The 143,577-nt window shown below is 45.3% G+C and overlaps 7 protein-coding genes, 1 non-coding gene and 1 pseudogene across 14 annotated transcripts; 3 read left to right on the plus strand and 6 right to left on the minus strand.

Annotated features, from left to right (window-relative positions):
* Positions 1-3,916: 3,916 nt before the first annotated feature.
* LOC110500044 (tetraspanin-9) lies at positions 3,917-8,080 on the minus strand. 5 transcript variants are annotated; one of them, XM_021577158.2, is made up of 9 exons: positions 7,815-8,079; positions 7,179-7,227; positions 5,869-5,948; positions 5,525-5,716; positions 5,352-5,426; positions 5,131-5,232; positions 4,891-5,022; positions 4,423-4,506; positions 3,917-4,324 (listed from the first exon to the last, which is right to left on the minus strand). In XM_021577158.2, exons 3-9 carry the CDS (start codon positions 5,929-5,931, stop codon positions 4,253-4,255), a joined length of 720 nt encoding a protein of 239 aa, XP_021432833.1. In that variant the 5' UTR covers positions 5,932-5,948; positions 7,179-7,227; positions 7,815-8,079; the 3' UTR covers positions 3,917-4,252. The 5 variants fall into 5 exon arrangements, with proteins under 5 accessions (XP_021432833.1, XP_036813230.1, XP_021432832.1 ...); XM_036957335.1 differs by lacking the exons at positions 7,179-7,227; positions 7,815-8,079 and adding exons at positions 6,156-6,279; positions 6,503-7,149; XM_021577157.2 differs by lacking the exon at positions 7,179-7,227 and having other exon boundaries at positions 7,815-8,080.
* Positions 8,081-11,518: 3,438 nt separating this feature from the next.
* LOC110501030 (endosome/lysosome-associated apoptosis and autophagy regulator family member 2-like) lies at positions 11,519-23,434 on the minus strand. Of its 3 annotated transcripts, none has more exons than XM_036957337.1 (22): positions 23,212-23,434; positions 20,836-20,956; positions 20,299-20,488; positions 19,269-19,416; positions 18,915-19,004; positions 18,704-18,809; positions 18,339-18,488; positions 18,155-18,243; positions 17,841-18,021; positions 17,492-17,620; positions 17,159-17,249; positions 16,846-16,948; positions 15,640-15,777; positions 14,963-15,232; positions 14,496-14,669; positions 14,187-14,376; positions 13,922-14,018; positions 13,407-13,508; positions 12,812-12,938; positions 12,483-12,661; positions 12,199-12,361; positions 11,519-12,014 (listed from the first exon to the last, which is right to left on the minus strand). In XM_036957337.1, the coding sequence occupies exons 1-22, from the start codon at positions 23,314-23,316 to the stop codon at positions 11,946-11,948; spliced, it is 3,012 nt and encodes a 1,003-aa protein (XP_036813232.1). In that variant the 5' UTR covers positions 23,317-23,434; the 3' UTR covers positions 11,519-11,945. The 3 variants fall into 3 exon arrangements, with proteins under 3 accessions (XP_036813232.1, XP_036813231.1, XP_036813233.1); XM_036957336.1 differs by having other exon boundaries at positions 11,519-12,017; positions 23,212-23,432; XM_036957338.1 differs by having other exon boundaries at positions 11,519-12,017; positions 20,836-20,952; positions 23,212-23,327.
* A 3,576-nt stretch (positions 23,435-27,010) lies between these two features.
* klhl42 (kelch-like family, member 42) lies at positions 27,011-30,601 on the plus strand. The gene is made up of 3 exons (XM_021577162.2): positions 27,011-28,274; positions 28,459-28,652; positions 28,834-30,601. Exons 1-3 carry the CDS (start codon positions 27,511-27,513, stop codon positions 29,283-29,285), a joined length of 1,410 nt encoding a protein of 469 aa, XP_021432837.1. The 5' UTR covers positions 27,011-27,510; the 3' UTR covers positions 29,286-30,601.
* Positions 30,602-34,032: 3,431 nt separating this feature from the next.
* LOC110500046 (nuclear receptor-interacting protein 2) lies at positions 34,033-59,584 on the plus strand. The gene is made up of 6 exons (XM_021577163.2): positions 34,033-34,824; positions 45,708-46,016; positions 54,913-54,995; positions 55,261-55,376; positions 55,850-55,902; positions 57,577-59,584. The coding sequence occupies exons 1-6, from the start codon at positions 34,669-34,671 to the stop codon at positions 57,694-57,696; spliced, it is 837 nt and encodes a 278-aa protein (XP_021432838.1). The 5' UTR covers positions 34,033-34,668; the 3' UTR covers positions 57,697-59,584.
* LOC110501032 (KICSTOR complex protein ITFG2-like) lies at positions 49,655-82,306 on the minus strand. Its single transcript, XM_036957340.1, has 5 exons — positions 82,153-82,306; positions 81,687-81,778; positions 81,481-81,598; positions 80,391-80,564; positions 49,655-51,550 (listed from the first exon to the last, which is right to left on the minus strand). Exons 2-5 carry the CDS (start codon positions 81,762-81,764, stop codon positions 51,501-51,503), a joined length of 420 nt encoding a protein of 139 aa, XP_036813235.1. The 5' UTR covers positions 81,765-81,778; positions 82,153-82,306; the 3' UTR covers positions 49,655-51,500.
* A 688-nt stretch (positions 82,307-82,994) lies between these two features.
* LOC118936407 lies at positions 82,995-84,993 on the minus strand (annotated as a pseudogene).
* Positions 84,994-88,871: 3,878 nt separating this feature from the next.
* ascl1a (achaete-scute family bHLH transcription factor 1a) lies at positions 88,872-90,693 on the plus strand. Its single transcript, XM_021577164.2, has 2 exons — positions 88,872-89,668; positions 89,822-90,693. The coding sequence occupies exon 1, from the start codon at positions 89,066-89,068 to the stop codon at positions 89,648-89,650; it is 585 nt and encodes a 194-aa protein (XP_021432839.1). The 5' UTR covers positions 88,872-89,065; the 3' UTR covers positions 89,651-89,668; positions 89,822-90,693.
* Positions 90,694-121,686: 30,993 nt separating this feature from the next.
* On the minus strand, positions 121,687-121,760 carry trnaa-ugc. The gene has a single exon. It is a non-coding gene; the product is annotated as a tRNA-Ala (tRNA).
* A 12,652-nt stretch (positions 121,761-134,412) lies between these two features.
* Positions 134,413-139,538, minus strand: LOC118942912. Its single transcript, XM_036957341.1, has 2 exons — positions 138,426-139,538; positions 134,413-136,616 (listed from the first exon to the last, which is right to left on the minus strand). Exons 1-2 carry the CDS (start codon positions 139,528-139,530, stop codon positions 136,462-136,464), a joined length of 1,260 nt encoding a protein of 419 aa, XP_036813236.1. The 5' UTR covers positions 139,531-139,538; the 3' UTR covers positions 134,413-136,461.
* Positions 139,539-143,577: the final 4,039 nt, after the last annotated feature.

Here is a 143,577-nt window from a genome sequence, read left to right on the forward strand (position 1 = left end):
ATGATGATAATAGTTCACTCCTGTAACAGTACTAGATGATGATAGTTCACACCTGTAACAGTACTAGATGATGAGTGTTCACTCCTATAACAGTACTAGATGATGAGAGTTCACTCCTGTAACAGTACTAGATTATGATAATAGGTCACTCCTGTAACAGTACTAGATGATGAGAGTTCACCCCTGTAACAGTACTAGTTGATGATAATAGTTCACTCCTGTAACAGTACTAGAGGATGATAATAGTTCACTCCTGTAACAGTACTAGAGGATGATAATAGTTCACACCAGTAACAGTACTAGATGAGAGTTCACTCCTGTAACAGTACTAGATGATGAGTTCACTCCTGTAACAGTACTAGATGATGAGAGTTCACTCCTGTAACAGTCCTAGATGATGAGAGGTCACACCTGTAACAGTACTAGATGAGAGTTCACTCCTGTAACAGTACTAGATAATGAGAGGTCACACCTGTAACAGTACTAGATGATGAGAGGTCACACCTGTAACAGTACTAGATGATGAGAGGTCACTCCTGTAACAGTACTAGATGATGATAGTTCACTCCTGTAACAGTACTAGATGATGAGGTCACACCTGTAACAGTACTAGATGATGAGAGTTCACTCCTGTAACAGTACTAGATGATAATAGTTCACTCCTGTAACAGTACTAGATGATAATAGTTCACCCCTGTAACAGTACTAGTTGATGATAATAGTTCACTCCTGTAACAGTACTAGATGATAATAGTTCACTCCTGTAACAGTACTAGATGATGATAATATTTCACACCAGTAACAGTACTAGATGATGATAATGCACTCCTGTAACAGTACTAGATGAGTTCACTCCTGTAACAGTATTTGATGATGAGAGGTCACTCCTGTAACAGTACTAGGTGATGAGTTCACTCCTGTAACAGTACTAGATGATGATGATAATAGTTCACTCCTGTAACAGTACTAGATGATGATAGTTCACACCTGTAACAGTACTAGATGATGAGAGTTCACTCCTGTAACAGTACTAGATTATGATAATAGGTCACTCCTGTAACAGTACTAGATGATGAGAGTTCACTCCTGAAACAGTACTAGATGATAATAGTTCACCCCTGTAACAGTACTAGTTGATGATAATAGTTCACCCCTGTAACAGTACTAGTTGATGATAATAGTTCACTCCTGTAACAGTACTAGAGGATGATAATAGTTCACTCCTGTAACAGTACTAGAGGATGATAATAGTTCACACCAGTAACAGTACTAGATTTGAGTTCACACCAGTAACAGTACTAGATGAGAGTTCACTCCTGTAACAGTACTAGATGATGAGTTCACTCCTGTAACAGTACTAGATGATGAGAGTTCACTCCTGTAACAGTCCTAGATGATGAGAGGTCACACCTGTAACAGTACTAGATGAGAGTTCACTCCTGTAACAGTACTAGATAATGAGAGGTCACACCTGTAACAGTACTAGATGAGAGGTCACACCTGTAACAGTACTAGATGATGAGAGGTCACTCCTGTAACAGTACTAGATGATAGTTCACTCCTGTAACAGTACTAGATGATGAGGTCACACCTGTAACAGTACTAGATGATGAGAGTTCACTCCTGTAACAGTACTAGATGATGTCACACCTGTAACAGTACTAGATGATGAGAGTTCACTCCTGTAACAGTACTAGATGATGAGAGTTCACCCCTGTAACAGTACTAGATGATGATAATAGTTCACTCCTGTAACAGTACTAGATGATAATAGTTCACCCCTGTAACAGTACTAGTTGATGATAATAGTTCACTCCTGTAACAGTACTAGATGATAATAGTTCACTCCTGTAACAGTACTAGATGATGATAATATTTCACACCAGTAACAGTACTAGATGATGATAATGCACTCCTGTAACAGTACTAGATGAGAGTTCACTCCTGTAACAGTATTTGATGATGAGAGGTCACTCCTGTAACAGTACTAGGTGATGAGTTCACTCCTGTAACAGTACTAGATGATGATGATAATAGTTCACTCCTGTAACAGTACTAGATGATGATAGTTCACACCTGTAACAGTACTAGATGATGAGTGTTCACTCCTATAACAGTACTAGATGATGAGAGTTCACTCCTGTAACAGTACTAGATTATGATAATAGGTCACTCCTGTAACAGTACTAGATGATGAGAGTTCACTCCTGAAACAGTACTAGATGATAATAGTTCACCCCTGTAACAGTACTAGTTGATGATAATAGTTCACTCCTGTAACAGTACTAGAGGATGATAATAGTTCACTCCTGTAACAGTACTAGAGGATGATAATAGTTCACACCAGTAACAGTACTAGATGAGAGTTCACTCCTGTAACAGTACTAGATGATGAGTTCACTCCTGTAACAGTACTAGATGATGAGAGTTCACTCCTGTAACAGTCCTAGATGATGAGAGGTCACACCTGTAACAGTACTAGATGAGAGTTCACTCCTGTAACAGTACTAGATAATGAGAGGTCACACCTGTAACAGTACTAGATGATGAGAGGTCACACCTGTAACAGTACTAGATGATGAGAGGTCACTCCTGTAACAGTACTAGATGATGATAGTTCACTCCTGTAACAGTACTAGATGATGAGGTCACACCTGTAACAGTACTAGATGATGAGAGTTCACTCCTGTAACAGTACTAGATGATGAGAGGTCACACCTGTAACAGTACTAGATGATGAGAGTTCACTCCTGTAACAGTACTAGATGATGAGAGTTCACTCCTGTAACAGTCCTAGATGATAATAGTTCACCCCTGTAACAGTACTACATGACAGTTCATTCCATCTCCCCCTCAATTGAACATGATGCTTTAGTAAACAGAATTGGAATTGGAACTGAGGGAAAAATGGCCAGCATTTTGACAGAATAAGCTTAACTTTTATTGAACACATCACAGTAACTGGTTTTACAAGAATAAATCCATACAATATAAATGTAATCCGTTTAAGGATTTTTAAGGCATGAAATCGAACCTCTTTCCCATTACTCTATTTTGTGTTCAAGCCATGCTATCCTGGATGACTGAGGGGTGTCCCTATTCCCATACACACAATCCAACCCCCCTTCCTCCCCCACCCTTAGTCCCCCCATAACTGAACCAGGGCCAGGATTCAATCCGACTGCAGGTTGTGGACAATTCAGCTTTTAAAGGGAATTTCTGATTGAGCTATATGTAGCATTTGGGTCCTTCCACAAAATTATAACACGTTGGGCAGTTAAAATTGGTCAAAACAAACTAACTTCACATAAGCGGTTGAATAAAAAAATGACTAAGTGTCTTTAAAGTAACAGGGTTGACCATATAAGGGTTGAGGTTTTCATCTGAAATCAGCCATAAATCCACTTGTGACAGGGGGAATGGACACTTGTGACAGGGGGAATGGACACTTGTGTGCAACAGGGAGGGGAAATAAATGCAAGCCTCACAACACGTTTGGCTAGAAATGTTTTAACAAATCCAATCTATGTGTAACGGGTATGACGCGTTATAATCAACAAGCTCAGTTTAACCACAAAACACCAGAAAAGGGCCAAAAAGAGTAGAACCAGCTCACCTGCTTTTACACTGATTTGACAGTTTGTTTTGGAAAGGTTTCACCATATATATATATATATATATATATATATATATATATATATATATATATATATATATATATATATAAATATATATAAATAAGAGTCAGGTTTACGTAACAGGGTTGGCCTTAAAATGAGGGGAAAACAAATGAAATCGCATAAATAAATAATAACCTTCAGAAAAAACTGTCAAAGCAACAACATTACTAGTTCAACTTTTTACAGTAGAATTTCAATGATGTTGAAAACATGGAGGAATTTTGGGGTGAAGTTGGTTGAAATCTTCCCAGAAGTCGGAAAAACATAACGAGGGACAATGTCAAAATGCTGATTGTTGGCACTTTATTTGTGGAATAACCCATTTACGGTGCACTGTTGACAAACCGCGGTCGGATTGAATCCCAGCCAAGAGCACTGATTATAATGAGCAAGATAATAATTAAAAAACAATATTGCCTTTGTGCACAAAATGATACAAGGGTGTGTAAATACAAAACACTAAATAAAAAGCTGTTTTGTGACGTGTGTGTCTTTTTAGAGTATAATTTTGTATACAAGTAATGGGTCTCAAACGCTGTGTGTGTGTGTGTGTGTGTGTGTGTGTGTGTGTTCTAAGCTTCGTACTTCTTCCCGGATCGGTGGATCTGCTGGTACAAAGTCATGGAGAAGGCCATTCCCAGGAGCTGCAGACAGGAAGTCACATCAATCACACTGCAACATCATTACATGTATATCTGTATGTCTTCCTGTATGCGCGCACACACACACACACACACCTTACCTGTATGACCAGAACACACATGGCGATGGTTCCCAGCAGGTGTTTATTGTCATCCAGCCACTCCTCCACCTTCTCATAGCAACCCTGACAAGAGAGAAACATACAATTCTGAGAAGTGAAAAAGGACACTCCTACACATGCAGATACACACACTCCCTGATGGGAGGGAGAAGATCAGACACACACTCCCTGATGGGAGGGAGAAGATCAGACACACACTCCCTGATGGGAGGGAGAAAATCAGACACACACTCCCTGATGGGAGGGAGAAGATCAGACACACACTCCCTGATGGGAGGGAGAAGATCAGACACACACTCCCTGATGGGAGGGAGAAGATCAGACACACACTCCCTGATGGGAGGGAGAAGATCAGACACACACTCCCTAATGGGAGGGAGAAGATCAGACACACACTCCCTGATGGGAGGGAGAAGATCAGACATTTTTAAACAAACACAAACTGACCTGTGTCCAGAACTGGTTGGTGGCATTGCGCCCACAGTCCTGGTAGATATTCTGGCAGCAGTGGTCAGGAACCACCTTCTCCTGCAGGGCAGTGTGCCAGTCTGTGTACACATTCACCCCACAACAATGCCACTGACAGAGAGAGAGAGACAGGGTTACATATTGCACCTCTCCCTTGATGGAATGCTATGCTATTAGTGTGGGGTTGTATGGTAGATCATTAGTAGTTAGGTACCGTACCTCTGTCTGTATGGTGTTCCAGGCGTTGCGGAGGCCCACGTTGTTGTTGGTGCTGTACAAAGTAAGTCCCTCTTTCAGGTCCTGTCTGGCGCTCTCACTCACCTGCACACAGTGGATCATGAGAAATGTAGGCAGAGGCACAGAGCACTATGGGAACAGGAACCATAGGTGGAAGGATAACCAGGGGTTGAATTGACAGGTGGCTTCTATGGGAGTCTTACATTGTCTGTGTATACGAAGAACAGGATGAGTAGGATCAGCTCCACCAACAGAATAACCAACAACGTGATGAAAAACTACAGGGAACCAGTGAGAGAAGAGAGAGAGGCAGGTGAGGTTGCCAATGTGCCAAGCAATGTAGTGTGGTGCATCGTGGGTCGTGTAGTTCACTCACACTCAGCAGCAGACACTTGTTCTCCTTGATGGCACCCAGACAACCCAGGAAGCCTGTGACCATGATGACAGCACCCAGGGTGATGATGAGGTTGGCAGCAGAGATGGAGGGGAAGGATGGTGATAGGGTGGCAAAGCTGCCCTGGGACACAGACAACCACACTCCCACACCCAACAAACCACAGCCCCCCAACTGAGAGGCAGAATAAAATATAAATACATGAGTGTCATTACTCTAATCATTATTATACATTTAGTATATTATGATTTAATAATAAAATAGAATTCAGAATCAGAAGATCAATTTCTTTGAAATTGATGTGTGCAGTGAGTTTATTCTCCCACCCAGAAGAGCAGGTTGAAGAGGAACAACATGTATTTGACGCAGCAGAGGCAGCCGCGAGCCATGGTGAAGCTGTGACTATCTGCAAATAAAAAGGGCAGTGTTTATTATGTAAAACTTGTGAATAATTTGTACGTTTCTCCCTTGCAAATTATCAGCAATCGACTACAATTCAAATGTGACTGAATATCTATATTACTTCAAAAACACTGCTCGAACTTGTTTCCTTTAAGTCGTTACAACCGAGTGTATTTCCATGGGCACTAGTAAATAGTAATACTGCACTCACCTCACTTGCGAAACTCTTGTAATTCCTCAAGAAACCACCAGTGCAGCGTTAACAAAGTAAACCAATCAAAACTCGCAGGTATAGAAGGGTTGGTTGTTTTGCAACAAAATCAACGCTTGGACAACTATAGGGCAAAACACACGGGGTTGGCTTTACATTGCTGACAACATGTAAACTCTATTTCGAATTCAATGTTTATTAAAAACAGAAATACATGTGCACAATGAGCACTTGTTGTCTCTCAAATACATCGTTACAGTTGTTGACTAGCTTGCGAATTTGGGCCATATTAGCATTGACATGAAATCTGTCAAAACAGGACATGGTGTCAAGAACAAGCCACTTACGATTCCCCACATGGCACTTCTCATTCTTGCTAGCAATCTGGCCATCCAGAATCACAACACCACACTGACTTCTGCCCCCCATAGAAACGTGCACATTTGTTTTCGTGACATTTCCAGCTAACCCATCTATTATTATCTATCTTTTTGCTCGTCCTGTAAAAAAACACTTCGTTGATCTCTTGAGGGATTACAACAAACTATGGCCTACATTTTCCCAGGTGTATGTACAGTTTGACACAAAGATTATTAGCTCCTATCCATCTGTTTGACATTTACATGTGAAAATATTATCCCGCTGTAATTCTTCAACGGAACCACAAGAGGGCAGCGTTTGCTCAATAATTAAAGTGACTGGAGTCCTGAGGACTAAAGCAACGTTTAAATAATTGTGTAGGCTATTCTGTTCACTCCTGATATAAAAGTGCGTGTGAGCGTCGTATTTACGAGCACAACGCCAAAACCTCCAGATAGCCCCGGAGAAATAACAGAAAATGCATTTGAAAAACTAAAGAACATAATGAACAGTGTTTTGATTTAGTCACTTATTTCCTGGGAAAGTGCTTCCCCCTTGGGGTTGTGTTGAGGCATGACAATTGATTGATATATTTGAACATGTAAATTGTTCTCAAAATTCAGAATGATTAAATGTAATTTCCCTCTCTCTGAATAATTTTACCACTTAGATAAGGAATTAGATGATGCCGTCGAACTTTGAGCGAAGGGACCTGTAAAATAAAGCACACACACACACACACACACACAACTCTTTCATGTAGGCCTACTGTTGTTCTATGTAGTAGTAATGTTTTTCTGGAAATTATGTTCTGAGCCAATCACAGTGGACACACACACAAAGAGCGAGAGATAAAATCTACCATCACTTTTAGGCCAACTACAGAATAATAAATCACAGATTGCACTCCCCCTTCATCTTTTTTCTACATCGCCACCACAGGAAGTGACATTTGGTGAGGATCGAGAAAGAAGCATTGTTGCTCGCTCTAGAATGTGTTGTTACTGTTTGAATCTGATAGTGTTATGATGTAACTTCTGTTCAAAGAAAATGTCATCATTGTTTAGCAGCCAGATCCAATGGTTTTGGCTACACCTCTAATTTAATTCGTTGACGTTGTAAACAGATAACGTTGGTCGTGCGTGAATCTAACATAATTTACAAGCATATATTCTCATATATATATATATTTTTTTTTAAATTACGGACTGGATTTGATACCCAAAACTGCTGGGATGATTTTAGACTTGTCCTAAACAGCATGGCCGAAGTATCCAGACCAAAGAGATGATTCCGTACCGTAACTGCACCAGCTCGAGTTCAGCTCATCCTCATTTCAACCATCTCCTGACTACTGCGACCGACCTCTATCCGGTTTTCCAGCGTAGAATCCGCGATAACGCAAAAGTTAAATCCGATTGTATTATTTTTGTAGGCTATATTTAAACTTTCCTGCTGTCGTCAATGAATCACATGCGAAGTATTTTCTCTCGGAAGGGCGGAAACTGGTCTGGTGGCGGGGAGGAATTACGTTTCCGAATGGAACTGCAACGATAGTATGGGACGTCCTGGGAGATAATGGATTTATTTGACCGAGGTCAAATTTCAATAGCTCTTTAACCATTACTCCTAAAAAATATTATAATTTTAAAAAAGAACATTACTCCTGAAACTTTCAAAACTGGTTGTAGCTAACCCGATGGCATAGACACACATTGCACACGTTTTTTGATTGTTGATATACATCTCGCACCATTTTAAATTATTTATTTACATTTTTGAATTTCAATAGCTCTTTGGTCATATGACCTACTGACTTCTAACAAGGTTCAGAAAGTACACTCAGTGGCCCTACACAGTGCATACATACCCTTTAGTTTGTCAATATTAATCTGACGCGTGTTTTACATACATTTTTCAAACTTCCAAATTTCAATAGCTCCTTGGTAATGTGACCTACTGACTTCAAACAAGGTTCAGAATGTACACTCAGTGGGCCTACACATTGCATACCATTTAGTTTGTCCATTTTCATCTCATGCAATTTTACATGAATTTTCAATGTTTCTAATTTCAATAGCTCCTTGGTCATGTGACCTACTGACCTGAAACAAGGTTCAGAATGTCCACTGACTACCCTTCTATATTGTACACCCTTTAGTGCCCATTTTCATCTCACACGTTTTTACATTAAAATGGTAAACTTTCTAATTTCAATAGCTCCTTGGTCATGTGACCTACTGACTTCAAACAAGGTTCAGAATGTCCACTCAGTGGGCCTACACATTGCACACCATTTAGTTTGTCCATTTTCATCTCACAAGATTGTATATGAATTTTTCAAATTTAAAGTTTCAACAGCTGATAGATAGCTCCTTGGTCATGTAACCTACTGGCTTCAAACAAGGTTCAGAATGTCCACTGACTACCCTTAAATGGACTATAGTTATTCCATTGTACTGGATCTAATACATTCTAGCATTTTATATACATTCATAAGTGTAATAATGTTTTATGACATACTGTGAAAAACTCTCTTGGCTGCTGGCTCTGTCACTTTCAGACATGCGTAGAGCAGACTGAAAGGGGAAGGGTAGCTCTTGATTTGAACCCCAGGGGTTCTCTGTAAAGAGAGAGTAATCCAAAAGGCACAGACACACCCCTTGACTTTCAATTGGCACCCCTGACCTGTATGTATTCTCTCCTGATTGGTCTCTGTGGTGCTTAGTTTATAATCTTTTGAAAACAGTGACGGCACGTAAGACAATTTATGATATAACACAATGGTTGGCTAATTCGTCATACTGCATTGATATTTGATATTATTTATAACGTGTTACGTTTTGATTTAGATTGAATGATTTGCATGCCAAAAAGAGTTCAACAGAGTGAAGAACATCAACTGGAAGTGCTGTCTTTGTTGTTGAAAATGTATGCTATACCCCATCCACACTGAAGAGGCAACTGTGGGAGCAATTATTAGGAAATGGAAGACATACAAGACCACTGATAATCTCCCTCGATCTGGGGCTCCACGCAAGATCTCACCCCGTGGGGTCAAAATGATCACAAGAACGGTGAGCAAAAATCCCAGAACCACACGGGGGGACCTAGTGAATGACCTGCAGAGAGCTGGGACCAAAGTAACAAAGCCTACCATCAGTAACACACTACGCCGCCAGGGACTCAAATCCTGCAGTGCCAGACGTGTCCCCCTGCTTAAGCCAGTACATGTGCAGGCTCATCTGAAGTTTGCTAGAGAGCATTTGGATGATCCAGAAGAAGATTGGGAGAATGTCATATGGTCAGATGAAACCAAAATATAACTTTTTGGTAAAAACTCAACTCGTCGTGTTTGGAGGACAAAGAATGCTGAGTTGCATCCAAAGAACACCATATCTACTGTGAAGAATGGGGTGGAAACATCATGCTTTGGGGCTGTTTTTCTGCAAAGGGACCAGGACGACTGATCTGTGTAAAGGAAAGAATGAATCTGGCCATGTATCGTGAGATTTTGAGTGAAAACCTCCTTCCATCGGCAAGGGCATTGAAGATGAAATGTGGCTGGGTCTTTCAGCATGACATTGATCCCAAACACACCGCCCGGGCAACGAAGGAGTGGCTTCGTAAGAAGCATTTCAAGGTCCTGGAGTGGCCTAGCCAGTCTCCAGATCTCAACCCCATAGAAAATCTTTGGAGGGAGTTGAAAGTCCGTGTTGCCCAGCAACAGCCCCAAAACATTACTGCTCTAGAGGAGATCTGCATGGAGGAATGGGCCAAAATACCAGCAACAGTGTGTGAAAACCTTGTGAAGACTTACAGAAAACGTTTGACCTCTGTCATTGCGAACAAAGGGTATATAACAAAGTATTGAGATAAACTTTTGTTATTGACCAAATACTTATTTTCCACCATAATTTGCTAATAAATTCATAAAAAATCCTACAATGTGATTTTCTGGGAAAAAAAATTAATTTTGTCTGTCATAGTTGAAGTGTACCTATGATGAAAATTACAGGCCTCTCTCATCTTTTTAAGTTGGAGAACTTGCACAATTGGTGGCTGACTAAATACTTTTTTTGCCCCACTGTATGTATTGACCAGCAAACCCACTGCAGCCTACCTCACTAGCTCACTATCCATCCCTGTTTTGGACAATTAATAGCATGACTCTCGTACTTTGCCCTTTTCCATTATGGTTAATATTAACGATGAAAGGAGATATTATCTGTCTCTCTCCTATTGTGTACCGCTGTTAAATACGGTGGCAAAATAAAAAACTGGGAAAATAAGTACTTAGAACTACCAATTATTATATATAAATATTAAAGAAAAGGGTAAACACATCACTGGACTGAACCCCCTAATTGTCAAACTAATATTCATGTACAACAAAACAGAAGATACATGACTAGAGTTGATGCAATATGGGTGTTTATCCACTGCACACTTCTTAGGTGTGTAATTGACATGACCAAGGAGCTATTGAAATGTAAAACTTTGAAAAATGTATGTTACACTGTGTGATTTTACAGTACACAAACAAGAGTGTGCAATATATAAGGCTAGTTCGTGGACATTATGACATTTGTTTGAGTCCAGTAGGTCACATGACCAAGGAGCTATTGAAATTTGAATGTAAAAAATGTTTGTACTTTGTTTACGCTCCCTAACTAATTCAATTAGGAAGATAAAATGCTGCCCACATTTCCACATGTTTATTAGGTTTGGAGAGAAAATGAATGCCCAAATTGTGAAAATAAGACCTGTGCAATGTTGTGCTCAATTGGTTTGAAAGCTATTGAGGTTTGAAAGCGCAAATAGCCGTTGAATATCCAACAAACTGGTCTAATTCTACAGGACATGTTATTCTCAGGAGTATTCCAGGCCCCATGAACTATTGTTGTATTACTATTATTATTATTAATCATAATAATAATAATAATAATAATAATAATAATAATGTGTAGCCTAACACAACTGCACACAAATACAAACACGGCCCCAAAGGCAAGTGAGAATTTAATAAAGATAAATCATAACACCACTAATAATTATAAATACTTTGGACATGACTGTACAGATAAACTCCAAATGACAATACAAAATATACAAAAACAGTGACAGTTTCTTTCATTTGCAGCCCTTCAATATCCATGGCAATAAGCATGGTTGTGTTCCCTGTGTGGTAGGGTCTAGGGTGGGGAGCCAAACCACTTTCCAGTTTCAGTCAGAATCATGGGAGCAGGTACCTTTGCAAAGGAAACTGGAGCAGCTGGAGCCATGATGGAGTCCTCAGGAATAAGCAGAGTCCAGGAGACATGAAGAGGAGTGGAACTCAGTGCCAACCCTACCAACTCTTGCTTCTTCTTTCTCTATTTCCCTTTCGCTCTCCTTCCTTCCTTCCTTCCTTCCTTCCTTCCCTCGTCGTTACCCCCAGACCCATCTCTCAGACTGGGATGACTTCAGCTGTACTGACTCACTGCTGTCTCCCTCTCTCTGCTGAAGGATAGAGATACACACAGGGTTAACACACACACACACACACACACACACACACACACACACACACACACACACACACACACACACACACACACACACACACACACACACACACACACACACACACACACACACACACACACACACACACACACACACACACACCACACACACACACCTTGTTGGCGATGGCCCTGAGCTTGCCGAGCAGTGAGGGTTTGTGGGAGTAGACCACGTCATCCTCAGGCTCCTCCCCCTCGGCCAGGGCACAGCTATCTGCCACCGGCAGCTCACACTCCTTATTGGCTGACATCACCAGCCGAGAATACTTATACTCCAGCCTGACAGGGGGTGCCACAGTGACACAGAAACACACAGGACACAGAGATGCAGGAGTCAGGAACGTTGTACTACAGCCTATGGCCAGGATGGTTATTTGATTAACAGGTGTCAGTCAATCACCTCTTGTTCTTTTTCCAGAAATAGCAGGTGAGAGAGACGAGCAGCACAGCTAAGAAGGCCCCGCCTCCTACCCCCACCTTTAGCCATAGGGCAATGGCCTCGCAGGGGGCGGAGCTCTTAGCTGGCAGGGAAATGCCTTTGATGCATAGTTTTGGCTCATTCCACACAGACAAAGTCTCCTACAGAGAGAGAGAGGGAGAGAAGGCGAGGGGGAAGGAGGGAGAGAGAGTAGAGAAGGCGAGAAACTAGGTTCAATTGAAATACCAAGAGGTGAAAGTAAGAGTAGCATTAGTGTGTAAAAGGAGATGAAGAGAGAGGGAACAGGTTACCTGGGCCCCTCCCTTACAGGCTCCCTCTATCTGGTGATAGTCATCCTGGGTGCAGCGGGGACAGGCGCTCCCACTCTCCCACAGGAAGTGAAATGTACAGCCGTCACACGTACCTGCAGGGCACGCACTGCGCGCACACACACACACACACACACACACACAGAGGATAAATGTAGAAGGAGCTAATGAAAATACACAAACGTTTTCAGCTTGTTGAGCAGACAGGTGACGTTGAGCAGACAGGTGACGTTGAGCAGACAGGTGACGTTGAGCAGACAGTCAGACAGGTGATGTTGAGCAGACAGTCAGACAGGTGACGTTGAGCAGACAGGTGACATTGAGCAGACAGTCAGACAGGTGACGTTGAGCAGACAGTCAGACAGGTGACGTTGAGCAGACAGGTGACGTTGAGCAGACAGGTGACGTTGAGCAGACAGGTGATGTTGAGCAGACAGTCAGACAGGTGATGTTGAGCAGACAGTCAGACAGGTGACGTTGAGCAGACAGGTGACATTGAGCAGACAGTCAGACAGGTGACGTTGAGCAGACAGTCAGACAGGTGACGTTGAGCAGACAGTCAGACAGGTGTGTGTACCTGGGCACTGTGAGTTTCCCGCGGTCCGTCTTCTCTGGGTTGCAGCGTATGGTCATGACCGCACTCCGACCACGCTGGCAGGATCCAGTCGCCTGAGTAGACCTGAGACAGTCATACACACACACACAAATCAAATTTTATTTGTCACATGCGCTGAATACAACATGTGTAGACCTTACCATGAAATGCTTACTTACAAGCCCTTAACCAACAGTGCAGTTCAAGAAAGAGTGAAGAAAATGTTTACGGAATAAATGTAAGTAAAAAAAACAACAAAGTAACACAATAAAATAATGAGGCTATATACAGGGTCAATGTGCAGGGGTACAGGTTAGCCGAGGTCATTTGTACATGTAGGTAGGGGTAAAGTGACTATGCATAGATAATAGACAGCGCGTAGCATCAGTGTACAAAAAATACATTTTCCACCCACTTTCAACCACAATGACTGATCTTCACTGGAACCATTAAACTTTGAATGCTGTTTTATGGCGTCTAGCTCTACGCTGGCCTACCTGTAGAAGAAGTTGATGTCTGGTATGGTTTTTGAGTTGTCAGAGAAGAGTTCTGGTCTAGCGTTTATTCCGTCTAAATCACTGTCCACTGTCGCTCCTGAGAGAGAGACGGAAAGAGATGGAGAAAACAAGTTTCAAATGAAATTGTTGAAAATAAATGTGTTTTTAGATGAAGAGTATACTTTGTACTCTGGCTATATGACTACTTGTGGTTGTGGCACTGTCCTATAATCATTACGAAGGCACTATTCGATTGCCATCTCACCGAGGAAGGTATCAGCCAGACTGATAGACTGGGATGCCAGAGCCATCCTGAAGCCCCGCCCATCCGCAGGAATGATGGTTGATTGACAGATGAAGCTGTCCACTGAGTTGACGAACTGGGTGGAATCACTCCCCATGTCCTTGTTGGCGAGATCGGTGACATTATCTGTGCAGACAGCTGCCATCGTCCCCTGAAACAGAACACACAACGACGACCCTGAGGTATGTGTGTTATCTCGTGTCCACACAACTGATGTGTGCCTGCATGAATGTGTGTGTGCGTGTGCGAATGTGTGTGTGCGTGTGTTACCTGGTGTCCACACAGGCTGACGTTGAAGACGTGGAGATACTTTGTGCCTTTAGAGGTGAAGCTGGGGCCGATGGTGAGCGAGGCCACGGTGCTCAGAGAGCTCAGGTCAAAGGTCAGGGTGCGGTTGTTCTCCGTGTGACTGAAGGAGCAGTCGCTATAGCAACGAGAGTGCTCCTAGGAGGGGGCACAATAGCATCAAGTCAACACACATCGCACAAATAGCGGCTCACATGATACACACATGATAGTACCAATGCTAAAAACATTCTTATCCAGAGCAGAGATGGTTAACTGTTGATCTGGATGAGAGTAAAACACATAACTATGGCCCTGAGATTTTAGATTAGGAGGATTTCATGTTATAAAGTGGTTCTAATGATTATAATGGTTGCGTAGGGTTAGTTTGTAAGGTTGTAACTTATGGTTGTGTGATGATATGAGTTGTGTGTTTGTGTGTAATATAATACCTTGTTGCTCTTACTCCCGGGGCCACAGGGCAGACACGCGTCTTCTCCATATGTGTGGTGACCAGACAGGTATGTGTTGGGGGGGCACTCCTGGCACCGGTTGGTGTCTCTGTCAATGTAGAACCCAGCTGGGCATGGAATACACGACCCAGGCCGCTGAGAACTCTGGGATAAGAGGGCGCAGGCCCGGCACGCAGATGCCACGCCATCCTGGACATTTGTCACGCTCACCGAGTAGAGTATCACCACGTCACTGATGTACCGCCGCACCTAGATACACCCACGTCAATGTATTATAGTGAAGTATGTGTGTGTGCAGTGTCACTGTGTGTGTGTGTGCAGTGTCACTGTGTGTGTGTGTATGTGTGTATGTGTGTGTGTGTGTGTGTGTGTGTGTGTGTGTGTGTGTGTGTGTGTGTGTGTGTGTGTGTGTGTGTGTGAGTGTATGTGTGTGTGTGTGTGTGTGTGTGTGTGTGTGTGTGTGTGTGTGTGTGTGTGTGTGTGTGTGAGAGAGTGTATGTGTGTATGTGAGAGTGTATGTGTGTATGTGTGTGTGTGTGTGTGTGTGTGTGTGTGTGTGTGTGTGTGTGTGTGTGTGTGTGTGTGTGTGTGTGTGTGTGTGTGTGTGTGTGTGTGTGTGTGTGTGTGTGAGAGAGTGTATGTGTGTGTGTACTTACGTCCTGAGCCTGGTTGGTCCTCTGGAAGGCCCAAGTGTATGATACGGATGCGTTCCTGGTCATGATGTGTGTGTAACTCTGTCTCTCCTTACTGCCCTCCCATGACTCCACCACCGTGGTGCTCTTCCTGTTCACATCCTGCAGGGGGCGACACACACACAGGGTTTATATGGGAGCGGATCACTCTAGTTTACAATTCACACAGTGACGGGTTTATCTGAAATCTCACTGCTTTACTGTGATTTAGTTGTGCATATTGTGTACTGTGATTTAGTTGTGTAGATTGTGTACTGTGATTTAGTTGTGTAGATTGTGTACTGTGATTTAGTTGTGTAGATTGTGTACTGTGATTTAGTTGTGTATATTGTGTACTGTGATTTAGTTGTGTAGATTGTGTACTGTGATTTAGTTGTGTAGATTGTGTACTGTGATTTAGTTGTGTATATTGTGTACTGTGATTTAGTTGTGTATATTGTGTACTGTGATTTAGTTGTGTATATTGTGTACTGTGATTTAGTTGTGTAGATTGTGTACTGTGATTTAGTTGTGTAGATTGTGTACTGTGATTTAGTTGTGTATATTGTGTACTGTGATTTAGTTGTGTAGATTGTGTACTGTGATTTAGTTGTGTAGATTGTGTACTGTGATTTAGTTGTGTAGATTGTGTACTGTGATTTAGTTGTGTAGATTGTGTACTGTGATTGGTTGTGTTTGTTCAAATATACTTTGGTTTCATTTAGATACATGGATTGTTTTAACTGAGTCTACTGCAGGGATTATCAACTAGATTCAGCCGCGGGCCGATGTTTTCCTGAGCGGATTGACCGCAAGAAGCACAAACATAATATTTGACTAAAACATTATAACTCTCTATTATACGCGGGAGCAGATTTCCTAAATTAAAATCACTTGTAGCTGATTTTCTGGTGTTTTAACAGTGTTTAATGTCCAACAATTACATGTTGTATTATTTCTTTGGGGAACCCTGTTCTGCTTTATATGGCTTTACTAACAAACATAGATATTGATATGTATTTATCCAAAAGCGGGATGAAAGAAGGTCACTCATGTATTGGCTATGTCATACTGGCTATGTTGGGTTGGGTAATATTGATTTACTGGCTAAAACACTGTTGATGTTGCCAGTAACATTTCCCTGAGAACCTAGACACACACTCGTGCAGATGCGAATGATCCGACACACACCATCATGAAGTAGAGCTCACAGTCGGCAGAGCAGATTGTCTCGAAGACGAAGGTGATCCGGCCAAACTCAGTCCCGGTCATCCCAGCAAGTGATGTGGGTAACCTGACAGAACACACACATACACACAGTTAACACACACACACACACACACACACACATACACAGTGAACACACACACACACACACACACACACAGGGCCAATAAAAAAATGTTTCACAATAATCATAGCCATGTGTTCATTCTGACCACATGACCTAACCATGAAAAACCTGAGAACTCTAACAATAATACGCAGTCAAGCCAAGACTAACTTGAAGCCAGGAACATGCAGGTTCAGGATGAGGTAATCGTTATCCGAGCCTCCAGCACCGCTGCGGATGTGATCCCCTGCCACCTCCCAGCCTGAACAACAACATATTACTGTGATTACACATTCTATTAAACACACATCTATATTCTTTACAATCTGAGGGACACCACACATCTATTCAAAAGACATCTATGCTCCCATCAGTCAGAGAGACACAGAGATATTACATACCCAGCAGGATGTCTATATTAGACATATTTACTATTCACCCATGTGTACTACTACATACATATCACATATCTCTTGACCCTAATCACCCGAGTCTCTGTCTCACCGTTCATGTCGTCACACTTGGAGTTGCCCACGTTGAAGCAGGAAGTCTTCATGTTGGAAGGGAGGACGTTCCACCATTTATACTCATACCCCAGTACTGGCTCTGTCCCCGCAGGACACTCCTCACACACTGGGACACACACAACCGTCAACAACACATTTCATTATACAGCAATACAGACGTGAGTGGCGTGTGTGTGTGTACTGTAAGTGTGTGTATGTACACTGTTAATGTATATACACATGTGAATATACATATATAGTGTGTGTGTGTGTGTGTGTGTGTGTGTGTGTGCGTGCGTGCGCGCGTGCGTGCGTGCGTGCGTGTGCATGCGTGCGTGCGTGTGTACCTGAGGTGCCGTCAGAGTGTGTTCCAGGAGGACAGGGGAAGCAGGTGGAGTCGTCGGTGTTGTAGTAACCAGGGTTACAGGGTGGGCAGGCCTCTCTCTCCCCTGTAGGGGGCAGTGCCACAGCGCCCGTCACATTCTCCTCACAGATCCTCGGCTCCACCCACCGGTACATCACCTTCGTCTGTCACCACGGCAACCACAGCAGTTACATCACAACCATAGAGATACTATACATAGAATGTCCTATGTATTGTAATCTAATGTATATGGCCACAGCCTTCTCTCTATATATGCACACTGTGTGTGTGACTTACCTTTCCCTCGCTGTCGCAGGCTGTGTGGATCTGAAAGTAATCCTTCTCTGAACATGGAGGCCTCTCCTTACACTGTGACCATCCTTCATCTGAGGGAAAGAGTGAAAGAGAGAGAGACCGTGGATATTTTAACTGGTATCTACTGATACATTTCAATGTGTGTGTGTGTGTGTCTAGTACATACGTGAGTACTGTGTGTCGGGGCAGGGAGTACAGGAGGCGGCTCCCTTGTTAGACGATGTGTTCCTGGGGCAGGGCTGGCAAGAGGAGGAGCCAGGGGCGGAGCTAAACCAGCCTGGTCGGCACGGGAAACACTCCGAGGTGTAGGCAACACCTAGACAGAGACACATTAATTCATTAAGATGTAGATTCTGCTGTCGTCTCACACTGTGGTCTCATTTCCTAGATCTAAGAAGGGCGAGTGCTGGAGTGGGTAAGAACCTGTGATACTACTCTGCCTTGACCAACCACATTACAAAGGCATGCAGAATGGGAGAGAGAATAGAGGTGAGTGTGAAGATAGGGACTACGGGTACGAGCGGTCTTTACCCTCAATCTGGATGTTCCTGAGCAACACTGGTTTAACCATCTTCCCTCCGACCAGGATCCCTGTCGTCCTCCAGTACAGTATGTTAGTGCCAGACTTCAGATTCACCTGAGTCACATGTCACACAGTATGTTGCACACAGATTATGTTACACACATCACACACACCAATCATATAACACACACGTATCACACACACTGCCTTCCTCCTCACCGTGTGTGTGTCCCACTCTCCGTTGGTGGTGAGTTTGATCCACTTCTGATCGTCGGTCTGGGCCATCTCCTGACACTGCTCGTTCTGGACCTGAACACACATCACCACGGTAACCACTCAGAACATTGCATCACATGATTCTCTCGCTTTACATTTACTGATGTAAAGCCATCGATGTAAAACCCATTAATGTAAAGCCATTGATGTACAAAAATCTATAAATGTACAATTAAAGTCTTCCCTGCTGCCGCAAAACAGACCCACTTTTCATCTCTACGGACGTCAACCAGCTAAATAAAAGCGTAATAAATGAACTGACATAAACTTTATCAGGGAGGAGAGAGTCAGACTCACATAGAACTCAAAAAAGATGTTGTTGTCAGGGTACTGGTAGCTGAAGGAGACAGAGCCCTGCTGCTCCAGATGCACAGCGTAGACCAGAGACACGGTGCACTCATCACGACTAGACTCCAGATACACGCCCTGCGGCGTCCACGACGAGCTACAGTACACAGAGAGAAAGAGAATACAGGACGACTGTGAGTTTGTGTGTGTGGCTGTATGTGTAGGACAGGTGTGTGTGTAGTGTGTGTGTGTGTGTGTGTGTGTGTGTTTTGGGTTTAACTATCCTTGTAGGGACCAGAAGTTCTCACAAGGATAGTAAAACAAGGAAAAAATGTAAGATTTTCACCACAGGGAAATAGGCTATTTTATGTTTATTGTTACAATTAGGGTTAGGGTTAGGGTTAGGGTTAGGGTTAGAATTAGGGTTAGGGTTAGGGTTAGAATTAGGGTTAGGGTTAGGGTTAGGGTTAGAATTGGGGTTAGGGTTAGGGTTAGGGTTAGGGTTAGGGTTAGGGTTAGGGTTAGGGTTAGAATTAGGGTTAGGGTTAGGGGTTAAGGGTTAGGGTTAGAATTGGGGTTAGGGTTAGGGTTAGAATTAGGGTTAGGGTTAGGGTTAGAATTAGGGTTAGGGTTAGGGTTAGGGTTAGGGTTAGGGTTAGGGTTAGAATTAGGGTTAGGGTTAGGGGTTAAGGGTTAGGGTTAGAATTAGGTTTAGGGTTAGGGGTTAAGGGTTAGGGTTAGAATTAGGTTTAGGCGTTAAAGTTAGGGTTAGGATTTAGGTGTTAAGGTTAGGGTTAGAATTAGGTTTAGGCGTTAAAGTTAGGGTTAGGATTTAGGTGTTAAGGTTAGGGTTAGAATTAGGGTTAGGGGTTAAAATGAGGGTTAGGAGTTAGGTGTTAAGGTTAGGGTTAGAATTAGGTTTAGGGGTTAAAATGAGGGTTAGGAGTTAGGTGTTAAGGTTAGGGTTAAGAGTTAGGGTTTTGAATGTGAATCAACTGTTTGGTCCCCACAAGGACAGTAAAACAGACATGTGTGTTACCTATTACAGGCCTGACTCTCCTCTACACTGGGTCCTGGGTCCATGTAGGTGGCCAGGCTGGTGAAGCCGGCAGGGATAGTATCCCATTGGTCGAAACGCACCCCACTGCCCAGCGAATAGGAGCCGGCCGCACACGTCGTACATTGCTGAGCGGACATCTCTAGGAACTCTCCCGCCGCACACGAGAATGCTGACAGACAGACAGACAGACAGACAGACAGACAGACAGACAGACAGACAGACAGACAGACAGACAGACAGACAGACAGACAGACAGACAGACAGACAGACAGACAGAGAGAGAGAGAGAGAGAGAGAGGAGGGTCACACACACAATGTGACAGACACATTCACACCTAGACAGTATCTCTCTCTCATGAACATACGCAGCTATCTTGAACAGGTCTCTCTGGAAAAATAGATGTTTTATCTAAATGAGGAAAACCTGAATAAATAAAGGTGAAATAAATCTGAATTAACAAACACACGCACGCACGCACTCACACCCGCACACACACGCGCGCTCACAGTACTCACAGCAGTCTGTTCCTCTGGTGGGAGTAGGCAGGGCTGAGCAGGTGCCCAGATTGTGGGGGATGGCCACCCTCCATCGAGACCCTGCACTGTCACACTCTGTATACTCATAGTAGTAGTCTGTCTGGAAGATACACAATCTCACAGTAGTCATATTAGAGCATGATACACACACTCACCTAAAACACAGTCACGATCAGTCACACATGACCCAGTAGATAAAACAATCTAAGACGCACTTAAATCTGCAGTGGTAGAGCAGGTTGTCATCAGTGAGGCTTGGCAGATGAGGAAAAGAAAATCAGACGGAAAGAAAAGAAAGCTCCATTAATAATTGACAGAGTCACCACCAGGGTCCCTGAGTCAGAGACTGGGGTCGGCTCTGCTGTATGTTAAGTCAATACTCTGGGTTATCACCGCTCATCTTTGTCTCAGCCGTGTGCATTTGTTCTTCTGTTTGTTTACTACGAAGTAGTAAGCCAGGTGTGAACAGGTCACTTCAGGTCAATGACATTATAACCTCTACTGGGAGAAAAACTGTTAATCCACACAACCAAGCAAGTGTGAGTGTGAGTGTGAGTGTTTGAGAGAGAGAGAGAGAGAGAGAGAGAGAGAGAGAGAGAGAGAGAGAGAGAGAGAGAGAGAGAGAGAGAGAGAGAGAGAGAGAGAGAGAGGATCCCCACAGAGAAAAGGCATAAGGAGACTGGATGGCCATCTTGTTTTGGAGGCCATGGTGGTTTGTCTCTAAGCATTCTATCTGCAGCCAGTCATGCAACACTTCACTTCCACCACCATGTTGCTCCCCGTCCCCTTCCCCCATCCTCCCAAACCTTCTGTTCACCCAGCATTGCCATGGCAATCAATCAGGACCACCGGCAAACAGCTCACTGCCACCCAAATCATTACTGCATTCAAAGTGGGTGAGTGTGTGTATATACTGACTGTATGTGGTTCTGTTAATGTTAAATGTGTGTGTGTTTGTGTGTGAAAGAGCGAGAGAATGAGAGTGAGAGAGTCAGTGAGCGAGTGAGTGAGTGAGTGAGTGAGTGAGTGAGTGCGAGAGAGAGAGAGAGAGAGAGAGAGGGGTGTAGAATCTGAGGATGGAGAGAGAGAGGGGTGGAGAATCGGAGGATGGAGAGAAACAGTGAGAGAGAGAGACAGCTTAAGGCTGTGTGTGGAGTATAGATAAGCCTGGGCTCTTTTGTATAGATCATCATCTCTCTCTAGTTCTAACAAGTATTGTTCCTGCCATTTCCACACAAATATTGGGGACATGGGCACACACACACACGCAAACACACGCATAACAAACTCTCAATAGGTGAGGCCATATATTAGGATTTAAGCCGACAAGAACCCCTTTCAAGTGGAGTGCACCTGCTGGTGGGTAAATGTTGGTACTGTGGTGGATATGGGCCTTGTGCAGTGGAATTGGAGGTAGAGAATGGGGATTGAGATTAATGTGCATAACTTGTCTCCTTGTGACTCATCATGGTCACCATGGATACAGAGGAGACCATGTGCCACAAGATATTTAGTGCCAGAGTGACCTATCCATCATCCATGAATCCATCAGTGTGTGTGTGTGTGTGTGTGTGTGTGTGTGTGTGTGTGTGTGTGTGTGTGTGTGTGTGTGTGTGTGTGTGTGTGTGTGTGTGTGTGTGTGTGTGTGTGTGTGTAGATCTGGCAGTGTAATGGGACACACTCTGGGGCACAAATCTGACAGCACTCAATAATTTTCAGCTCAAATAATATGGAGAAGGCTGGGACAGAGATGGCTTCCTGGCAGCTATTGTCCTTAGAGAGCTGATATCATAGCCATAATATATACATCTAACCGGATAATGCTATGCCAGGGCCCTTGCTGTTCAGCTGTCCTTCCCCCTTCCCTTACTCAGCGGTAATATTACTCCGACACATCATCGGAAGGCAGCACGGACGAGGATGGATGCCAAGTGATCGGCTCAGTGCGCCGCGTCATCATATTATGGAGCCTTATATTTTGTCAACATGCTTAGGATTTAAGCCGATAAGAAGAATAGGCGACCAACACATTTTAAATCCCACCATTAACAAAGAAGGCCTCCATAACATCGTATATTTCGACTCCATTCCACGCCAATAGGTATTTTATAACAACGATTGGCAGAAGGTTGTAGCCTATAATCCCCTGGTTAATGTTTATTCTTGACCCTTATGATAACGTTCGTAACATACACATGATAAATATGGTTGGGACATAGAATAAGATGATTACACATTGTGCGTGCAGCGCACTTGGTGGCAATGTCATGGCTTGCTTATTTATTGTAGTTTAATAACAGTGTTCTAAATAACAGTGAGAGCCGATGCCGTTCGTGTCGAGCTGCGCGCTCTTACCTCATTGCACGGGCGCAGGTTCCTGCTCGCGGACACCCATTGCCGGGCGCTGATGATGAATAAAAAACATTTAAGAAAACAGAACCCGCGTGACTCTTCCTTCATCCTCGTTTTGTTTTAAGACAGTCCGTCAAAAGCTTCGGATGAAGACCAAACGCATGAATGACAGTGCGTGATTTTGGTTATGGTGCCCACTCGTTATGAATGCGCGCGGTTCTCTCCACCCACTCCGCTACGCTGCGCTCAAGAGCCATCCTGTCAGAGGCACGCGGCGACGTCACTCTGCTAAAGTACTGGCTTTGCGTTATTTTAAGACAGCTAATTGACACCGATGTAAAGTTGCTTTTATACTCACACATTCGTACATTCAACAGACATTCATCAGACATTCATCAGACATTCGCCAAAAAGCCATTCACAAATGTAAAAATCAATAACTAATTCACAGTTTGTCACAGAATCACCAAACTAGATATGATGTATTCTATAAATGTCTAGCAGGCTTTTACAACCTTTGTTTTGAATACAAATGCCAGTTTAGATTTGAAATACGTAAAATCTATAAAATGCCATTTAAAGCTGTATAAATCAATAACTAATTCACCCTTGTCACAGAATCATCAAACTAGGTATGATTTATTCTATAAATGTCTAGTAGAATTGTACAACCTTTGCTTTGAGTAAACATTCCAGCTAACACAACGTGCCATTGGAACACAGGAATGATGGTTGATGATAATGGGCCTCTGTACGCCTATGTAGATATTCCATAAAGAACCTGCTGTTTCCAGCTACAATAGTCATTTACAACATTAACAATGTCTACACTGTATTTCTGATCAATTTGATGTTATTTTAATGCACTTTTTTTTTGTTGCTTTTCTTTCAAAAACAAGAACATTCCTAAGTGACCCCAAACTTTTGAATGGTAGTGTACATATATAGAGTATATATATATATATATATATATATTGGGTATTGAAAGATAACAGAGGGTGGATGACAAGAAAACCCCACTAATAGAAGAGGTGGACGGTACATGTTTTGTTTTTCGGCTAAATGTATACATTATGATTTGCCTCTGAACTGTATGTGAACCCCTCTGCAATCTACTGGCACTAACCATTAAAAATGAGGACTTCAACCGGGCTGTCCCTATGCTATTGGCTCTCTTTCTCTCTTAAACTGCTAGCACAAAGCCTACATCAAATGTGGGTTTTTTTTCTCTCACAATAGATCATGAAAAAAAATCAACTGGCCCAAATCAGCTCTTCATAATTCAGCAGGGAGGTGCGCAACTACCACACATTATACCCATTATACCAGCGGAGAAATATGTCACCTACATAGGTATTACCATATGCCTTTCAATTCACATTCCTTGCAGAAATAACTATTTACAAACCTTTTAAAACGTCCATAAAGACAGCGGTCTTAGAAGGGTATTTGTTCTTTAAAAGACAGACTTTATGTGAATGGATGTGGATGAAAGAATTCTGCCAGTGTTTTAAGGTCCTAGTTTCATATTTGTTATCTTTACCTCCAGCTCTATATATCCAAGTGAGCCTATGAGGACCTTGGGGATCAGATTTACTTCATTAGGTTCGCCACCGTATTCACAAAAATAAATTGCTCCTACATACACCAAGTCCATAGATGTTATATATTTCTATCAAGTCAAAGCTGGAATGTTTACTCAAAACAAAAGGACGTAAAAGTATGCTAGACATTTATAGAATAAACCATATTTATTTTTATGTTTCTGTGACAAACGTGAATTAGTTATTGATTTATACAGCTTTAAATGGATTTTGGTGTATATCTGTTGAATGTCTGTTGAATGTCTGAATGTGTGAATATAAAACCAACTTTACCTCGGTCTAATTGACAGCAAGAACAATGGGTTTTGTTATTAAGTCCACCATCTGTGTATAGACCTATTACCATCAGTGTTCACTGTTAAAATATATTACTTTTTATTACCATAAATGATTAGGTGAACATTCAAAAAAATCTTCCAGCAGCCCAATAACATGGAATGGTGTGAATGTTGGTCAAAATGGGGAGTCTGAAAAGGCAGACAGATGGGTCAAGCATTTGGTCAAGCAGCAGACCCTGGCACCACACACCACTTTAAATGAACCACCAGGAAGATACTGAGCTGCTGACTTGTCAGCTAACAACCACACTAAACCAGTTGTAGGCCTGTCCTGATTCTCAAGAGGAGTTGTGCCAGATGCAAGATGACTGGGGAAATACCAGGCATATTTTTTTTAAACTCTGCAACTCTTTCAACTATTGACTTTTTTCACAACTGCCACCAGTTTGGTGGCAAAACATTAACACAGATATATTGACATAGTAAAATAAATGAAAGTGTGTAAATAAAATATATTAAGCATATTTTGTGCTGAAACCCTTATTAAAAGGCCAATGGTATTGACCGAGTTTATGGTAAAAATTATCTTATTTTATTGTTTTATATATTTTACATGTGATAAGGCCACACAGAGGTATATATTTACAGATGCCTGTGATAATCTGAAGTACCCAAAAGGGCCACTAGATGTCCTTTGATAAATGACAAAAAATCCTTGAAAGTTACCAAAATTCTGGTAGTTTACTGGTAAACTTTGAAAGTTACCAGTAATATAATGTCTCTTTGCAACCTTAACCGGGACACATTTAGGAAGTTTTGCCCTGGAAACATGTATGCCATAGGAATACAATTTCTATGGTATGGTGCATGGGAAGGAGGTGGCAGATGATTGTCTGTAGAGGTGCAGCAAGCCACAGATCTGGGGCAGTGTTTACAACGTATGGACACCTGACAGTCCAGCTCATAGGACCCATATAGGGTAGACCCATTGCAGGTGTGAATATCTGTTGTAAGTCCCAGCCTGAAGTAGTTGGGTCTGCCATAGTGTCGTGTCATCACCTATCCCCCCTCCTACCAACACACACACACACACACACACACACACACACACACACACACACACACACACACACACACACACACACACACACACACACACACACACACACACACACACACACACACACACACACACACACACACACACACACACACACACAAGCTGCCTACATGGCCATCCGCATTCTTGAAGAGTGCAATCAGCCATTATCTAGACTTGTACTCCCTCGATGAGTGTTTTTTCCACGGAGCAGAAGGGTGAAGAATGCAGAAAGTCTCTCTGTTTTAACTCTCCCCAAAACCTGCTGTTCCACTAACAGATGCCCCTGAGAAAGAGAAAAGTAGAGCGGGAAAATAGTCATGCCAAACAAAAGTATCAGATTCAGCTTCCTACTACTCTACTGTTAAATTGTGATTCAAATATATATCATTGATACTCCAAAAGGCCTAAGGCCTAAAACAGTTACATGTTTCATCACTGGGTAATGCTTGCCTCCAGTCCATATAGCCATTAAGTTAACAGTAAAATACTGTATCCTACATCAACCACCAATAAACATGTCCCTGTTGGGTAGGCTCAGCCTGAGATTGGAGGCTAGATGAGCTGTGTGTTGGGTGCCACAGAGGCTATACACTGATATCTTACTTCATTGCAAGTTTATGTTGTTGATAGTTGGAAACTGTGGGATTTAATGTACCTGGTTCCCTGAAAATTTCGGGAAGAAAAGTATAGGAACATGTATTACGGGTGGCTTGCACCTGTCGAGTGCAGGTAGAGTATACCCCAAGCCAGCTGGTGGCAGCAACACATCTTGTACCAATCTGCATGGCATTGTCTTTACACGAAGAAGAAAACAGTGGTTTCCGGTTGAGCAAGCAAGTGACGCAACCCACAGGATCAAAACAGGAAATATGCTGCCAATTTCTCCTCAAAAACCAACTGTAGCTTTCTGCAGATTATCTCGACAATGCAAGGAAAGTGTGTTACCCAATATAAACATCTTAAAATTGACCACATGGTCCAGCAAAACATCTTCTTTGGATGTACGTCGAGATAATACCTGGTGTTTTTGAAAGATAAAGTGGCTAGCAAGATTTCCAAGTCACTCTTAGCCTCTTGCTAGCTAGCTAGCTAGCCCACTCATAACTGAGTTGAAATTAACCAGGCATCATCCAGACGTATGGGCTGAACATTACCATATATAGGGCTGGTGACTGCGGTGCGACTAGAGTTGCAGACCACCCCTGCGCCTGAGAAATGTAAACTGTGACAGGCCGTCATTAACAGATCGAGGCCGGAAGAAGACAGTCAACAAAACAGATCACTTGACAACATTAGCTAGCTAACCCAACCACTAAACATGTCATCTGAACAAATAATCGTAATTGTCATGGATGACAAAACGTACAACGTCAACAAAGGCAAGTTGATAGAAAAAAGCGACTACTTCCGTGCACTGTACAGCTCTGGGATGCGCGAGTCCAGAGAGGATTCAGTGCAACTGCAGGGGCTGAGTGTGCCAGGGCTCGAGCTGGTCCTGGAGTTTATCAACACCTCCAAAGTGAAAGTAGTCAACGAGACCCTGGAAGACCTGATTGAGACTGCATCTTTTTTGCAAGTCACCTCTATCCTAAAACTCCTTTCGTCTGAAATTCGACAAGAGAATTGTGTGGAACTCTACAGCCTATCTGAGGTATATGGAACTCATGATCTACGCAACGCTTGTCTCAGATATATGAGCTGTCACTACCACCCGATGCTGCGGAGACCAGAGTTCAGCGACTTACCTGCTGCCCTGCGCAACCAGGTTAGAGAGATGCGTATGAAAGGCACAGCCACTCTGGTGGCTATCGGACTTTTCACCTGTCTGGCTCTGGACCTACCAGACCAGGACGAGCCCTGGTCCATGCTGAGGTATGGGGAAGTAGAGCAGCGTTGGAAGCCGCTCGCTAACAACCTGCCCTCTGACATGGTCAATGTGAGAGGCTACGGCTCGGCCGTGTTGGACAACTACCTATTCATTGTCGGTGGGTACAGAATGACCAGCCAGGAGATCTCAGCGGCACACTGCTACAACCCCTGTAGAAATGAATGGAACCAGGTAGCCCCCCTGAACCAGAAGAGGTCAGTACAGGTCAGCTATATGAATAGATCTCTATGCAGTCTGTCCCAGTCTTGAGTTCCAATATCCAGTCTGTTCCGATGTCTTGAGCTTCAATCTGTTTTGATGCTGAGCCAGCAAACTACATAGGCTACAGTATGTCTCCGTCCTGTAATGTTGTTGTATATCCGTCTCTCCTCCGGTCAGGTCCAACTTCAAGCTACTGGCGGTACGAGGGAAGCTGTATGCAGTGGGAGGCCAGTGTCAGGGCACTGTTGAGTGCTACAGCCCTGAGCAGGACTGGTGGACCTGTGTGTCGTCACTACCCGACCCCCTGGCAGAGTTCTCTGCCTGCGAGTGCCAGGGCATGATCTACGTCATGGGAGGATATACTGCCAGAGGTTAGTGGGGGGGATTTTCATTCCCAGCAGAAGTGAGAACATTTTCTAAAATGTCCAATGTATACACACAGCAGACATAAAGAACTGTAGGCTACACAAATAGTGCTTGTCCATTTGACAAAATATCAACAGTTTTTTTCAATTATTTGAACAAATGCTGTTTTCTCTCTCTATCCATTAGACAGGAATACCAGCGTACTCCGCTACTGCCCCACCTCTGACAGTTGGACAGTGTTCCGCTCCTGCTCGGCCCACGTGCGTAAGCAGCAGATGCTCTCGGTGGAAGATACCATCTACCTGGTGGGGGGGTACACCCACGAGCTGGAGCCGGGTCCAGGGCGGCGGGCCAGCCAGACAGAGGACATGCTGACGGTGCAGTCTTACAACGTGATCACGGGGGAGTGGCTCCACCTGAAGGACAACACCTCCAAGTCTGGCCTGAACCTCACGTGCACACTGCACAACGACGGGGTCTATATTATGTCGCGCGACGTCAGCCTGCCCACCAGCCTGGAGCACCGCGTCTTCCTCAAGTACAACATCTTCTCAGACGCCTGGGAGGCCTTCAGACGCTTCCCCGCGCTGGGCCAGAATATGCTACTCTGCTCCCTCTATCTGCCCAACGTTCTATGAGCGTTGCGGATGGAATGAGAGAGACTACATCATGTGCCACAAGAGGCTTGTTTGTGCGTGCTGCGGCTACATAGCTCCCGTGAAGAGAAGTGGTAACGGTAGAGCTGTAGATGGCTGCAGTATGAAACAGTATGGCCAAATCCCCGTTGGTGGGGCAAAATCTAGAAAGACACAGACTTGTTACATTATTTAAACCTTAAAGTAGCTACAAGCACAGGCAAAGCGACAGTCATGCATTGTGGGTCAATGTCTAAGTTAGCATAGCAGCATTGGGCTACTATCGAGATCCATTTTCGGATTCTTTGATTAGAAGTAGACTTGAATCATATAGAACATTCCCCATTGTTTACACTGCAAATTAAAAATTAAAGATTTGCAAAAATCTTCGTTTTAGTGTTCACTACAAACCTTAAACGCAAATAAGTAATATAATTAATACGTCATATTGGATATTGAAGAAAGTTTGTAGCCAAGAAGTGGCTTTGGTGTTACACTGCTTGTTTTGCAATGTGCAATTGAAGAACTTAAATAAAATGCTAAGCTGATGCCAGACCACAATTAATAACTAAACAAATGTTTTAACTCTTGCGTGAGAAGATATAATGGTAGAATCATGAACGGGCAAAATTGAGAAATTCATTGGCTTGATTTAACTTATGAACATTGTTTAGAAAACAAACGCTAAACTCAGCAGCAGTACAGTTCAATGAAATGGATAAGGAACGTGCCTTCTCCCTCACCTGGGGGGATTTTATACAGATGAAGAAGAGTTGAATTGTAAGTGACCAACCAAAACTGTGTCTTTTTTCCCAATTCACTGTTGAATTATAAGGAAAGGGCTTTCATTAGGGTACGTTAAGGACAAATTGATGAAATACAATGAGAATGTAGTTTTGGTTTAAAGGTAGACTCCGCGATATGAAGCAGAAAAGTAAACAACATAGTGGCTCAATTTCCACAACTAAGAAGCGTAGGAGTGTGAGGCTCGACTTCTCAGCTATTTTGGTGCCCTGGCTACCACGCTGTGAACAGGGTGACGCGAACCCGTGCACAGATACTGTGTGTGACTGTCGCTCATCTCAATATCTCCGGCGCTGCTTTCTGCAACGTAACTTTGCTGAGTCTACTTTTAATTAAAGGGGATTACAGACCTTTTCTGTGGAGATGGTTTGTCTTTCTGTTGATAATACAACTACGTCGTTTGGCTTCTAAAGATGTGTTGGAGTTTGATGAAGGGACTGTATATTGTTTTGTCACCTCTGGTTATGTTCTGACAGATGCCTTGGACTTTGACTTAGAAGATTAAAGAAAATATTCAGGGAGTAGGTGTCGTTCTGTTTAATTGTAAAAACATTGAAACCATGCATTTAGTGATTGTGCCTTTTTGAATGTAGAAGGCTTTGTCTTTTCATCTCTGCAAGTGAAGCGACATAAAATACTTTGAATCACATCTAAACGTTCATAGTCTGGCCATATTAAGGCCTTAAGGATCATTTAGTTATCTTTCTTCCCTGTCTTTGGTTTGGTCCTCGCTTCTCTACATTCCGGTACTTTGTCCTCTCTCTTCTTTTGTAGGGGGAACTAACAGCCTTTCTCCTGAAACTATTCCCCTCTTCCCCTTTGTAGGCGAAACTAGCGTCCTCTATTCCTAAATTATTTCTCTCTTCACATTTTGTAGGCAAAACTAGTGACCTGTTCCTAAACTATTGCTGTCTTTTATTTTGTAGGTGGGACTAGTGTCCTCTCTTCCTAAACTATTCTGCTCTTCCCATTCATAGGTGGAACTTGTGTCCTCTCTTGCCTAAATTATTAATATCTTCCCATGTGTAGGTGGAACTAGTGTCCTCTCTTGTCTAAATGATTCATCTTTTCCCATGTGTAGGTGGAACTAGTGTCCTCTCTTGTCTAAATGATTCATCTCTTCCCATGTGTAGGCGGAACTAGTCTCCTCTCTTGTCTAAATGATTCATCTCTTCCCATGTGTAGGTGGAACTAGTGTCCTCTCTTGTCTAAATGATTCATCTCTTCCCATGTGTAGGTGGAACTAGTGTCCTCTCTTGTCTAAATGATTCATCTCTTCCCATGTGTAGGTGGAACTAGTGTCCTCTCTTGTCTAAATGATTCATCTCTTCCCATGTGTAGGTGGAACTAGCATTCTCTCTAAACTATTCCCCTTGTCCCATTTGTCGTCAACTAGAGACCTCTTACAAAACTATTCCCCTCTTCCCTTATGGAGGTGGTACTAGCTTCCTCTCTTTCTAAACTATTATCTTCTAACATTTTGGAGGTGGTACTAGCTTCCTCTGTTCCTGAAGGATCTTTTGCCTTGAGGATGTCCACATCGACAGAGAAGACAAACTGCTCGTAAGCAGTGTAATCGAGGATATTACAACTTCCCAGTATATCAGTTGCATCGTCAGTCTGTCTGATTGGGGAGAAAGCCCTTATAAACTCCAGGCCTCTGTAGTTCACAGAGGTCCACTCCTTCCCTGGGAAGTCTGTCACAGAGGAATCAGTCAGTGTTACTGCTGCTCTCGCTATCCCCTTGAGAGCTATGGAACTGGTCCTCAGGAAGAGACATCTTGGTCAGGGGAATAGTCTCTCTGGAACATTCCACTATCTCATGTCTGCTTTCTGGGATCCAGGTTTGGTCTAGCTGGAGAGCTATAGTCCAGGAGTAGAGGGTCTGTCTGAAGGTGGAGGAGACCCGGGGCATAAGGATGGCATGTGAGATGGTAGTGGAGGTCTGGGATGCTGAGGGCCACACACTGCAGGTTCTGCTGTGTCAGAGGCTTCTCTGCTGTGTCAGAGGCTTCTCTGCTGTATTGGTCAGTCGCACAGTCATGTTTGTTGGGTAGGAGTATGTTTTTACTTCATGAAATCTGCCCAATCATGAAACAAAGAATGGAATTATGAAATTGTTTGAAATAACTCTGACAGAAAAATAATAAATTGGTGGCTATTTCACAATTTACATAAAACATTTTTTTATACCTAAATTGAAAGCAGGATTGTCTTCTGCATAGAATGTCAGCCTCATAAGATATTTCTCTGCATAGAGCTAAACCACCTCCATGTCTTGCAGTGAATCAAAGCTTATTTGAATTAAAACAATATTTATCTATGCTCTTGGTTTGTAATGTCTCTATGGAAACAATCATTTGGAAATGATTCTAAATTTTAATGGAATGGCCCTGCATAATAGTGGCCATTAAAACATCTGGAATTCGTCTGCGTCCTTTGAGATTTTAATCTACAACATTTGTGCAACTATGTTTACTATTCTACACAGCTGCAAATCAATGCTAAAAGCACTTTGCAACCCCCACCAAACACACCGATTTAGATTACATTTCTCTTAAACTACATAAACACAACTAGCCTGGTCTCAGATTTGTTTGTGCTTTTGGATTTTTAGACAATTCCATAAAGAGATGGCAAGAGAGCTAAAACAGACTGGCGCCAAGGCTAAAACACAACCGCAAATGGCAGTGTGTGAGCGTGCACATCTTCGACAAAAACCCATGTAACAATCCACCAGGGTCAAATAAAAATATCACCAGAAGGTGGCAGTATATCCCTGTATGAGTATTTAGAATGTCAATACAGTTCATTTCCAATCAATCACCTTGAAGTCCAACAGTCCCATAAATAAAAACTGGTAAACAGGTTAACTGGATATGTGGAAACAATATTCTGTGCAGGGGGACATTTTAAGGACATTATACTCTGTTTGACATGTAAATGTTGAGTACATTTACATGTATTGAGTAGGCTACATGCATTCTTGCTGAACCAGATAAATGTTGTTTATGACTTAACCTGCTAAGCCCAAGGTCAAAAGCAATGAGTTGCAAAATATATATTACCATTTTACTGACACATCAAGGTTCTATTACACCGATGCTCATTGAGGGATTGATTTCTTCCCTTTTGATAATTATATATAGATGAGGTTATATATATATATAAATGAGGGGGGTCTGAACTGAAGGGGTTTGTGAATCTCATGCTGGAGCCTGTTCATTTATTCATGGAGCTTGATTGAGTGGAGATCAATGCTGGAGCAACCACACCAATCACACACACACTAATCACAGACACCAATCACAGACACAACCGTAGCATAGGTGCCGGAACCATTGAAAACCCAGGGGAACTAAATGACAACTGGTTAGAACTCAGCTAAATACACATATAGCTGACCGAGTGGATCCCTCAATGTGTTATCCATCACATAGAACTACCACTGTACAGGAGTTAGAATCTCTATTGGTTGACTGCATTATGACATGTTACACCTCTGATGTTCTATAGCAGCATGTTCAGCATGTCAGCCAGGGCAGAAAGGTATTCCAGCTCTGTGTGTGGAGGGTAGGGAGGTAATAAGAAGGCAGCTGGGTGCTTTTCTACTTCTTTGTGTTTCCCCCCCCCCCACTACGGGGCATTAACCGAGAACACGTGGGTGTCGTGTTTTGAAACTAGGCGAGATGTGTGTGTGTGTGTGTGTGTGTGTGTGTGTGTGTGTGTGTGTGTGTGTGTGTGTGTGTGTGTGTGTGTGTGTGTGTGTGTGTGTGTGTGTGTGTGTGTGTGTGTGTGTGTGTGTGTGTGTGTGTCAGAGTGTGTGATGGAAAGAGGGCTTGAGGGGATGGACAGGGGGTGGGTATGTACTCCTCTAGAGAACAGCAATGAGAGAGGAAGAGACAGTCAGAGAGAGAGAGAGAGAGAGGAGATAGAAAGAAAGAGAGGAGCAAGAGCGAGCAGAGAGAGAGAGCGAGAGAGGGGGGGGGAGAGAGCAAAGAGAGAAAGAGAGAGAGACAGAGAGAGCGAGCGCAGAGAAAGAGAGGGGCACAGTTTGCTCCTGCAGCGCTGCAAGGACAGACTCCACTGACAGAGGAGGGGACACACACACAGCCCAGCCTGAAGAGAGACATGTCTACATAACAGGACCATCAGCACACTAATCATTTCTGGACACTGACAGCAACACAGAACACAAATAGATGCCAAGGACTAGCACCTCAAAACAACCTCACCCTCACAGAGAGGGAGGTCACAGTTTGAAGGTGGAACAGTTTGAAGACGAACACGGTAAAGGTGAGGGAAGACATTTGTTCTGGAAGAGACCAACTAAAACAGGAGTAATCAACAGTATCATCTCCTCTCTGCGATCTAGCTCTTGGAAGTGAAAAGGAGAGACTTTACAGTACAGGGCACTGGGCTGTGCTGCTCTGCCTTCAACACTCATACCCTTCTGTGCTGCTACTGCTGTTCCTGCTGTTCCAAACCAGGCTACATCAGACAGAGGTACGCTGAACTGAGCAGCTCTGCTCTACACTCTAGCTAGCTGTACTGCACTGACTAACGGATTGACTGACTGACCATGAGTGAGTCGAAGAAGGGTGATCTGGCTATCCGGGATAAAGCCATCCTGGGCCAGCAGAGGCGTCTGAAGCAGGCCACCCAGTTCACACACAAAGACTCAGCCGACCTGCTGCCCCTGGATGGGCTCAAGAGACTGGGCACCTCCAAAGATCTGGTGAGTGGCTGTCAATGTCCCATTGGACTATTCTTATTCTGTTATTGGCGGTACTGTCACTTACATGACTTATTCATTAAGTCACTGTAGCAAAATGTTTTGCAAGGAAAAACGTCTGTTTTCTGTTGTAGAATGCTTTACTACAGTGTGCCCTGCTCTTATTGAACAAGTTCAGATAGTCCCTCCCTGTTACAGTCTTTACCTAATGAATACCACCCTGGTCAGTGGCTGTCTGAAAGTCCCATTAGATCACACTCTACTGCTTGTATTGTGTCACTTTGACTCTTAGTGGTGGTGGCTAAATGGTGGCTAATGGTGGCTAAATGGTGGTTAATGGTGGCTAAATGCATTTTGGATGAGACTTGGCAGATAGAAGATGTTGAAATAAGCTTATTTGGATAGTTAGTTGAAGAGGCTGTCTGTCCTCTGTTTGCCACCAGCTGCTTATCATGGATCTACCGTTCACTGTTATCGCTGCAACATCAACTGCCATTTCCATTATCTGACGAGGTGTCAAGAGAAGATGGTAGGCCATGTAAGAGACTCAGTACAGTAGATGAGAGGACTGCCTGTCAAACCCTGTCAGAGAACATGGAGCCTCAGAGACACAGTGTGGTCGTCACACGTCTACTTCCATCAGTACACTAGCTATGAGGCCAGAAGGACAGAACAAACAGAGCGAGGCAAGTTAGATTAAGATGTAGGCGCACACCCACGCAGCCACCCACACAGCCACCCACGCAACCACATTCTTATAATCAATGCATGACACAGTGACAGAACACACTGTAAGACAGAGCGACAGTCCCTGTTAGGAAGTGTCCGCCCGTCCCCCAACATCCTCCCACTTCCTGCTCAATCAGTCCTCTCTCTCCCAGTCCTCCTCTATGGACACAAGGGCTTCCTGTGATAATGGCTTCGTTGCCCCACTGTCAACTCCTGACACAGTCTTGATTAGATGGCTGCCTCCCAAATTCCCAGAACGCACTCCAAAAATCTCCAGAATGACTGGAGCGGAGAGCATCAGAAGTGTGTGTGTGTGTGTGTGTTTAAACTGTGTGTGATTACACTGTGTATTTAAAGACAGCTTTCGCAGAAGGCAGCAGCATCTCCATGACGAACTTCCATCTCTCTCAACCCTCTCACGTTATATCTAAATCTATTTCCCTTTGCTCTCAGAGTTGAATTCTCTCACACGAGCATTGTGGGAGGATAACAAGCTGTTATTTAGAGCGAAATTAAATATTTGTTGGAGCCTGTCTGGTGCTCTGGATTCTATTCACACTCTGAGAAAATATTAAATCCCTATGCAGTGAGAGAACCTGAAGGTAACCATCTTCTGTATCCTAAATGGACCCCTATGCCCTATACACATAAGGCTCTGGTTCAAAGTAGTGCACTATATACAGTAGGAAATCAGGTGCCATTTGGGATTCACCCATGGTGTCTGACTTGTAAACGAGTGTCTCCATTATTCTGAATACAAACCAGCAATAGTCAGGGGAATATTTGATTACCAGGGTGACAACAAGAGAGGATGATGCCACTGACACACTCAGGCTCTTCAGTGTGTATTTACAGTCACATGTATAACTTTATACCACTTTGTCACGATGTAATGCAGTCAGAGCTGAATCTTTTCTGCATCACCTCCAACATGTAGACCACATCTGCTGAACGGCAGCCTGTAATTCAACGACGCTACTGGGATAAATCCCTCTTATGCTAATACCAATTATCTGCTCATAGGAAAGAGAAAAGAACTCGCTCTGATTCATACCTCATTTGCTAGAAACCCCATTCGATGGAGGTAACAGGCCCCAGGGGTTACAGAATGATTTGCATGTCATCTCACGGCCCTGCTTCGCATTGTAATGGCCTCGGAGCCTGAACAGCAGAACGCCAGAGAGGCAGCCATTGTTACAGCTCCCCCGCCGTGCCTCGCTCGCCGTACTGACTGTCAAAAGCAATCACGCTCCAAGTGGAGACATGGCTAAAGTGAATTGTAGAAAAGCAGCAGGAGTTTCCCTAAGGTGCGTGGGGCTACTCTGAGATAAAACAGAAGCCAGCTGATGGGCACCAACAGAGTAGTGATGTCACCTCACAGCTGAATAGACAGGCAGTATGTGTGTTTATTTTTTATTTATTTAACTTTGCATTGTCAGTTAAGAACAAATTCTTATTTTTAATGACGGCCTAGGAACAGTGGGTTAACTGCCTTGTGCAGGGGAAGAACGACAGATTTGTACCTTGTCAGCTCGAGGATTCGACCTAGCAACCTTTCGGTTACTGATCCCACGCTCTAACCACTAGGCTACCTGCTGCCCACATATGTGTGTCTGTCTGTCATTCTGAAATAGTGTTCATATCTCAAGAACGCTTTATTATCAGTCTCATGGGTTCCTTCCCTTATTAAGGAAGGATGAAGACATTTGTCCTCATTATCATTCTCAAGTCATTAAAATAGAACTAATCCTGGTGTAAAAGCACACATTGAACCGCGCAGGGCTTCTTTAGATGTAGCCTGGTTTGCCCATCCACTTCAACTGAGCCAGTACATCATTTAACAGTAAAGGGCCAGTTATATAAGAGTGAATGTTTGGTCTCTCTCTCCCTCCCTCTCTCTCTCCCTCCCTCTCTCCCTCCCTCCCTCCCATCCTCATCCTAGATCAGAGCCAGGGAGCAGTGATCATGAAAAGGGCAAAGACAACCCACCATTCAATCGCAAGAGCGAGGGAAGGGAAAAGCAGAGTGGAGGAGGGTGGGGACAAGAGGGGAAGTGGTAGACTGTGGCCCCTTTTAGCACAAGTGTTATTTATATCAGAAAGCCATGAGTTCTAGAAAAACAGTGAGGGCGAGGAAGAGAGGAAGCAGCATCCCTCTCGCCACTCCTCAGTTGTATCCCTACATCTGCTCTGCCTCCCACTCTTTTTAACTTTGTGTGTGTGAATAAGCTGTGTGTGAGTGTATCTGTGTATCCTCTTTCCTGACAGACCCAGTGAGGCTTGTCTAAATGGGAGGCTCCAGGTGTCTCTGTCAGGTCGGAGCTGGGCTGCAGCGTCCGCATGCTCCAGTGTGGAGCAGAATGTAGAGCACCTTCCCTTCTCATCACCTCACTGCAGCATGAAGCTCAGAGGAGTGCATTACAGCACCAGGCAAATAAACCCAGCAGGGCATATCCTTCTCCACATCAAGTGGAAGTGTCTGGGCTTGGATTTAATTGGTGGTAATTATCTCATTAAATTGTTTATAACATCCAAGGACGACAACATTAGACCGAGTTCTCTCCCAGGCGGCGACATGGCACCTTCACTCACTCAATGGGATCCCTTGACATTTCCCTAAGACGTTTGAGAAAAGTGCCCTAACTCTGACTGTGGAGGGCCATGGCGAATTGATTCAGGAGACATCTCAGGAAGGTTCTAGTGATTACCATTAGAACCCAGCACTGAGCCAATTAGCTTGGCTGACGAGAGCAGAGGTGAGGACCCTTCTCTCTATCCCTCCACCCTCTCCACACTCTCTCTATCCGTTTCTCTCTCTCTTCTCTGCACTCTCTCACCCTCCCCGCTCTCTCTCATCCACTCTCGCTGCCAGTTGTCAGAAGCTTTGATGGGCGGCAGCGTTGGTTCACCCAGAGCTGGTCCGCGCTCCGCAGACAGACAGCCGGCTAAAAATACCTGGGTGAAACAGACCGGCACAGAGACCGAGGGAATGGCAGAGGGAGAGAGTAGAAAGAGAGAGAGACAGAGAGGGGAGGGAGAGAAGATGTGTCGCTGGCTACACCCAGATGGTTTGTATGACAGGAAGCCAGCGGCTGGGGACCTTGATCCGAGTGGGAAAGCAGGCATTAGCAGAGTCATGTGACTTCAGCCATGACAGAGAGAGGAGCCTGTTGCAGTCAGATAATTAGCCCACATGGCAATTAGGCTCTAATCTCTCAGAGAGAATGAGAGAAGAAAAGAGGAAAGAGGACATGCCATGACAAAAGGGAGGGAGAGAGAGAGAGAGAGAGAGAGAGAGAGAGAGAGAGAGAGAGAAAGAGTGAGCATCATAGTGACCGGTTTGAACTGGAACACTGTGGACATGTTCCGAGGGAGGTCACTGCAGGACACTCAGCAGCAGAATCAGCAGTCTGCAATATGTATTAAGAACACAGAGGAACAGTGTGTGTGTGTGTGTGTGTTTGAGGAGGGCTTGAAAAGATGCTAGATGGAATGCTAGAATATGACAGACAGGATACAGACAGGAAAGGACAAGGTCATTGATGATTGATATTCTATAAACATCCCAGTTTGTTTTTCCTCTTTACCTATTGTGCCATGTCTAGTGGTTTGACTGGACCGGTTGTCTGACTGGGTCAGTTTGCTTCTGTATCTAGTAAATTCAAATATAACATTTTTAAAAAAAATAAACAATGGCCATCTAGCCTACATTTGGCATTCATCAAGTGTCATACAGTGTTATCAACAAGTCATAGAAATATTATATGTCATGCCAATAAAGTTTTCATTTCAATCTCTGCTCCATACTTTCAGTACCAGAAAGGCTATGGGAAGTTATACTCTCTTTAATTACAGCCAATTGAAGAGAGAATTGATTTCTAGAGACCAACTAGGGGAGGAACAGGAAGGGACAGGAACCTTCACATCCTTTGTACATGTTTAACCAACCATCACAAATCACTATTTAAGACTCATCCAGTCATCATCTCTGTTGGCTGAAATGAATGATGGCCAATCATGATATCAGCCAATATAATCTCATCTGCATGAACGCTGATGGATGCAGACAAAGATTAGCCTAAGTCATAGCAGGGACGCCAATTCCAATTGAACCATTTAGCCAATAAAGACTACCACCCATCAGCATGCATTTACAGCCATAAAGGTTATCCCATGGGGGGATTCAATAGGGATAACTCCATATCTAGTGTGACAAATTAAATAAAAGCCTTGTATGAGCTATATGGCAAAACGAGACAGTTTTACATGTACCCATGCTTTTGCCATTTGACGGTTGGCACAAAAGTGATGAACATGTCTACTGTGATAGCTGAAATTGAATAGATAATCAACGTTCATTCGTGGCATTCGGTCAATATATTATTTTGTTGTTGTTGCAAAAGCCCTGATATCACACTGCTTACCTTAGCACGCCATCTTGTCTCTGAGAATGTCATGGCCAGACAGATGCAACATCAGACATTATTATAATCTTTGTCTCCAAACGGGTTATTTTGCAGCCATCCCTGTCCCTGAAACCAGACAAAAGACTAAGCGCATCTGCCAAAGTGGAGCGCTAGAACAGTGAAACGCATTTGAACTTTATAAAAAGGCCAGGGCACATACTGTATGGCAGTTCACAACCACTGCACACAGGCCGCTTGTTGTGGACAGAGGATCTGCATCTAAACAGTCTGACCTCGCTGTAGCTGCAGGGCAATCGGAACCTACAACAGCCAGCTGCCTCCTCACTCACATGGAGCAGGGGGAATTACATTGGGTACACTGCTGTCAGCTTCAATCTGCTCTGCTCTTTGCCAGTCAGAGAGGAGCACTGAGGAGGGGAAGTATGGGTAATGGAGTTTTTCGATAACTGATTAATAATAATGGGATTTAAAGGAGGGTTTTCCCCTTGGGAGGGGAGGCAGGCAACCAGGCAACCAGGCAACTCTCTCTCTCTCTCTCTCCCTCCCTCGACTAATTAATGCTTGTCAAATATGTTTATTTCTTCATTTTTTAAATCTCCTCCCAAGGACCAAACAAAAACTCCATAAATGTAAAAAAGTAACACACTGGGACGAAGTCAGAGAAATCAGCAGTACCACAGACTGTGTCTGTGTCTGAAATGACACCCTATTGGGGTACTATGGGGCTCTGGTCAAAATAGGGAACAGGGAGCCATTTGTGGACACAGCCTGTGACTCCTCCCTCCAGACGGTGACTCCTCCCTCCAGCCTGTCAAATCAAATCAAATCAAATTAATTTATATAGCCCTTCGTACATCAGCTGATATCTCAAAGTGCTGTACAGAAACCCAGCCTAAAACCCCAAACAGCAAGCAATGCAGGTGTAGAAGCACGGTGGCTAGGAAAAACTCCCTAGAAAGGCCAAAACCTAGGAAGAAACCTAGAGAGGAACCAGGCTATGTGGGGTGGCCAGTCCTCTTCTGGCTGTGCCGGGTGGAGATTATAACAGAACATGGCCAAGATGTTCAAATGTTCATAAATGACCAGCATGGTCGAATAATAATAAGGCAGAACAGTTGAAACTGGAGCAGCAACACGGTCAGGTGGACTGGGGACAGCAAGGAGTCATCATGTCAGGTAGTCCTGGGGCATGGTCCTAGGGTTCAGGTCAGTTGAAACTGGAGCAGCAGCACGGCCAGGTGGACTGGGGACAGCAAGGAGTCATCATGTCAGGTAGTCCTGGGGCATGGTCCTAGGGCTCAGGTCCTCCGAGAGAGAGAAAGAAAGAAGGAGAGAATTAGAGAACGCACACTTAGATTCACACAGGACAGCGAATAGGACAGGAGAAGTACTCCAGATATAACAAACTGACCCTAGCCCCCCGACACATAAACTACTGCAGCATAAATACTGGAGGCTGAGACAGGAGGGGTCAGGAGACACTGTGGCCCCATCCGAGGACACCCCCGGACAGGGCCAAACAGGAAGGATATAACCCCACCAGCCTGTGACTCCTCCCTCCAGACTGTGACTCCTCCCTCCAGACTGTGACTCCTCCCTCCAGATAAACCTTTAGTAGTTCGCCCAGGGAAGCCCCTCCATCAGCCAGCCACACATTTACCTGGGTTCATTATCTATCTCCCTGTGTGTGTTTCGGTACACATGCTGTTCATTACAGCAGGAAGGAGCGGGGGGATACGTGTTGAAGTACCCTTAATCATTGTCCGATTTAGATAATAAATGATCTGATGCTGCAAGCTTTGAGAAATGTAAATGAGAAAACTTTGCTGAAATTACACCTTTTCTGTGTTGCCTTCAACAACGCTGGTGCAAGATAGAAGGCTGAATGGTGGGGGTCAAACGAGAATGACACACTGCTGGTTTTCCAATGACATCTCTGATAAAAGGCTGCGGACATCGAGATAAAACCCTTCTCTATGGGTGTTGATAGCTGGGAAGGTGAGTGTGAGGTCAAAGGAAACACGGGAGCTTGATTTGAACGGTTGTCAGATATGACAGAGTCAGAAAACACTGTTCCCTTCGCTCCAGGACCAGAAGGGGGTGAGTATGATTCAGGCCCGGTCCAAGTGACCCTGTTGATTGATGTGGAGTGGTGTGGAGCGGACGTCGAGCTGCTCATTGTGAAAAGACTATTCTGCGGCGGGCTCCTGTGGAGAAGCCTTCTTCACAGCTTGTGTCAGAGCTGACTAACACAGCTCAGCCTAGCAACTACATGATCAGCTAGAACTGAGGCTGGGTTGGGAGGACAATTCTACAGACTGGTAGATTCTAAAGTTCCCCGATGAATTGTGTAATGCCCAAACTAGTTGCTTTGGAAAAATACAGAAGGATTTTTACAAGTTCCATGTCCTCTGAGAGTGATTGAATACCTCTCACATCTTACCCAGTCGGTTCCTGTATCCACAAACCTTGCCTGGACTATGAGGTAGCAACAGCAACAATATACTTTTGCCTTCGCACTGGCAGACAACAGTGAAGGAGGGGAGAGATGGAGGCAAAATGGTAGGAAATGTGGGGGGGATAAAGGGATATAGCCAGGATCTACTGGGATCTCTCTATCCCTCTTATTCTCTCTTTCTCTCTCTCATTCATTCTCTCCCTCTCTCTACCCTCCTATAATTCTCCCCTCTTATCTTCATTCATATTGTAAACAGGCAGAACAAGCTGCAGCTTCCAGCCTCGTGTAGAGAATGGTAAATTAGCCCTGCACGTTGCACAATACAAAACAAGGATGAAATGATGATGAAAACAATACAATCAGCTGAGAAAAGAACGGGACAAAATACCAGCGTGGCATTTATCCTCCTCCTTCCTCTCCGTCTTGCTCCATCTGTTCCTCAGGCTATTGGGTATGATTGCACAATCGCAGTATTTGGACAGTCAACCCTCTGGGGATTTGTGCTCTTCGTATCTGGGTGCAATACAATACTATGATTACAGGAGTGGGCCATGTAATACTTAATTTATGTGCAGAGAAAGGATACAAGGTACCAAGGTTTTCTATTAACACGAACATACGGAGGAACTGTAAAATAACAGGATTTGTTATAGAACTATAAAATAACTCTATCAGAGGTGGCATTGTATCACAACATAGTAATGAGGCTGTTTGTGCTGTGATGTCCTGCAGCTGCTCTCAGTAATAGTATCTTTTAGAGGAGGCACTAGACTACAGACTCAAGGCTGTATACACAACGGACACCTGCTCGTCTACTGAAGGTGCTGAGGAGGTCAAGGGTCATGTCTGTGTAAACTCTCACCAGACACTTCCGGTGTGCCACAGAGTCTTTAGAGAAACTGCAGTCTCCCACAGTACCAGCAGCAGAACCCACCTACAGATGTAGGATCTTAATTTGAGCCTACTCCCCTAATGCAATTTAGCTGACTTTACAGTAGCCATCACTTAAGAGATTTTGAAAGGAACCGTGAATAATGATGAGAAAGTTATAGATGCACAAATATCATACACCCCCCCCCAAAAAATGCTGTTATTGTAATTGTTAGCATGTCTTGGGGTATGATATTTGTGAGTCAAACTTTCTCACTCATAATTATTCATGATTCAGTCAGGACTATCCATAATCATGGTATCATCCACGTTAATGTAGAAAGTGTTTAGAAACATATTCTATTCTTATTTACAATAAAAGTGACTCCAAAATGAAACAATACATTATTTACCATTCATTTATTTTGGGCACAAAATAATCTGAAACACATCCAAAACAACCAGTAAATCCATCCAACGAGTTTGTAGAGTCACAAGCTTGATGTAATCATCGCGTGCCGGGAATATGGAACAAAATAATAACCTTTTGACTACTTTAATACACATAAGTGAATTTATCCCAATAATTTTGGTCCCCTAAAATGGGGGGACTATGTACAAAAAGGGCTGTCATTTCCAAAACGATTCACCCGATATGGATGAAAATATCCTCAAATTAAAGCTGACAGTCTGTATTTTAACCTCATAGTCATTGTATCATTTCAAACCCAAAGTGCTGGAGTACAGAGTCAAAACAACAACAAAAAAGCCACCATCCCAATACTTTTGGAGTTCACTATATACAGTATACCCACTAAATGTCTTAGAAAAGTCAGAGCAAACAAGCTTCTTGTTTTTGTTAACCTATTCAGTTGACCTTGTTCATGTGGTTATCACACATACGCAGGCTTGCTTCTATGTGCGTGTGAGTGTGTGAGAGAGTTGAATATGAGAGGGAGCGAGAGAGTGCATATCTGCCTGTTTACAGTGTCAATAAGCCCTATAACAGAGAAAGCTCTTAGCAAAACTGGCCCCTCCAGAGAGTACTTCCTCCCTGATCAATAGAACGCCTACCCACAGAGGTATACAGAGGCCTGATACGATCTATTGTGTGAGCCAGTGTGAGAACACTGGCTCAGAGCCCTGATACGATCACTTTGATGGGCTGACAGGGAGAGCTGGAGCACAGGGTGAAATGAGCCCAGGAGGAGACTGACAGACAGCTCGGCTCTGATATGCTCTGATGTTGTGGTCATTACCTGAAACCTTCAACACCTCAACTGAACTCACAATGAGGCCCCAAAGGTGAGATTTGAGACCAGCAACTGTGTGATACAAGCAGAACAACTGTTTTGTAGGCTACATACTGTACAGACATGCACAGTGCAGATAACACAGATTGGAGGCGCGCCTACCCACACATAAGAGCGCACACACGCTACTTACAGCTAACGATGTGCCTCTGGCATAGAGAGAATGGATGTTTCCGTCCCGTCAGTAGCAGCACCGTTTTTCAGCAGCAAGTATATCTGAAATCACTGACATCCTCCTTCTGGTGAATTGATGCTGTTGGTTTTGCTGGTGTTAGCTGACCTTTTGTTCACTTCAAACTACATGGCCTCTTAGAAAAACTATTTCCATCTTTCTCTAGAGTGACTCCCTACTGCAAAACAACTGGACTACCATAAGGCTCAACATTTTATTGTTTTGCCCACCAGTTTTTCTGAAATGGTTTAAAATCGATTTTTGTTAGTCATCCAGGCAATTATCGAATCATAAAAGAACAGTTGCCTTAATGTCTCTATGGAATGGGGTTGGTCTGAGTAAATGGACATGAAAACTGTACAGAACACTAACATAGAAATGTATCATATTTACAGAACTCTCTGTCCTGAAGAATATGGAATCATTGTAACATTCTAACATTGAACAGAGACTGCACGAGACTGGTTCCCTCTTCTCTTCATTTATTTATTTACCATTTTAGGTCAACTATGAAATACATATTAAACTAAGGGGCGGGATCTCAGACACAGATTAAGCCTAGTCCAAGACTAAAAAGCACTTTCAATGGAGATTCTATAGTGACATCATTTTGAGTCACCCTTCCCCCACCCCAATGGACATTTATCATTGCCACAGTTGTAATATGTATATATTATTATTTTATTATCGATTTGTATTCATTTTTTTTCTCTTTGTCCAGCATTGTTGGAGCTCGGAGCGCAATAATTTCACTGTACCCTGTAATTACATCTGCCAGTCTATACATGTGACTATAAACTCTCTAATCTAATCTAGTTCAGGACTAGGCTTAACTAAGCCCTAAATGCATAGCTTCTTTCTGACTCCCCTGAAAATGGTGTCTGACATCCCTCTACCTGCCCTGTCTCCTGGTTACAGCAGCCCCACAGCATCGTGCAGCGCCGCCTCATGGCGGGAAACATCACACAGCTGCGTGGCGAGGCCCGCGTGGGGAGACCCTCGCCCCTAGTCGACAGCAAGGAGGGGGGCGCCGGCGACGCAGAGGAGAAGAGCGAGAGCACGGCTGACGACTCCACGGAGGAGAGCGAGAGGAGCCTAGAGACGAGGTCGGACGAGGAGGAGGACAGCAGCGAGGCCGGGGGGAAGACAAGCAGCACAGCGGGCAGCGATAAAACAGAGGAGAGGAGGAAGGAGAGGCCTCTCACTACCCTGCTGGTCCAGTGCAAGGTACACTTCAACACCCACCCTTCCTTCATTTCGGCGTCATGGGTTTTTTATTAACCTAAATTAAATCTCAAATACTATTCAGTTCCACTCCATATGAAGATAAAAGAGGAGTGAAAGGGGGAGATACAGGGATAGGAGGAGAGAGAAGCACTCAGAGAGACCACAGTGACTCATCATTTATCCAGATGATTTATTCCCTCATTGTATTCCACTGAGCCCGGTCTCGTCAATTCTAAATGGCTTTGATTCTAGGGTTTGTAGAGTCCCCATATCGACCCTCTGCACCCCTCAGACACTCTCGTCACACTGTGTCTGTGGCTAAATGAAGAGCTAATGTAACATACTGTAACAGTGACTCCTCCACATGCAGGATCAGCAACAGACTCATAATGAAGTCAACACACAGCTGAAGACCCCATCATACTAACATCATAAGATAATCATACGAACAACATTGGTAGAATCAATCTATATGCAAGATGGGAAGACAAACCAGCAATGCAAATGCATTGAGTTCACTGGCAACATCATTCATTTCAGTGAATGAATAGCAGTCATTAAGATGTTATTAGTGAACATGAGCAAACGTACCATCCCAAGTAATTTCTGACTCAGTATGTTCAGGCCTAATTATTTCTGCAGACAACCCACTGACAACCCACCTACTGCAACGTAATAATTGGACTAACTTTAAAACACCATACTGCACCCACCCACAAGTATTGATTGTCTGGAACACAGGCTCAGACTGATGAAACAACACCTACATACACGAGACTAACCAGGCATCAACTCCACAGAGAGGTACGAAAATATACCCCCAAATAAAGGAGTTTGACCATGGGGAGTGGGTGGGCGGGCGGCAGAGACTACTGTGTTCTTTCCCTCCTCCAGATCACCTCACCTGAGTCACTCTATAGAACAATGATGACTGCCACACAAAAAACACCCACTCAGTTGCATCATTTCTGGCTGTCATCTCAAGGTAGTGTTGTGTAGCATTTTAACTGACTGGCTTTCTGAATCATACCTGCCTGAAGCAGGTTCCAACAAATCAATGTGGTTTGGGATAGATAGAGCTCTTTGTTGATGAACTCATACATGTACAGTGCCTTCAGAAAGTATTCATTCTTGACTTATTCCACATTTTGTTGTTAAAGCCAGAATTCAAAATGGATTAACTACAATAAAAAAAGAAATTGCACCCATCTAAACACAATACCCCATAATGACAAAGTGACATTTTTTGGGGAAATGTTTGCAAATGTATTTAAAATCAAATACAGAAACATCTAATTTTCATAAGTATTCACACCAGAGTTAATACTTTGCAAATGCAGCTTTGGCGGCGATTACAGCTTTGAGTCGTCTTAGGTACAGTTGAAGTCGGAAGTTTACACACACCTTAGCCAAATACATTTAAACTCAGTTTTTCACAATTTCTGACATTTAATCCGAGTAGAAATTCCCCGTCTTAGGTCAGTTAGGATCACCACTTTATTTTAAGAATGTGAAATGTCAGAATAATAGTAAAAACAATTATTTATTCCATCTTTTATTTCTTTCATCACATTCCCAGTGGGTCAGAAGTTTACATACACTCAACTAGTATTTGGTAGCATTGCCTTTAAATTGTTTAACTTGGGTCAAACGTTTCGGGTAGCCTTCCACAAGCTTCCAGAGCTTTTTCAGTTCTGCCCACAAATTTTCTATAGGATTGAGATCAGGGCTTTGTGATGGCCACTCAAATACCTTGACGTTGTTTTCCTTAAGCCAATTTGCCACAACTTTGGAAGTGTGCTTCGGGTCATTGTCCAAGCTTTAACTTCCTGACTGATGTCTTGAGATGTTGCTTCAATATATCTACATAATTTTCCTGCCTCATGATGCCATCTATTTTGTGAGGTGCACCAGTCCCTTCTGCAGCAAAGCACCCCCACAACATGATGCTGCCACCCCCGTGCTTCATGGTTGGGATGGTGTTCTTCAGCTTGCAAGCCGCCCCCTTCTTCCTACAAACATAACGATGGTCATTATGGCCAAACATTTCTATTTTTGTTTCATCAGACCAGAGGACATTTCTCCAAAAAGTACGATCTTTGTCCCCATGTGCAGTTGCAAACCGTAGTCTGGCTTTTTTATGGCGGTTTTGGTGCAGTGGCTTCTTCCTTGCTGAGCGGCCTTTCAGGTTATGTCGACATAGGACTCGTTTTACGAGTTTTATTTTCCAAGCTGTTTAAATGCACAGTCAATTTAGTGAACGTAAACTTCTGACCCACTGGAAATGTGATACAGTGAAGTATACTTGAAATAATATGTCTGTAAACAATTGTTGGAAAATGTACTTGTGTCATGCACAAAGTAGATGTCCTAACCGACTTGCCAAAACTATAGTTTTTTAACAAGACATTTTTGGAGTGGTTAAAAAACGAGTTTTAATGACTCAAACCTAAGTGTATGTAAACTTCCAACTTCAACTGTATGTCTGTATCAGCTTTGCACATCTGGATTTGGGTATTTGGGTATGCAGATTTTCCCAAGGTCTGTTAAGTTAAATGGGGAGCAGCAGTGAACAGCAATCTTCAGGTCTTTTCACAGACTTTCAATGGGTTTCAAGTATGGGCTTTGGCTGGGCCACTCAAGGACTTTCCCATTCTTGTTCTGAAGCCATTCCAGCATTGCTTTGGATCCATGCTTGGGGTCATTGTCCTGTTGGAATGTAAATCTTAACCCCAGTCTAAGGTCATTTGCACTCCGAACCAAGTTCTCATCAAGGATTTGCCTGCTGTCATGTGCCTTTTTCTTAGGAGTGGCTTCCGCTTAGCCACTCTCCCATAAAGCCTAGATTGGTAAAGTGCTGTAGAGACTGTTATCCTTCTGGCAGGTTTTCCCTTCTCAGCCAAGGGAACTATGTAATTCTGTCAGAGTGGTCATTGGGTTCTTGGCCACCTCCTTCTTGCCCGAGTCTGGGTAGTTCCATATTTTTTTCAGTTTCCCAATGCTGGAGACCCCTTTGCTCTTGGAAACTTCAAACACTTTATACCTTCCCCAGATATATGCCTCATCATATTTATATCACAGAGATCTACAGACATTTCCTTGAACTGCATGTTATAGTTTATGCTCCAACATGCACTGTCAACTGTGAGACCTTACTGTATATAGACAGGTGTGTTTCTTTCTATATCATCTCCAAACAATTGAATTGGCCACAGGTGGACTTCATCAAGGATGATACAAGGAAATTGGATGCACCTGAGCTCAATTTGGAGTGTCATAGCAAAGGGGTGTAAACACATACCAGTCAAACATTTGGACACACCTTCTCATTCAAGGCTTTTTCTGTATTTTTACTATTTTCTACATTGTAGAATAATAGTGAAGACATCCAAACTATGAAATAACACATATGGAATCATGAAGTAAACAAAAAAACTATTAAATAATTCAAAATATATTTTGTATTTTAGATTCTTCAAAGCAGCCACCCATTGCCTTGATAGCTTTGCAGTTTTCCTAATTTGTGCCCTTGAAAACCAAACGCAGAATCAAACTGAAAACACATTTGAAACCTTTAGACATGCCTCCTCGTCCTTCATTTCAAAATGTTAAGTATCAAAAGAAAATGTCAACGAAGTTGAATTTCATAGTGGTTTTTATTAACACCATCTTTTGCCAAGTGCAAGATGAATTATGATATGCTGAGATAAGTTCATAAAGTGCCATATGAAAAGAGAGTTATAACAAGGGACAATAAAAACATTCATAAATCATTATCCGTAGGCATTAGATAAACAAGTATGAAGAGAGCTGTACAAGGCAAGATATAAAAAAAAAACAAGAATTATGCAAATATAAAATCAGGTAAATGTGCATTTGAAGGTGAACTGTGACAGACAAAAACACCAATCAAGAGTTATGCTTAGATAATAAGGTAGAGCTGACAGAGCTTTACAAGACACAAAATATATGAACCATTTAAAAAAAGAGAGAAGTATAAGACCCCTAGATACCACATAGATGAACATATTTGGAGCACAGGGTTGGTCTGCCTGACTGGAACTCATCTACTATCCTTGGCAGCATGTGTGTGAAATAGAATGCCTTTAGTTTAGGGATAAGATCAGCACAGAACTTCACATCAAAAGGCACGTCAATAACAACCTGCTCGGATGGAGCCCAGACAAGCAGTTTGCATCTGTACGAGTATTCAAAGATAAATACGCAACTCAGAGGACTAAAGGTCAAGAGGGAATTCATTATCAATGGAAATAGTTGTTTTTCTCTAATGGGGAACTGAAGATTAATGGGTCAGGGACACGGGAGGAATTTCAGTCTGGGACTCATAGCTACATGTGTCAAGTTCTCATTGGTCCGAATTGTCTAAACATTGAGCCTGAAACAGGATATTTGTTATTTGGCCATTGGCCCAGTTTTATTGCAAGACATTCTAATAGGTCAACCATGGGCTAGGGTTGGGTTATAAACTCCATCCAGTCTCTTTGTTCAGAGGAGAAACATTGAGGACAGGGAAGAATAAACATCTACCATCAACTATGATTTGTTCTCTTTAAATAAATATATTTTTCTCCCCCTGATTTGCTTTGGGGTCTGTGTTATTGAAGAATAACATCAACTGCTAGCACATCTCTCCGGTCCTGTGCAGAACATGTCCATTTGCACCTTCATGTAGTACCCACGGGCTCCATTAGGTTGCAGCTGAGGACCCCATGCACCAGCTTCACATTGGTGAGTTTGCCAGAGAACATTTCAGTCAGAGACTCACACTTCTTAATCAGAAGGGGACATTTGATTTCTAATAGTTCTTGAGAGTTTAAACACTCGATCTGGGCTTGCAGAAAGAAAACATGGCTCCTTGACACTCACTATTGTGCCTCCACTCTCCAGACTAAACCCTCAGCTCTCCATCCATGTGTAGGCCACCTGCTCGTTCTCCTTGCTATATGTGGTTGCGGAACCTGGGGAAAGAGATTCTCCCGCACAAAGAAGTCGGGAGATTTGTTGAGGTGCGCACAGGAACCTTCTTTGCTGAGCTAGCAGTGATCCAAAGCTAACGCGCGTCATACATTACATGGGAGGCACTCTGTGCTTTAGTGACCTCCTCCAAGCTGGCACATTTACACTCCTCCAGCTTAACATAAATGTGACAAGCATTACTGACACTGCATGTTGATGCCATGTTACCCATAAGGCTGTTGTAGCTGTGTGGCTGCTCCTGGAACCTGATGACAGTTTGGTTAAGCTTTGATGCATTTTTGTAGAAAGCTCCACACTGGAACATTGGCTCCTTTCAAACGTTTAAGTGCGTTGTGGAAGTGGCATGCAGGAGTTGGAGGTAGAGGTGGAGAAGCGGCTGTGGTGCTGTCAGAGAACTCGTCACTTGGTTTGTGACGTTTGAAACAGATCTCGCTCAACCTTTTTGGAGCTAAATTCCGCTGCGTCCCCGAGTTCCACTGGTATTGCTCATCTGTACAGGACACCCCTGTCAATCCTCCATACACAGCATTCTGCACCTTCAACAAAACACCACTGTTAGAATAGTCAATTACAATACAGAACACTAGTTTACATGGTGTTCACAGCTGACTAGTTTACACAGTCTCCATTTAACTAGGAGATTTAGGTTATGCTGGCAATTTTCTATTTGATTGTAAAACTCACCTTGATTCTGTACCTACCTCATTGCCATTTGAGATTAGACTGATATACTTACACAATGAGCCATTACTGTAATAGTTAACGTTATCAGTTCTGGTCAGTGATATGGTTTCATCCCAATTAATTAGCTAGCTAAGTAACTAGCTAACGTCAAACATATCATTCATAGAAAGGGTTATGATAAACAAAAAGCCAACACAAGAACACCCTGCAGTCTCCACCTTACCGACAGATGATACAAGAATCCAGGCAGAACGATGGTGTGTTTTGCTCTGACTGGGCTGGACATCTGCTTTGAGGAACAGCAGGTTGTCATCCTCAAGACAGTGAATAAGCACCCGCCCAACTCTGCCGCTGTGGAGGTATTGATATCTGTGCTTGTGTAGCTCCTCACCTCTGACTCATCCACACCGAGAGACGAGACTAAATATTTGAAGATGTCTTCATAGGTGATATGTGGCCATTTTTTCATATCGCCCTCCTACCCTTGAATAATCCGTGGATGTGGCACAGACTTGCCATTAGACTTTGAAAGGTTTTTCTTGGTAAGATCCCACGACATTTTGAGCTAGCTAGCTAACGATCACAAAACGGCAAGAACGCCACAACGAAAGTCCTCCACAAAACAGAACGTTCGGACATTGTTTTGTTTCCGGGTTCTTAAATAAAGTGGCCCGACGGGGTGTGGTATAAAGGCCCGACGGGGTGTGGTATATGGCCAAAATAACACGGCTAAGGGCTGTTCTTACTCACGACGCAACGTGGAGTGCCTGGACAAATCCCTTAGCCGTGGTATATTGGCCATATATCACAAACCCCAGAGGGTTCATTAATTGCTTATGGTTCATTGAACAAGCATGGGAAACCGTGTTTTAAACCTTTTACATTGAAGATCTGTGAAGTTATTTGGATTTTTACGAATGATCTTTGAAAGACAGGGTCCTGAAAAAGGGACGTTTCTTTTTGTGCTGAGTTTATATCCTCAATTTACGTCACAAATAGTACGGTTAGTCTGAGTATGCGAACACAGCTACTGTGTATGTGTTTGAAGTAAGTGGTTCGCCAGGGAACATTCCATGGGGCTCAGCTTATCTTTGTTTGATTCTGTTTTTAAAAGCGGTTACACGCTCCATATTTACCCATTAATTCCGGAGCCATTTTTAAACTTCACAGAAGGGAAGGAATTTTTCACCACTCAGGCAGAGACAAAAACGTACGTTCGCAGACCTGCTGAGAAGCCTGGCCGTGAGAAGCCTGCAGGGATTAAGAGGGAAAGCTCAACTATCACCATATTGTGTGTTGGGGACTACATTTTTACACCCAGCCACAGCAATGGGATTTGATGTCCTAGCGGGCTTTAATCTAGGGGGTAAAAAACACCCTAAAGTCAAGTCGATGTATGTACTGTGATACACAGTGATAATATGGCAGGAAAAAGACAAGTGAAAACATGCTTTTCTCAGGATGTTTTATCCATCCATACATCTAGGATCCATTTATCCACCCATCCAACCCTTATTCATCCTTCCATCCATCTACCAATCGAACCGTTCATTCAAAACATGGTGGATGTTAGAGAAGGCTTGAGATGAGGTACACTGGCTCAGAAACCACAAGGTAGTACTGCTGACCTAGCAAGGACACAGAGGTTATGTCACTGGGTTGTGTTAACTCGTGTTCGGGGAAGCATATCATTATGTGTCCACTCGGTGTCTTTCCCTCTCCATCGAGAGGGGGCGGGTGTGACATCTTGTTCCGTTCTCACTCACGCAGATCCACCATATGCTGTGAAGTGTGAACATGTTTTAAATCCTCCCTCCAGAGTTGCATGTTTTCAGCAACATTGCCTGTTCTGCCTTCCACTCGCAGAAGTATGATATGCTAACTGACTTGCCTAGTTAAAAAAAAAGGTTACATTTAAATGCAATATTCTAATAAGAGCCTTGAGATTTACAACAGAAACTTCATTATAGAACATTTTACAGTTATGGGTTTAATTGCCTTGCTCAAGGACACATCGGCAGATTTGTCACCTAGTCGGCTCGGGGGAATCAAACCGTCGCTCTTTCGGTTACTGGCCCATTGCTCTTACCACTAGGCTACATGCCGCCAGGCCTCTGCAGTCATTAGAATCTGCCGCAATGTCTGCTTCCCCTTTACCGTGAATCACTGCATTGTGACATGAAGTGCCCTACGACAGAACCACTGGGAGATGTGGAGGAGGATAAAGGACCACCACCCTGGCTGTTAGCAGCTCTGCTGGGTGGGTGAACACACACACACGCACACACACGCTGGATGACAGGGAGTGTGACAAGTAGGATGCTTTAGGCACCCAAAAGAAGACAGCCCTGCTGAAACACAGGATCCTCACTTCAGAAGTATTGTTGTGTTGTTTACTGTTCTATGGTTCTGGCTCAGAAGACAACATCATGTTGCTCTTGTACAGAAGATGTTGCCCTTGAGCATAATGGTTTTGGACGAGCACTATTTTCGAAACAGGAACTGACCGGTTCGCTGATTAGTTGAAGAATATTCCACAGGCTCTGCTGATTGGGCTAATATTTCACTGTCTAGTAATGTATTCAGGATTATAAAAGCATGGACAGGCCTCAGATAAGATCTCTCAGATCTTTTTCAGAAAACAAACACAGTCATTGGCTCTAATGGTTGAACTAATAGTCAACACATCCACTGGAGTGAGACTAATGATTTCATAGGTGTTTTTTTCTAAAACAGTCATGGTTGGTTTGGTATTATCTCTAACCATGAGGCAGAATAGCCAAAGTCCTGCAACATCAGCACAGGCTTCATGATCTAATAGTCTCTGACTCAGACAGAGAGGATCAATACAAACGTGATTGCATATAAACAACTATGCCAAACCTAGAAAACACCTGGTCTTAAACACTATCTGTAATTGGTTGGGAAATGTGGCTTAATAATGGACTACTAGCACAAATTTGACCAAAACTCGAGTCGATAAGGCTTTAATTCAGACTTTATATCGTAGTTTGGCAGTTTTTTTCAACAGCAGAGCTGTTAGGACCCATATGATGAGAAGCCTTTTGTAATCAAACAGATCTATTTCCCTATAGCTGCAGGACAAATATACGTGTTCCTGTCTGATGTTCTCTCCTTTGTGAGAGTATAAGTGTGTTGACTATACACGTACACTGTCAGTTAACACTGTAGTTGTTCTGCTGTGTTTCCACAGTGCTGTGACACTGAGGTGAAGGCTTCCATCAACACCGGGAGTCAACACAACCGCATCTCCAGCTCCTGCTGCAGGAGGCTTGGGTGAGAGGCCTTATTCTCCCTCGCTATCTCTTTCTCCGTCGACCTCTACCACACCCACGAATACCCACCCATCACATAACACTCCTGGGTCCAGATTTGCCAACTAGCACCGAAATACAGAGCGCCAACAACCACATTTGAGTTCCACAGGCACTCACACAACCACAACCAACATCAGACTGCATCAGCATCAACAAACTGGCCTGTGAGAGACAGAACAGAGTAGCGTCCTAATAACCTCTACCATGGCTGTGTGTGTTGCCAGATTGGTTCCCACCCAGGAAGGTCCACCCTGTGAGCAGACAGAGGGCCAGGGCTCGGTGAGGGGCCTGCAGCTGCAGCTGGGCAGACAGAGTGTCCAGTGCTCTGCCCACGTCACCGGTAAGGAAGGAGACACCACATATTACGTCACATAAACATTTAAAGCAGCATTGCAGCCAGTTGTATTGACTGTCAATGACGGTCTTAAAAGGTGTTGGAGATGTGCTTGGCAGCCAATGTGTATGTGACAGCGTGTGGGTGTGTGTGTGTGTCTGAGAGAGAGAGAGTGAGTGTGCGTGAACTCAGTATGCAGCATGTGCTCCTGACCTTTCCTATTCAGCAGCCAGGGACAAATCACAAAGACAAGCAGAGAGAGACTAATACCTTAATGGTTGAACACACACACACAATGCAGATGGGAGAATGGAGATGTGCTGATGATTCCTGTTAGTTTTGAGCTCATTTATGCAGTGTTAATTAATCAGTCAGTGAGAGACACGGCAGGTTAGAAATTCACTGTTTCTTATTCTGCTCCCTCTCTCCTCTTTATCTCTCTCTTCCTCTCTTTGTCTCTCCTCTCCATCTCCCCACAGAGGATGAGGTGTTTGAGCTGTGCCTGGGTCTTCAGACTCTGCAGGAACTCAAAGTAAGTCCTCATTAGTGTCGCAAATGTGTAAATGCTGTGTTTGATCTGTCTTATTTACACACTTTATTTGAATATTTATGAAATGCAAATTGTTATATTTGGTAGCACTTTGTTTTTCCTTTCGCCTCCAACCCCATTCGATGTGTGGAACGGATGTGGGTGGGGCCAGGTCTACTTAAGGGTGCTAATTTAAAGAAATTCACAAAAGCTCTGACGAAGGCCGTGAGACCGATACGTAAGCTTATTTAAGATCAGTGATACTATCAAGAGCAGTGTGCGGGTTCCTTTTTCATTCATCTTGTTCAACTGCACCTGAAAAACGTTTGCTCAGATGTGCGAGATCCTTTAGTATTTTGAATCTGCCGTCCTCCCTAAATCTCCCCCAACTTGAACTTCACAGCTAATGAAAACTGCTGCTAAAAATAATCATAGGGGGGGAAAAAAGCAGACATTGAGCTGTAGCGATTAGACTAAGCAGAGACCTTAGGAACTGGCATCTTCAATGTATTACTATCAGAACACATCAAGTAATGGCAGGTTAGGACAGAGATGGAGACAGACAGGTTTGTGTTATGTTATCTGAGGGTTATGGCTGCACTGCTGGCGCTTCTTGGTGAGGACAGGGCTGCAGGTGAAAGCAGACAGATAAGACAGACTTCAGATCAGCACATCTCACTGAGGAGGTTTAAAATGCTGCCATTTCCCCAGGATATCCCAGGAAATGGCAACCCAATGTGACAGTCAACAAACAGAACAGAAGGGGAAATTACATGAACAGAATTCTGTCTCAGAGGGTCTGAGAGGGAAAGTAGAATTAGGCACGAGACTAATTGCGCCCATTTCTCACAGAGAATCTAATTAGACTTTAAGGGTACACTGCAAACCAGATCTATGATTATGCAAAAGCACCCCCGGAGGATCTGCGATACCGGAGACAATTTTCCTTCCAAGTGCACCCAGTCTCAGTATTCTGCTCCCTCGGCAAAACTCAAGATGGGAACTTTAACTCAATTTAATCATAGCTGAAAAGTTTTCAAAATACTCCTTAAATAGACCGGTGGCTTGGAAAAAAGGGTAAATCCTAATTTAATTATCACGTATGCCTGCAAGGAAAGATACCCATATATGGAGATGGAGGAAGCCTGGAGTTAAAGTTAAAGACAACTGTTAGAACAGAGACAAAATGTTCAATTTAGTCCCTGGGCCGTTCTGGTGACCTGGAAGTAAAACACAAAGCTCAGTGGAGTCTGTTAGGCCCAATGGAGAGCAGAGAGCTAGACTCAGGTGCATCTCACAGCCATTGTGTGAATTGTGATCACATATGCATGCGCACTGGGGCATATTTAATGTTGTGCCCCTCAAGAGAACCATTTGGATGGAAAAGTACATAACTGAAAAAAGTACAGTGTCTCCCTTTAATGTCACCATGTGCAGACCGATTGAACTGCTATTTGGAGCAGACGATGCGACCTTTCCGAGGATTTTGGTTTACATAACATTATTAACCCTCTGTTGTCTAAAATGGCACTTTGTTGGATGATGGCAGTTCCGCAAATGAATGGAGTTTCCATGGCACTGCACTCTGTGGTAGAGTTGATGTTAAACCATGTTTTGACCCTATAGTCAGTCACGGTCACCCATCTGATGTCTCCCTTATCCATCCTTTATCTCCAGTGCTGTGTGGACCTGAGCAGTAGAGTCCTAAAGCTCCAGGGCTCAGGGGAGGAGCTGCCTTTCATGGAGCCGCCATTGGTCAGCCAGTGCCATCAGCAAGACAGCAATGAGAACCTGTGACGCTGGCGTGTCACAACCTCCCAGCCGTCCCACGCCCTCCTCTGATTGGCTGGCGCTGAAAAAACATAATGCGGTCCGGGTCGGGACTGTCCAATCAGTGTCTCGCACTGCCAGGAACATGGTTGACCACCCCAATTCTCTTCAGTTTACACCATTGTGTTTGTTTCTGTGGAATTAAGACATTACCATGATGTTACCCCTGTATTGAATTAGACTAGTTTATGGAGCAGATGGAGCTCAAGGTTTGGGACGATTCTATGTAACAATCTTCATAATTATGTACTTAATCAAGGTGTTTTTTATCTGCCAGACAGTGCATCATTGTTCAATGCACTCATGGAAAAAAGGAATCCAAAAGGGTTCTTTGACTGTCCCCTTAGGAGAACTCTTTCTGGTTCCAGGTGGAACTATTTTGGGTTCCATGTAGAATCCTCTTTGTAAAGAGTTCTACATTGATCTCAAAAAAAAAAAAAAAAAATGGAACCAAAAGGGTTCTACCTGGAACCAAAAAGGGTTCTTCAAAAAGTGATCCTATGGGAACAGCCGAACAACCCCTTTAGGTTCTAGATAGCACCTTTTTCCCCCCTAAGAGTGTACTGAAACATACGGAGGAGTCAGACGATGATTATCATTTGAAATGAACATATTGTGATTTGGAGGTATAAAATCATTTACATTGATCATCAATTAAATGCCCAAACTGTTTAAAATCAAAAACAGTTCAGCCTAGAGGAAAAAATGATATCTCCCTCACATCCCTTTACAGAGAGATAGTCTTCTAGATGTCCTCTCAAACGTGCTCAAGAGAAAGTGAGAAAAAAAAAACAGGTCTTATGAAACCTTTGAAACTGCCTGTTAAAAAATCTAATTGAGAGTCAGGACAGACAGGGAATTCTGGAAGAGATGTGAGGAGACTACTGCTACTCCTGAACTAACTGCCTTCAGCCAAGTGAAGACTCTCTCTCTCTCTCATTTATTTTCCCAAATGAAGAGTGCTCCTAAGAATGTCACGATGACCCACATCAAAACTAGTTCTCAATAATTCCACTTAAAATGTTAAGAGTCCTGGAGCTAGTTGTGTGTGTCAGACGGACAGCACAGCAAAAAGATCCAAACATTCCATAGTTCCGCATGATTTTTTGTAGAAGTCTGCTTTTGTATACGTCTGGATGTTAGTGTTCCTGTGAGAGTGTGTCAGTGTGTGTGACTTGGAGATGTGCGAGTGTGTGTACGTACTGGTAGATGTGCACTTTGTGTGTGTGTGTGTGTATGTGTTGGATGCATGTCAATCGAGGGGCTTTTCTGTTTTGATATGGTTAGTGGCTAGTGTTTCACATGGGAAAGAAAAAGGGATGAGTTCTATTTACTTCTCCTCCTACTCCTCCCAGCTGCTCCTACTCCTCCTCCCAGCTCCTCCTACTTCTCCTACTCCTCCTCCCAGCTCCTCCTACTTCTCCTCCCATCTCCTACTACTCCTCCCAGCTCCTCCTCCTCCTACTTCGCCTCCCATCTCCTACTACTCCTCCCAGCTCCTCCTACTCCTCCCAGCTCCAGTCAGAGGGAGCTGCCAAAACGGAGCTGACCCCAGCTGCCTTCCTTCCCTCGTCTTCTTCAGGGGACATTAATCAAGGCCCTCATAGATGTTTGTTTAAGCATATTCTCTCTCTCTCTCCCTTAATTTTTTATGTTCAGGAAACAAATCTGCTTAGTACATTTTACCTCTTCTCATTTGGTACGTTATTCACTTTGACAAGCCTTGCTTGCTGATTTGGTATTTTACTAGGACCGGTGCAGCAGCACAGAATCATCATCAGGACCCTGCTTGTTGCCTGACTGACAGTTTCAAAACAAGTCACATTTTCTTAGTCACATGCCCCGAATACAACAGGTATGCCCCGAATACCTTACAGTGAAATGCTTACTTACGAGCCCCTAACCAACAATGCAGTTTCAAACAATACATATAAGAATAAGAGACAAAAGTAACAAGTAATTAAAGACGAGTAGTAAAAAATAACAATATATACAGGGGGGGTGCCGGTACAGAGTCAATGTGCAGGGGCACTGGTTAATTGAGGAAGTATGTACATGTAGGTAGAGATAATTAAAGTGACTATGCATAGATGACAACAGAGAATGGCAGTGGTGTGGAGAGGGGAGGGGGGCAATGTGAATAGTCTGGCTAGCCATTTGACTAGATGTTCAGGAGTCTTATGGCTTGGGGGTAGATGCTGTTAAGAAGCCTCTTGGACCTAGACTTGGCGCTACGGTAACGCTTGCTGTGTGGTTGCTGAGAGAACAGTCTATGACTAGGGTGGCTGGAGTCTTTGACAAATTTCAGGGCCTTCCTCTGACACTGCCTGGTATAGAGGTCCTGGATGGCAGGAGATTGGCCCCAGTGATGTACTGGGCCGTTCGCACTACCCTCTGTAGTGCCTTGCAGTCGGAGGCCGAGCAGTTGCCATACCAGGCAGTGATGCTCTCGATGGTGCAGCTGTAGAACCTTTTGAGGATCTGAGGACCCATGGCAAATCTTTTCAGTCTCCTGAGGGGGAATAGGTTTTTTCGTGCCCGCTTCACGACTGTCATGGTGTGCTTGGACCATGTTAGTTTGTTGGTGATGTGGACGCCAAGGAACTTGAAGCTCTCAACCTGCTCTATTGCAGCCCCGTCGATGAGAATGGGGGCGTGCTCGGTCCTCATTTTCCTGTAGTCCACAATCATCTCCTTTGTCTTAATCACGTTGAGGGAGAGGTTGTTGTCCTGGCACCACACGGCCAGGTCTCTGACCTCCTCCCTATAGACTGTCTCATTGTTGTCGGTGATCAGGTTGTGTCATCGTCAAATTTAAATGATGCTGTTGGAGTCGTGCCTGGCCGTGCAGTCATGAGTGAACAGGAAGTACAGGAGGGGCACCTGAGGGGAGGATTAGTGTTGCGGATGTGTTGTTACCTACTCTTACCACCTGGGGGGCGGCCCGTCAGGAAGTTCAGGATCCAGTTGCAGAGGGAGGTGTTTAGTCCCAGGGTCCTTAGCTTATTGATGAGCTTTGAGGGCACTATGGTGTTGAACGCTGAGCTGTGGTCAATGAATAGCATTCTCACATAGGTGTTCCCTTTGTCCAGGTGGGAAAGATGCAGTGTGGAGTGCAATAGAGACTGCATCATCTGTGGATCTGTTGGGGTGGTATGCAAATTGGAGTGGGTCTAAGGTTTCTGGGATGATGGTGTTGATGTGAGCCATGACCAGCCTTTCAAAGCACTTCATGGCTACAGACGTGAGTGCTACGGGGTCGGTAGTTATTTAGGTAGGTTACCTTAGTGTTCTTTGGCACAGGCACTATGATGGTCTGCTTAAAACATGTTGGTACTACAGACTCGGACAGGGAGGTTGAAAATGTCAGTGAAGACACTTGCTAGTTGGTCAGCGCATGCTCGCAGTACATGTCTGGGTAATCCGTCTGGCCCTGTTATTTTCCTCGAAGTGAGCATAGAAGTGGTTTAGCTCGTCCGGTTGGCTCGTGTCACTGGGAAGCTTTCTGCTGTGCTTCCCTTTGTAGTCTGTAATGGTTTGCAGGCCCTGCCACATCGAACGAGCGTCAGAGCCGGTGTAGTACGACTCGATCTTAGTCCTGTATTGAAGCTTTGCCTGTTTGATGGTTCGTCAGCGAGCATAGCGGGATTTCTTATAAACTTCCGGGTTAGAGTCCCGCTCCTTGAAAGTGGCAGTTCTATCCTTTAACTCAGTGCGAATGTTGCCTGTAAACCGTGGTTTCTGGTTGGGGTATGTACGTACGGTCACTGTGGGGACAACGTCATCGATGCACTTATTGATAAAGCCAATGACAGATGTGGTGTACTCCTCAATGCCATTGGAGGAATCCCAGAACATGTTCCAGTCTGTGCTAGCAAAACAGTCCTGTAGTTTAGCATCTGCTTCATCTGACCACTATTTTGTATCAATCTACTCACTGGTGCTTCCTGCTTGAATTTTTGCCTGCAAGCAGGAATCAGGAGGATAGATACGTTTTTCCTCTTCTCATTCGTTCCACTTTTGCTGACGTACGTTATTCACTTTGACAAGCCTTGCTTGCTGATTTGGTATTTTACTAGGACCGGCGCAGCGGCACAGAATCATACTAGCCCCTGCTTGTTGCCTGACTGACTGTTTCACACTACAGGGTCGACTACAGGGCCGAAACGTACTGTGCTGGCTTGAATATCGTATTTTCTCATTATCCTTTACAGCACAGTTCCAGCTACTATGGTGGATACGTAACGAGTCCAATCCAGTACTGTACAGCTCGGCTTGGTTCAGTTTGACCCGATGGTGTGAATCAGGCATGTGAGAAAGCCAAAAGGCCACGCCATAATCTTCCCACTAACATGCATTACACTCTGCCTTGATCCATTCACATTGTTTGGACAATCGCGAAGCGCTTCAGACGCCCTCAGAAAGGTCTTCATACTCTGCTTTTACCATCTGGACCTGTATTCAAAGACTCTCTGAGTACGGGTTTCCACTAGTTAGCACAGCCACAGTCAAAATTGTCTATATCGGGGAAAAAAATTATGAAAACAAAAATTAGCTTTTTGGTCTCAATTCAAGGTTAGACATACGCTTTGCAGTGTGGTTACGGTTAGGTATACAAATCTGATTTCAGGAAGAGACGTAGAAATAGGCTGGGTTTATGACTTTGTGGCTGGGGTAACTAGTGACTACCCCGAGTAGGTGCTGATATCGGATCAGTCATGCCTTTCAGCTCATAATGGACAATATTACATGGACCTGATCCTAGATCAGCACTCCAACTCAGACTTTTTGTGAAGATGGGTCCTGGACAGTGCCATGCTCTCAACTGTGTAACAATATCCATCTGACCTCTAGCTCTTTCTATGGAGGTCACCCACAAATAATTGCTAATGTTTCGTACTAGTGTACTTCCTAATATGCTGTGCGATGGTAATCGACGTATGAAATACATTTATTTTTTGTGTTTTTTCTGAACAGTATTTTCTCTGCCTATTAAAAGATGTATTCTGGCTAGCTATGCTTGCAGTTTTTTTAATAGGTCTAATTTGCACACATTTACTATGCCAAGACTAAGATGTGCCAGTCACATCTTGACGAATGCCAGTTATAACACAAAAACAAGACTAAGCTACAGTAACAGTACAACCATTTATCTGCTCAAAACACATCAAACCACAAGCAGTATCACTAATATCCACCACTTGATCAAGTGGAGGGAAGAAGGGAGGATATGCAGCGCTAACTAAAACATGAGTCACTGTGCTGCCATTTTCTTTTATTTTAATAGCTCTGTTAGTCTCATGGTTGTGTTGCTGTGACGTCGTTATAAAAATAACCTTTTCAAGTTGGCGCAGCAGAGAAAGCAGATGTTCCCACAGCGAGGGACTGGGGGGCTGGAGGGATGACTCCTCTGACTAGGGAGCAGGTCCCTGGCTGGCTGCGTCCCTGTGCTAATGCTGACATGTGTAACAGATGTGATAGTACTACGGAACTCTTGCGTTGTGTTCTTAAACTGTTCAGCCAGAGATCCCAGTTGATTGGTGTTTATTCTGACGATAGACACAAGGAAGCACATTAGATATGACGGACAGTAGGTTGACGGCTGTAGATTCGTTATTAGTCATTTGCATGTCAATATCAGACTGGGTATTTTGTAATCAAACGTCATAACGACAAAATGAGTACAAAATACAATAAATGTAAGTACCTGACAATAGACACAAGGAAGCACATTAGAAATGCAGGCCCAACAGTATGTTGCTGGCTGTAGATTTGTGATTCGTCTGTTAGCATGAAAACAACTGAAAAAGCAGGGCGCTAATGTGTCCACTACAATCAGAAAATGCTAGCTAACAACCCTCTTACAGCGCTAACATACAAAAGCAAATCCCAGGAAGCCCGCAATATCTAACAGGTACGCACGCACACACACCGAGTGTACAAAACCCTAGGAACACCTTCCTAATATTGAATGCACCCCCATTTGCACTCAGAACACCCTCAATTCGCCGGGGCATGGACTCTTCAAGGTGTCGAAAGAGTTCCACAGGGATGCTGACCAATGTTGATCCAATGCTTCCCACAGTTGTGTCAAGTTGGCTTGATGTCCTTTGGGTAGTGGACCATTCTTGATACACACAGGAAACAGTTGAGCTTGAAAAACCCAGCATCGTTGCAGTTCTTGACACACTCAAACCGGTGTGCCTGGTACTTACTACCATACCCCGTTCAAAGGTTCTTAAATATTTTGTCTTGCCCATTCACCCTCAGACTGCTTATAATTTAAGTTTCACGATCTCCCCCTATCTGCAAGCATGACCAATGGCATAACACCTTATTGATATGTAAATTCAACCAACTAATAGGAATACATACACTGAATACATATTTCTTCAGTGGCAAGTGGAAACATAACCAACCCTGTTACGCATGCTCCCACCCCCCCAAATCAGAGAGGAACCAGGGAGGCAGGCTGCCTCTGTTTGTTAATCCCCCATGCCAGCCCAGCCCCCAGGTGCTCTGCTGAATCACTGCTACCAACAAACAGCCTTAGGACCAGAGCCACACATATTACACAGATGTATCTCTGACTGCAAAGGAATACAAGCTCAAAACAATGCTACTAGCAGAGGTCTCTATGACCAAGTCATTACCTTGGCACCCAGAACCAAATCAGCTTCAATGTTAAGGCTGTCACAAGAGACTATTTTCCCACTGTTCTCCATGTCCACAGTGCTGATGGAATAAGAACAGGTACTGCAGTAGACAGGATTCAGAATAACATTGCTAATGTCAAATTTGGAAGAGAAATGGACCTCAGCTAAGGAAACTTCTAATCAGATCAGTGTCAATTTAAAAAGCTATTGTCCTGTGCTGCTGCTGCTGTCTTCTGTCTGTTTTACAGATGTATCAGCTGTCAAGTCACAAAAACATCATCTCATCTGAACTGTCTCTCAGTAACAGTTTCATCTGAGCCATGGGACGTCCCTGGCTTATCCTAGGTTTAAACGCAACGCGTGGGCTCAAAAGTGTAGGCACACAGAGAGAAGGAACTCTGCGGAGCTACATTATATCAAAGCCAGGTTCAGAACGTCCCCCGAGCACCCTACAGATAACCCAAGTCATCTGTGCAAAACTGTAGTGTGCCATCATAGCATGCTTTGGGAGGCCAGTAGCAACTTTCCTTTGCTATTCACTGACCACAGGCCACATCCTGTCACAGCTCTAAGTCGCCACATCATTTGTTCCTCTGCAGAGAACAACGGCATAATTCAAAGGTGCAAACGCTGAACACAGGAAACAGTAATGGTAGTCTTCGTTGTACTTTGGGGCTTTTGACACCTCCGGACCTCCGCCAAGCTATTTTCTTGCTTGATTACTTGAAAACTGCTGTGAATAAAACAGAAGAGTAAGTATTATTCAAATCAAATCAAATTTTATTTGTCACATACACATGGTTAGCAGATGTTAATACACTCGCATTAACATCTGCTAACCATGTGTATGTGACAAATAACATTTGATTTGATTATTGCTCACATGTGATTCTGTTAGTCATATGGTTAAAAATACATTAAACTAGAGGCATCATTGAGGCATCTAACCCTCTTTTGCCTCCCACACTAAAGTCTAGCCACGTCTGAAGTCTCTCGCCATCTCTGGAAGAGTGTTGCAGGGTGACAGAGCACCTCCCCGCAGACCTTGAGTACGGTGTCCATTTTCGGACAGCCTCAACAAATAGACACCGTACCGGAGACCGTTCTCACTTGCTGGAAGGTGAGGGGCTCTGCAGAGCCAAGCAGGAGACATAGTCAGACCCAGTGGATGAAAGGCTGATACAACACTCTCACTCACAGAACCATCACACACTGAATCTCTCTCGGAGTCTTCATCGCTACACATGGGCTCTATCTCAGGTTACATAGGCGTTCCACTGATGAAAGATGGTCAATGTGTGACCATGTCCAACCGGTCACGAATGGAAGAGCCTTCGTTGCTTTTAAGCATCGCAGGCTGAATGGTGTAACTATGGCAATTGAAAGAAAAGTGTTGTTTCAAATCATGTACTAGATCATGACATGAAAATAAATATCGGACAAGGCAGCACAATTGCAGTCAAAATTACGGGCCAGTGTTGACACACAGTATTATAATTTACATGTTACCTGCTCCTATTGTAATAGACCTGAGAATAAACAGACAGGTTTGGTGGGGTGGAGTAGAAACCCGTTTGTCTGTATTCTGCATGCTGTCTGTCTGTATTCTGTACGCTGTCTGTCTGTATTCTGTACGTCAACTCACAATGTGATGATTTGTCTTGCCTGTCAAAGAGAAATTACAAGGGTTTCAATTCCTCCTCTCTCTCTCCGCGTGGTGGGGGCCGCGGGGGAAACAGAGACTAGCCCTCACATCAAGGACCCTTGTGAGGTAGATAGCGGCCGGTGGGCTATCAGTCAGGATCAGAACCCGTCACGGTGACACTGGGATCAAGCCTGAGCGAGAGCGCACGCACGCGCACACACACACACACCAGCATCAAGCCTAAGCACGCACAGGGGTACCATGCCAGTTTGGAACAGACTGTAGCCACCACAGAGACTCAGCAAAAGCACAGTAGTACATCTCCATCAAGATGAGTGTTGTCTCATGGGCTAGGGACTTTGTTATGGCTCATCTTTCTAACAGCTCTCATGTACTCACAAGGACCAGGACTGATTACAGTACACTACCATGTCTATTCAGGTTGAGACAATTCATGAAGCGTCTGTAAACAACTACCAACACTACTTCAATATTCAGCCTGTATGAATGCTATTCAGCCTGTATGAATGCTATTCAGCCTGTATGGATGCTATTCAGCCTGTATGGATGCTATTCAGCCTGTATGGATGCTATTCAGCCTGTATGGATGCTATTCAGCCTGTATGGATGCTATTCAGCCTGTATGAATGCTATTCAGCCTGTATGGATGCTATTCAGCCTGTATGGATGCTATTCAGCCTGTATGAATGCTATTCAGCCTGTATGAATGCTATTCAGCCTGTATGGATGCTATTCAGCCTGTATGAATGCTATTCAGCCTGTATGGATGCTATTCAGCCTGTATGGATGCTATTCAGCCTGTATGGATGCTATTCAGTCTGTATGAATGCTATTCAGCCTGTATGAATGCTATTCAGCCTGTATGGATGCTATTCAGCCTGTATGAATGCAACATTGCAGCGATATTATGTGAAAATCAATAAGGCTTTATTGTACAAACAGACCCAGATTATGCATGGAGGCTCTCACAGAGGGGCTACTGAGCATAGATACATGCATACTTTACTGTTGTATTTCATTCTGTGCTACAGAGATCAGGGGAGCGTGTGGGCTAGTAACACACAGAATGGCACATACAAACTGTGATATAGAATGGAAATGGGGTAGGTAGGCCTATAGAGATATAAAATTGAGACTCTGCATGCAGACTTCTGCAAAAATATCCTCCGTGTACAACGTTAAACACCAAATAATGCGTGCAGAGCAGAATTAGGACGATACCTACTAATGATCAAAATCCAGAAAAGAACCGCTAAATTATACAACCACCTAAAAGGAAGCGATTCCTAAACCTTCCATAACAAAGCCATCACCTACAGAGACATGAACCTGGAGAAGAGCCCACAAAGCAAGCTGGTCCTGGGGCTATATTCACAAACACAAACAGACCCCGCAGAGTCCCAGGACAGCAACAAAATTAGACCCAACCAAATGAGAATGAGAAAACAAAAAGATAATTACTTGACACATTGGAAAGAATTAACAAAAAAAACTGAGCAAACTAGAATGCTATTTGGCCCTAAACAGAGAGTACACAGTGGCAGAATACCTGACCACTGTGACTGACCCAAACTTAAGGAAAGCTTTGACTATGTACAGACTCAGTGAGCATAGCCTTGCTATTGAGAAAGGCCGCCGCAGGCAGACCTGGCTCTCAAGAGAAGACAGGCTGTGCACACTGCCCACAAAATGAGGTGGAAACTGAGTTGCACTTCCTAACCTCCTGCCAAATGTATGACCATATAGAGACACATATTTTCCTCAGATTACACAAAATTTGAAAACAAACCCGATTTTGATAAACTCCCATATCTACTGGGTGAAATACCACAGCAAATCAATCCCAGAACAACAGCAAAGGACCTTGTGAAGATGCTGGAGGAAACAGGTACAAAAGTATTTATATCCACAGTAAAAACGAGTCCTATATCAACATAACCTGAAAGGCCGCTCAGCAGGGAAGAAGCCACTGCTCCAAAACCGCCATAAAAAAGCCAGACTACGGTTTGCAACTGCACATGGGGACAAAGATCGTACTTTTTAGAGAAATGTCCTCTGGTCGGATGAAACAAAAATATAACTGTTTGGCCATAATGACCGTCGTTATGTTTGTAGGAAAGGGGGATGCTTGCAAGCCTAAGAACACCATCCCAAACGTGAAGCACGGGGGTGGCAGCATCATGTTGTGGGGGTGCTTTTCTGAAGGAGGGACTGGTGCACTTCACAAAATAGATGGCATCATAAGGAAAATTATTTGGATATATTGAAGCAACATCTCAAGACATCAGTCAGGAAGTTAAAGCTTGGTCGCAAATTAGTCTTCCAAATGGACAATGACCCCAAGCATACTTCCAAAGTTGTGGCAAAATGGCTTAAGGAAAACAAAGTCAAGGTATTGGAGTGGCCATCACAAAGCCCTGACCTCAATCCTATAGAAAATTTGTGGGCAGAACTGAAAAAGCGTGTGTGAGCAAGGAGGCCTACAAACCTGACTCAGTTACACCAGCTCTGTCAGGAGGAATGGGCCATAATTCACCCAACTTATTGTGGGAAGCTTGTGGAAGGCTACCCGAAACGTTTGACCCAAGTTAAACTATTTAAAGGCAATGCTACCAAATACTAATTGAGTGTATGTAAACTTCTGACCCACTGGGAATGTGATGAAAGAAATAAAACCTGAAGTAAATAATTCTCTCTACTATTATTCTGACATTTCACATTCTTAAAATAAAGTGGTGATCCTAACTGATCCAAGACGAGGAATTTTTACTAGGATTAAATGTCAGGAATTGTGAGAAACTTCCGACTTCAACTGTATGTTTCCCATGCCAATAAAGCGCCTTGAATTGATATACAGTGTTTGAGAGAGAGGAGACCTTGAAGGGACAATGATGGCTGAACTGAAATATGAATCAGTCTCAGTCCTAGTGATCAGGGGGCTTCTTTAGTGTCACACAAGTGCTATCTGACCCGCAATTGTATTATTAGTCGTGTGAGGAGACTGCCATGACAACCGAGTGACCTGATGGCGAAGGTGAAGGATTTGAGGGGGATACTCCCTTACACAAAAAAACACATGATTTGACATGTGACAAATCACACAATATTTCACGTTGAAATCATGTTTTTGGAACACTTCACGTGATCACATTTTCATGTGTCGGTTGATGTTATCACACGTCGCTTTACATGTTATCACATTAATTTCACATAAGATCACGTGAAGTTCATGGGGTTTTTCCGTAAAGGCTGTTTGTACGAGCGGCGGCTGTCAGTTTTCAGAGTAGGACCATTTTCTTTTCCCACATAGAGGAAATACTATTTCCGACAGTACTTATTATTAGCCCTGTCTTTGAGCTTAGATGGGACTCAAAGGGGAACGTTTTCCAAACCCTTTTATGTTGGCTAAAGCTCTTACAGCCTAATGCCTTCAACACCATATCAGATTTTTTCCCCCTCCAGCTTTAACAATTATAACTCGATTATTATCATTTGTAATGACATTCAAATGTACCCCTTTCTTCTAAGGTAATTATAGCTGTTGATGCTTTACCCAAAATGATATTATGTAGTGTAAATAAAATGACATGTTGTAAATCAACTTCAACCTATCCTTCATTTACAGTGATACAAATGCATCCATTATAGAGTGTGTTTAGAGACGCCCTGATCATAGCCTCACCATTCTGCTTCATCAGAACAGTTGTTTTCAACCTTCCTGCGATTACACTAACCCGCTAGCCATGCTCTGTGGAAGCACATGAAATGATAACATTCTCTATCTCTGAGAGAGAGAAAAGTCCTCCGTCCATTACACACAGTCAAAAACAAAAAAGGGTTGTTTTTCTCATGCCACGGTAATGGGAGAGACAACTTAAAAACATAATCACGTAACGTGTTGAACAGCCTGGCCAGACCCATGAATATAATGATTAACAGAACGGAAGGAGGACATACAACACACATCATTCTACAGTCCCCACTGTCGGTTTACTCTATTCCCTAATGAACTTATGTTACGAGCTCTAACTTCTAACCTGGACAAGTGAGACTAAACAGATGTCAACACTGACTATCAATATAAATGGTAAAAACTACAGGAGAGTGGTGACAAGAATAGCTCCCATTGCTTAAACACACACACACACACACACACACACACACACAGCTGGTGGGGACATTACCCCTGGGTGGTTAGTTCCCAGGGTCATCTGTCTGCTGCTTCTGTATTAGATAGTGTAACATCCAGCCTGATGGCATTGGGGAAATATCAGGGCAAAAGTCAAATTCACACAGGAACCATTCCACTCCTCCATGTTGCATTTATTATACCAGGCCAGCTGTGTCCTATGTGGGAAATAAAGAAAGAAATCAAATATGGAACCAATTGCTGGTCTTGACATTACTCTATTTGCAGGGGCTTGACACACGTCTACATAAAGTAGACAAACACTTAAGAACCTAACATTAGAAGATTTGATATACTGAATAACCACGTGATGTAGCAAGTACTGGGACTGCAGTCAAGAGGCCTTAGTCGGCAGACGGAGTCAGAAGTCGAGACCCAAGTGGAACCCAGTTATAGAATGCAGTGTTTTTCTGTCCCTTCAGTCTTGACGCACAGAGACACAGGTCCTGGGAAGCAGCGTGACACACGGACGTGCCAACCGTTTGACCATTAACGGGCAAAACAGGAACAAGTCTCGACAAAGCTGATAGGAATGCTGCTGACCAATGAGCCGGCTACATATAAGGGCATAAATCAGCGTTGTTTTTCTCATGCCACAGTAATGGGCGCAACGATCAACCTAAAAACATAATCACGTAACTTGTTGAACAGCCTGGCCAGACCCATGAATATAATGATTAACAGAGAGGAAGGAGGACATAGAACACACATCATTCTACAGTTCCCATCACCGGTTCATTAAATACCTTAATGAACGTACAGGAAACTGCCAAAATAAAGGAAACACCAACATAAAAATGTCTTAATAGGGCGTGGAACTCTATTGGAGGGATGAGACACACCTCCTCCACAAGAAATTCCATCCTTTGGTGTTTTGTTGATGGTGGTGGAAAACGCTGTGGATGGGGGCATAGTCATCCTATGGGGGCATAGTCATCCTATGGGGGCATAGTCATCCTAGTCATCCTATGGGGGCATAGTCATCCTAGTCATCCTATGGGGGCATAGTCATCCTATGGGGGCATAGTCATCCTATGGGGGCATAGTCATCCTATGGGGGCATAGTCATCCTATGGGGGCATAGTCATCCTAGTCATCCTATGGGGGCATAGTCATCCTATGGGGGCATAGTCATCCTATGGGGGCATAGTCATCCTATGGGGGCATTGTCATCCTATGGGGGCATAGTCATCCTATGGGGGCATAGTCATCCTATGGGGGTGGGGGCATTGTAATCCTATGGGGGCATAGTCATCCTATGGGGGCATAGCCATGGTAGGAGAAATAATGGCCTGCCCAGATTTATATTTTTTTTACATGACCCTAAGCATGATGTTAAACACTTAACTAACTCAGGAACCACACCTGTGTGGAAGCACCTGCTTTCAATTTCTCTTTGTTTCCATTATTTTGGCGGCTACCTGTATGCACGCTTGTTGCCTCGACTTACAAGCCCTCTGCAATACAAAACTGACAAACAAGAGTACAGTCTTGCTGCTGCGCTGATGGTCAAGTCACATAACGCTGTTCAAACCCATATTTACATAGTAATGACATACTGCAGACAGGTACACAGGTTCACTTGACATAAATGTTTTAGCTTGCCACAGTGAAACACCTGAGAGTGGTGGTACAAAGTAAACTGTACCATCTGCATGGCAACGCCGCTGAGAAGACATTCGGGTTATTCATCTACTGCTGAAATAAACACAAGCAGAGAGAGATAAAAGTCCCCATAGGTATAACAACATGCATCTCTCCTCACGACGCCTTGTACAGCAACAGCCAGAATTATCCTGCATTGTCACATTGTGAAGCCAGAGAAAATAAGCTTCCTGATAAACACACTGTAGATGCATTTACCTTACTCCCTTCCGTGTTATTAAGAAATGACTCATATATAATACCTCAGGTCTGTCGACAGTCAGAGAAGGGGGATGCGTTTGGTTGTTATTTGTGATGGGTGGGTGAAGATGTCTACCATTGTGTGTGGAACTCAGACTTGGTGACAGGCGACAGCTACACACACAGGCAGCGCTATCAGCAATAAACTGATGTCGCACTGCAAACTGGGTTTAGCCATAAGGACCTCTCTCTCTCTAGCTACAGTCTGTCGCTCCTTTTCTCTCTAACATCTCCCTCTCTTTGAGCCTCTTTCTCTTCCACTCCCTTCTCTCTCCCAACCCCCTCTCCCTACTTCTCTCTTACTCTCCCTACCCCTTCTCTCCCTCCCTACCCCCTCTGTCTCTCTCTGTCCCTACCCCCTCTGTCTCTCTCTGTCCCTACCCCCTCTGTCTCTCTCTGTCCCTACCCCCTCTGTCTCTCTCTCTCCCTCCCTATGTCCCTCTCTGTCCCTACCCCCTCTGTCCCTCTCTGTCCCTACCCCCTCTGTCCCTCTCTGTCCCTACCCCCTCTGTCCCTCTCTGTCCCTACCCCCTCTGTCCCTCTCTGTCCCTACCCCCTCTGTCCCTCTCTGTCCCTACCCCCTCTCTCTCTCTCTGTCCCTACCCCCTCTGTCTCTCTCTCTGTCCCTACCCCCTCTGTCTCTCTCTGTCCCTACCCCCCTCTGCCCCTACCCCCTCTGCCTCCCTCTGTCCCTACCCCCCCTCTCTCTCTGTCCCTACCCCCTCCTCTCTCTCTGTCCTTACCCCCTCTCTCTCTCTCTCTCTCTCTGTCCCTACCCCCTCTCTCTGTCCTTACCCCCTCTCTCTCTCTGTCCCTACCCTCTCTCTCTCTCTCTCTCTCTGTCCCTACCCTCCCTCTCTCTCCCTACCTCCCCTCTCTCTCTCTCTCTCTCTCTGTCCCTACCCTCCCTCTCTCTCCCTACCTCCCCTCTCTCTCTCTCCCTCCCTCTCTCCCTACCCCCTCTGTCCCTCTCTGTCCCTACCCCCTCTGTCCCTCTCTGTCCCTACCCCCTCTGTCTCTACTCCCTCTGTCTCTCTCTGTCTCTACCCCCTCTGTCTCCCTCTGTCCCTACCCCCTCTGTCTCTCTCTGTCCCTACCCCCTCTGTCTCTCTCTGTCCCTACCCCCTTTGTCTCTCTCTGTCCCTACCCCCTCTGTCCCTACACCCTCTGTCTCTCTCTGTCCCTACCTCCTTTGTCTCTCTCTGTCCCTACCCCCCTCTGTCCCTACCTCCTTTGTCTCTCTCTGTCCCTACCCCCCTCTATCCCTACCCCCTTTGTCTCTCTCTGTCCCTGCCCCCCTCTGACCCTACCCCCTTTGTCTCTCTCTGTCCCTACCCCTTTGTCTCTCTCTGTCCCTACCCCCCTCTCTCTCTCTCTCTCTGTCCCTACCCCCTTTGTCTCTCTCTGTCCCTACCCCCCCCCTCTCTCTCTCTCCCTACCCCCTCTCTCTCTCTCTCCCTACCCTCTCTCTCTCTCTGTCCCTACCCTCTCTCTCTCTCTGTCTCTACCCTCTCTCTCTCTCTGTCCCTAACCCCTCTCTCTCTCTCTGTCCCTAACACCTCTCTCTCTCTCTGTCCCTAACCCCTCTGTCTCTCTCTGTCCCTAACCCCTCTGTCTCGCTCTGTCCCTACCCCGTCTCTCTCTGTCCTTAACCTCTCTGTCCCTACCCCCCTCTGTCCCTAACCCCCTCTGTCTCTCTCTGTCCCTAACCCCTCTCTCTCTGTCCCTAACCCCTCTGTCTCTCTCTGTCCCTAACCCCTCTGTCTCTCTCTGTCCCTAACCCCGCTGTCTCGCTCTGTCCCTACCTCCTCTGTCTCGCTCTGTCCCTACCCCCTCTGTCTCTCTCTGTCCCTAACCCCTCTGTCTCGCTCTGTCCCTACCCAGTCTCTCTCTGTCCCTAACCCCTCTGTCTCTCTCTGTCCCTACCCCCTCTGTCTCTCTGTCCCTACCCCCTTTGTCTCTCTCTGTCCCTACCACCTTCTGTCCCTACCCCCTTTGTCTCTCTCTGTCCCTACCCCCTCTGTCCCTACCCCATCTCTCTCTGGCCCTAACCCCTCTGTCTCTCTCTCTCTGTCCCTACCCCCTCTCTCTGTCCTTACCCCCTCTCTCTCTCTGTCCCTACCCTCTCTCTCTCTCTCTCTCTGTCCCTACCCTCCCTCTCTCTCCCTACCTCCCCTCTCTCTCTCTCCCTCCCTCTCTCTCTACCCCCTCTGTCCCTCTCTGTCCCTACCCCCTCTGTCCCTCTCTGTCCCTACCCCCTCTGTCTCTACTCCCTCTGTCTCTCTCTGTCTCTACCCCCTCTGTCTCCCTCTGTCCCTACCCCCTCTGTCTCTCTCTGTCCCTACCCCCTCTGTCTCTCTCTGTCCCTACCCCCTTTGTCTCTCTCTGTCCCTACCCCCTCTGTCCCTACCCCCTTTGTCTCTCTCTGTCCCTACCCCCTCTGTCCCTACACCCTCTGTCTCTCTCTGTCCCTACCTCCTTTGTCTCTCTCTGTCCCTACCCCCCTCTGTCCCTACCTCCTTTGTCTCTCTCTGTCCCTACCCCCCTCTATCCCTACCCCCTTTGTCTCTCTCTGTCCCTGCCCCCCCTCTGACCCTACCCCCTTTGTCTCTCTCTGTCCCTACCCCTTTGTCTCTCTCTGTCCCTACCCCCCTCTCTCTCTCTCTCTCTCTCTGTCCCTACCCCCTTTGTCTCTCTCTGTCCCTACCCCCCCTCTCTCTCTCTCTCCCTACCCCCTCTCTCTCTCTCTCCCTACCCTCTCTCTCTCTCTGTCCCTACCCTCTCTCTCTCTCTGTCTCTACCCTCTCTCTCTTTCTGTCCCTAACCCCTCTCTCTCTCTCTGTCCCTAACACCTCTCTCTCTCTCTGTCCCTAACCCCTCTGTCTCTCTCTGTCCCTAACCCCTCTGTCTCTCTCTGTCCCTACCCCCCTCTGTCTCTCTCTGTCCCTACCCCCCTCTGTCCCTACCCCCCTCTGTCCCTACCCCGTCTCGCTCTGTCCCTACCCCGTCTCTCTCTGTCCTTAACCTCTCTGTCCCTAACCCCTCTGTCTCTCTCTGTCCCTAACCCCTCTGTCTCTCTCTGTCCCTAACCCCTCTGTCTCTCTCTGTCCCTAACCCCTCTGTCTCTCTCTGTCCCTAACCCCGCTGTCTCGCTCTGTCCCTACCTCCTCTGTCTCGCTCTGTCCCTACCCCCTCTGTCTCTCTCTGTCCCTAACCCCTCTGTCTCGCTCTGTCCCTACCCAGTCTCTCTCTGTCCCTAACCCCTCTGTCTCTCTCTGTCCCTACCCCCTCTGTCTCTCTGTCCCTACCCCCTTTGTCTCTCTCTGTCCCTACCCCCTCTGTCTCTCTCTGTCCCTACCCCCTTTGTCTCTCTCTGTCCCTACCCCCTCTGTCCCTACCCCCTTTGTCTCTCTCTGTCCCTACCCCCTCTGTCCCTACACCCTCTGTCTCTCTCTGTCCCTACCTCCTTTGTCTCTCTCTGTCCCTACCCCCCTCTGTCCCTACCTCCTTTGTCTCTCTCTGTCCCTACCCCCCTCTATCCCTACCCCCTTTGTCTCTCTCTGTCCCTGCCCCCCCTCTGACCCTACCCCCTTTGTCTCTCTCTGTCCCTACCCCTTTGTCTCTCTCTGTCCCTACCCCCCTCTCTCTCTCTCTCTCTGTCCCTACCCCCTTTGTCTCTCTCTGTCCCTACCCCCCCCCCTCTCTCTCTCTCCCTACCCCCTCTCTCTCTCTCTCCCTACCCTCTCTCTCTCTCTGTCCCTACCCTCTCTCTCTCTCTGTCTCTACCCTCTCTCTCTCTCTGTCCCTAACCCCTCTCTCTCTCTCTGTCCCTAACACCTCTCTCTCTCTTTGTCCCTAACCCCTCTGTCTCTCTCTGTCCCTAACCCCTCTGTCTCTCTCTGTCCCTACCCCCCTCTGTCTCTCTCTGTCCCTACCCCCCTCTGTCCCTACCCCCCTCTGTCCCTACCCCGTCTCGCTCTGTCCCTACCCCGTCTCTCTCTGTCCTTAACCTCTCTGTCCCTAACCCCTCTGTCTCTCTCTGTCCCTAACCCCTCTGTCTCTCTCTGTCCCTAACCCCTCTGTCTCTCTCTGTCCCTAACCCCTCTGTCTCTCTCTGTCCCTAACCCCGCTGTCTCGCTCTGTCCCTACCTCCTCTGTCTCGCTCTGTCCCTACCCCCTCTGTCTCTCTCTGTCCCTAACCCCTCTGTCTCGCTCTGTCCCTACCCAGTCTCTCTCTGTCCCTAACCCCTCTGTCTCTCTCTGTCCCTACCCCCTCTGTCTCTCTGTCCCTACCCCCTTTGTCTCTCTCTGTCCCTACCACCTTCTGTCCCTACCCCCTTTGTCTCTCTCTGTCCCTACCCCCTCTGTCCCTACCCCATCTCTCTCTGGCCCTAACCCCTCTGTCTCTCTCTCTCTCTCTCTGTCCCTACCCCCCCTCTCTCTCTCTGTCCCTACCCCCCCTCTCTCTCTCTGTCCCTACCCCCCCTCTCTCTCTCTCTGTCCCTACCCCCCCTCTCTCTCTCTCTGTCCCTACCCCCCCTCTCTCTCTCTCTCTGTCCTTGCCCCCTCTGTCCCTAACCCCTCTCTGCCCCTACCCCCCTCTGTCCCTACCCCATTTGTCTCTCTCTGTCCTTGCCCCCTCTGTTCCTACCCCCTCTCTCTCTCTCTGCCCTCCCCCCCCAGCCCTGTCTCCATGACCACTATGTGTCTCATGATGAGTTAGGTAACAGTTCTCTGAAATCGCAGGAAGGAGCACCAACACGCCCAGGGGTTCAATTATTAACACGCTGCAGGAACAGGAAGCTACTAGGCTTAGCTGCTGTTAGGAAATCTTTTTTTATTTTTTATGAATAAGGCCTACCTGAAATGGCTATCTGCAGACTATGTAATCATTTAGGCGAGCAGTCAGCTCACCAGACCTTTGATTTAATCAAGAGGCTAATTAAGGGATTAATGATCATTTCTTTGGGCCAAATTGATTTACCCTGCTAGTGCTTCATTCTGTTGTTGAAACAGGAGACAGTTCAACAGCGTGTCTGCCCTGTAGCCAGGATGGCAGTGTTTATATAGAAGCTGTCAGTGTCATGCACAGGAGGTTGGTGGTACCTTACTTTGGGAGGACGAGCTCGTTGTAATGACTGGAGCAGAATCAGGAAATGGTATCAAATACATCAAACACATGGTTTCCAGGGGTTTCATGCCATTCCATTTACGCCGTTCCGGCCATTATTATGAGCCGTTCTCCCCTCAGCAGCCTCCACTGGGTCTGGTAGCTGGACCATCTGTCACTCTGTGAGCACAGCAGCTACTGGCTCCGACAGAGAGGGCCATGCAGAGCAGCAGAGTATAGTACAAACGAACAGTCACACAGTACGTGCATACGCAACACAAACATAAACAGACAGGAAGCTAGCTACTGTATTATGTAGTGCAGTCTATGTCATTCAGCCCAGGGACAGATGGAGATAGTGCTCATGTAGCAGAAAGATAAGCCTGAATAGAGCTCGGCAGCTTGTCGTCCTAAAAAAAAACGGAAAAGAGATACCTCTGGTTCGTTTCTTTGGGGGAAATGAATGGGAAAGAACGGGGTTTTGGGATAAACGCCGAAAATAAGGTCTGAGGTTGACACAGGCTTAGGAGATCTTCTACGTTTTGTTCGATGAGATAATATCAGGCAGTAAACGTGGCCTTTATGAATTCTGAAGCCTTTCATGTGCTCTGTGTGCTTTTTTTGATGACATAAATGCTTCAGAATTCACAAAAAAAAGTGATGTTAGCGGGTGAAGATTATCTCATAGAACAAGATCTCCTAAACCTGTGTTTACCACCAACCTTCTTTCATCGCGTATATCCCAAAACGCCATTCATTTACCCATAGGCCTTGCCCAACGAACCATGGCAGAGTGGTGCCTACAAAAAGACACCATTACTATTTCTTACAGTTGAAGTCGGAAGTTTACATACACTTTTACGTTGGAGTCATTAAAACTCGTTTTTCAACCACTCCACAAATGTCTTGTTAACAAACTATAGTTTTGGCAAGTCGGTTAGGACATCTACGTTGTGCATGACACAAGTACTTTTTCCAACACTTGTTTACAGACAGATTATTTCACTTATAATTCATTGTATCACAATTCCAGTGGGTCAGATGTTTACATACACTAAGTTGACTGTGCCTTTAAACGGGCTTGGAAAATTCCAGAAAATGACATCATGGCTTTAGCAGCTTCTGATAGGCTAATTGACATCATTTGAGTCATTTGGAGGTGTACCTGTAGATGTATTTCAAGGCCTACCTTCAAACTCGGTGCCTCTTTGCTTGACATCATGGGAAAATCAAAAGAAATCAGCCAAGACCTCAGAAGAAAAATTGTAGACCTCCACAAGTCTGGTTCATCCTTGGGAGCAATTTCCAAATGCTTAAAGGTACCACCTTCATCTGTACAAACAATAGTACGCACGTATAAACACCATGGGACCACGCAGCCGTCATACCGCTCAGGAAGGAGACACGTTCTGTCTCCTAGAGATGAATGCACTTTGGTGCGAAAATGCAAATCAATCCCAGAACAACAGCAAAGGACCTTGTGAAGATTCTGGAGGAAAATGTAAAACCAGTCCTATATCGACATAACCTGAAAGGCCGCTCAGCAAGGAAGAAGCCACTGCTCCAAAACCGCCATAAAAAAGCCAGACTACGGTTTGCAACTGCACATGGGGACAAAGATCGTACTTTTTGGAGAAATGTCCTCTGGTCTGATGAAACAAAAATAGAACTGTTTGGCCATAATGACCATTGTTATGTTTGTAGGAAAAAGAGGGAGGCTTGCAAGCCGAAGAACACCATCCCAACTGTGAAGCAAGGGGGTGGCAGCATCATGTTGTGGGGGTGATTTGCTGCAGGAGGGACTGGTGCACTTCACAAAATAGATGGCATCATGAGGCAGGAAAATTATGTGGATGGAAAATTATGTGGATATATTGAAGCAACATCTCAAGACATCAGTCAGGAAGTTAAAGCTTGGTCGCAAATGGTTCTTCCAAATGGACAATGACCCCAAGCATACTTCCAAAGTTGTGGCGAAATGGCTTAAGGACAACAAAGTCAAGGTATTTGAATGGCATCACAAAGCCCTGACCTCAATCCCATAGGAAAACTGTGGGCAGAACTGAAAAAGCGTGTGCGAGCAAGGAGGCCTACACACCTGACTCACCCAACTTATTGTGGGAAGCTTGTGGAAGGTTACCCGAAATGTTTGACCCAAGTTAAACTATTTAAAGGCAATGCTACCAAATACTAATTGCGTGTATGTAAACTTCTGACCCACTGGGAATGTGATGAAAGAAATAAAAGCTGAAATAAATTACTCTCTCTACTATTATTCTGACATTTCACATTCTTAAAATAAGGTGGTGATCCTAACTGACCTAAGACAGGGAATTTTTACTAGGATTAAATGTTGAATTGTGAATAACAATGTATTTGGCTAAGGTGTATGTAAACTTCCGACTTCAACTGTATATCCCCAGTCTGTCCTGTGCATGTCCACCCACACCCTACAATGAACAGCTGTGTGATGGAACTTCTGTACGTCTCTAGATGTGTCCCTCAGTGTGTGTGTGTGTGTGTGCATGGTTGCGTTTGTGTGTGTGTGTGTGTGTGTGTGATGTGTTTGTGAATCTGGGCAGCCCTTTGACAGTGTTGCTAGCCTGCTGAGAGAGAATTCCCCTGGGATATAGAGAGCAAAGAAGAGAGAGGCAGAGAGAGAGATGAAGAGAGTGGTCCCGTCTGCTCCACAGGAGTGAATGCGTGGATTCCAGCCTCTGCCTCTATAAATACCCCAGTCACGCATCAGAACAACAGTCTGCTGGCGGGGACAGGTTTTACATACATTTAGACGAGTAGAGGACACACACATTTCATCTGTTTCCCTTACTCTCAGTTAGAGGACATGAATACAGAACACTACATGCACTGTTTGTGTGTCAGGTAGCATTAGCTGAGTTAATGGGGAACTAAACAAAATGGTGGACAGGGAAAACCAGGAGCTTTCTACCTGGTGCTGCGTTCTAATTAAATTACATGCAAGATTATTTTTGTATTTTGACCTACTTAGTCCACCTGTCGGCTCTCTCTAGTAACGAGCCTGCGGAGGAGGTTAGAACTAACTCATTTTCTTCCTTGATATGGTTTGAGTGAGAGTAGCTTTTAGGTTTACATTGTTGTTTAACTCCAACTCACCCACTCCCAGTTGCTCCAGCCGGGCCTTGAACTCTGGCCTCTCCTCCAGGACCCTAAGGAGATGGGTGGGCTCCATGCGCTCCAGCTCCACCCTCCAGTACACATAGATCTTGTGGTTGAAGCTGACGTACACCAGACAGGGGCTGTTCTTGCCATCCTTACAGGTGTACTGACCTGTTAAACACCAACATGTAAGGCCTGTTAGACAACAAGAGTTTCCCCTAATCACATGTCTTAATCAGGAAAAACTCCAGGCCCTAGTCATTACAGTAAAATATACATTCAGTGACAATAGGAGAGGCTTAGAAATAGGATTGTTCAAATCAAATGAATAAAATCAGATGTTATTTGTTACATGCGCCGAATACAACAGGTGTCGTAGACCTTACCATGAAATGACAAGCCCTTAACCAACAATGCAGGTTTTTTTGGAAGAAAACATTTGCTCATCACTGTGGCCCTGTGAACACTGGCCTATAATAATGTGCGTTTCGCAAGCAATGCCAACAGTGGTGAGGCTGAACTAATTCATTCCAATAACCACAGAGACAAAGCATGGATGACCCCTGAGTGTGGGTTGTTCACACACTGACTCTGATAGTCCTTGTCTGTAGCTTCAACATGCGTTCATCGTTACACATTCTGCATTTATTCCTTGTGGTATTATTATTATTTGTATTATCCCCTGCGCTGTTGAAAAGCGCCCGGAAATTAGCATTTCACAGTTACTCCACACCTGTTGTTTAACTTAAGAAGCATGTGACAAAAATAATTTCATTTGATTCTCTCTTGCCCATTTCTTTAATCATCTTATTAGATAACAATAGGATCTCTCTCTGCTCTCAGAGGCACTGGGGCTCGTGCAGGAATTGGAGAGACAGCATTTGACAGCGAGCGAGAGAGTGGGAGATAGAGAGGATGTAGCTTGTTTATGTGAGCCTGAAGTCCAACACTGCCATCTAATGGTGACATGAGCTGTAAACATTTATTGTATTAATACTGTCAATATCATTTGCTTAGTCATCACGTAAATCAGGTATACATAGGTGAGGGATCTGACAAGAATGTGTGGTTCAGAATGAGATCTCACCTGCACAGAAAGCATTGACGTTCTCGTCAAACTGGAAGCGCACCACCATGCGGTTGTGGTCGATGATGTAGGTCTGACCGTCCCAGGCACACGCCACCACCTCCTCTCTGCCGTCGCCCTGGAGACAAGAGGCACAGTCAAAAACCGCACGGTCACAGGCAGTCACTTAAAAAAAAAAAAAACATATACTGTTTTTATAAACTCACTGTGATGTCCAGCTTCTGCAGAGCAAAAAGCTGGTGATCCACCTGCACTGACCACTTCAACTGCTCTGAACTGTCCATCAGTTTCAGTGTGCCTGGAACACAAAAAAAACTACACGATCACATTGTTCACATACTAAAATTACCAACATTTTATGCTTAAAATTGTTAATGGCATCAAGAGTATTGTTTAAACTGCATATAATAATAATAATATTAATAATAATAAAATGACAGTCTGATTTTAAAAAATTAAGAACTAAAACAGCTCAAGACCTGCAGACCACTGGTTCTCACAGGGTTAAGGAAAACATTAAAGCCATAGAAATGGAATGAATTATTCATTCGTTAACAGCAGCACTCAGTGCTGGACACCAACATAGTCATCTAAAGATGTATTAGGTTCTCTGCATATGTATTAGGTTCTCTGCATATGTATTAGGTGCTCTGCATGTCCAGTGGTATGTACCTGCCAGGAGTGGGTGGAGCCTCCTCCCCAGGCCCCGCCTCAGAGGAGTCCTGTTGTGTCCATGTGCACAGCAGGATGGCAGAGCCACAACCAGGCTGGGACACCATCAGTTCAGGAAGACCCTCTAGGTCTGGGTTTACTGACAGGCTGTCCACGTGTCACAAGAGGAAATAATGGATTAGAAATAGTAGAGTGTACACTTTACAGGATGTGAAGTCATCCAGTGTTATGTGGGGTTTATATGTCGGGCCAGAGTTCAACTTGGGATAACCGGTCATACAAAAGTAGCTCAGCTTTTAGCCAGGTCAATTTCTATGGCAACGAATCTTTCAGAACGAACCTGCTCCTGGGCAAGTTAACTCCACTTACCCTGAATGAAATGACTGAGCCACGTGTTGAGGATCAATTAACTCAGATTCACTCCCTCTTGCAAAGACTGCATCATCCCCTCCATTTGAGGAAGACGACTGACTCAATATTTTATTCATCAAATGTTTTTTTTTTGTGCTACAAAATACTAATGTTAAGATATCACATTTCACATTTGGTAATGATAGAAGGCATTTTAAACTTCACGCAACGTGACACTTTAGTGTGACTTAATAAATAACAAATATCAATAGGAGTGGGAAGGTGCTTGTGCATTGATAAACACACCAAAGACGGCCTTAACGAAAAGTTGGAAAATAAAGACGGCACTTTTAATAGCCTATTTCACACCATAGCCTGCTGAACTTGCAAGAGATTTTTTCTCTCAGAACAAATAAAAATGTGGCACTGATTAATTCATAGATGAAGGTTCCAGCATTGTCTCAATGAAGAGTTCGACTAGCCATGTGCGACATGCGCAGTTACAAGCCTGTTAAGAGTTTAGCGGCAGGCGGACGAGCAATATCCACCGTCGTAGTACGGACCAAGCCTGAGCTGGAATGTAAAGCTTGCTGAAGATGGTAAGAAAACCCTGAGTAGAGTAATCTAGATTACTCCGTAGGAAACCCCTCAGGAGTTTTTCAGCCTTTGATTGACATATTCCATGTTTGTGTATAGACCTGCCTGTCCCTCCAGAAGCCACTTCTTCAGCAGGACCAGCAGTCCAGAGCTCAGGTCTGAAGAATCGTTGGGCTCCTCCCAGCGGAACGCTCTCACCACACGGTCCGTGTATCCCACTAGAAGCTCTGCAAAGCAGAGCTGCATCCCCATCTGCAAAGCGTACACACACACACACACACACACACACACACACACACACACACACACACACGCGGCTGAGAATAAAGCAGTCAAAACAGAAACGGTCAATTGCATTGAGGGTCCCTACATCTAGGATGAAATGGGTGCAGAACAGAGAGGTTACCTATGTCACTAATAAGGATGACTTTGGTGCTGGCAGGAATGTGCTGAGAGAAGCAGGGTTTCTGGTCGTCAGAGAACAGCGCCTCCTGCTGGCTGGATGAATCTGACTTGGCTCCTGCCACTGCAGACAGGTCAAACAGGTGAAACCATCCCTCTGCACCCACAGCAACTACAAAGTTCTGATGGATAAGTTAGGGCGTTGAATAGTTAGATGATAGCACTCATTGGATGCAAGGGGAAAATGACACAACTATTCCTCATCTGACTGGAGGACTATGCAGTTTCTGCACACCCACCCTTCCGTTGTTGCAGATGTCTCCAACACCAACACAGGTGAGCTAAAGAAGAAACAAAAAATATAATTCATTAAATATTGGTCTAAATCTGCTAAAATAACAACAGAAATCAGATGTGCAGGCAGGGGTGTTCAAATTCCCTCTTTAACGCCACTACAGTTGTACTTAAATGTGACGATATTTGAACTCAAAGAGAGGTGATCAAATGCCCTCTAAGCAGCCACTTACCATGCCCACACGTGTTCTAGTGAGCCAAGGCTTGGAGTCATTGTTCTTGTACACATGCAGCTTTCCACTGGTGTCACCCACGATAAGTTCATTCAGCTGTTCAAAAATAATAACAGTTCATGTCAAGGTTTTGGTGTCAAGGCCATGGGTACAGTCAGGACATTTTGTTTCCATAGACATAAGATATGTTGTCATAAATATGTTGAAGGTCAAGGAATGTGATAAGAGGACTGTTATGGCATCTACCATTTCACTCTTGACCCTCTTATCGTGACTGGAGGGAATGAGTCAGAGACCCTCTAAAGCAAGAGTTGTTATTTACAGTACAGGGACTACAAAGGCACAGCTGGACAACGAGTGGGCAAGTGGAGAATGGACAGAGCAGTTTATGACTTCTGGGAAATTATTTATATGTTGCCACGTAGGTGGTTAAATAACTGGCAAAAAAAACGAGTTGATACATGTCATTGGTAGGCTACAGTATGTATAACTGGCCCTAGGAGGTGGATACACTAACGCCGTGAGCACTTAGACTACACACATTTTTTCAAGGATTGCCTATGTCTGAAAACATGGACACAATGAAAGATCGCTGAATAATTGTCTAGCTGATGATATTTTACCGAGTCATTGTCCGCCTGCCCAAGACAAATTGCACGAGGGAAAAGGGTTCCGGTGAAATCCAAACTAACAAGCTGAACATAGCTCAAGGACCGCATATCACCAGATAACAGTTTGACAGCTGAGCTGGACACTGACAGCTGCAATTTGCACCATCCAGATGCAAGTTAGAGAAACGTCAAGTAGTTAGCTGTGTTAAAGCATATATTTAAGCGTTGCTTCTGCTTTTAAACTTGGCGTGATGACTATTATCAACCATAACCACTAAAAATAACAGAAAGCTATACTAAACTTGTAAGATGTGAGGGTTTGTACGCTCCTCCTTAAACAACGCTCACATGACAAAAACAGTATGGAAACATACTTGAGACAGACTTCACGCGTTTTGTATTTTGCGATTCGTATGGTCACGTGGCGATATTCATTATAATCCCACAGATATCGTTAGTTATTGAGAAGTAAAGAAAAAATGAAACAGCCAACGGAAATGTGATATTGTAACATAATCCCTGCATTTGTATTTATGCACAAATACTGAATCCCACCTAGCTGATTATTAAATTGTTCATAGTATAGACTAATGTCACACTCACATGTAGCCTAGTAATTCCAGAATATTCTATGAGTGTAAATGATAAATTATAATGTCAGTAAACTAAAAGAATAACGTGGTAAACTGCTGTGGGCATTAAAGCAAAAGATTTAAAAACTAAGTACAACTGCCATCAAGTGCATTTGGGTGATGCACTGTCAATCCTCTAGAGGGTACTGTTGTACAAGGGAAAATATTTTCCAACTATTTCACCTCATCCATACTGTCTAGGGACCCAAGGCCCCTCTGACCCATATGACACTTTGAGTGAGGAACCCAAGCCACCATTGTTTTGCCTATATATTAGGCCCACATGTTTGAAAGACCTACATTTGTTGGTATATTCTCAGAAGTGCGGAATAATTTCAGTGCACAGCCTGTGGATATTTACTGCAGCAGAGCTGCTGTTTTCAGTGATCTCCAGTGGTGTAAAGTACTTAAGTAAGAATACTTTAAAGTACTACTTAAGTCGTTTTTTGGGGGGTATCTGTACTTTATTTTACTATTTATATTTTTGACTACTTGTACTTTTATTTCACTACATTCCTTGAGAAAATATTGTACTTTTTACTCCATACATTTTCCTTGACACCCAAAAGTACTTGTTACATTTTGAATAGGACAGAAACAGAAAACAGCAGGACAGAAAAATTGTCAAATTCATGCACTTATCAACCGAACATCTCTGTTCATCCCTACTGCCTCTGATCTGGTGGACTCACTAAACACACTAATGCTTCGTTTGTAAATTATGTTTGAAGGTTGGAGTGTGCCCGTGGCTTTCTGTAAATAAATAAAAAACAAGAAAATGGTGCCATTTGGCTTGTTTAATATAAGGAATTTGAAATGATTTATACTTTTACTTTGATACTTATGTATATTTTAAACCAAATACTTATAGACTTTTACTCAAGTAGAATTTTACTGGTGATCTCTCTCTCTAACTGTGTGTGTGTGTGTGTGTGTGTGTGTGTGTGTGTGTGTGTGTGTGTGTGTGTGTGTGTGTGTGTGTGTGTGTGTGTGTGTGTGTGTGTGTGTGTGTGTGTGTGTCTGTGTGTGTGTGTGTGTGTGTGTGCGTCTGTGTGTGTGTGTGTGTGTGTGTGTGTGTGTGTGTGTGTGTGTGTGTGTGCGTCTGTGTGCGTGTGTGCGTGTGTGCGTGTGTGCGTGTGTGTAAAGACCAGAACAGGTAGTCACGACCCATTAAACAGCTGCACATCACTGGCCACAGACAGGACTGGATGATTGTCCACATCGACTGTAGGGAATTTCAGATAAATATTCAGTTCAGCATCTCTTCAATAGGCTAACTGCTGAGAGAAGTTGATTCAGATTACTCAGATGCCTTGTGATGGCATGGGTCATTACCATTCACTCCAGATGTTCTTGACAGGTCTCATTAATTAATTAATGCATAGCACAGCAGTTTTCTTTTACTCAATAAGTAAAACAAAAGCATCAGATAGATGTTTAAAGTAGCCTAATTTTAAACCTCCAAAACTTTCAAAATTAAAGTCCCCTATACTGTCTTGTACGCCAGCTAGACAACACTATGCTATTGTCCACTTCAAATGTTTTATTTCAGATATGGTCTTTCATCTAAAACTCTATTTTTAGCACAATTGAATAGTTAATGCAGCTGAATATAGGCTATGCCCTTCAAACTTTTTTATTTAGACCTATTCATGTATATAAATTGTTAGTAAAGATAAATCAGAATTTTGATAACTGTGATCACTGTTTGAATCATTCAAAATGCATTCAGTAGTGGCTTTTCACGTTATTATAAGACTGATCTGTTGTAATGCACCTGCAGAAATGATACAAAGTAGAGTCAGTGCCATGGGCGACCCCAAACGACCACATTATTTTAAAAAAATAAACACCACAATTTAGTTTAACAGCTAACAAATTGAAAATTAATCCCGCATATCACATAGGGATTATTTCCCAGGACAAATGGGCCCTTATGAGTTTTGTTTTATGATGTCTCAGTGAACTCCAAAAGCAGAAAGACAGAGGTGTTTCAATGGAGACTCGGGCGCCCAGATGTCATATTAATTATTACACTCGGCTATGACTGGAACCCTCGAATAGAGGGAGCGCTCTGCCTGCCTCTGGAAGATCTGCAGTAGAAACAAGTCTTTACAAAGCGCTAATTGGACCCTGGAACCGCACTGACAGGGGATGGTAGATAGGTTTCAGAAAGCCGACGATGGCGAGGGGGCTAGGGGAAACTGAATAGAACCCACGCTTCTTTTCTAAACTCTCTTGCTGTGCAAAAAAAGGGAGGAAAAAGAAAATAAAAGTTGGTGGGGGCTGGGTTCTTCAATGCAGGCTTGATTTTGAATGCCACAGCCAACACAGAAAAATTTCACAATTTACCCCCTCCCCTCAAACACACACACACACACACACACACACACACACACACACACACACACACACACACACACACACACACACACACACACACACACTCATCCCCATGAGTGGAGTCGGTTGGTTTTGTTCTGAGTGAAAGACATGTTCTATTATGCTGCCCTTTAAAAGAAAACAAAATTGTCGAAATACACTGTGTCGAGTCGTTACTGTAACAAAATAGGGTGTATCAAATCATACACAAAACATCCTCGAATGCGTCCTTCTTATGGCCCCTTCTCAGATTTAGCCTTCCGTTCCGCCTCTCCGAGGGTGATGATTAGCTCTAGCCTAATGAAAGTGGGAAATTCGCCTCTGCTGGACAAAGCTCCATTCTTCGAAAGACGAAGCATTCAAATGCGGTTGTAAAAGTGTTAACAATAAACTGTGGGTCATCCAAGACTGTGGGGTCTGCTTGTGCCTGCCAACCCGACAGTGTTCCAAACAACTTACAGTCAATGGGGTCTATAAGGTATACCTTATAGTATACTGCCCATACTGTATGGACCGCAAAGACAATGCAAACAACTAAATCTTAACATCTTTGATAAGCGCCTTTAAGGTCCGCCTGAGTTTGAGAGCTGCCTTTCAGCACTACTTTTCGGTCCACTTGAGAAATTGGTTATCTGCATGCGTAAAAAGCTAGTATAGCCTAATAGGTTCGCTTGTATAAGCTAATTTAAAAAATATATATATTCAAAAAAAAATTAAACAGTTGTTTGAGTCACCCATAAAGGGACACGTTTAACTCATTTTACGCATAAAATGAAATTACGCCTTATTTGTCTTTTGACCTCGATCTTATGTTATATTCTATCACATTGTGGCCAACTTTTATGAACAAGACCCTCAATCTCTCATTCGCCATGAAACAATTCAATATATATATATTATATAAGGTCAATTTCTGAACCAAAGACGCTCTATTTTTCTGCATTTTATATGAGGAGCATTTTGGAACCTTTGCGCGTAATCAGTCATTCTATTAAAACTAACATTCTATTAGTGCTCAAAACTCTCAAGACATCTGGAACAAGTCGGCATGCTGCAACCAGTTGTGCTTTGGTGACTGTTTGTTCAGTGGTTCAAGTGGCACGCGACCGGCGTACGCATTGCAACAGCACAGGAGCCAAGGTGAATACAACTAGCACGAGGAGGAGGCGTGGTCAGGTCCAGCGCGTGGGGCTGCCAGTGTATAAGCCTCGCTTCTAGCCTTTCTCAGGACTCAGTTCAGACTGAGGAGTGTGCGAGGCAGAAGCCCACAAGACCGCCCATTAAACACGGCTAAAGTGAGCATTAAGCCACACGTGAACGCCACGAGCAGGACGCAACTGCTACCGATCAATCCAAAGAAAAACTCTGAGATTCTCTGCAGCTCTTATTTTTTATTTTTCAATACGTGCCAATGGACATCACAGCAAAGATGGAAATAAATGTGAGCCAGCAGCAGTTCATGCCGCCCTCCTGCTTCTTTGCTGCCGCAGCGCAGAGTATCCAGCTCAGCCCTACCAGCAGCCAAGGGAGCGGCAAGTCAGCATCCAAGGTGAAGAGACAGCGCTCATCCTCGCCCGAGCTGCTAAGATGCAAGAGGAGGCTGAACTTTGCCGGCTTTGGTTACAGCCTGCCGCAGCAGCAGCCGCACACCGTGGCGCGGCGGAACGAGAGGGAGCGCAACAGAGTGAAACTTGTCAACAACGGCTTCGCCACTCTCCGGGAACACGTCCCCAATGGCGCGGCCAACAAGAAGATGAGCAAAGTGGAAACGTTACGGTCGGCGGTGGAGTACATTCGCGCACTACAACAACTTTTGGATGAGCACGACGCCGTGAGCGCAGCGTTTCAGTCCGGGGTCCTGTCGCCCAACAACTACCCCAACGAGATGAACTCCATGGCAGGCTCTCCAGTGTCCTCCTACTCGTCCGATGAGGGGTCTTACGACCCTCTCAGCCCCGAGGAGCAGGAACTCCTGGACTTCACTAACTGGTTCTGAGAAACTGTATCCTATAAGGTAAACATGTTTTTTATAATAGGCCTATCATTCATATTCTACAAGTACTGTATTATGCTTTGTTATAATGAATATTTGCATTATTAGGTTTTCAAGATCAATTGAAAATAACTGAACTAATGTCTTACCCCCTTTTCTTGTTCGTTACTATAGGAATATGGATCAATTGAATGATGTAAGCTCTCAGCATGGCTCGGGAGGATTACAGAGGAGCTCGCGCCCTCTAGAACAAGACGCACTGAGCTGGCGTTCTGCTCCGGTCGTCCACGACCCAGTCCACCTAAAGGAACCGCCTTTGCAACCAGAGAAACTGCGGACATGCAGGCCAGTGTTGAGCAAAAACGCCAAAGGACTAAATAGAAAACAGGCTCTCCACGTCTGACAGCGTGGGAATCCAACCTTCCAGCACATTCGCCCACGAAAACAACATTTCAAAAGTGATTTTACATCAGCACACAAAACATAATTTCAAATGTTGTTCTCGAACTATGCTTAATCCAATCAAAGAACATCAACCCTTCTTTGTAAACTCCTGTGACATTTAGTTCTAAAATGCTTCCAATGTGCGGATTTTATTATATGAAATTCTATATCAAACATGTTTTTGAAATATATCAAGATATTTTTGTATGTAAAGAGATTTTTTTTAGATGTTTTCTTTTGTATATATTTATATTGATAAGTTGCTCTTACCTCTTGCCTATTTTAGACTTGTATAATGCTCTGCAGCTGGCTATTCTGTGTATGGTCATTGATTAATGAGGTTTCAAGAAGGGGTTTGACACTCCGACGTTTGAATTTAGCACCAATGTGTCTTATTTAATAGGAAATACATGTTATTGTACATGGAGTTCACGATGATCAAAGGTTATGCAGCTATTGTCCAAACAGAGCACAATGGCGATTCATTGTCTATTGCTATACTGCCAGCTCCACACTGCCTTTACTTATATCATGTTGGTTGAAAAGAGAAAAGCCTATAACCATATTTTCTACACTCTAGTCTCATAATAAAACATTTTCTAGTATTTCCTTTTGTACCTCAGACTTTTTTACGTTTGCATTTTACATTCACTTTTAGTTACAGTGTGTTTTGACTGGAGATGGAATGGGAGAAATGATATAGGAGAGGGGGGAATGAAATATATTTCTGTTACATTTTTTTGTACAAATATTACCCATTTTACGCACACTTCCACCAACGAACACATTTTATGCGCATCTCCATTTGCGTAAAAAACGGTACATTCTGTAATATAAGTTATTAACATACAAATAGAGTAATATAACAATAGCAAATTCGAATCCTCAAGAATCCAATAGCCCTGTTTCTAGCCCGAGGATACTTAATGGGGGGATAATACGTCTTGCCTGGCTTTAGGCTAGCGGAGACGTGTCATGAATATTGGAGCGTTCATGCTGCATGTCAATTCTGTTGTGCACCAGCTCAATGCTGAAGCGCGCAAGCGCGTGCATAACAGAGTGAGAAAAATATGTAGCTTAGCCCAGCACCCCAAAATAGCACTTGAAAAAGTCCCAGTTGTGACAATGACTCCGTCAGTCCGTCTATGCCATCCTCTTTGTCAAATCCATTACAATAAACTCTAAAAACAACTTTAGTAAACGAAACTGTATAAATAACTGAATTATATCAGTTTACTATGTTTTTGGAACCTCTAATATATTGTGCAATTCTGTAAAACAAGCAATCCTATTTCTCATGTAAACATACTTATTTCGTTGGCAAACCATCAACATTAGGATTCTGAATCATATAGAACTGTAGGGGTTTTAAGCTCTGAAAATAAAGTTAATTGCGATGACAAGAAAAAACACAAACCTTAAAAAGTTATTCTTGTTTAGCCTACATGTAAAGGATCTCACCTGTGGTAAGTTGCAGGTGCCTACAGTGTAAAAATAGACATACAAACAGTGCAAAGACCACCCATAACATTCTGCTCCATTTCACTCTGTAAAGTGCTAAGGTGACAGTATATTTGACCGTAACTTTAGGCTATATATTGAAACTCACATTAAGCATAATCAAAGGGAAGGAAATCATTTGTAGTTGTTTGGTTATATTGATTACAAAAGTTGGCACTTGGTAGTCTTGTTTGCCTTGGTTCATAAGATTTAATCAATGAAACAGAGACTGATTCAATATTTTAGATGAGAATATGTTTAGTTCAGGTACCTATCTATTCCCTGAGGCCAAGAAGCATCGAGTTTGACAGGCGCGTTTGCTTCGAGGCGCGTGCCTGGTTTAATGAGTGAATGCGGTTGTCTGGTGGTGGAGTGGAGACAGAGCATTGAATTGGCTGACGGCGTGTGCCTTTCCTACAGCAGCGCGCGACTAGCACTCAACAAATGTCCTTGGGAAGAAAAAAACAGTTTGGCTGAAGTTAAACCATTTGTTGCGTGCAGCTGCCAGAGGGAATATCGTCAAAGAGTGCCAGGTATTGTTCACCACTATCTCTAGCTGAAAGGGTTATTGCTCAGCAGTTATGAACTTGTGATGTTACCACAATACAATTCCTTGACACCAAGATAAACATCATAGCTGATGCTTCATTAATGATTTATTCGGTAAAATGGTAGTCGCATAAGAACATATTCTAAGGCGTGGCTACTAGGCCTACATATTATTTGAGTGGAGACTACTATTACATCAAGCCTGTGCATTGTGTATAATGCACCATTATCTAACTCTCTAGAGGGACAAATACTGTTTTGAAATCTATTGCTGGGGCCAAGTTCTTTATAGAGAGGACACAACGTGTATTTTCTGATGGTGTTAAGTCAGGTTTCCTTGATATTAGGAAAGGTGTCATACAATGTTTGATTTTGGGTCCTGTACATTTTACTAACTACAGTACAGAAACAATATTGGTTTGTCTGTAAAAAAAAGGTTTTACCTTCACTTGTGTGCGCGGGCATACAAGTTGTGTGTTCTGCTGCCCTTTCTGTTGACATGGCTCTATCTGATCATCAATCTGCCTTCATTGATTTATAGAAAACCTTTATTGACCTCAAACTAGTATTTAATTATATGTTTTCTAGAGCACATGTACTTTAGATTGTGCTAACATCGATTGTGTCCCTGCATGCAAATATCTGGGCATCTGGATAGACGATGGGCTGTCTTTTAAAAAGCATATTGATGATTTAGTGAGGAAGCTGAGAATAAAAATGGGCTTCTACTATAGAAATAGGCCTTGCCTCTCGCTTAATTGTAGAACGCAGATCCTTTTATCGACGTTCCTACGGTTCCTAGACTATGGTGACATCTATATGAATGCAGCAGCCACTTCATTAACGCCGTTAAATGCAGTTTACCATAGCGCACTTCGTTTTATTACTGGTGACAGGTTCAATACACATCACTGCCTTCTTTACCAAAAAGTAGGCTGGCCCTCTTTGAAGTCACATTGGTCGATTCATTGCGCTCTTTTTATCTATAAAGCTCTCTTACAAAAACTCTAGCCGTACCTAGCATCATTAATAACTTTTAGAGATACGAATTACAGTATCATACCTGGTCTCAGGGATGGCTTACTCTGGAAATCCTTTCGGTCTCTGCTTTTAGTTTGTTAGCACCCTATGTATGGAACAATCTATAGAGTTCCCGGATGTGGTGTGGTGCCTCTCGTTCAAATTGTTGATTGGGGGACCTCTTTGCTGAGGAATGTGATTGTTTTTCTTGAATGTGTTTGTAATTTTGTATAGGCCTATTTGTATTATATTTTAAATTGTGTATATGCTGGGCTTGCTTGGTAAATAGACCTTGGTCTCAATGGAACTCCCTGTTAACCTTTTACTGCAGTGGGCTAAGTCAGGGTCACACAGTCTTTCTTGGTAGTCTTAAACAAATCTACTGTACTTTGAAACAAAAGTATGCACTTCACACACGGTTATGGGCTTAAACAATAAATAAAAACATTGGCAACTGAAAACATTAACGCTTTCAGATGAAAAGCGTCAGCGAAAATGTATTACATTTTGACTTTGCATCCCAACATTATACATCACAGAAGACTGAAATATAACAAAACCGTTTGACATAGAAACACCGAATTCTCGGCGTAAAAAACAGAAAATGTTTATTAATTATGAAAAAAATAACATTACACCCAGGATTGCTCTAGAGGGCGATTTGATCATTTGACTGCAGGAAAAGGGTTACAATAAAGATGAAATAAAAATAGAGCTTACCAAGAAGGGCACAAGACACAAAAACGACAGGCAATATGTATAGCTCTCTTTAGTACCCTTATTAGGCATTATAGAATGTCTATGACACAGCTACTCGAAAACAGCAATGAATGGTCCGAACAATTCCGTGACCGCCTGTCAGAGTGCGTTAACGCTTCCCCCCCGACTCTGTCAAGCCTGAGGGAAATTAAAGAAAGAACTGCTATATCTAATTTGTAATTTCTTGCCGGACCACTTGAAGCTGAGGGAGCTGATTGAAAACACATAGGAGATTTAGGTTAGGTCATGCTTCATTTATTTTATTTTCATAATGCCACATTACTCAGTTACTAAAGCGGTGGAGAGCCATTATATTCACCCCTCTATCTGAAAAACCCGCACAAAGGTTTGGCATAAATCATGCATTAAATCAATGCTTGATTTGTGCAAAAGTTCGAAGTTGCACCTGCATCTTGCATTTTAGGATTCGCCCCCCCATGAGCATCAATTGTGTATCCCTTGTCTAACTGGAGTCTAAACGTGTTATGTTCCTATTCAGTGCATTACTGATTCAGCATGAACCGCAACTGAAAAGCCCTGCATATTTCAGTACCATAGACAGCACCCTTCTCAAGCTTAGATGTCCACCTTCAGTAGGCTATTTATCAATGCATATTCCAAAGGGTGTCTCCAAAGCCCCTTTGAAGAAATGTCTCAGAATGTCGACCTTATTACATGAAAAGTGCCCCCCCCCCCCCCCCCCCAAAAAAAACATCTTTAAGTGCATTAGCTAGCATTTTAGAAAGAGAACCCTGGAACCCTGTTGCCACAGTGTGTGGTAGCTAATGACAAATAGGGGTCAAGCCTGTGTAGCCAATGACAACACAGGTTGCTGGAGTCATCCAGTGGGTTGGCGATGACGAGTTGTGGATTAGGACAAAGGGGGGCTGGTACGCCAGGAAGTCCAGCAGGTCCAGGGAGCTGATGTATCGGAGCTTCTGTTTGATGGCTTCTTCTTGTTCTGGTCGGATGCCCCTGGCCTTTAGCTCCACCAGGAGCTGCTCTGCGCTGATACAGCCCTGCTGGGCCACAGCACCCCCTGTCTGCACCTCCAGCAGGAACAGGAACAGCTGCTGTGGAGGGACAAACACCATGGTGGAAAAAAAGAGAGGCCCTTTCAATATGCAATGGTGTGGACTTGGTTTAGACAGGGCAGAGGTGTGCGTGTGTGTCTCGTATATGTGTGTGTAGGTCGGTGTGTGCCTCTTCTAGCGCCTCATGTTACATCGGCCTGTTTCTAGTCTTGTATGAGTGCACCTGTTTGCACAGTTAAATGCATTCTAGGTAATAATTGGGGGGAGGGGGTATAATCCTCTGGCAATCAGCCCACTTCTACCCTCCAGCTCCTGCAGCCCAGTTAACAACCTTATCCCTACCACCAGCTCTATAATTACAAAGCCTTCCTCCACCTAGACCAGGCTCAGTTTCCACACCCATGGCCACATGCTTTCATGTTCCCTATGTGCCTTTCAGCAGCCCCGTCGGCCTGCCCTCCCCATTTGAATGCGACGGGCTGCCTTGCCTCTTGTGAATGGCCATCCTATAACCCTGGTCCATCTGAGATGAGTGGTAGTGTGTCTCAGGGCTGATTAAAGGGAGGGAGGGGCGGAGCGGCGCGGGAGGTACACCGCTGGGCACTTTAATGAGATTAAGGCCCCGCAATCCATGAAAGCGAAAAGGAGCCTCTCTCTCTCTCTCTCGCTCTCTCTCTCTCTTTCTATAGATGCACTTGGTCCTTCTGGAAAAAGCTAGTTTTACTAAGATTTCATTTGAAATGCCCTTCAAAGTGTTTACCAAGTCTATATTTCACTGTAATTACCCTCCCGGGGCCATGAAAGAGGGAGAGGTACCGCAGGTTGGAAGAGATTGTGATGTAAGCATGAAAATACCTTCATGAGAGTGATTATGGTAAATGCTAAACTATACTGTACATGGTAAAGATGGGCTTCACAGTTAGGGAGTAAGCAAACTACCTGAATTATATTGAATATTATTACCACATGAATAGTGCCTTCAGAAAGTGGGATTAAAATGGATTTCATTGACATTTTTTGGTCAGCAATCTACACAAATGACTCAGTAATGTAAGTAGTCAATACATGTTAGAATCACCTTTGGCAGTGATTACAGCTGTGAGTCTTTCTGGGTGTGTCTATAAGAGCTTTCCATACCTGGATTGTGCAACATTTACCCATTATTCTTTTCAGAATTCTTCAAGCTCTGTCAAATTGGTTGTTGATCATTTCTAGACAACCATGTTCAGGTCTTGATATAGATTTTCCAGCAGATTTAAGTCAGAACTGTAACTCGGCCATGAGTAAAATTCAATGTGGTCTTGGTAAGCAACTCAAGTGTAGATTTGGCCTTGTGTTTTTAGGTCAGGGTTTTCCAAACTTGGTTCTGGGGCCCCCGCTGGGTGCAAGTTTAGTTTTTTGCCCTAGCACTACACAACTGATTCAAATAGCCAACTCATCATCAAGCTTTGATTATTTGCATCAGCTGTGTAGTGCTAGGGCAAAAAACTAAAAGTGTACCCACGGGGGGGCCCCAGGACTGAGTTTGGGAAACTCTGATTTAGGTTATTGTCCTGCTGAAAGGTAAATTCATCTCCCAGTGTCTGATGGAAAGCAGACTGAAACAGGTTTTCCTCTAGGATTTTGCCTGTGCTTAGCTCCATTCTGTGTTTTTTCTTTACTGAAAAACTCCCCAGTCCTTAATGATTACAAAAATACCCATAACCCAATGCAGCCACCCCTATGCTTGAAAATAGGAAGTGGTACTCAGTAATGTACTGTATTGGATTTTCCCCAACCATAACACTTTGTATTCGGGACAAAAAGTTAATTGCTTTGTCACATTTTTTGCAGTATTACTTTAGTGCCTTGTTGTAAACAGGATGCATGTTTTGGAATATTTTTATTCTGTACAGACTTCCCTTTTTTTTCACTCTGTCAATTTGGTTAGTTTTGTGGAGTAACTACAATGTTGTTGATCCATCCTCAGTTTTCTCCTATCACAGCCATTAAACTCTGTAACTGTTTTAAAGTCACCATTGACCGCATGATGAAATTCCTAAACGCTTTCCTTCCTGTCCGGTAACTGAGTTAGGATGGACGCCTGTAACTTTGCAGTGACTGGGTGTACTGATAAACCATCCAAAGTGTAATTAATAACTTCACCATTCTCAAAGAGATATTCAATGTCTGTTTTGTTTTTTTACTTACTCGAGGCATTGGAAAACCTCCCTGGTCTTTGAATCTGTGTTTATAAAATAAAATGTATTTAACTAGGTAAGTCAATTAAGAACAAATTCTTATTTACAATGACGGCCTACCCTGGCCAAACCCGGACGACGCTGGGCCAATTGTGTGCCGCCCTATGGGACTCCCAATCACGACCTGATGTGATTCAGACGGGATTCAAACCAGGGACTGTCACCTCTTGCACTGAGATGCAGTGCCTTAGACCACTGCGCCACTCGGGAGCCCGTGTTTGAAATTCATTGCTCGACTGAGGGACCTTACAGATAATTGATAAACACTATCATTGCACACAGAGTGACTCCCTGCAAATTATTATGTGACGTGTTAGGCACATTTCTACTCCTGAACTTATTTAGGCTTTCCATAACAAAGGGGTTGAATACTTATCGACTCAAGACATTTCAGCTTATCATTTTGAATACATTTTTACAAATTTCGAAAAAACATAATTCCACTATGACATTATGGGTTATTGTGTGTAGGCCAGTGACACACAAAAAAATCTAAATTTAATCTACAGTATACATTTGAAATTCAGATCGTAACACAACAAAATGTGGAAAAAGTCAAGGGGTGTGAATACTTTCTGAAGGCACTGTAGACCATCGTTCATACTGAAGATGTTGCTTCAACAGGCATGAGAGAATGACAATATGTGGTTTGTATTACCTTTGCTTTGTATAGCTTTAATGCCAAAGAATGGAAGTCCATTTAGCTTATCAGGGAACGCATCTCGACAGTGTCACTGCAGTGTTAGGGTAAAGGCGAGAAAGAGAGAGTAAACAGAAAAACAGGAGTGGTAGCCCAGTTGGGGAGGTCTGGGTCCCTGTGGCGGGTGTTTTTTGGCGGGGCTCTCCCATGTGACGCTGTTTGGGGAGACGTGATGGTAAAGTGTTCTGAGCCCATTGTGGTTGCTCACAGTGGCCTGTCCCCCAAACAATGACCATGGATAAGGGGACATCCCGCCACAGATAGCGGATAAAACTGCTCTGGATGGAGACAGTGAGTGGGTGGTGAGGGGTAGTAGGGTTGAGGGGGTTCAGTGGAGGTAGATTAGAGGAAGAGGAGGTAGAGACCGGGATCAGGGCACGCTCTGGTGCAATATGACCACTCGCTGACCGACACAATCTAGTTCCCGTTCAGATAATTAGACAGAGACACAGAAGATTATGTTGGGACAGACCTCTCCTGTCCAGCGTGTGGTACAGCGACGGTCGTCCCCCGGTCTCTAACGAGCCCCCCGTGCTAATGAGCCCTTGTCCCTCCCTGGCCAGGCCCACGCGCTGAATGGCCTGTTAGTGGGAAAGAATGGAATCAGCACTCTGCCACCGAGTTGAGCGCACGCCTGAGTGCTCACAACTCTGCGATTGGCCCACTTCCCCAACCGGGGCCAAGACGGGAGGGGCTTGATGGGAACGAGGGGAGACAGGGCAGCTAATGATCATTAATTGCACTTGGTTTGCAGTAAAAGAGCCCAAACGACAGTGCAGGGAAGGACAGTCATGATAATGGCCGCCCTAAACATGGGTCCGGGAAGGACCAGTGAGGATAATAGCAGCCTAACCCACTTCTTTTGTTGGCCCTCCTACGGCACCCTGCCATGGACAACCCAGCAGACTTCGTACTTACATAATGTCCAACATTTTGGTCACTCCTCCATTAGGGGGGCCGGGGCATGATGAGGTTGGGGGTCAGTATTGGAACGCAAATGCATGCTGACCCAGTTAAAATCGAGTGACAGGGAGAAATTGAGACTTGTTTTTGGAAGAGGGGGATTTGAGCAGGCCACAGTTGGTCTGAATGCAGTGTGAAGGAAGGACATAATTAATAAAAGCATGTCTGAGGGAGAACAAGAGGAGAATGCATTTGGAGGGACTCAGAAGTGACACACACACAGGTCAGAGTGAGGAAAGACTACTAGGAGTGAAATTCTACTACAGATCTTCCAGGTTTGGGAGGGGGGGGGGTGTTGGTTCCACTGGTGTCCTGTAAGGGAATGCAACCCTGGCTCTGATGGGCTGCTGCTGTATGGAAATGTGTCTCTCAGGTCATGTGACCTGCCCTGAGGGAATAGCAATGTACAAGGCAGGCTGAGAAGCACAGTGTTATACAGGGACAGATGGACTGAGTCAGGGGGCAACACGCCAGAGAGAGAGAGAGACATTGAGAGAGATAGAGAGAGAGAGAGAAAGAAAGAAAGACATTGAGAGAGAGAGACATTGAGAGAGAGCGAGAGAGCGAGAGATACTGAGGCACAGAGGGGAGAACTAGATTGAATAGTAGAGTGACATTGCGAAGGATATAAAGGGAATTGCGGGGGAAGGGGGAAATAAGGGCATGGTACATCATTATTTGGTATACTCATGCTGGTCAATCCTCAAAGGCAACCAGAGAGTAGAATTTTTCGGGTACCGTTACAGATTAGCTTTACGCTAGGACTAAAGTCAACAGGATTAGAGCAGGTAACAGGATCAATTTAGTTCAGCTAGGACCAGATGAGAGACTGACGCTATTGTTTTTTTAGGGAAGGGTATTAAGATGACTAATCTTTGTCTTGAAGCTTGTACTTCCATCTAAGGACCTACAGATGAAAATGGGCGGTTTAGGAAACTCTGGAAGTATTATATGCCAGTATTATCTGAGATGTTAATGATTGGGCATGGTCCCTGTTAGAAATATCCAGGAACCATTTACAAGATCCCTGAAAAGAGTACCATTTCCATGCACAGGGCGTTAAAATGAATCACGATCACAATTACTTCTTTCCAGACTAAACACCCCAGTTAGTCCCTCTCCATTTCTGGAGAAGTCAGACAGTCTATAGTCATAGATGGGATTGAGTAGGAACCTCTTCTCCTCTTCACCGGGCAGCACAAAGGGCCCGCCGTAAATCAGGGGACCCATGACCCTGGCCGCGTCCACCCTGAGAGGGAGCTCTCACACTGGACTGTGTCTCCCTGAGCAGCCCCTGACCCCCGGAGACCCCTGGAGCTTCAGGCGGGCCCTGTTCACAGTACTTAGTACTCAGCCATAAACCACGGCCAGGGAGAAACGTGCAGTGTGTGGGAATCTGTGGCATATGGGACATAATGTAGTGACAGAGGCCCCAAACTCGAATCAGTGTGATGGGGTTCTGTATTGGGATCATGACTGCCCGGGTCAGATTTAATGGCCTGACTAGGCGTGTTGTAGTCTTAATATATTCACAGGCATACACAAACACACTCAAAACAGTACACTGAGGCATACACAGTGGACAGACATACCGATGCACACACAGTGGACAGACATACCGATGCACACACAGTGGACAGACATACTATTATTCTTATTCATGGTGGGGGGGTTCAGTGACACCTCTTCCGACTTCATTGTGAAAAGGGAGTTGGATTAGTGACTTGGACTACTCACTCCATGGTAGCTATTTTCTGAGCCAGGCTCGCAATCACAGCAAAGAGCCTCAGGTCTGTAAGTTCATCTGTCACCCTGAAATCCACCATCTCCAGGATCTGAGAAAAAACATCATGGTCAAAGTGATACGGAAGGTGTTGTGTGTGTGTGTGTGTGTGTGTGTGTGTTGTGTGTGTGTATTCACCCTGTAGACATATCTTCTTCATCAGACAGCAGCTCTGGAGGAATGACCTTCTTTAGTGCCATCAGCACTTACAGGCAGGAGATGTAACCATCAGCATCGATGACAACCTGAAGGGATCATCATGAACATGATCATAATCAACAACAACATCATCATGTAAGCAAAGTTAGGGTCACGAGAGACAGGAAGAGTGAAGTGGAGAGAGAGAGTAAGAACTAGAGAAAGAGAGAGACAGGAAGAGTGAAGTGGAGAGAGAGAGTAAGAACTAGAGAAAGAGAGAGACAGGAAGAGTGAAGTGGAGAGGGAGAGTAAGAACTAGAGAAAGAGAGAGACAGGAAGAGTGAAAAGGAGAGGGAGAGTAAGAACTATAGAGAGAGTAAGAACTATTTTTTTAATTTTTAATTTTATTTCACCTTTATTTAACCAGGTAGGCTAGTTAACAAGTTCTCATTTGCAACTGCGAACTGGCCAAGATAAAGCATAGCAGTGTGAACAGACAACAACACTGGTCATTGTCCATTTGGAAGACCCATTAGCGACCAAGCTTCAACTTCCTTTTTATTTTTATTTCACCTTTATTTAACCAGGTAGGCTAGTTGAGAACAAGTTCTCATTTGCAACTGCGACCTGGCCAAGATAAAGCATAGCAGTATGAGCAGACAACACAGAGTTACACATGGAGTAAACAATAAACAAGTCAATAACATAGTAGAAAAAAATAAACGATATACATTGTGTGCAAAAGGCATGAGGGGGTAGGCAATAAATAGGCCATAGGAGCGAATAATTACAATTTAGCAGATGAACACGAGTGATAAATGATCAGATGAACATGTGCAGGTAGAGATACTGGTGTGCAAAAAAAGCAGAAAAGTAAATAAAATAAAAACAGTATGGGGATGAGGTAGGTAAATTGGGTGGGCTATATACAGATGGACTATGTACAGCTGCAGCGATCGGTTAGCTGCTCAGATAGCAGATGTTTAAAGTTGGTGAGGGAGATAAAAGTCTCCAACTTCAGAGATTTTTGCAATTCGTTCCAGTCGCAGGCAGCAGAGAACTGGAAGGAAAGGCGGCCAAATGAGGTTTTGGCTTTAGGGATGATCAGTGAGATACACCTGCTGGAGCGGGCGTGCAGGTGCAGGCAGCGAACGGTTGAAAAGCATGCATTTGGTTTTACTAGCGTTTAAGAGCAGTTGGAGGCCACGGAAGGAGTGTTGTATGGCATTTAACCTCCCCGTTTGGAGGTTAAATAGTACAGTGTCCAAGGAAGGGCCAGAAGTATACAGAATGGTGTCGTCTGCGTAGAGGTGGATCAGGGAATCGCCCGCAGCAAGAGCAACATCATTGATATATATACAGAGAAAAGAGTTGGCCCGAGAGTTTAACCCTGTGGTACCACCATAGAGACTGCCAGAGGACCGGACAACATGCCCTTCGATTTGACACACTGAACTTTGTCTGCAAAGTAGTTGGTGAACCAGGCAAGGCAGTCATTAGAAAAACCGAGGCTACTGAGTCTGCCGATAAGAATATGGTGATTGACAGAGTCGAAAGCCTTGGCCAGGTCGATGAATACGGCTGCACAGTACTGTCTTTTATCGATGGCGGTTATGATATCGTTTAGTACCTTGAGCGTGACTGAGGTGCACCCGTGACCGGCTCGGAAACCAGATTGCACAGCGGAGAAGGTACGGTGGGATTCGAGATGGTCAGTGATCTGTTTGTTGACTTGGCTTTCGAAGACCTTAGATAGGCAGGGCAGGATGGATATAGGTCTGTAACAGTTTGGGTCCAGGGTGTCTCTCCCTTTGAAGAGGGGGATGACCGTGGCAGCTTTCCAATCCTTGGGGATCTCAGATGATACGAAGGAGAGGTTGAACAGGCTGGTAATAGGGGTTGCGACAATGGCGGCGGACAGTTTCAGAAATAGAGGGTCCAGATTGTCAAGCCCAGCTGATTTGTATGGGTCTAGGTTTTGCAGCTCTTTCAGAACATCTGCTATCTGGATTTGGGTAAAGGAGAAGCTGGGGAGGCGTGGGTGAGTAGCTGCGGGGGGGGGGGGGAAGCTATTGGCCGAGGTTGGAGTAGCCAGGAGGTAGGCATGGCCAGCCGTTGAGAAATGCTTGTTGAAGTTTTCGATTATCATGGATTTATCGGTGGTGACCATGTTACCTAGCCTCAGTGCAGTGGGCAGCTGGGAGGAGGTGCTCTTGTTCTCCATGGACTGTACAGTGTCCCAGAACCTTTTGGAGTTAGAGCTACAGGATACAAATTTCTGCTTGAAAAAGCTGGCCTTTGCTTTCCTGACTGACTGCATGTATTGGTTCCTGACTTCCCTGAACAGTTGCATATCGCGGGAACTATTCGATGCCATTGCAGTCCGCCACAGGATGTTTTTGTGCTGGTTGAGGGCAGTCAGGTCTGGAGTGAACCAAGGGCTATATCTGTTCTTAGTTCTGCATTTTTTGAACGGAGCATGCTTGTCTAAGATGGTGAGGAAGTTACTTTTAAAGAATGACCAGGCATCCTCAACTGACGGGATGAGGTCAATATCCTTCCAGGATACCCGGGCCAGGCCGATTAGAAAGGCCTGCTCGCAGAAGTGTTTTAGGGAGGGTTTGACAGTGATGAGGGGTGGTCGTTTGACCGCGGACCCGTAGCGGATACAGGCAATGAGGCAGTGATCGCTGAGATCCTGATTGAAGACAGCAGAAGTGTATTTGGAGGGCAAGTTGGTCAGGATAATGTCAATTAGGGTGCCCATGTTTACGGATTTAGGGTTGTACCTGTTGTACCTGGGTTCCTTGATGATTTGTGTGAGATTGAGGGCATCTAGCTTAGATTGTAGGACTGCCGGGGTGTTAAGCATATCCCAGTTTAGGTCACCTAACAGAACAAACTCTGAAGCTAGATGGGGGGCGATCAATTCACAGATGGTGTCCAGGGCACAGCTGGGAGCTGAGGGGGGTCGGTAGCAGGCGGCAACAGTGAGAGACTTATTTCTGGAGAGATTCATTTTTAAAATTAGAAGTTCGAACTGTTTGCGCATAGACCTGGAAAGTATTACAGAACTTTGCAGGCTATCTCTGCAGTAGATTGCAACCCCCCCCCCCCCCCCCCCCTTTGGCAGTTCTATCTTGACGGAAAGTGTTATAGTTAGGTATGGAAATCTCAGAATTTTTGGTGGCCTTCCTAAGCCACGATTCAGATACGGCAAGGACATCAGGGTTGGCAGAGTGTGCTAAAGCAGTGAGTAAAACAAACTTAGGGAGGAGGCTTCTGATGTTGACATGCATGAAACCAAGGCTTTTTCGATCACAGAAGTCAACAAATGAGGGTGCCTACAGAAAGAGAGACACAGGAAGAGTGAAAAGGAGGGAGAGTAAAAACTACAGGAGAGACAGGAAGAGTGAAAAGGAGGGAGAGTAAAAACTACAGAAAGAGAGAGACAGGACGAGTGAAAAGGAGGGAGAGTAAAAACTACAGAAAGAGAGAGACAGGAAGAGTGAAAAGGAGGGAGAGTAAAAACTACAGAAAGATAGAGACAGGAAGAGTGAAAAGGAGGGAGAGTAACAAGGAGAGAAAGAGAGAGACAGGAAGAGTGAAAAGGAGAGAGTAAGAACTAGAGAAAGAGAGAGACAGAAAACAAGGAAGAAAGAGGGAGTGTGTCTGAGGCATAGTGTGAACAGAGAGGGTTTAAATCCCCTTTCACTTACCGCTTCAAAAGCCCTTTTGTATTCTGCCAGCTTCTCCTGGCTGAAAATGCAATACTTTGCCAAGAAGTCGACTGCAAGAAAGAAAGGAAGATGAGAAGAGGGAAAAAGAGAGTAAATACAAACCTCTGTGTTTAACAGGCTCTCTAGCGGGAAGAGAAGCCACACACAACCCTCTGCTATAGTGTTCAATTCAAATCCACTGCTTACAAATCCTCACACATCACCAAACTGAAATATAAACTTAATATTATCTCAAACTGGGTTTATATCTTATTTCATACTGATCACAAAACATCTGTGAGCATTTTGAACATTTTCTAATAATATCTAGATATGCCAGGCTTCAGGTGTATGTATGTGTATGTGTGTGTGTGAGAGTCTGGTCTTTATCAATGTGAGGCCAGCAGCATCCCTCTGGTGGTGAGTGGGGGGGTGTGGGGGGCAATAAGGGACAGTGTGTCCACTGGGGTTCCCAGCCGGGCAGGCAGCACACTCAGGGGCCTCCTGTGGCACTTGGCTGCTAAATCTTCGTGTGTGTAGAGAGAGAGGAGTTTTTACAGACCTGGGGTAGGCTGAGGTCAATGTATTGTTTAACTAAGAGAAACAGGCATCATAACTCACTTTAGGGGAAACGTTTAATACAAGTACAAGGGTTTGAGCATGTAGTACACGTTTTAGAGATGATATATACGGATGTTGAGGACGCCACAAGTCTACAGTGGTCAACATTTCAGATAGCAACTGAAGGGCCTACAGCTTGTTTGCTATGATAGCTAATCACACATCCACGTCAATTTCAGAAAGCAAATCTGGAGGAGGAGAAGAGAAAGCAGCAGAAAGGAGAAACAGGAGAGAAGAGAAGCGGAGAGAAGAGAAACGGGAGAGAAGGTGAGACAAGGGGAGAGAAGGGGAGAGAAGGGGAGAGAAGAGAAGAGAAACGGGAGAGAAGGGGAGACAAGGGGAGAGAAGAGGAGACAAGGGAAGAGAAGAGAAACGGGAGAGAAGAGAAGCGGAGAGAAGAGAAACGGGAGAGAAGGGGAGACAAGGGGAGAGAAGGGGAGAGAAGAGAAATGGGAGACAAGGGGAGACAAGGGGAGAGAAGAGAAACGGGAGAGAAGGGGAGACAAGGGGAGAGAAGAGAAATGGGAGAGAAGGGGAGACAAGGGGAGAGAAGAGAAACGGGAGAGAAGGGGAGACAAGGGGAGAGAAGGGGAGAGAAGAGGAGAGAAGAGAAATGGGAGAGAAGGGGAGACAAGGGGAGAGAAGGGGAGAGAAGAGAAATGGGAGAGAAGGGGAGACAAGGGGAGAGAAGAGAAACGGGAGAGAAGGGGAGACAAGGGGAGAGAAGAGAAACGGGAGAGAAGGGGAGACAAGGGGAGAGAAGAGAAACGGGAGAGCAGGGGAGAGAAGAGAAACGGGAGAGAAGGGGAGAGAAGAGAAACGGGAGAGCAGGGGAGAGAAGAGAAACGGGAGAGAAGGGGAGAGAAGAGAAACGGGAGACAAGGGGAGACAAGGGGAGACAAGGGGAGAGAAGAGAAACGGGAGAGAAGGGGAGAGAAGAGAAACGGGAGACAAGGGGAGAGAAGAGAAACGGGAGACAAGGGGGAGAGAAGGGAAACGGGAGAGAAGGGGAGAGAAGAGAAACGGGAGAGAAGGGGAGAGAAGAGAAACGGGAGAGATGGGGAGACAAGGGGAGAGAAGAGAAACGGGAGACAAGGGGAGACAAGGGGAGACAAGGGGAGAGAAGAGAAACGGGAGAGAAGGGGAGAGAAGAGAAACGGGAGACAAGGGGAGAGAAGAGAAACGGGAGACAAGGGGAGAGAAGAGAAACGGGAGAGAAGGGGAGACAAGGGGAGAGAAGAGAAACGGGAGAGAAGGGGAGACAAGGGGAGACAAGGGGAGAGAAGAGAAACGGGAGAGAAGGGGAGACAAGGGGAGACAAGAGAAACGGGAGAGAAGGGGAGACAAGGGGAGACAAGGGGAGAGAAGAGAAACGGGAGAGAAGGGGAGACAAGGGGAAAGCACTTTAAGCTGCTTCCACTTCAATTCAGTAGAGATGAGAAAGAGTCCACTGAATAATGGATCTATTCATTGGGTTGCAGAAGAAAGTAACAGAAACAGAGTTTATATCAGTCTGACTTAAACCCCTGGACCTCTGGGTTGCTCCCCGGTTGCAGGGGGCCGTTTCAATCTGCCATTTATCTGCTTAGGCCTAATCAAAACCAGGCCTTCCGCAGCCTCCGCCTTTCACATGCAAAGCATTACATTCGCATCCAGTCAACTTGACTTGTTAAAGCTTGATTGATCAAAACCTGCGGTGGATCTGTGTACATCTGTTTGCAAATATCTGTGACGAGAAGGGGCTTTCGCTGAGACCCACGAGTCACACGTTCGGTCCCAGAGCAGCATCTGGGCTGGGTATTAGCTAGCCCCCAGACCCCAATCTAACCCTCTTCAATAGACACACACACACACTCCACTGCCTGGATCAGTGCACTGATCAATCCAATGAAGTGAATTGACAGCTTATGTGACAGAGTAAATGGATCCCCCGTCTCCTCTCTTTAGCATGGTGACGGGCTGAGGCAGGTCCCATCAGTCCTGTCCCTGGTAGGTAGTGCTCCAACCCCCTAATGGCAACTCTATTCTACCACACTCTCTCTCTCTTTCTCTATCCTAGGCCTGCCTCTCTTTCCTGGGCCTCTGCCTTGCACCTCTCAAGCCTGATGTGTGCCCACAAGCACTCACTTTTACACACACACACACACACACACACACACACACACACACACACACACACACACACACACACACACACACACACACACACACGTCCGTGCTGAAGGGAGATCAGGGGTCTGCGACTGAGGGGGCCACTCCGTCGGGAAATCAGCCGGACAAAAGGTGCAGTGGAGTGAGAGATTGAGGGAGGAAGCGAAGGCGGGTGGAGGAGCGGGACAAAGCCCAGGCACTAAAACCTCCTGCCAGATAGCCTTATCTGATTCCACTCCAGCGCATGATGGCTTTTTTTTTCAGATGGCCTTTAAAGCACACAGGTTGTGCCTTTGGTGTGAAGCCTAGCAGAAAATGTTAATCAAGAGAAGGACCGTGGCACAGAAAGGCGAGAGAAAGGGGACAGTCACTCCGCTGAAGCTGTAATCTGTAATGAGAGTGAGGCGATTCAGTCGCGATTGAGGGAGGAACAATGGCGCCGTGATGATGATGATGAGCAAGGAGGTTCACTTTTACTGCCGTTTGTTTTGCTTCTTTTTGTTCAGTTTCTTCAGTCACCACAAAGACGTCCACCGTTGGTCCGCAGGCGGCGAAAAGTCACCAGTCACATCTCATTTAACACACACTTGGACATCACTGTCAATGTCTCCAGCTGACAGATGACAAACGGCCTGATTGCTGATCTGACACCGTGTAGGCATTCATGAATGCATGATTCATATTTTCTCACAGAATCACAACCTGAACAAAACAAACATCATTCAAAGTGAGAAAGTAGTTTGCATATAACCGTTATTTTATCGAAATCAAGGTTAAGTCAGAATAACTGAAGGGCTGCAACAACATTTCTCAATACCGTACATTATAGTCAGGAAATACAGTTGGAGGTTTACATACACCTTAGCCAAATACATGTAAACTGTTTTTCACAATTTCTGACATTCATTCCTAGTAAAAATTCCCTGTCGTAGGTCAGTTAGGATCACCACTTTATTTTAAGAATGTGAAATGTCAGAATAATATTAGAGAGAATATTTTTTTCAGCTTTTATTTCTTTCATCACATTCCCAATGGGTCAGAAGTTTACATACACTTAATTGTATTTGGTAGCATTGCCTTTAAATTGTTTAACTTGGGTCAAATGCATCGGGTGGCCTTCCACAAGCTTCCCACAATAAATTGGGTGAATTTTGGCCCATGCCTCCTGACAGAGTTGGTGTAACTGAGTCAGGTTTGTAGGTCTCCTTGCTCACACACGCTTTTTCAGTTCTGCCCACAAATGTTCTATAGGATTGAGGTCAGGGCTTTGTGATGGCCACTCTAATACCTTGACTTTGTTGTCCTTAAGCCATTTTGCCACAACTTTGGAAGTATGCTTGTGGTCATTGTCCATTTGGAAGACCCATTAGCGACCAAGCTTTAACTTCCTTTTTATTTTTATTTCACCTTTATTTAACCAGGTAGGCTAGTTGAGAACAAGTTCTCATTTACAACTGCGACCTGGCCAAGATAAAGCATAGCAGTATGAGCAGACAACACAGAGTTACACATGGAGTAAAACAATTAACAAGTCAATAACACAGTAGAAAACAAAGGGGGAGTCTATATACAATGTGTGCAAAAGGCATGAGGTAGGCGAATAATTACAATTTTGCAGATTAACACTGGAGTGATAAATGATCAGATGGTCATGTACAGGTAGAGATATTGGTGTGCAAAAGAGCAGAAAAGTAAATAAATAAATAAAAACAGTATGGGGATGAGGTAGGTGAAAATGGGTGGGCTATTTACCAATAGACTATGTACAGCTGCAGCGATCGGTTAGCTGCTCAGATAGCTGATGTTTGAAGTTGGTGAGGGAGATAAAAGTCTCCAACTTCAGCGATTTTTGCAATTCGTTCCAGTCACAGGCAGCAGACTGACTGATGTCTTGAGATGTTGCTTCAATATATCCAAATAATTTTCCTGCCTCATGATGCCACCTATTTTGTGAAGTGCACCAGTCCCTCCGGCAGCAAAGCACCCGCACAACATGATGCTGCCACCCCCGTTCTTCACGGTTGGGATGGTGTTCTTCGGCTTGCAAGCCTCCCCCTTTTTCCTCCAAACATAACGATGGTCATTATGGCCAAACAGTTCTATTTTTTTCTCCAAAAAGTAAGATCTTTGTCTCCATGTGCAGTTGCAAACCGTAGTCTGGCTTTATTATGGCGGTTTTGGAGCAGTGGCTTCTTCCTTGCTGAGCGGCCTTTCAGGTTATGTGGATGTAGGACTTGTTTTGCTGTGGATATTGTCACGCCCTGGCCATAGAGAGGCTTTTATTCTCTATTTTGGTTAGGCCAGGGTGTGACTAGGGTGGGCATTCTAGTTTCTTTATTTCTATGTTTTCTGTTTCTATGTTTTGGCCGGGTATGGTTCTGAATCAGGGACAGCTGTCTATCGTTGTCTCTGATTGGGAATCATACTTAGGCAGCTTGTTTTTCCACCTTAGTTGTGGGTAGTTGACCTTGTTAGTGGCCTGTATAGCCCTAGTAAGCGGCACGGTCGTGTTGTTGACATTCATAATAAAAAGAAATGCACGCTCACCACACTGCTCCTTGGTCCGGTCATTTTCCTGACGACGTTCGTGACAGATATAGATACTTTTGTAACTGTTTTCCTCCAGCATCTTCACAAGATCTTTTCCTCTTGTTCTGAGATTGATATGCACTTTTTGCACCAAAGTACGCACATCTCTGGGAGACAGAACTCATCTCCTTCCTGAGCGGAATGATGGCTGCGTGGTCCCATGGTGTTTATACTTGTGTACTATTGTTTGTACAGATGAATGTGGTACCTTCAAGCATTTGGAAATTGCTCCCAAAGATGAACCAGACTTGTGGAGGTCTACAATATCTTTTCTGAGGTCTTGGCTGATTATTTTTTATTTTCCCTTTAATGTCAAGCAAAGAGGCACTGAGTTTGAAAGTAGGCCTTGAAATACATCCACAGGTACACCTCCAATTGACTCAAATTATATCAATTAGCCTATCAGAAGCTTCTAAAGCCATGACAACATTTTCTGGAATTTTCCAAGCTGTTCAAAGGCACAGTCAACATAGTGTATGTAAACATCTGACCCACTGGAATTGTGATACAGTGAATTATAAGATTATTTCACTGTCTGTAAACAATTGTTGGAAAAATTACTTGTGTCATGCACAAAGCAGATGTCCTAACCGGCTTGGGTCAAATGTATCGGGTAGCCTTCCACAAGCTTCCCACAATAAATTGTGGAGTGGATGAAAAACGAGTTTGAATGACTCCAGCGTAAGTGTATGTAAACTTCCGACTTCAACTGTATGTAAACAGTGTCGGGACTGTGGTTAGAATAGATTGTGTTGTACGACGTGTTGTCCTCTTGTTTATTTCTAATCCCTCTCTTCCCCGCTTAATCCCAGACCTTTGTTTCTGCTCATCATCACATGTATAAAGTGTCCATAATTCCCCAAACAAAGGTCACATTCAGTGCTAGAGGAGAAATGACCCCGTTTTTCCAGAGGGAGAATGTCAGAGCCCCACCTAACCCACATTGTGTCTGATTAAAAACCTGTATTTAGATGAATTACATTCATGTAATGAGCATGGTTTTTCCATGGCGTTGGCTAGGCTCAAACGTTAGCCACTGTGACGGTAACACAACAGACAGACTACATGGGAACCTTTGGGGATACGTTGGGTTTTAAGCTCTTTACGTGCTATGATCTTTTAATTCTGTAGCGTCAAAACATGACATAATGAGTGCTAGTCCTACATTCTTAAAATAAACCAAAGCTTCAGTATAGTTTGAGTAGTTTGACATGTTGTATGATGATGATAAAATCATCCAGTCACTGTCATTAATTCAACCAAACTGGTCTAAATTATTTCATGATATGATTCTAGAGTATATTTGAGTGTATTAATTACACAATGGAGCAACCAATGAGGTTTAGATGAAGGCTACATATTACAGTAACAGCATTATACAAGCAGGAAGTTGAGAGCTTCAGTAGGCCAGTAGGAGGTGCAGGAGGAGATGCAATAATCCGTCCTTTAATTCCTGAGCTCCATTCAATGTTTAAACTCATTAACAGAGAGTGTGTATCTAAGACAATGTCCACATCCACACACAACTGTTAGCTGAAGACAGGGGTCTGGACATTACTTAAACATACTGTACATTTCCTCTAGTCTTGGAACAGCATTGGCCAGACTAGCCAATTCATCAATGACGATTCCGGGATGTTATCGTTTTACAGGGAAGCAATTTAGAACCATATTTACAGGATAGTTCATCAACTTTGTGATTCTTTAATAACCCGACCAAATATTATTCAACATCTCTTTTGAGTCGGAGAATTTGGCAGTGTGCTCCTGCCCCTTTGAGCGTGGTGGATTCAGGAGGGGGGCAGAATTTGGCAACAGGCCTCATTATTTCTCCATGGACCCGTGGCTCCGCCCCTACACTTTCCCCAAAAGGATGCGGGGGAAAACTCTGTGTCAGGAAAACAAACAAAGACACACGCAGCGGCCACACTCCCGACCCTGGCAGCACGCCACCCACCTCACCACAAACCACGGCGCGCACACACGCTTACACACACACATGCCTACATCCAATCACCTAGCGCTGCTACACACGCACACAGATCCACAAAGATAAGTCCTCAAAGCCTCTAATCATCTGCTATAACTGATCTGTACTGATAAGCTGACAAAGCCAAATTATGTGTTATTATTTCCCAGACTCTCCTTGACATTATGCCATTAATAAAGCCATTGTGGAGGGCCCTCTCTGAACAGACACCATATAATAGACTCTTTGACAGATTCACTTTGCCACTCTCTGCCTCTCTCCTTCTCTGCTCTCTTTGAAAACAATCAGCAGCTAACGTGCATATTCCACGCTGATGCTCATCAATAGGTTGGCTGTTTGTTTGTCCAGGCATTTGGCGCTAATGGTAAATAGACAGGTATTCTAGACCAAAGGCTGAGCAAACAGCCGTTACATAAAGGCACTGTACCCTAGCTCATGGGCACACACACACAAACACACCGACACACACACAGATACACACAGACGCAAGCGCATGCGTGCAGAAACGCACACACACACACACCCTCTCTTCTAAGTGATTGGTCTCCCTTGCTCATTCATTGAGAAGCTATTCACCTCGGTGAAAACAACCGAGCAAACGACTGCAGTGGATTCCCCACCTACCTGAATAGAACACTAATACATGGGAGGCTGAGTGGCGTCCAGGGGGCGGGGCTGAGGCGGTGCAGTCACGGGGCCGCCAGGTGTTCCCCATCAACACTGACATTCATCAGAGACCCTGGCAGAGTGAGTCACTGACGCCAGCAGCACAGGTACAGCTACTGAGCAGCCCTCCATGGGACAACAGCACACAATGGAGCTCCGAGCGGACACCAGTCTCCCTGAATGCACTTAGTCATCCCTCGTGTATCTATCCAAAACAATCATGCACTCAGTCAACACAGGCATTGTATGTTCCTAGCCTACTAGGAAAATATTGAGGTTCAGACCTGACCCCGCTCTTATCTGTATGAAAACAATCATCACTCTGCTATTGCTTATACTTACTGTTTACAATCTACAGTCTATCTACTACTGTGCTAGCCCAGTCATGTACTCTCGATGGGAAACAGGGAGTGTGGCACAAACAGGCACTAGAGAAAGTGAATGTCTAGGGACAGGAAGGATGGATGAGTGGGGAAATAAAGGAAGAAAGTGGGAGAAAAGTGCATAGAGGAGGAGCGGAAGAACGAGGGAGGGGTTTCTATTTTAGGAGTGCTTTGGCCAGTGGTCAGTGCCAGACGATAGGGCGCCAATTAAGGCCAATTAATGCCTTTCAGCCAATAATGAGGGGACACGTTTACACGTGTCTGAGCGAGGGGTAGCAGCACACAAACACACGTGCAAACACACACACACAAACCCACAAAGAAAAACAGAAAGTAACACCAGCAGACAAACATGATGCTTGAAGACGACTGCTAAAAATACAAAACGAGCTGAGAACTGAGAAATAGTTGAAGCCAATACACACTTATGAAAGAGAAACAGTTCCCTCTCCCCACCACACACACAAACACAAAAGCTCATCATTGGTAAAAAAAAAACGTTCTTTTGTTGTGTGGAAGGACAGCTGCAGGGTTCTTCCTCTTGGTTTATTACTGGCTGAATGAACCTGTCCAATCAGACAAGTGGCTGTGCACACAGGAGAAACCCTGACCCTGTGACCATTCTGGGGGCCCCACCCCCTTAACCTTGACCCGAGGTGTACAGGCTCATTGTGGGACTTGCCAGGCTCGGTGCAGTGACAATGGGTGGCATGACAGAAATTAGACATTTGGGAGAAACTGAAGAATTTCAGGGTAAACTCTTGTTTACAAAGCAGCTAATGGAAATGGTGAAATCAAATGCTGTGCTCTGGACTAAAGGAACATTGTGTTGGGGAGAATAATTATTTTAAAAAGTAGAGAGGCCGCAGTGTTGAGCACAGATGCGTTTGTGTTTTGCTAACATGCTCCCTTACGGTACGAGGCAGTGGGCATATCAGTATGTGTCGGTTGGCAGTTTGGGGTTTTAAATGTGTGAGGGTGGATGGATACACTGATACACTCACAGTCCTCAAACCTGGAGCGGCCCCTGTTGCGGCTGGGCTGGAGGGGCCCGCTGTCCTGGAGTCTGGAGTAGATGTTTAGCACCTTTGTCTTTCTCGCCTCCCTTTTTCACTCCTTCTCCCTCATTACGCACTCCAGCATCCCGGGCCTTCTCCTGGTCCCTGTGGAAGCCCAGCCTCGCTCCCCCCGAACAGGGCAACCAGGCTCCTCCTTCACTGGAACCCCCTGGTCTGGGATGGGTCCTGGATGGGGACACAGAGGTGGAGAATAAGAAGTCATCATATTGCAGTCATATCCCCATAAGCAGATCTATGAAACTAACACTGTTTATGGTTATGGTTTGGTACCTTCTTGTTTCTGGTGCTCATTCACTGGTTATTGTATTTTCATGATGCTGAGCCACTTAGTTCAATATTACTGTTGTGTGCCTAGTAGAGTTCCACAAAGCACTTTGAAAGTCAACATGCTAGGTGTTCTGCATTTGAGTACATCTATCTTGCTACTTAAGAAATCACTTTGCAACCACTTCTCCTTTTTGTCCCCCCTCACAAACACACGTTCACCTCTTTGTCCTCCCTAAACATCCAAGTCACATCACATCTCCACTCCTCTGTTCTTTACACATCCTAACTGAAAGAGGGACACTCCCTTCGGGAAACTTAACCACTCAGTCGATTTGGCACTGGCCCCCAATTAGGAGTCCCATTATCTGCCAATGAAAAGTCTGAATAATGCACTTCCTGGCCTGGAATCGTAGGGACAAAGAGTGCCATCAATGAAGACTCACGCTACATTGAGGCTTGGATTGTTTGTACAATTTCCTTATATATATAAAAAAAAACTATAGTGGTCATTCTTTACCATAAGTGTTACTTGTGTTACTACCACATAAAACAAATGAGTTTGAAGCATTTCAGCATTAGGATGGTGTTCGTTAGACATTACGATCGGGAGAAAGCTTGACCAACAGAGTGATAGGGTTCAGATCTATCTTTCATCAAAAGCGTCACAGACTGTCATCATACATTGTGCTGAAAGGTCAGAGGTCAGCAGCTCAGATGGATATAGTCATGTCTCATTTGACAGTCCGTCTTCCACCACAGTGAACACAATCACATCTCTACTTCAGTTTCTGTGTTGGGCACGATTTTCAATGTCAAAGGCTTTTTGGGTAGTAGGATACTGTCCACCAATACAACATAGAATTTATCATTCGATCTAGAATATTTATTTGTGTGCAAATGGTGACAAAATGTTAGTTCAATTGCTATCTGAAATGATGCATTTGTGCAAGCGCTTTAACATCTTACATAAACACATTTCATAATATATTTATGTTCATTATTGGACAAGATGTACCCAATTAGACTGGTCATTTTAAACATAGTGTCTCTGAGACATGCTTGATACAAAGTAAAAGCTTTGCCCAAACGATTGATGATTTGGTACCTTCCTTGCTAAAAGCTCCTATTCTAACATGGCCTAATCCGTGAATGCTGGGGAGTGATTACTGGTCAGTTCAAGCTGGAAACAAGACAGTGGCCTGCTTAGAAACCATCTAAAACACACAGACCAGGTTACCATACCAACAGAGCCATCTGAATCATGGCAGATAGCTGGATTTGGCTGTGTGTAGCCAAATCAAATCCCCTCCCTGATCTCGAAAGGCCACCGAAGACAAAAAGAAAAAGTCACACACCACCCTCCCTCTGGCCGGCTCTGCCCCTGAACACAAAAATACACACATCGACTGCCCCTCTACACAGGAAGACCCCAGGAAGGAGGCAAGAAGGTCGGACTTGTATCTTTTTCTTTGTGTGTTTGAGAAAGGGATGAGCTTCAGTGAGACAATCAGTGCCATTCACCGATGCCACCCAGAGCCTCGACTCCTCTATCTGTCCAGGAGAAAGGCTGGAATAAAGGGAGGGGCGGAGGAAAAAGGCCAATCCGTCCAGATTATTATTCATGGGGAGGGATTGGCCTTTTCACGTCTCCTTTATCGGCCGGTTCGTTTTCCAACACGTCATCCTCTCTATCAGCCGCTGACAAGTGCCAATCAAAGGGCCTGGATGAATCCAGGTTTGAAAAAGGGCAAGGAGGGAGAGAAAACGATGGTGGATTTTGGAGGAGACAATGGCCGCTGAGCCCTCAGTAGCAGTGGTTTAGAGACAATGGTGACACAGCTACATTGTCAGTGTGTGGTCCTCTGGGGGGGGGGGGGGGGGGCCATCCTGCTTGGAACACGACTAATCTCTGCTCCAGTGTCTTTCCCTTCTTTTTCACCGGCCCTAATCTGTCCAGCTAGTGGCTCCCCGAAGCCTTCCGGAACAATCTACCAGGGTCAGTCCAGATTAGTCCTCTTTGTGGCCCCGGCTCATAACGATATTCACTTAGGGCACTAACGTCTTCAGTTACAGCTGAATGCTAAACTCTGGGGTAAACACAGGAGTGGCGTGGCCGAATTGAAACAGTCATGAAACAATTATGAAGGGGATTATAGTACCTATGAATTAATTATGACAGAGAGAGGGACAAAGACCTTATCAGAGAGCTCACTGGGGACAGACCACATAGCTTACTGACTTATCTTATTGCATGATGTTTCTGACTGGGTAAGTCATTGGCCTAAGTGTCATTGGCCTGTATTCTACCTATTGGTTCATGCACAGGTGGACATTGTTTGGAACAAGCCACATTATAAAGCTATAAAACTGTTATAACAAAAAACTGATAACGACGACAACAGGGTCTGTATTTCACATTTGTCGTATATTCTTTATTTGGATACATACTTTTAGGTCAAAGTCCTTTTTGGATTCGTAAATTCATACTGGAACGCCATGCTGTCACCCTACAATGCTGTCCCCATAGTGTCACATTGAGTCCTAACAGTTTCATTCTATGGACTACTTAGGGAGCTCTATTGAGAGTTTTAACTGCGCCGTTCCTCCGCTTGGAAACCCAATTTCACCTAACCTATGGCCACACAAAGCCATCCCACACACTGGGCACCTCTCAAAGTCTCGCTGACCCCGGGGCTGACCCCTCAGCGCCCTCCCCATGACCCTTTCCTGGGCTCTGACCATGTCTTTGGCCTCCCAGAGGTCATTGTGCACGAGCACACAGACCATCACCAAGGATACCTGGGATTATCTTTTTTTATGTGACAAGTTTGATCTCGCAGAGCTGCAGTAAATAAGACCGTCTTTTGGGGTTTCGGAATGTTTAGGTCTCCACCACAACAAACGGCTGTCTTATGTCCAATGAGCATTATGAGCGTTCCATTGCAGGCGTGTAAAATAGAGGTAATAATACAGTGGGAAAACTTTACTATCCCACATTAAGACATCTCACTAAAATGTGAAAATCACTCACCCCTGTCATTTAAGGTGGTAAGGGCCTGGCTGGTTTGGTCACTTCCCTCGGACTCCTCCCCATCTGTAAGTTAACATAGATGTAGTCATGTGACACAGCTCCTGGCATCTGACCAGGGAGTGTAACCCACCAGTCATGGTGTCCTGACATCAGACAACAATCAGTGGAGCGAAGAGGACATGTTACATGTCGCTGTGGCCTTGGTCGTAGTTTACGGCTGAGCACGGTGGCCTTCATGCATGGCCGCTGAATCACAGGTATGACAACTGGGTTTGTAATGGTGCTGTCGCTGAGCCGCGACACAGCGAGCCATGGGCCATTAGTGTCTCCCGACCACTCCTGTCTCAGCCTCCAGTATTTATGCTGCAGTAGTTTGTGTGTCGGGGTGCTATCCGGTGTCCTGTGTGAATTTAAGTATGCTCTCTCTTTTTCTCTCTCTCTGGGGACCTGAGCCCTAGGACCATGCCTCAGGACTACCTGGTATGATGACTCCTTGCTGTCCCCAGTCCACCTGGCCATGCTGCTGCTCCAGTTTAAACTGTTCTGCCTGCGGCTATGGAATCCTGACCTGTTCACCGGACGTGCTACCTGTCCCAGACCTGCTGGGACAGGTATTTACTCTGACATTTACTCCTGAGGTACTGACCTGTTGCACCCTCGACATCCGCTGTGATTATTATTTGACCCTTCTGGTCACCTATGAACATTTGAACATCTTGGCCATGTTCTGTTATAATCTCCACCCGACACAGCCAGAAGAGGACTGGCCACCCCTCACTGCCTTGTTCCTCTCTAGGTTTCTTCCTAGGTTCTGGCCTTTCTAGGGAGTTTTTCCTAGCCACCGTGCTTCTACACCTGCATTGCTTGCTGTTTGGGGTTTTTGGCTGGGTTTCTTTACAGCACTTTGAGATATCAGCTGATGTAAAGAAGGGCTTTATAAATAAATTGGATTTGGTTAGGGCCAACATAACACAATGACTGATACAGGAGAGTCACTCAGCGTTAAAACACATGGTATGATCTCAGGCTGAGGACAGATATAGTGAAACAGAGGTGGAAAAAGAACAAAAAGGACAAAGAAGAACGTGATGAGAGGAAAGAGGGAAAGTTTTAGCTAAAAAAATGTATCTCTCTGCTTCACAGAAGAGAGAGAAATAGGAAGGGGGTAAGTCAAACCCAATTGATCCTTCCTTTCCCTTTCCTTCCTGTGAAGCCTGTTTTATCTGTGTTTCTGGTCCTACAGTACTTGCTCTGCCTCTGAACCCATTATTCATCAGTGTACACAAGACGGCCACACAGGAGAGCACCACTCTGCTCGCCAGCCTGCTCTACGGAGGATTATCAGGCTTAAGTGTACCGGACGCAGAGAAACACGGCCAAGCACAGCGGTAACAGTAAGAACACAATGGCTTTGAATATGACCCGCTCTAGTATGGACAGAGGGGGCTTTTACGGAGACCAAACCCTCATGTTAAGGACAGACTCTTGTAGGTATTGACTGATTAAAGATAGCTGCTAAGGGTTTCCTGAGCTGTATGCTTCGTTTCAGAGAGAAGGGTCGAATGCATAATATGCAGAGCAAGCTGAAGTACAACGATTTAGGATATCAAATCATTAAGGTTGTTCATTAAGTGTGGATGTGATAAGAGTTATATGATGCAGGACTCGCATTGGGAACTGGTGGACCCGGATATGATGCCTGACGGACTGGAATCACTGATCCTTGACGACGGTGACCTGGAACCATCCTCGGTGTGGGACTGCTGAAAACACAAGCATAAAACCGCCACACGACGATCACATTATTCAGTCTGACCTGTGTTCAAACTACATTGAACAATCAAGCATGACTATTACAACAAAAAACAAACAAACGTTATAACCACATAATGAGGGACAAATCCCGTACCAGCACACTAGACTCTAACCCTGTGGTGTAGTAGTGGTCCAGTATGCAAATAGCCTAACATGAATCATGCCCCGGGTACTCAGAACGCTTCATTGTGGTTAGACATAATCACAGGGGGCTTATAAGACACATTGAGCCTTTCAGAGAGCAGAGGAAGCTCTCTCCTCCATCATAAAGAGGAGATGAATAGTCGACCGCGTGGAGCACCTGCATCCATTCCACTGCACCCCGGCACTCGCAGCGCTGCGTTTACCCCCTGACCCCTCACCCCTGACCCTGTCTGATCCATCCCACCAGCGGCGCATCCTCCAAAAGAGTCCCCCCTGTATAGAGCCACATCTAAGTGTGAGTGAGTGGACCCCCTTTGGATAGAGCAGTGGGCTGAGTGGAGCATGGTGTAAATAGGCTGTCTGCTCTTTCAGTGGTACAGTCACCAGCCTCTCCCTCCGGTGGCCTGTGACTGATTAACTACACACCTGCTGCACTGCACGCTTCTCTCACTGTTGTTATATTGTGTTTCAATTATCAACAACAATTTGGCTGCTTGATCCGGGATGGCAGTTACAAATTCACGCCAGTTCAAGTTTGTACTGTAAATAGAGGTCTTTGTCTCAGTCAGTGTCTGTGTGTTTGTATAGTCCGTGTTTAAACAACAATGTGCAATAGTCATTTAAGGAGACGGATGAAAGCTACAAGGGGGAGTTGTTGTGAGGGGTAGTTTGAGGAGGGGCTACAGACACTCACCATTGTGTGGTCACCCTGTCCCTGGACTTTGCCTGTGGCGACACACCTCTCAGACACACTGTCGTCTCCACAGCTGCCAGCTGTGAGGGGTTGCAGGACGCCTGACAACACACACACACACACACATCCATGCAGGCATGCACACACACACCAATTTGAAGACACAAACTGGATAGATAGTCTGTGCGCGTGCCAATGTGCCCGGTGTACACGCTTGCGTGTGGGTTTTCCTTTGTGTTTGAGTGCGCGCACCGATATGAGTAATGCCATGTATTAGTCAAAAGTATGGTTCCTAATCTCTCTGCAAACACTGATATAAAAAGAGGGGGGAAAAACATGGAGGAGCACCTGTCTCGCAGAAGCGTGCCAGGTGCAAACACAGAATGGGAAAACATTGTTCTGGAGACACACCTAGGAGGACAGACAGACAGACTAGCTCCCTGCAGTGTCTACATCTCCAGGCAGGCCACAGTGATACGTCACCGAGTGAAGAGGATTTAGTTTGATTCAATGACTGTATTCAAGGCCATTGCCAATTCAGAGGAGAAGCATCACACTGAGCATTAGTACTGTCAATGTCATGGAAAACAATTTACACGTCTTTTGTTTGCCTATAAAACTACAATAGGACGTGCTTATTTCCAACTGTTTGCTCATCGACCACTTACGTTCCTTTTACCACTTTACAGGACGTTTGTTCTACTTTCTATGCCATTTCTTGCATCACCCAGACTGATATGCGCATGCCGCACAGGCATAATCACATCCAGATTGTGCCATTGTTAAAATAGATATTTTTAACTAGTTGTCGGTGTGTCTGGGCTCAGGTCTCCAGGTTAATGATAAACGTGAGGCGGTTTGATCTTTATTAATATGGCATATCATATCCCAATAAAACGTTTTGCCAAAGCCAGAAATGAGCCTCCATATCTTTATGGCCTTTCAGTTAAGATGCTGCAGCAGCATGCCTGGGAGCAGATGAGAGGCGGTTCACACTGTAAAGACATTACTCTCAAGGCCAGCCAACGACTGGCAGGCACACACCCATAACGCTGTTTGGTATTCCCCTGTCCAGCCTATTCTACAGAATACTCCTCTGTCTGGATTTTCCCTGTTGTGAAATCAACGGTTTTGCTGTTTCTATCAAAGGTCATAGTTTGGCTCATTGTAACTGTCAAAAGAAACTGTTGAAGGAGTCTAGTAATCTTACTGAGACAATGTCTCAAACACAGTGTGTATATAAAGACGTGCCAGTTCAATCACATTCACGGACTCACAAATGAATCACAGACTGGGTTGGGTGTTGAGTTGTAAATAAGGGATACCTGTAGTATACAGCGTTGGACTAAGGGGTCTTCTGGCTCGGAGCTCCGCTGTGTGGCCTTTTGTTCCGTCTTCTGTTGGGGAGTACATGTCCTGACCAGCGAGCCAGTGGGGCTCCACAGGGTCCGACCGGTCCAGGAGCTGCACACGGGACAGGGAGCCCAGGTCCCCTGAGTCACAGCCCACTGTCAGAGCAGCCAAGCCTGTGGACATCTCTGCAGAGGTGGCATACAGTATACAGGACAACTGAAGCATTATGTGAAACAGCAGATCCAACACATCAGAACTAAAGCATTAAAAAGGGACTATGGGAGTCCATTGGATCAGTCCATCTATTAACTCCTTTTTAATTGACATTTTTTGTATTTTCTTTGTCATTTAGCAGACACTCTTATCCAGAGCAACTTAGAGTAGTGAGTGCATAGATTTTTCATACTGGTCCCATGTGGGAATCAAACCCACAGCCCTGGCATTGCAAGTGCCATGCTCTACCAACTGAGCCACAGAGGACTCAACAAACAATACATTAGTCAGGACCAGAGTGACCACCTTCTCTGATTCCCTACATTCAGGGGGTTATCACAGGGATTCCATTAGACATGGATAACCAGAGATAGTGTAGGCCAAGGCCAGGGATAGCCTCTCTGAACCAGATTAGAGGTAGAGGAAATAGTCCTGTATGGATCAGTGAGGTGTGTGTGCAAATATGACTGACAACCCTCAAGCTCCACCCCCCCAGTCCTAGGCTCCAGAGTTCTCTGTCACCGCCAATTAAAAGAGGATCAGTAACAGTGTGGGCTCCCTGCCCATGCAAATCCTCGGCCCACGCCGTCCAGGCAGAGAGCAGGGTGTGGAGCTGCTGTTCCCTGGGAGGGGATTTCACACAGCCGCTGGGCTGGAGCTGCCTCATAACACGCTCCGCTGCAGGTCAACCCTGCTTCTCCTCTCAATGCAATCTCAGTCCCACCATCTCAGCCAACCACACAGCAGCCATAGTGGAATGCATTGTGTTTTATAGCACATAAAAAGTATCACATCTGGATAGTTTTCTAGTTAAGTACAGTACTGCGTTTTTACAGTATGCCCTTAGAGATTAACTTTTAGAGACTTTGAGCGACTTGAAATGAATTCCACCTAGATCAGGGGAAGACAACCCTGTTCCTGGAGTGATGCAGGTACTGCAGGATGACGTTCCAACTAGGCACCACACCTGACCACCACATGCTAATTATGCAGTTCAGTGATTGCCTACATTCAACACACCTGGTCTTCCAGGTCAGTTAAATCAAAAAACATGACGTGCCTGTGGACCTCTAGGACCAGGGTTGCCTTCCCCTATCATAGGGAAGGCTCCTGCCTCTACAATGCGTTGCGTGTGTCTCTGGGTGTGTTTCTGTTTGTCAGGTAAACCCCTTCAGGTGAGGAAAAAAGAACTGACTGTCTGATTGATTAAGGAGTTGTGGTGAAGGAAGTCCCGTGGTGAAACACATTGTGATGACACACTTTCAGTTAGGCTGGGAGTTAACCCCCTCATTAGCCATGACAATGCAACCCATTGTAAAGACACACTGTTACAGATAACAAAGGTCTAACCCTGTGATTAAAGTGTTAACTAGCTATACTGCCACCCAGACGGGGTCACTGGAGTTTTGACAGACACACATGGATGCCTGTGAGTCAGTAGCAAAGTTTAAGCAGTCAGTCAGTATAAGACAGTTTTACATTTCTTTGCTTTCCAGGCTCTATACGGATGGTAGATGTCTATATTTGTCAATTGAGGAAGATGTTACAGCACAGAACAGAAGAGTGGAATTAAGCTGCTGCAGCAGTGGTGGTAGCTGACATGATCCCATCACATCCTCAGGGCAAAGGTCATGGAGGTCAGACGGAGGTTCAGGTCAAGCGAGCAGGTTAAACATCCTAAACACCTTGTCAGGTATTAGAGGGGATGAGAGAAGCTTGGGGAAGTCCTCAGTGAGTGAGAAAATCACTGTCTGCGTTGGGTAATGTTTCCTTTCACAGCTCACTGAACTGACTAACTTCAGTAGACACACACACACACACACATTTACTGTACACACACAAAGACGTGACACACTGTTCCACAACAGAGCGCCGAGATCCACACATCACCGTCACACCCCAGTCCATTACACGAGAGAGGCTGAGGAAGGAGTGCATGTCCAATTGAGGCATTAACGGCGGTCAGACAAACATGTCCACAACAACCACAAACAGGAAAAAGAAATCAGGTGCCGTGACCTTTTCATTGACATAACTGTCTAAATAACGCTAATTAATTTTAACACCACGGACTGCCCAGGTAGAAACAACTCTAAACATCAAGTGCATTCCACAAGTAGGTAGTTAAGCATTCACATGCTATAAAAAAATAAACGGTTAATTCACCAACTTTGATGCAAAGTAAAAAGCCTTCTTCTTTTTCAAGTGTCTATACAGTTTGAGGAGCACATGTATGCATGTATGACATAAATATAGAGAACGTTTCTGATGTAATCGTTGTGTAGACCCTTGACAGGTATGACATCAGTGGTATTTTATACGATCTACTGGACATAATCTGGGTGCTCTGTACAGGACCTGTACCAGGTGGGCTGCAGTCTGCTGGGCTGAGTGGGTGGTCTAGGGACACACAAGAGCCGGTCTGCGGGGCGATGGCCTCTAGTTCCTCAAACACATGGGACTGGCTAGAGCTGACCTGAGAACAGCGGGACGAGGAGGACACTGTCACCGCCATCTGAAACAGCACAAGCAGGATTGGCATATCACATAGAGAATATACTACTGTACTGTGTTACATGATGCAATAGAAAGAGAGGATCCGTTCCGAGCAGAACCCCGATTTATTTATTTACAGTGTTCCGACCAGCATAATAAAGTTCTGAATCGGTTCGATCCTCCTAAAAAAGTAATGGTTTGTTCATTTTTTAACCCTGTGAAATCAACATCATTCTTTCATTTAGTCCACCGATAAGCGTGGATAGAGCAGCTTGCTGTGGAACGTGTAAGCTAGTTGTTTACATGTTTGAGGACAGATAAGTGCAGGCGAGAGATGTGACTGACGAGAGATGTGACTGAAATTTCACGGGTGGGGAGAGAGCGAGAGAGAGGAGTGGACGTGGAGGGGGCTTGGCTTGAAGTGCTGAGCACCATGACATGTTGTGAATTGGAATATGTTTAACTTCACTGTATTACAGAATTACAGTATATACTAGACACTGGTTCTCAAGATGTAAAAGTAACGGTTCGGTTCCGCAACACTAGAGAGCACTTTCTTTCCAGGTTCAGTTTCTGTTCCTCTAAAAACAAAATGGGTTTATGCTGCTCCCTGAACCAGTTCCAACACCTGGTTGTAACTCAATTAGTGCCAGACTGCCTGTCCCCTCAAGGCTTCAGAGAAGGCTCGGTATCGTACCCATGCACACACAACAAACACACACTTCACCCAGGCACCCAACAAACTCCCATTCCTCCTTGCCCTGAGCCGGTGTCATCAAACCTCCACCACCACCACGATACCAGGACCTCCACGGGAGAGGATGCCCCCCCAGGTGGAGTCTGTCAGCCTACACAGAGCCAGTCAGACCCTGGGGCTATGGGAGATGGTACTATACACACAGGAGCAACGCTCTCCCTCTAAGCCCTCATTACCACATACCTCACTCACAGGACTGGCCAAACTGTCCGCCCTTAAATCACTCATTACTTGACTCTTCTCAAAACACACCTGTTTTCTTTGCCTTTTTTGTAACGGTAACTGAAAATAGTGTGCTGAGGGTTTCTGTCATGATGACAGCCTTAAAGAATGAACTCTTCTTCTCTCATGTGGACATGTAAAAAAAGATAGCAGACAAACTAGTAATATATACACAAGCAAATAAAGAACACGCAAACTCAGCTCCTTTACGTCTGACTACACACACACACACACACACACACACACACAATTGTGCATTCCAGTGCCTCGGCTCTCTACTCAGAGAGACAATGGAGGGACTTGACTTGACACTTTAAAGCATATTGTTGCTGTCAAGTCAGCCGTCATTCCGAGGAGTGCTACGGAGTCGGGAGGTGGTGTTGGAGGAAGGGGAGGTGGATAGGGGGGCGTAGGGGCAAGGCCAGGCAAGCCAGGAAGGAGTCAGCCCAGACAAGGCTCCTCTGTGTCTCCATGTACCCCCCTGTCCCCCCACTCTGGTCACATCGTGGGGCTGAAAGGCTGGGTGGTGTCCTGGGTCTGGGTGGTGGAGCGTCCGGGCCAGGGCACCACAATAGGACAGCGTCCCGCTCCATCCCGCTCCATTGTCAAGGACAGTTACACTCTGGAGATGATGCTCAATGAGGGGTCGCCTTGGGGTCACCCTCTGATTGTTGGGCCCTGGCGTGGGGATGTTAAAGGGAGCTGAGGGGAGCACACAATGAGAGGACCCCGTCTGAAAAGGGCAGCAGAGGGTTGAGGGGTTTCTGCACACCCATACTCTGTGCGCACACACACACACACACACACACACACACACACACACACACACAAGGGATCATTAGCTTGTATATCACTCTGCCCAAGGCATTGACATGACTAACTATGGGAAAGAAATCCAGCAAGATTTCTATTTTGTTCTCAAATACTTATACTGTAACATATATATTTTTTATATGATAAAAATAACAAACTTCATATTGAATGTAGAATTGTTGACTGTTGAAATGTTTTCACCAAAACCTGGGTCTGTCTACATATGTTTCAAAGACAAAATGAGAAAGAAAATCCAGAAAATCACATTGTATGATTTTTAATGAATTTATTTGCAAATTATCATCTTTTTAAGTGGGAGAACTTGCACAATTGGTGGCTGACTAAATACTTTTTTTGCCCCACTGTATAGCTATTGTTTTGTTTTTTTGTGTGTGATTTGGATTCATCCCCTCTACCACACGGAACCCCACTAATCCTACCAACGGAAATGCACGAGGTGGCTAATAACAGACCTCCATCCTATGCTAGCTTGCTACCGATGGCCCGGCTAGCTGTCTAAATCTGTGACCTCAACCAACCTCTCTACTCACTGGACCCTTTTGATCACTCGACTAAGCATGCCTCTCCTTAATGTCATCATGCCTTGTCCATTGCTGTTCTGGTTAGTGTTTATTGGCTTATTTCACTGTAGAGCCTCTAGTCCTGCTCACTATACCTTATCCAACCTATTAGTTCCACCACCCACACATGCGATGACATCTCCTGGTTTCAATGATGTTTCTAGAGACAATATCTCTCTCTTCATCACTCAATACCTAGGTTTACCTCCACTGTATTCACACCCTACCATACCTTTGTCTGTATATTATACCTTGAAGCTATTTTATCGCCCCCAGAGACCTCCTTTTACTCTCTGTTCCAGACGACCAATTCTTATTGCTTTTAGCCATACCCTTATCCTACTACTCCTCTGTTCCTCTGGCGATGTAGAGGTGAATCCAGGCCCTGCAGTGCCTAGCTCCACTCCTATTCCCCAGGCGCTCTCTTTTGATGACTTCTGTAACCGTAATAGCCTTGGTTTCATGCATGTTAACATTAGAAGCCTCCTCCCTAAGTTTGTTCTATTCACTGCTTTAGCACACTCTGCCAACCCGGATGTTCTAGCTGTGTCTGAATCCTGGCTTAGGAAGACCACCAAAAATGTTAATCCCAAACTACAACATTTCCAGACAAGATAGAACTGCCAAAGGGGGCGGTGTTGCAATCTACTGCAAAGATAGCCTGCAGAGTTCTGTCCTACTATCCAGGTCTGTACCCAAACAATTTGAACTTCTACTTTTAAAAATCCACCTCTCTAACAACAAGTCTCTCACCGTTGCCGCCTGCTATAGACCACCCTCTGCCCCCAGCTGTGCTCTGGACACCATATGTGAACTGATTGCCCCCCATCTATCTTCAGAGCTCGTGCTGCTAGGCGACCTAAACTGGAACATGCTTAACACCCCAGCCATCCTACAATCTAAGCTTGATGCCCTCAATCTAACACAAATGATCAATGAACCTACCAGGTACCTCCCCAAAGCCTTAAACACGGGCACCCTCATAGATATCATCCTAACCAACTTGCCCTCTAAATACACCTCTGCTGTCTTCAACCAAGATCTCAGCGATCACTGCCTCATTGCCTGCATCCGTAATGGGTCAGCGGTCAAACGACCTCCACTCATCACTGTCAAACGCTCCCTGAAACACTTCAGTGAGCAGGCCTTTCTAATCGAACTGGCCGGGGTATCCTGGAAGGATATTGATCTCATCCCGTCAGTAGAGGATGCCTGGGTATTTTTTTTAAATGCCTTCCTAACCATCTCAAATAAGCATGCCCCATTCAAGAAATTTAGAACCAGGAACAGATATAGCCCTTGGTTCTCCCCAGACCTGACTTTCCTTAACCAACACAAAAACATCCTATGGCGTTCTGCATTAGCATCGAACAGCCCCCGTGATATGCAGCTGTTCAGGGAAGCTAGAAACCATTATACACAGGCAGTTAGAAAAGCCAAGGCTAGCTTTTTCAAGCATAAATTTGCTTCCTGCAACAGTAACTCAAAAAAGTTCTGGGACACTGTAAACTCCCAGCTGCCCACTGCACTGAAGATAGGAAACACTGTCACCACTAATAAATCCACCATAATTGAGAATTTCAATAAGCATTTTTCTACGGCTGGACATGCTTTCCACCTGGCTACTCCTACCCCGGTCAACAGCACTGCACCCCCCACAGCAACTCGCCCAAGCCTTCCCCATTTCTCCTTCTCCCAAATCCAGTCAGCTGATGTTCTGAAAGAGCTGCAAAATCTGGACCCCTACAAATCAGCCGGGCTAGACAATCTGGACCCTTTCTTTCTAAAATTATCTGCTGAAATTGTTGCCACCCCTATTACTAGCCTGTTCAACCTCTCTTTCGTGTCGTCTGAGATTCCCAAAGATTGGAAAGCAGCTGCGGTCATCCCCCTCTTCAAAGTAGGGGACACTCTTGACCCAAACTGCTACAGACCTATATCTATCCTACCCTGCCTTTCTAAGGTCTTCGAAAGCCAAGTTAACAAACAGATCACCGACCATTTCGAATCTCACCATACCTTCTCTGCTATGCAATCTGGTTTCAGAGCTGGTCATGGGTGCACCTCAGCCACGCTCAAGGTCCTAAACGATATCTTAACCGCCATCGATAAGAGACATTACTGTGCAGCCGTATTCGTTGATCTGGCCAAGGTTTTCGACTCTGTCAATCACCACATCCTCATCGGCAGATTCGACAGCCTTGGTTTCTCTAATGACTGCCTCGCCTGGTTCACCAACTACTTCTCTGATAGAGTTCAGTGTGTCAAATCGGAGGGTCTGCTGTCCGGACCTCTGGCAGTCTTTATGGGGGTGCCACAGAGTTCAATTCTTGGACCGACTCTCTTCTCTGTATACATCAATGATGTCGCTCTTGCTGCTGGTGAGTCTCTGATCCACCTCAACGCAGACGACACCATTCTGTATACTTCTGGCCCTTCTTTGGACACTGTGTTAACATCCCTCCAGGCAAGTTTCAATGTCATACAACTCTCCTTCCGTGGCCTCCAATTGCTCTTAAATACAAGTAAAACTAAATGCATGCTCTTCAACCGATCGCTGCCTGCACCTACCTGCCTGTCCAACATCACTACTCTGGAGGGCTCTGACTTAGAATACGTGGACAACTACAAATACCTAGGTGTCTGGTTAGACTGTAAACTCTCCTTCCAGACCCACATCAAACATCTCCAATCCAAAGTTAAATCTAGAATTGGCTTCCTATTTCGCAACAAAGCATCCTTCACTCATGCTGCCAAACATACCCTTGTAAAACTGACCATCCTACCAATCCTCGACTTCGGCGATGTCATTTACAAAATAGCCTCCAATACCCTACTCAACAAATTGGATGCAGTCTACCACAGTACAATCCGTTTTGTCACCAAAGCCCCATATACTACCCACCATTGCGACCTGTACGCTCTCGTTGGCTGGTCCTCGCTTCGTACTTGTCGCCAAACCCACTCCATGTCATCTACAAGACCCTGCTAGGTAAAGTCCCCCCTTATCTCAGCTCGCTGGTCACCATAGCATCACCCAGCTGTAGCACGCGCTCCAGCAGGTATATCTCTCTGGTCACCCCCAAAACCAATTCTTTCTTTCTTTTCTTTCTTATCTCCCTCACTAGCTTTAAGCACCAACTGTCAGAGCAGCTCACAGATTACTGCACCTGTACATAGCCCACCTATAATTTAGCCCAAACAACTACCTCTTTCACTACTGTATTTATTTTATTTATTTATTTATTTTGCTCCTTTGCACCCCATTATTTTTATTTCTACTTTGCACATCCTTCCACTGCAAATCCACCATTCCAGTGTTTTACTTGCTATATTGTATTTACTTTGCCACCATGGCCTTTTTTTGCCTTTACCTCCCTTATCTCACCTCATTTGCTCACATCGTATATAAACTTGTTTATACTGTATTATTGACTGTATGTTTGTTTTACTCCATGTGTAACTCAGTGTCATTGTATGTGTCGAACTGCATTGCTTTATCTTGGCCAGGTCGCAATTGTAAATGACAACTTGTTCTCGACTTGCCTACCTGGTTAAATAAAGGTGAAATAAAAAAATAAATAAAAAGTAATTCATTTGCATTTTATTGCATGACATATGTATTTGATACATCAGAAAAGCAGATCTTAATATTTGGTACAGAAACCTTTGTTTGCAATTACAAAGATTTCCTTTTCCTTTCCTGTAGTTCTTGACCAGGTTTCCACACACTGCAGCAGGGATTTTGGCCCACTCCTCCATACAGACCTTCTCCAGATCCTTCAGGTTTCGGGGCTGTCGCTGGGCAATACGGACTTTCAGCTCCCTCCAAATATTTTCTATTGGGTTCAGGTCTGGAGACTGGAGACTCCAGGACCTTGAGATGCTTCTTACGGAGCCACTCCTTAGTTGCCCTGGCTGTGTTTCGGGTCGTTGTCATGCTGGAAGACCCAGACACGACCCATCTTCAATGCTCTTACTGAGGGAAGGAGGTTGTTGGCCAAGATCTCGCGATACATTGCCCCATCCATCCTCCCCTCAATATGGTGCAGAAGTCCTGTCCCCTTTGCAGAAAAGCATCCCCAAAGAATGATGTTTCCACCTCCATGCTTCACGGTTGGGATGGTGTTCTTGGGGTTGTACTCATCCTTCTTCTTCCTCCAAACACAGCGAGTGGAGTTTAGACCAAAAAGCTCTATTTTTGTCTCATCAGACCACATGACCTTCTCCCATTCCTCCTCGTCTCCTCTCTCATCCAGATGGTCATTGGCAAACTTCAGACGGGCCTGGACATGCGCTGGCTTGAGCAGGGGGACCTTGCGTGCGCTGCAGGATTTTAATCCATGACGGCGTAGTGTGTTACTAATGGTTTTCTTTGAGACTGTGGTCCCAGCTCTCTTCAGGTCATTGACCAGGTCCTGCCGTGTAGTTCTGGGCTGATCCCTCACCTTCCTCATTATCATTGATGCCCCACAAGGTGAGATCTTGCATGGAGCCCCAGACCGAGGGTGATTGACCATCATCTTGAACTTTCGAATAATTGCGCCAACAGTTGTTGCCTTCTCACCAAGCTGCTTGCCTATTGTCCTGTAGCCCATCCCAGCCTTGTGCAGGTCTACAATTTTATCCCTGATGTCCTTACACAGCTCCCTGGTCTTGGCCATTGTGGAGAGGTTGGAGTCTGTTTGATTGAGTGTATGGACAGGTGTCTTTTATACAGGTAACGAGTTCAAACAGGTGCAGTTAATACAGGTAATGAGTGGAGAACAGGAGGGCTTCTTAAAGAAAAACGAACAGGTCTGCGAGAGCCGGAATTCTTACTGGTTGTTAGGTGATCAAATACTTATGTCATGCAATAAAATGCAAATTAATTACAAAAAAATCATACAATGGGATTTTCTGGATGTTTGTTTTAGATTATGTCTCTCACAGTTGAAGTGTACCTATGATAAAAATTATAGACCTCTACATGCTTTGTAAGTAGGAAAACCTGCAAAATCGGCAGTGTATCAAATACTTGTTCTCCCCACTGTAGATGTATCTCCCCATAGAGAACAGTGTATCACCATACAGATGTGTATCCCCATAGTGAACAGTGTATCACCATATAGATGTAACTCCCCATAGAGAACAGTTTATCACCATATAGATGTATCTCCCCATAGAGAACAGCGTATCACCATATAGAACTGTAGATGTCTCTGATGGAGAAATGGTCAAATTGTAAGGGAGTTCGTCTGTAGGAGGAAGAGAAGCGGACCAAAGCGCAGCGTGGTGGTTATTCATGTTTTAATAAATCACTATACATGAACAAACTAACAAAAACAAGAAATGTGAAAACGCAAAACAGTCCTATCCTGTGACAACAAACACAGTGACAGGAACAATCACCCACAAACACACAGTGAAACCCAGGCTACCTAAATATGGTTCCCAATCAGAGACAATGACGAACACCTGCCTCTGATTGAGAACCATATCAGGCCGAACATAGAACTAGACCAAAACATAGAAAAACAAACATAGACTGCCCACCCAACTCACGCCCTGACCATACTAAATAAATACAAAAACAAAGGAAATAGAGGTCAGAACGTGACAGTACCCCCCCCCAAAGGTGCGGACTCCGGCCGCAAAACCTTGACCTATAGGGGAGGGTCTGGGTGGGCGTCTGTCCGCGGTGGCGGCTCTGGCGCGGGACGCGGACCCCACTTCACCATTGTCTTAGTCCGCCTTATTGTCCGCCTCCCTGGCTTACTCACCATGACCACCCCTCTCAATGACCCCACTGGACAGAGGGGCTGCTCGGGACAGAGGGGCAGCTCGGGACAGAGGTGAAGCAGCTGCTCGGGACAGAGGGACAACTGCTCGGGACAAAGGGGCGATAGCAGCTCGGGACAGAGGGGCGATAGCAGCTCGGGACAGAGGGGCGATAGCAGCTCGGGACAGAGGGGCGATGGCTGCTCTGGACAGAGGGGCAGCTGCTCGGGCGGCCCCTGGCTGACTGACGGCACTGGCGGCCCCTGGCTTACTGGCGGCACTGGCGGCCCCTGGCTGACTGGCGGCACTGGCGGCCCCTGGCTGACTGGCGGCACTGGCGGCCCCTGGCTGACGGGCGGCACTGGCGGCCCCTGGCTGACGGGCGGCACTGGCGGCCCCTGGCAGACGGGCGGCACTGGCGGCTCCTGGCAGACGGGCGGCACTGGCGGCTCCTGGCAGACGGGCGGCACTGGCGGCGCTGGGCAGACGGGCGGCACTGGCGGCGCTGGGCAGACGGGCGGCGTTGGCGGCGCTGGGCAGACGGGCGGCGTTGGCGGCGCTGGGCAGACGGGCGGCGTTGGCGGCGCTGGGCAGACGGGAAGCTCAGCTGGCGCTGGGCAGACGGGAAGCTCCGGCAACGCTGGAGAAAAGGAAGGCCCTGGTAGCGCCGGAGAGGCGGGAGACTCCGGCAGCGGCGCCGGACAGGCGGGAGGCTCCGGCAGAGGCGCCGGACAGGCGGGAGGCTCCGGTCGCGCCGGACAGGCGGGAGGCTCTGTCAGCGGCGCCGGACAGGCGAGAGGTTCCGGCAGAGGCGCCGGACAGGCGGGAGGCTCCGGCAGAGGCGCCGGACAGGCGGGAGGCTCCGGCAGAGGCGCCGGACAGGCGGGAGGCTCCGGCAGAGCTGGAGAGGAGGAAGCCCCTGTAAGGCTGGGCCGGAGAGACAGCCTGGTACGGGGGGCTGCCACCGGAGGGCTGGTGCGTGGAGGTGGTGACGGATAGACCGGACCGTGAAGGCGTACTGGAGATCTTGAGAGCAGGGCTGGCACCAACCGCCCTGGCTGGATCCTCACCCTAGCCCGGCAGATGTGGGGAGCTGGGATGTAGCGCACCGGGCTAAGCACGCGTACTGGGGACACCGTGCGCACAACTGCATAACACGGTGCCTGACCAGCACCACGCCCGCCACAGTTAGCACTGCTAGGAGCACTGTAGTGCTGAGATGGCACAGGACGTGCAAGGCTAGGGAGATGCACAGGAGGCCTGGTGCGTGAGGCTGGCACAGTCTTCACCAGACCCCTCGCACGCACCTCAGGATGAGTATGGAGAGCTGACCCCGGTGCCATTAAATCCCTGACACGCTCCGTCGGGCGAATGTCGTGCCTCATGCACCAAACCAGCAAGTCCCTCATATCACTCTCCTCCAATTTCCCCATTAACTCCTTCACAGTCTCTGCTTCGCTCACCTCCAACACCAGCTCTGGTTCTGAGCTCCTCCTTGGCTCCTCACGATAAACGGGGGGAGTTGGCTCAGGTCTGACTCCTGACTCTGCCACACTCCCCCTGTGCCCCCCCCCAAGAAATTTTTGGGGGTGACTCTCGGGCTTCCATCCGCTCTGCCGTGCTAGTTCCTCATAATGCCGCCTCTCTGCTTTTGCTGCCTCCAGCTCGGCCTTGGGGCGGCAATATTCTCCTGGCTCTGCCCAGGGTCCTTTCCCGTCTAGAATCTCCTCCCAAGTCCATCTCTCCAAGTAGTGCAGCCTCTCCCACTGCTGCTTCTGCTGCTGCTGCTGTTGCTCCTCCTGCTGCTGCCTTTGCTGCTGCTGCTGTTGCTCCTGCTGCTCCAGTCGCTTCTCCTGCTGCTGCTGTTGCTGCAGCCTCTGTTTACCACGCCGCTTGGTCCTTGGTAGGTGGGTGATTCTGTAACGATTCTCTTCTTGTGAAGTAGAGGCGGACCAAAGCGCAGCGTGGTGGTTGTTCATTGTATTTATTGACGACACTATACATGAACAAACTAACGGAAAAAAAACAAGAAACGTGAGAACTCAAAACAGCCCTGTCTGGTGCAAACACAAAAACAGGAACAATCACCCACAAACACACAGTGAAACCCAGGCTACCTAAATATGGTTCCCAATCAGAGACAATGACGAACACCTGCCTCTGATTGAGAACCATATCAGGCCGAACATAGAACTAGACCAAAACATAGAAAAACAAACATAGACTGCCCACCCAACTCACGCCCTGACCATACTAAATAAATACAAAAACAAAGGAAATAGAGGTCAGAACGTGACACAAATGGTATATGTAAAAGCTATAATTGATGATATTCCTCTGTCTGCTTTTGTATATTCTGTATAAAATGTAGATCATGCCGCGTCTATTGTACTAGGTACCGATTTATCGATTCTCTGATCATGTGAATTATGCAATTATCCTTATCCTTGAAATAGAAGCCAGGTGTCTCTGCTGACTATTTACACTGAGAAAGACCAAAGGCCAATTATTATTTGTATTTTTTCCCCATCTTTCATTTATGCACTTTATTGATTTTTGGGGCACCATGATGTTCTAATAAACATATTTATGTTACATTCAAGCCTCAGTTTTGGATGTATTCCTTTTTTCCCACAGTGTGCTGGTCGAAATCTCTTTCAGTGTTCTTATTTTGACTCCTACGCACCTGGAACCGATACTAATCAGTAGTAAGGACCTTAGAAGAACGTAGGCGGCATCATCATTTCTGATAGAGAAAGAAAATCCATACACAATTTCCCAATTGTTTGCTCTCTTTTCATAGTCTTTCATAAAGCCCCCCATAAAAGTCAGATGTCAGTGGCCCCGTCCTTTATCTCTATTCTAAACGGTAAATTAGCTGCGATGGAAAGCCGCTATATTCTATTGTGGACCGTAGCTCTGACTGTTTCCCCTGTCAGCGTGCGGTGGTCAGTGTGGATTTATGACCATCGGCTACACGTCTCCCTTTCAGCGACCGGGAGAATGGCGAGAGCGCGGGGAAGCCGCGGCTGAGTGGGGACGGCACACGAGGCAGGGAACCCCCCACTCCCCCCTATTGTGAAGGGGCCTCGCGCGCCTTTGAACTGGGAATCAAACGGTACCAGCTCTTCATCAAAAGAGTCCTCTTTCTATTGCCGCTTTAAAGGGAAAAGAAAAGCTTTCTGCGTTATTTATTACGAGGGGAAACAAAACAGGGCTGACAGCAGAACCTCACAATGCAGACCGGCGATGGGGACAGGAGCATCTGATCTGAGTAGGGCGTCTCTATAGAGCCAGGCTTTGATTTCCTCTGTTGTCTGTTGGCTGCCGTCTCTTTGTACCAGGGAAGATGTCCAGCCATGTTGTGGACAATCAGCCCCGTGGCGCTAGGTAAGGGGCACCAGTGGAGGCTGCTGCTGGACAGGGAGGGAGGCTGGGAAGGAGGCTGGGAGGAAGCTGGGAGGAGGCTGGAAGGAGGCTGTGAACGGCCCATATGGGACAGGCAGGAATCATTCCTCACCTCTGACAGGAGAGATGGGGGGGAAGGACTGACCACTGGTGTGATGTACAGTCCTGCCTCTCCGCCACAACAGGAGATGAGGTCAAACTTGACCCTAACCGTGACCCTGGCCAGGGAGTTATCCTGCACTGTGGGCTGGGGTAGGACTGCCAGGTGTCTGAGGGGAAAGCTAGGGTAGTAGGGTCTGGGTTGGGATGGAGGACATGGCCTGGCTGGGGCTCCGTGGTGGTCCAGAGTTGGGCCTGGGGAGGGAGGGGATGGTGTAGAGGGTGGTGAGGGGCTGGGTTTGGGGGCTGGTGTGCTGGGGGGTCCTGTGGGTTGCATGAGGGCAGAACAGACAGGGACATGGAAGAGGAGCTGTTCTGGAAGAGAGGAGAGCCACCCTCTGAGTCCAGGTCACTCAGATTTGCTATAAAAAAAAGGATATATGGAATAATTATCCTTCCATTTGACATGATTGGAAAGCAAGCCTTGGCAACAATTAAACATTCAAGTCTCTTACAGTAATTATGAATTTCTAAATTAAATGAAACAACTAATTGGCCCATGGGGAATGCAACAGCTTCGAATACATGTCACTTCAATTGCTTCAAAGCAGTGTAGGTACAATACCACATAGAGGACTGCTCAGGCCACTACCCAGGTCTGTGCTTCGGCTGTACTGGCTGGATGGTGGGCTGTGAAACTCAGAGAGATCCTTCACAGACACTAGGGACTGGAGAAACCCATCTCCTCTGTTTCCTTCTCTCCTTTCTGAGTATGGCCATGAGGTAGGGCTGAGGCTGGAGCAGGGTTGGATCCATTCCCCTGCTGCCCAGAGTCAGTGACAGTGGAGGATGTTGGACGGGCAGACTGGGAGCTCAGGGGAGGCTCTGCTGGGAGAGGGGGAGACTGGCACTGGAACACAGGGAACAACAACAGCTAAGCGCCTCCCTCTGGTGGTGCTGCAGTGCTGCAGGCTCCTGCTCCTGGAGTCTGCAATAGACCGGGATAACATTATTTAATTCAAGCAGATATGACCCTACTTTATCACATTCAAATATAGGTTTTACAGAGTTCAAAAAAATGTCCTCTCCTGTTTTCAATTTTATACAGATTTCGATTAGTCTAATTTATGATGATACTGTCTTGTCAGAGACAGGGGTATGCAGGGGATACAAGCTTTTAACTTTTGGCATTGGGCATTGTTCAGTACTGATAAAGAATGGTGGTGAATACTTAACATGTGGGGTCCTCAGAGAGGGCCATCTATAAATGGTATTCATCATCTTTTACAGCTCAAAGGCGTCTCTGCCAATAGCTGCCGGTGACATTTTCTTTCCCACTTTAGTGAGGCCCGGAGCAAACACTGTTTTCCCTGCTGTGTGGGTCAGTGCTCAAACAAAGACTGAAGAAACCCCACCCCGTTGGACCAGCTGCCCAATTCCCATCTTAATATTGTATATTCAAAATGCTACCCAGTACTGGAGGCAGGGCTATTTATAAAAACTTGATTCATCATGATTTGTCATTCATTTGACATTATTCCACCCACATATTAGTTAACTGATCCAAATCCTGCATCTTGTCCTCCTGTCCTGAGAGCAGCATTAGAATATCCTGATAATATAAGATGCCTGTATCCCCTAGAAGACATCTGCGTTACCTCTACTCTGTCACACTCCTCTTCTCCTGCACCTGAATCTGAACTTCACACTACCTGGGAACTCCCCTCAGCCACTCCCTCTCTTCTCCACACTCTCTCCACACTCTTTTCATCCCCCTCTCAGATCCCTTCCACAAACATCTCCAGCCGACACCACCCCGCTTCCTTCTCCCCCCTCTGCCTCTGCACACTCCTCTTTTCTCTGCGGGGCCCGGGAGGGGTGGGGGGGGGGGGTGGGGGGGGGGGGGGGTGTAAGACAATGTGCTCTTGTTTCCTGGGGGTCTGTGTGACAGAGAGGTGTCAGCGGTGGCAGGGGGATACAGAGAGCTGCACTGGAGGAGAGCACATTTCTGCACTATTCTCCTCTCACAATGCCCTGCACTTCCCATCTGCTACACACACACATAAAGTGTGTGTATGTGTGTGTCTGCCTGTATATGAATGACATGTGTCAGGGGCACACAGCTACACACACCCCCGCCCGTTAATACCGCACAGCGCGTTTCCCTCAGGGACCAGGGTCAGGGACGATTGTGTTGAAGCCGACCACCATATGGTAGAATAATTGGTTTTTGGAACCCGGTTCCAGAGCAGAGAAATACCTCAATCCCCCTGGTTCCCCCTTGGCTCCTCACACTCGTCTCAAAGCTGTGCGCTGCAGTGTGGCTATGGCCCTGGCGAGAGGGGAGGACAAATGCCTTCACATCAGAGGCAGGGCCCTGAAAGGAGCGGCAGGTATGCTGGCACAGCCTTTCATTGGCTAACACCCTAGCAGAGGACCACCAGGAGGGCGGCGCTATGGACACTTCCTCCCCAGAGCAGAAAGAGAAGGATTAGGCCTTAACAAAGTGGGCCGAGGGACGGATTAAGGACTAACGAAGGCCCAGGTGGTTACCTCCACCGCTCTAACACTGAGACCTAGTTCCCTAATGAGCAACGGTGTGGGGTCAACAGAAAACAGTGCCCTATGATACCACAAGATAATCGGTTGCTGAAGATAAGATAAACAATACAGACTTTATCAATCACTGAGGGGGAATTCTGGGATTAATAAACTATTTCTTATCTTATCTTGTATGTTGTTGTTGTACAATAAATTGTATTGTCCATGCAGCAGGAAGGCTTTTGCTGTGGCTCACCTGCACATGAACGCGTCTTCAGGCCGCTAAAGGCTCGTCTTTGTTTTGTCGGTTCCTGGCGAGGAGGACGTGGCCTGGGGTTACTGGATAGGAAACGTGGGGGTCTGAGGTCTGCAGGACAGGCCTTCATGTGAACCAGGAGATGAGGACACAGAGAAGGACGTCCATCACGGACAGTGTGGTCCTGGAAGGGACAACAAAAACATAGTTTGGTCCTGAAAGGGACAACAAAAACATAGTGTGGTCCTGAAAGGGACAACAAAAACATAGTGTGGTCCTGAAAGGGACAACAAAAACATAGTGTGCTCCTGAAAGGGACAACAAAAACATAGTGTGGTCCTGAAAGGGACAACAAAAACATAGTGTGGTCCTGAAAGGGACAACAAAAACATAGTGTGGTCCTGAAAGGGACAACAAAAACATAGTGTGGTCCTGTAAGGGACAACAAAAACATAGTGTGGTCCTGAAAGGGACAACAAAAACATAGTGTGGTCCTGAAAGGGACAACAAAAACATAGTGTGGTCCTGAAAGGGACAACAAAAACATAGTGTGGTCCTGTAAGGGACAACAAAAACATAGTGTGGTCCTGAAAGGGACAACAAAAACATAGTGTGGTCCTGAAAGGGACAACAAAAACATAGTGTGGTCCTGAAAGGGACAACAAAAACATAGTGTGGTCCTGTAAGGGACAACAAAAACATAGTGTGGTCCTGAAAGGGACAACAAAAACATAGTGTGGTCCTGAAAGGGACAACAAAAACATAGTGTGGTCCTGAAAGGGACAACAAAAACATAGTGTGGTCCTGAAAGGGACAACAAAAACATAGTGTGGTCCTGAAAGGGACAACAAAAACATAGTGTGGTCCTGAAAGGGACAACAAAAACATAGTGTGGTCCTGAAAGGGACAACAAAAACATAGTGTGGTCCTGAAAGGGACAACAAAAACATAGTGTGGTCCTGTAAGGGACAACAAAAACATAGTGTGGTCCTGAAAGGGACAACAAAAACATAGTGTGGTCCTGAAAGGGACAACAAAAACATAGTGTGGTCCTGAAAGGGACAACAAAAACATAGTGTGGTCCTAAAAGGGACAACAAAAACATAGCGTGGTCCTGAAAGGGACAACAAAAACATAGTGTGTGGCAGGGAGAGAGAGAAAGATCAGATGTATCATGTTTTTGATCAATCAAATAAAATCCCAGTTTCCAAATACGGTAAATAAAGCAACATAAAGTCATTCTCCACATGCTACATGATGGAGAATCACAGCATTAATTAAATGTGATCTCCAACGTATTGAGAATTCAAATAATGCATGTCACCTTCAGTGCCCCCTTGTGTCTGAAGATCAGATCTCAGGCTACACACATTCTCAACACAGCAGGAGAAAGATTCAACCTCTCCCTGCCTTTTTTAAATACCTTTCTTGACCATACACCCAGCCAGCCACCCACCCACACACACACCCAGCCACCCACACACACACCCAGCCACCCACACACACACCCAGCTACCCACACACACACCCAGCCACCCACACCCAGACACCCACACACACACCCAGCCCCCCACACACACACCCAGCCACCCACACACACACCCAGCCACTCACACACACCCAGCCACCCACCCACACACACACCCAGCAACCCACCCACACACCCACACACACACTTCTGTGAGGACGATAAAGATTCTTTGAGCACACAGGACATGGTCCTATTGCTATTTAAACAAGGGTTGTGCTGAGATAAAAGCAGGTGGGACGGTCAATATTAAACTTGAGGGGGGTGGGGCTGTACACGCCACGCTACCCACTGCACGGCAAGGGAAATTACTCAGCCCACAGACTCAGTGCCAGGGACTAATTCACTCCCTCTCTGGCCTTTAGAGAACAAACACCCAAATTTAATACAATACCCAATGACACACACACACACACAGAGAGAGGACATCTATTGGTCTTGGATTTCGACTACATCTGAGACACCTAAACAAAGTTCACCTCGTCTTTCACCTTCGCCAGTTCTATCCCTAAACCCTAAACACATATGCACATAAACACACAACCACAGATGCAGGCACGACTACGCACACACACAGCATGCCAGGGAGTGTGTGGAGATGAGCTCTCAGCGGTGAGCCCTCAGTACCCCTCAGACACAGAGAGAGAGGCTGACTGTCTGACTCACACAGGGAGGATCAGCCTTAAATCCCTCCACCATCTACACTCATTCCCTCTCCTCTGATCTGAGGGTTTACACATTTGCATTCTTGTAAAGAAAAGAGGAATAAGTGAGGTAGAAGAACAAGAGAACAAAGGTCCAGGAGCACGCCCTCCTCCTCACTCCTCTTCCTCACTCCCTCCATCTCCCCCCACTCCCACCCACTGAAGAGCTTTATGAGGTGAGAAGGGTGTCATCCAGCCCACAACCTGTCAGAGGGCAGGTCTCAACACGCCCTTTACAGCAGGACCCTGCCATTACAACCCCACAAACACACGCCTCACCTTCTAAGTCCGCCTTAAACTACCTCTCCTAGTAAACATGGTATTTTATTTTTTTGTGGGGGAGGGGGGGGGGGGGTCTGACACACCCACTCTGACACACCCTGACGGCCCACTCTGACACACCCTGACGGCCCACTCTGACGACCCACTCTGGCGGCCCACTCTGACACACCCTGACGGCCCACCCCATTCTGGTTGATCTTCTTAGAGCAACAGAGTAGAGCCTATGACTGCACCTAGGAGTCCTCTGGGCTCCTGCAGGGCCCCAGGAAACAGCCTGACCTCCTGGCGTCAGGCAGCCCACACGCCGACCTCACACAGAACAGCCCAAAGCCAGCCCTGGCTAATGTCATTACGGGCCTGTTTGTGGTCAACAGCTCCCTGATGGGGATGTACAAGCACTGGAAGATGAATGTAGGAAGTCTATTAGTCAGAGTCCCAGATGGCCTGCAGGAGAGAGGCCGGCGTGCGCTCTCGACCCCCTCCAAACACACACACGCTAACACACAAGCTCACACTCAAACACACTTAATTGCACTGCCTCTGAGTGAACCCACTGACAGGGAGACGACTCGAGGCGAAACAGAAGTGTGTTTCTGTGCCGTGTGTGTCTGTCTAGAGGAGGAACAGAGAATTCCTCACAGAGAGCCTGGCGTATAAGAAAGCCAGGCTTAGGCTCTAACAAGGTTAAACCCATGAAAAAGAGTGACTTTTTAAATGATGGAGATTTGTGTTTCTGCGGGGTGTAATTAGCTTTGCTCTGGTAGAGGAGAAGTTTGGGGTGGGGGAGGTTTGTGGGGGGCAGAGGGGGGATGACAGTGGAGTGCATTGTGGAGTCCAGCGGATTCAGCGGAGTAAATCTGATTATCAGCTCGTGTCAGAAGCCAGGCTCAGATGCAGCTTAGCATTCAGAGCAACTGTCTACATTCACTGAGAGACAATGACCCTGCTTTGCTTCTCAGGTCCCTGCAGTAGTCCCAGTGGCCCCGCCAACTCTAACCCCACATCCACCATCCATGCCCGGCACAACAGGCCCACTACCCCAACACAACAACACGACAGGCCCACTACCCCAACACAACAACACGGCAGGCCCACTACCCCAACACAACAACACGACAGCCCCACTACCCCAACACAACAACACGACAGGCCCACTACCCCAACACAACAACACGACAGGCCGACTACCCCAACACAACAACACGACTACCCCAACACAACAACACGGCAGGCCCACTACCCCAACACGACAGGCCCACTACCCCAACACAACAGGCCCACTACCCCAACACAACAACACGACAGGCCCAATACCCCAACACGACAGGCCGACTACCCCAACACAACAACACAACAGGCCCACTACCCCAACACAACAACACAACAGGCCGACTACCCCAACACAACAACACGACAGGCCCAATACCCCAACACGACAGGCCTACTACCCCAACACAACAACACGACAGGCCCACTACCCCAACACAACAACACGACAGGCCCACTACCCCAACACGACAGGCCCACTACCCCAACACGACAGGCCCACTACCCCAACACGACAGGCCCACTACCCCAACACGACAGGCCCACTACCCCAACACAACAGGCCCACTACCCCAACACAACAGGCCCACTACCCCAACACAACAGGCCCACTACCGCAACACAACAGGCCCACTACCCCAACACAACAACACGACAGGCCCACTACCCCAACACAACAGGCCCACTACCGCAACACAACAGGCCCACTACCCCACCACAACAACACCACAGGCCCACTACCCCAACACAACAGGTCCACTACCGCAACACAACAGGCCCACTACCCCAACACAACAGGCCCACTACCCCAACACAACAGGCCCACTACCCCAACACGACAGGCCCACTACCCCAACACAACAGGCCCACTACCCCAACACGACAGGCCCACTACGCCAACACAACAGGCCCACTACCCCAACACAACAGGCCCACTACCTCAACACGACAGACCCACTATGCCAACACGACAGGCCCACTACCCCAACACGACAGGTCCACTACGCCAACACAACAGGCCCGCTACCGCAACACAACAGGCCCACTACCCCACCACAACAGGCCCACTACCCCAACACAACTCAACAACACCACAGGCCCACTACCCCAACACAACAGGCCCACTACGCCAACACAACAGGCCCAGTACCCCAACACAACAACACAACAGTACAAAGCGGGCATGGTAGAATAGAACAATAAAGAACAAGGGCCAAGTTTTGGCATTACATCTTGGCATAATGATCAGTGTTAGTCCACCGGTGTGGTCACTGGTTACACTGATTCAGCAGCACCAGGCCCTGGTATGCAGAGCCTGAGACAACTGAACACTATACAAGACAGATCCTGGAACTATTAAACTGACAGCTAACTCCTTCTGTAAACACCCATGTGTATAAATAACCTATCCTGGAACCAGTGCTCTTGTTTGAGCACCTGTGGTTGGTTTGTATCCCTGTGCATTCTGCAGCCTACTGTCTCGGTACTCCCCGTGTCCTGGGTGACAGTAGTGGGAGATCGGAAGCATCGTGTCCTGGGTGACAGTAGTGGGAGATCGGAAGCATCGTGTCCTGGGTGACAGTAGTGGGAG

This window comes from Oncorhynchus mykiss, chromosome 21 (assembly GCF_013265735.2).
Source record: "Oncorhynchus mykiss isolate Arlee chromosome 21, USDA_OmykA_1.1, whole genome shotgun sequence".
Lineage (NCBI taxonomy): Eukaryota > Metazoa > Chordata > Actinopteri > Salmoniformes > Salmonidae > Oncorhynchus > Oncorhynchus mykiss.

What these genes read in the sequence shown, in the direction of transcription:
- ascl1a (XM_021577164.2), top strand. Translation starts at nt 89,066, where the DNA reads ATGGACATCACAGCAAAGATGGAAATAAATGTGAGCCAGCAGCAGTTC.
- klhl42 (XM_021577162.2), top strand. Translation starts at nt 27,511, where the DNA reads ATGTCATCTGAACAAATAATCGTAATTGTCATGGATGACAAAACGTAC. An exon ending in GCCCCCCTGAACCAGAAGAG is followed by an intron (nt 28,275 to 28,458) that starts GTCAGTACAGGT and finishes TCCTCCGGTCAG; the next exon opens with GTCCAACTTCAAGCTACTGG. An exon ending in GGGAGGATATACTGCCAGAG is followed by an intron (nt 28,653 to 28,833) that starts GTTAGTGGGGGG and finishes TCTATCCATTAG; the next exon opens with ACAGGAATACCAGCGTACTC.
- LOC110500044 (XM_021577157.2), bottom strand. Translation starts at nt 5,931, where the DNA reads ATGGCTCGCGGCTGCCTCTGCTGCGTCAAATACATGTTGTTCCTCTTC. An exon ending in ACAAGTGTCTGCTGCTGAGT is followed by an intron (nt 5,427 to 5,524) that starts GTGAGTGAACTA and finishes GGTTCCCTGTAG; the next exon opens with TTTTTCATCACGTTGTTGGT. An exon ending in TGTGTGTTCTGGTCATACAG is followed by an intron (nt 4,325 to 4,422) that starts GTAAGGTGTGTG and finishes TCCTGTCTGCAG; the next exon opens with CTCCTGGGAATGGCCTTCTC.
- LOC110500046 (XM_021577163.2), top strand. Translation starts at nt 34,669, where the DNA reads ATGAGTGAGTCGAAGAAGGGTGATCTGGCTATCCGGGATAAAGCCATC. An exon ending in TGGGCACCTCCAAAGATCTG is followed by an intron (nt 34,825 to 45,707) that starts GTGAGTGGCTGT and finishes TCCTGGTTACAG; the next exon opens with CAGCCCCACAGCATCGTGCA. An exon ending in CCCTGCTGGTCCAGTGCAAG is followed by an intron (nt 46,017 to 54,912) that starts GTACACTTCAAC and finishes GTGTTTCCACAG; the next exon opens with TGCTGTGACACTGAGGTGAA.
- LOC110501030 (XM_036957336.1), bottom strand. Translation starts at nt 23,316, where the DNA reads ATGAAGGAAGAGTCACGCGGGTTCTGTTTTCTTAAATGTTTTTTATTC. An exon ending in ACATCTTTTTTGAGTTCTAT is followed by an intron (nt 19,005 to 19,268) that starts GTGAGTCTGACT and finishes ATGTGTGTTCAG; the next exon opens with GTCCAGAACGAGCAGTGTCA. An exon ending in CAAGTGTGACGACATGAACG is followed by an intron (nt 17,250 to 17,491) that starts GTGAGACAGAGA and finishes GTTGTTGTTCAG; the next exon opens with GCTGGGAGGTGGCAGGGGAT.
- LOC110501032 (XM_036957340.1), bottom strand. Translation starts at nt 81,764, where the DNA reads ATGGACAGTTCAGAGCAGTTGAAGTGGTCAGTGCAGGTGGATCACCAG. An exon ending in TGCAGAAGCTGGACATCACA is followed by an intron (nt 81,599 to 81,686) that starts GTGAGTTTATAA and finishes TCTTGTCTCCAG; the next exon opens with GGCGACGGCAGAGAGGAGGT. An exon ending in GCTGGAGCAACTGGGAGTGG is followed by an intron (nt 51,551 to 80,390) that starts GTGAGTTGGAGT and finishes GTTTTGTTGAAG; the next exon opens with GTGCAGAATGCTGTGTATGG.
- LOC118942912 (XM_036957341.1), bottom strand. Translation starts at nt 139,530, where the DNA reads ATGTTTTTGTTGTCCCTTTTAGGACCACACTATGTTTTTGTTGTCCCT. An exon ending in GAAGACGCGTTCATGTGCAG is followed by an intron (nt 136,617 to 138,425) that starts GTGAGCCACAGC and finishes GGTCTATTGCAG; the next exon opens with ACTCCAGGAGCAGGAGCCTG.